Raw genomic sequence first — 144,179 nt, forward strand, 5'->3', positions numbered from 1 at the left:
TGGAACTCTGGGCCCGATTGATGTTATGGGACACGTGCAGGTGCAAGGCGGGGACAGCACACCAAGAGAAGTAGTAATGGCTAGGCCCAGCATAGGGAGGTGCCCCAGCTTCCATCTGGTGACGGAAGGCCTGGGTATCCAAAAGCATAAACGCCAACATCTCCAGGGCCAGCAGTTTTTAGATGAGGCTGTTAAAGGCTTGGCCATGTGGGTGGGTTGTGCTGTACTTCTGCCTGCAATGAAACGCCTGGGAGATGGGGACTGGCTGGGAAGAGGCGCCAGATGGTGCAGGCCAAAAGGGTGGATAAAAGTGAAAACCCAATGTGTCAGAGACAGATGTGTAGATGTCCAGGCTGATGTAAACAGTGGAAGAGGCAGTGTCGGCAACGCCAGGCGATGATTGTCCTGCATTTGCTCTCTCCCACTGAGCCCAGGGCTTGCCTTCCAAATGACAGCGCATGCAAAAGGTGGTAAGGTTGCCCTTTTCAGAGCCCCTACTCAGTTTAGACTTGCAAAGTGTGCAAACCGCACTAAATTTGTCATGTAACTGTGACACTAGGCACCTCAGTGGCGGTAGTTTGGTCAGGGGGTGCCGCTGTGTGACAATGAAATCATCTGCCACTTCGTCATCCTCCTCTTCCTCCATCAATATACACTGTGAAGCGGACAGGAGTGTGCACTGACTATCCTGCTGGAATGGTTCTGCTCCTATGCCCGACTCCTCAGCATACAATACGTTATCCCTGATGTGATGAGGGATTCTTGCATAACACACAGGAGCGGGATTGTTAAAATCAGTAATGTGTCGTCAAAGCTGACCCTCTTGGTGGACTCCTCAAAGACACGGAGAGATCTCGCATAAGTCTGGCAACATGGGCGAGTTTTTGCATGAGTGGCTAGTACATGGAAAATCTTTGGCCTTGCTGCCTCTGGACATGCCTCTGCCTATAGCCACCTTTTCTGCTGCTGTGCTTGCATTCACATCTACACAGCTTTCACCCCTAGACATCACCCCAGCCCATGCCTCTGCCTGTAGCCACCTTTTTTCCTGCTTAGCTTGCCTCCACCTCTACACTGCTTTCCCTGCTATACATCACCCCTGTCCATTTAGGGTCAGTGGCCTCGTCGTCCACCAACTCCTCTTCCAATTGCTCACTCTCCTCTTACTGCAAACCACACATGACAACAGAATGCCCTGATGGCAACTGTGTCTCATCATCATCATTGAGGACGGAAAATGCTGGTTGCAGGTCCACAACCACAAAATTGCCAGGTGATGATGGATGCTCCAGTGTTTGGGCATCAGTACACACAAAGTCGTCTAGTAGCTCCTGGGATTCGGGAAGTGGTTCAACAGAGGGAGAGACAGTAAAAGGACCCAAAAAGAGATCCTGGGAGGGGGCAAGGGTGGGATGAGTCTGTTGGGAAGATTGGGCATGTTGGGAGGAAGGAGGGGCAGACTATTGGGTATGAACACAACTGCAGGTAGTGGCTGACCGGCTGCTGGAAAAGCAGCTGGAAGCATTATCCGCTAGCCATTGTAACACCTGTTCCTGGTGCTCGGGCCTGGTCTGCGTTGTACCCTGCACCCTGCTTAATGCAGCTGTCATACCAGCAATTGTGATGAGCGCAAGCTAATGTTTCTTGTCCAGTGGAAAGGATGAGATAGGATTTCACATAAGTCTGCCACCCATGGAAACTCATGGTGCAGAAACTGAGGGAGCTGACTTTGATGAACCCTTAGGTTTTAGAGATGGAACTCCATCAAAGGTCTCTGCTGCTCACACACCCTGCTCAACATACGGTATCTAGGGTTTCAGCATGTGGTGACCTCGCACAACAGCCGCTGCTTCAGGCAGATGTAGGCGGGCGTTGCTGGAGTGTACTGAGGCTAGCACCAGGTACTGTAGACTTGCCAAAGTGGGAGCACAAGCGCCGCACTTTAACCAGTAGCTTGTGTAAATTGGAGTAAGTTGTTAGAAATCGTTGCACCAATAATTTGAAAACGTGGACCACGTATGGGCCGTGTTTGAGTCTGGTGAACTCCAGATCTGCTACCAGGTTCCGGCTATTATCACATACGCCAACCTGCACCTGGGCCCAGGTACAGGGGGGCAAAAAACATTGCCATCTCATCCAGGATGGCATCCCTGACCTCGGAGGCACTGTGCTGTCTGTCCCCCAAGCTGATGAGCTTCAGCTCGGCCTGCTGACGTCTCCCCACGCCAGTGTTGCAGCGTTTCCAGCTCGTAGGAGAAGGAGGAGGGTGGTGTTTCAGCACTCCTGCCAGGAATATTGGGCAGGGAGACAAGGCAGGCCGCCACAGTTTGCGACCCGGTCCCAGTCTCAACTACATTCAGCCAGTGTGCCGTGATTGAGATGCAGCATCTCTGGCCGCATGCACTTGTCCACGCGTCGGTGGTCAAGTGGAACTTTGTGCAACTTAGCGCAGAACATAGGGCCCGCCTGATGTTACGGGACACGTGATGGTGCAAGGCTCAACTCACCCTAAGGGCCAAAAACACTGCTGGTGAATTTTGTTCAGTTCCAAAGGACTCTGTGTTTAGATTTGGCTCAGTCGCTGCTCCAGAACATGCCTTTGAAGGCAAAGTTTCCTTAAGGAGCTCCATCTCAGCAGGATGATAATGATGAAGCTTTGTTAAATCTGGTGTCGGAAAGGAAAGTGGTTTCTGATCTACAGCTAAAGTACTGAAGCATGTTGTTTGGACTCTTAACACCTGATCAGAACCCTGTAGAGGTAATGTAGAGTCCGATATTAAAGGACCTTTACCGGTAATAGTGGTTGCAACCAATTCTCCACCTTTGCCAAAATGTTATCAATTTCCCAATCAAAATCAAGGTCAATGTCTGGGTCCTCACTCCAATCCACTGCATCAATCCAACACAATGAGAGTGATGGTTCTGGAACCACCATTTTAGGGGCTAAGAATTTTAAAGGAGCTAACACTCTGCTGGTGCAAGGATGAACTAAGTTAAAGGGCCTAAAACTCTGCTGATAGAAGGCTGAACTAACCTAAAGGGCCTCAGTCTCTGCTGGTAGCTCAGCTTTAGGGCCTCTAACTTAATTTGGAAGGGCTCACGTTAAAGGCCAGAAAAGTGAATTTTGGAAGGTCTTACCACATCACACACACATCCACAATGACAGTTAAGGGTGAGGGCTTTTGGATTTCCCATTGCCTATTCCATCTGTGGTTGTTATGGGCAACGTGATTTAAAGGGGTGCTTGTTAATGTTTCTTTAGCTTAAATTTGGGTTTCTGTCCATCCATTTGGGGAAGAAAGAAGGTTTCCAGGTATTTTCCCACTTTGATAGAGGTGGAAAGTGTGTAGTTGATAGGCTGTGATGGTGGGGTCAAACTGTGACTTGGGCTTGTTAGATGCCCCCAGACTTGCTTCCCCTGCTATCCCAGTTGCATTCCAGAGGTGTTGGCATCATTTGCTGAGGTGTGATAGTGGACTTGGTGACCCTCCTGAGTCGAATGATGGGTTCCCCTGAAACGAAGCATTTTTCCCCATAGCATTTTTCCCCATAATAGGGTTTGATATTCGATCAAATAGTCGAATATTGAGCAGCTATTCGAAGCTTGAGAAATCTTTTAGCATCCAAATGCAGCTGTAAATTTCTCCATAACAGTATCTCGGACCTGCCTGGTGTGTTCCTTGGTCTTCATGATGCTCTCTGCGCTTTAAACAGAACCCTGAGACTGTCACAGAGCAGGTGCATTTATACGGAGACTTGGTTACACACAGGTGGATTCTATTTATCATCATCAGTCATTTAGGACAACATTGGATCATTCAGAGATCCTCACTGAACTGAACCGAGTGAGTTTGCTGCACAGAAAGAAAATGGGTCGAATTATTTTGCACGCCCTACTTTTCAGTTTTTTATTTGTTAAAAAAGTTTAAAATATCCAATAAATTTCATTCCACTTTACAATTGTGTCCCAATTGTTGTTGATTCTTCCCCCCAAAAAATAAAAATTTGATATCTTTATGTTTGAAGCCTGAAATGTGGCAAAAGGTTGAAAAGTTCAAGGGGGCCGAATATTTTCTCAAGGCACCGTATATATATATATATATATATATATATATATATATATATATATATATATAATGCTCCCAGTGTCAGATAACGAAAAAAGTAATACTCCAAATTACAGACACTATCAGCTGCCCAAATGGTGACGCAGGCAACTAAAGGCTGAGGATATGGATGGAGTTTAAGCCAGACATGTAGTTAAGCTCACCATGCTTGTTGTGGACTCCACGTCAGAAGTAATCCCAGGTGCAGGAGAACCATAAACTGCATTGTCACTAGTAGTGTAGATCCATGGAAAAAAATGGATTTCAGCACACATACGGTTAAACGCAAGGTGCCCTCTTTCTGCAATCTGCAGACTTCTTCCACGCTATGTACAACCAAGACATATGCACTAGAGATGAGCGAACACTAAAATGTTCGAGGTTCGAAATTCGATTCGAACAGCCGCTCACTGTTCGAGTGTTCGAATGGGTTTCAAACCCCATTATAGTCTATGGGGAACATAAACTCGTTAAGGGGGAAACCCAAATTCGTGTCTGGAGGGTCACCAAGTCCACTATGACACCCCAGGAAATGATACCAACACCCTGGAATGACACTGGGACAGCAGGGGAAGCATGTCTGGGGGCATAAAAGTCACTTTATTTCATGGAAATCCCTGTCAGTTTGCGATTTTCGCAAGCTAACTTTTCCCCATAGAAATGCATTGGCCAGTGCTGATTGGCCAGAGTACGGAACTCGACCAATCAGCGCTGGCTCTGCTGGAGGAGGCGGAGTCTAAGATCGCTCCACACCAGTCTCCATTCAGGTCCGACCTTAGACTCCGCCTCCTCCGGCAGAGCCAGCGCTGATTGGCTGAAGGCTGGCCAATGCATTCCTATGCGAATGCAGAGACTTAGCAGTGCTGAGTCAGTTTTGCTCAACTACACATCTGATGCACACTCGGCACTGCTACATCAGATGTAGCGATCTGATGTAGCAGAGCCGAGGGTGCACTAGAACCCCTGTGCAAACTCAGTTCACGCTAATAGAATGCATTGGCCAGCGCTGATTGGCCAATGCATTCTATTAGCCCGATGAAGTAGAGCTGAATGTGTGTGTTAAGCACACACATTCAGCACTGCTTCATCACGCCAATACAATGCATTAGCCAGTGCTGATTGGCCAGAGTACGGAATTCGGCCAATCAGCGCTGGCTCTGCTGGAGGAGGCGGAGTCTAAGATCGCTCCACACCAGTCTCCATTCAGGTCCGACCTTAGACTCCGCCTCCTCCGGCAGAGCCAGCGCTGATTGGCCGAAGGCTGGCCAATGCATTCCTATGCGAATGCAGAGACTTAGCAGTGATGAGTCAGTTTTGCTCAACTACACATCTGATGCACACTCGGCACTGCTACATCAGATGTAGCGATCTGATGTAGCAGAGCCGAGGGTGCACTAGAACCCCTGTGCAAACTCAGTTCACGCTAATAGAATGCATTGGCCAGCGCTGATTGGCCAATGCATTCTATTAGCCCGATGAAGTAGAGCTGAATGTGTGTGTTAAGCACACACATTCAGCTCTACTTCATCGGGCTAATAGAATGCATTGGCCAGCGCTGATTGGCCAGAGTACGGAATTCGGCCAATCAGCGCTGGCTCTGCTGGAGGAGGCGGAGTCTAAGGTCGGACCTGAATGGAGACTGGTGTGGAGCGATCTTAGACTCCGCCTCCTCCAGCAGAGCCAGCGCTGATTGGCCGAATTCCGTACTCTGGCCAATCAGCGCTGGCCAATGCATTCTATTAGCCCGATGAAGTAGAGCTGAATGTGTGTGCTTAGCACACACATTCAGCACTGCTTCATCACACCAATACAATGCATTAGCCAGTGCTGATTGGCCAGAGTACGGAATTCGGCCAATCAGCGCTGGCTCTGCTGGAGGAGGCGGAGTCTAAGGTCGGACCTGAATGGAGACTGGTGTGGAGCGATCTTAGACTCCGCCTCCTCCAGCAGAGCCAGCGCTGATTGGCCGAATTCCGTACTCTGGCCAATCAGCGCTGGCCAATGCATTCTATTAGCCCGATGAAGTAGAGCTGAATGTGTGTGCTTAGCACACACATTCAGCTCTACTTCATCGGGCTAATAGAATGCATTGGCCAATCAGCGCTGGCCAATGCATTCTATTAGCTTGATGAAGCAGAGTGTGCACAAGGGTTCAAGCGCACCCTCGGTTTTGATGTAGCAGAGCCGAGGGTGCACAAGGGTTCAAGTGCACCCTCGGCTCTCCTACATCAGAGCCGAGGGTGCGCTTGAACCCTTGTGCAGCCTCAGCTCTGCTACATCAGAGCCGAGGGTGCGCTTGAACCCTTGTGCACACTCTGCTTCATCAAGCTAATAGAATGCATTGGCCAGCACTGATTGGCCAGAGTACGGAATTCGGCCAATCAGCGCTGGCCAATGCATCCCTATGGGAAAAAGTTTATCTCACAAAAATCACAATTACACACCCGATAGAGCCCCAAAAAGTTATTTTTAATAACATTCCCCCCTAAATAAAGGTTATCCCTAGCTATCCCTGCCTGTACAGCTATCCCTGTCTCATAGTCACAAAGTTCACATTCTCATATGACCCGGATTTGAAATCCACTATTCGTCTAAAATGGAGGTCACCTGATTTCGGCAGCCAATGACTTTTTCCAATTTTTTTCAATGCCCCCAGTGTCGTAGTTCCTGTCCCACCTCCCCTGCGCTGTTATTGGTGAAAAAAAGGCGCCAGGGAAGGTGGGAGGGGAATCGAATTTTGGCGCACTTTACCACGCGGTGTTCGATTCGATTCGAACATGGCGAACACCCTGATATCCGATCGAACATGTGTTCGATAGAACACTGTTCGCTCATCTCTAATATGCACTTAGATGGAATATAGGGAACATCTAGGCCAATGTGGGTGAGGACCCAGTCTAGTTCTACTACCTTAGGCGTGAGTCTTAGAAGGTGGGAGCTTACACCACCTTACAATCTCAAACCACATCATGAAGCTCCTAAAAAGATATATTCTGAAAATAACAGAATTTTGGACTTTTTCCCCCCTATTATGAAGGGTGGATAGTGGATGCCATATACAACTTTGCTATAGGGGCCTATGGTTTCTGTGTATCTCCTGGTTAGGGTCACAAGACATCTTTAGAATGAAGGAACTGTTTTTCTTTTTGCTTTATTTACTTATAGAGATTTCCACGTCGTGTTATCCTGCCATATCCAGAACCGTAGTAAGAAGTGTGATGGCGGCCATTCTCAGTCTTTCGGCACTAATAGGCGTTGTAGGATTATTTACCCCTGTATCACGCCTAGATCTCTGCAGACACTGAACTAGCAGGGAGCTTTGAGGTCATGCAACATGAAAGTTAACGGTAAACCTACAGAATTTAGAAGCAATATGGCGGCAGTAGACAGTTCAACAGGTATGTCCACACAATAGAGAACTGGCACAACTTCAGGAGACCCTAAAATACAAATCCTCGGAACATCTGACTTCACTCCACATGGATTAACCCTGGCATGCGAAGGAATGAAGACAATTCTCAACAACCTTAGCGCTGATTTTATCGCCGAGTCCCTCAGTTTATTCAACAAATAGAAAAGATATTTTTAGCTGTACCATGTGGTTTCCAAAAGCAGAGGAATGGTAAAGTGACCCCGCTGTAGCTTGTCACCCTGTCACTTTACTACCTTATTCCTCAATATATACAATTTCTTATTAACCCCTTCCTTCAATTTACATTGTTTACTCCCTGACTTCCAAAAGCCATATTATTTTTTAATTTTTGGTTTGCAAAGCCAATTGAGAATTTCTGCGGGACAAATTGTACTTTGTACATTTAATATTCTGTATGGTGTCCAAGGAATTTGGAAGGAAAATTAGCAGAATGGGGAGGAATTAGAGAAAAACTGTGTGTTCAACTTTATGGGCTTCGTTTTTACATTCAGTGTGCAGTGAAAATGACGCGTCACGTGTATTCTCTAGGTTGGTATGATTACAGCAATACCAAATTGATATAGTTTTTGTTAAAGAGGACCTTCCATGCTCCAGGGCACAGGCAGTTCTATATACTGCTGGAAAGCCGACAGTATGCTGAATTCAGTGCACAGTCGGCTTTCCCGATCTGTGCCCCGGGTGAAGAGCTAGCAGTCCAAGTACCATAGCTCTTCACAGTCAGAAGGGCGTTTCTGACACTGTCAGGACCGTCCTTCTGTACAAGCAGCGCCAATAGCGCTGTGCTCTGAGACTGGGGAGCACTGTACAGCGCTATTAGCGCTGCTTGTACAGAAGGACGGTCCTGACAGAGTGTCAGAAAAGAGCTACGATAACGGCACCGATAGCTCTTTACCCGGGGCACAGATCGGGAAAGCCGATGGTCTGTCGACTTTCCAGCAGTATATAGAACTGCCTGTGCCCCAAACCATGAAGGGTCCTCTTTAAAACTTTAATTCTTCGGGTCATCATATTCTGACACCTATGACCTTTTCTATATTTCCATATACGGTGTTGAATAAAGCGTCTTTTTTTTTTTTTGCATGGCCAGATGTACTTTTTATTTGTACTATTTTGGGGAATGTCTGATGTTTTGATCATTTCTTGCTACAGCAGTCACCATATGGAAAGAATAGACCCAGGCATTATCAGACACAAGGATATCAAATGTGGATGTGTTTTACATTATTTATGTTTCTAGGAAAAAATAGGCGAATAGAATTTTTAAATTTATACTTTTTCTTTTTTAACTTTTATTTTAGGACCCCTTGGAGGGGTCTTGAAACTGAGGTGGGACTGATAACTAATACAATACACTGCAACGCTAATGCATTGCAATGTATGGTAAAATCCATACACTTCTATTACAAGCTACCTGGCGAAATCTGTAATAGAAGCCCAGGAGTAACAGCATCAGACCCTTCAATAGGCTCCCAGCTGTCATGGTAATGGATTGCCATCCTCCAATTTCGTTCTATCCAGTACCAAAAAATGTGCCAAAATTTTGGCATTTTTATTTTATTGAAAACTAAGCCAATTAATATGCGGTGTAAAGTTAATAGACAGTCTATAAATCCGCAAGATTTTCCAGCACATCAGACACTTTGGGAAACCTGGTGAAGTTTAACCCCTTCCCGACATGCGCCGTAATAGTACGGCGCATGTCGGGTCTGTAACTATGGCGACCGCCCGGGAGCCGGGCGGTCGCCATAGCCGCCGAGTGTCTACTGCTTTAAGCAGTAGACAACCGGCTCTAATGCCTCCGATCGGTCCCCGGACCGATCGGAGGCATTAACCCCTCCGGCGCCGCGGTCAAAGGCGCCGGAGGCGCTATTTTCCCGGCGGCGCATGGGCGCCGCCATTTTGGCCGGGATCGCCGGCTCCTGGAGCATGCTCCAGGGCTGACGTCCCGTTGCCATGACAGCTGGGAGCCTTGTACAGGCTCCCAGGCTTGTCTGCAAATCCTCTTTTTTGCAGGCTGGTCTATGCAGCCTGCAAAAGAAAGGATGCTTTTTTGCAATGCATTGCAATGCATTAGCATTGTAATGCATTGCATTAGTGATCAGACCCCCTGGGGTTCAACACCCCTAGGGGGTCTAATAAATGCAAAAAAAAAAATAAAAAAAAAGTTAAAAAAAATATAAAAAAATATAAAAAGAATTAAAAGTTCAAATCACCCCCCTTTCCCTAGAACACATATAAAAGTAGTTAAAAACTGTGAAACATATACATGTTAGGTATCCCCGCGTCCGAAATCGCCCGCTCTACAAATCTATAAAAATATGTTTCCTGTTCGGTAAACGCCGTAGCGGGAAAAATAGTCGAAAGTGCCAAACCGCCGTTTTTTCACTGTTTTGATTCTGATAAAAATTTGAATAAAAAGTGATCAAAGCAATAACATTTCCCGAAAATGGTAGAACTAAAAAGTACACCCGGCCCCGCAAAAAAAGACGCCCTATGCATCCCCGTACACTTATGTATAAAAAAGTTACGGCCGTCGGAATATGGCGACTTTTAGAAAAAAAAATTTTTAACACAGTTTTGGAATTTTTTTTAGGGGTCAAAATGTAAATAAAACCATATAAATTTGGTATCTCTGGAACCGTACCGAAACACAGAATATAGGGGACATGTCATTTTGGCTGCACAGTGAACGCCGTAAAACCAAAGCCCGTAAGAAAGTTGCAGAAATGCATTTTTTCTTCAAATCCACCCCATTCTGAATATTTTTCCTGCTTCCCAGTACATTATATAGAATAATTAATGGTAGCATCATGAAGAAAAATTTGTCCCGCAAAAATTAAGACCTCATATGGCTCTGGGAGCGGAGAAATAAAAAAGTTATGGGGTTTAGAAGGAGGGGAGTCAAAAACGAAAAACGAAAATCAAAAAATGCCATCGGCGGGAAGGGGTTAAGACTAGTCTAGAGCTAGACAGTTTTTCTGCCCTACCACTGGATCCAAATCATCATACGTATCACTGGGAAAATATACACACAATTTCATTCTATACATAATAGTGTCACACAGTGATGAACCCCAGAGCTGGTTCTCATAATACATTGCAAAGCTCTACTGACACCAAGTGGTAGCATCTGTGTATTGCATGGATCAAAATTTATAGTGATACCAGGGTAGAGACAACCTTCAATTTCAATAAATGATCTAGTATATGTCTAAAAATACTGATGTATGTCTATGAATTCTAAATCCATAATGGAGACATCATCAGGATTAAAAAGATCAGTATATGTTATGGCTATATGATCACTGCACAAATGACCATTTAACAGGAGTCTGTCAGGTCCAAAATTCCTCCCAAGCCAATAACAGTGCCGTGTAGGAACATTTAATGGGAGCAGAAACATACCTTGATGTCAAATCAGTAATGCAATGGAGAAACAAAAATCATTTTTTATGAATATACAGACAAGCCTGGTTCACCTACAGATAGTCACATGTTCTGCAGCTGTCTTCTGCCCAATGCCGCCCCTTTAGCTGCGATTGACATCTTCAGATTACACTAAGGTAAGGGCTCCACAGGACGGAAACACCACAGGAAAAACTGTGGCGTATTACAGTATGAGCAAAGTGGATGGAATTTTAGCGAATCCCATGCCCACTTTGCAGTAAAAACTGTGGTGCGGACAGGTACGGTTTTGGAAATCTCAGCTTATCAATCATACTTATGGAAACGCCGGCGGTTTCCCTATAGGTATAATTGTAACAAAGTACACAGAGGAAAACTCCGCAAACTTTCTGTCTAAAGCGCTGTGGGAAGAAATGGGATGCGTTTCCGCCGCTGTTTTTCCCACAGTGCTCTTTTGCTGTGGGACGTCCTGTGGGGCTTTAGCCTAAAATACTGATATCTTAACAGATGGCTGAACAGATTTGGATAAACCAAACACCAGAATTCTCAGAGTGACAGCACCAACAGATGATGGATGTCACTGGGTTTTTCAAACTTGGTTACAGTAAGGGTGCATTCAGACTACGTAACGCCGGGCGTGTATGAGAGCCGTACACGCCGGCATTACGGCAGACTGCCAAACACTTCCCATTCACTTCAATGGGAGCGCTCGTAACAGCGGCGTTTACGAGCGCTCCCATTGAAGTGAATGGGAAGTGTTCGGCAGTCTGCCGTAATGCCGGCGTGTACGGCTCTCATACACGCCCGGCGTTACGTAGTCTGAATGCACCCTAACAGTGCGCGGTTTCCCAGTATTTCAAACCCAAGAACTCCTGTAAACTACTTCAAACTAAACATCATATTCTTGGAGAAACTTACTATACTGGCCACATCTTCCATCCTGTGCACCATTTTTGACCAAAGTGGGTAGAGCAGGGCAGGGGTCAGGGACGCTTCAGTTCAAAAGATTTATGATAACTCACACACTGTGGCTGCAGTCACACTAGCGTTGGGTGACCGTTCAGGGACTTTCCTTTCCGACGGAAACCCAGTGGACCCTATTATAGTCTATGGGGTCTGCAGGTTACCACTTTTTAAGCGGATAGGTTTTCCGTTTTTGGGTTCCCATGCAGACCCGAAGAACGGTGGTGTGAACCTAGCGTAAGGTCTAAATAAGAATGAAACTAAGAATTAAAGTGACTCGTACTCAGCAGGGAAATGGGCCACACAAAAAAATTTAAAGGGATTTTCCCATCTTCTTGTTTCAGCAGCTTTGCCTGTTGTCTCTTTTTCCCACTTCCTGTATCCCCCTCCCCCTCAGCTTGTTGAACAGGACACTAGGAAGTATCACAATTAGAGATGAGCGAGTACTATTCGAAACCAGGGTCGGACTAGCCCATCGGGGAACCGGTGAATCCACCAGTGGGCCCCAAGCCCTGACTGAAAGTTCTCATTTTACCAATGCAGATGCATTGGTCGGGGCCCAATCGGGATGGCCAGGGGCCCCCAACTGGGCACCTGGCCAATGCATTTGCCTCCACACACAGGGGCCCCCATTAGCTGATGCTGAAGCTGTACACAGTGTCCTCCCGATATATAGGGAAAGTACATACCGGAGGACATGTGTGCAGCTTCAGCTAATGGCTGCTTGTAATCCTCTCACTGACCTGCTGCCTGCTTTCCTATGAAGTCTCGTCCCTGTTGCCGGACTTCCTCCCTCCCCCTCACAGTGAGTCGTCTCTCACATCGTAGCGTGTGGGGAAGCCAGGAAGACGTCTGCTGTGATGGTTCACTGCTAGCAAATGTGAGTATACTATTTTTTTATGTATGATTAATATGTATACTGTATATGTGTATAGTAGATATGTTGTATACTGTGTAAGTACTGTATGTTTTTGTATAGGTATGTGTGAGTATATACAGTATGCTATAATAATGTGTATGTATATATGTGAGTATATATATATATATATATATATATATGACATGTATGGTATATGAATGTATATTAATCTATATGTTTGAGTATATAATGTATATGTATAAGGTCTGGTTCACATCTTTAGTCCAAACTACCGAACGCATTACCAAGCGATGAACAGTGAAAGCACACGGTCCACATAGACTATAATGGGGTCCGTGTACTTTCCCTGTGGTCTCCACATGAGTTATGTAGACAGGAAAGTAAATCATGAAGTACTTTTCTGTCCACATGTTCCGTGCAGACACCGCACGGAAAGCACACAGACCCCATTATAGTCTATAGCTTTCACTGCACACCGCTTGCTAATGCGTTCAGTAGTTCAGATTACTGAACGCAGATGTGAACCAGTGCATGTAAAAGAGCAAAAAAGTGGCACTACTGCAGCTGAGGCAGAACTGCTTATAAGCAGGTTAAGGCAAAAACTGCATATGGGCTCAGAAAAAAGATCCCTGGTGGTGCTCACTATTATGAATGCATCAACATTTGGCACATGAAAAAAATAAAAAATAAAAATAGGGCACTCACCAGTCAACGGATCTAAAAACAGCAAAATTTTATTTCATCCTTAAAAAACAAGGTCAGCCATTTCGACCATCAGGACAGAGAAGATGGAATGATACAAAAAAGAAAAAAGCGACGATCGTTTCGTGCGTCTAGCACTTCGTCAGGCTTGGAATGATATTCTTTTTTGTATCATTCCATCTTCTCTGTCCTGATGGTCGAAATGGCTGACCTTGTTTTTTAAGGATGAAATAAAATTTTGCTGTTTTTAGATCCGTTGACTGGTGAGTGCCCTATTTTTCTTTTTTATTTTTTTTGCAGATGTGAACCAGGCCTGAGTGTATATGTATATAGTGTGTGCAATCCTATCCACCCATTGCAGAAAAATACACGCAGTGAACACACTGCAATTTCCAAAACTGTTGTGGTTTTGGAAATCACAGCATGTCACTTATACCTACAGACACACCGGTGGTTTCCCTATAGGTATAAACGAAGCAGAAAGTCCTCAGAGGAAACCTCTCTGGAGTTTCTGCAATAAGCTCTGTGGGAAAAACTGATGTGTTGCCGCCAGGGTTTTTCCCGCAGCACTTTTTCCTACGGCTTGCTACATGCGGACTTATCCTTATAGTATAATGCTCAGTATATTGAGACGATAAGGATGAGGCCCAACAGTGAGATGCAGCTAAAAAAAAAAACCCTGTGGAAAAAAATAGTGCTGAATCCCAATGTAGTTTTTCCACAGTGTTTTTCGTTGAGCTTTTGATGCATTTTTCCTGTACGTTCTCAGCTGAAATATACAAACAAGCATGGTAGAAAGGGGAAACCAAAGTGTTAACACTTTCTCAGCTGAAAGTAACCGGCCATGCTTTTAGAAGCGCACACATTTTAGAGGTGCGGCTGTTCCACATCCTTTTTTCCTGCAGTGTGTGGATGAGGTAAATGTGATTAAATTTCATTCACTTTGCAAGTTCTGTAAAACACATTTTTTTTTCTGTAGTAGCCAAAGACGACGTGTTTCTGCAATGTGAGGCTTCAGGTATTTATGACTTATCCTGAGTATAGGCCATAAAAAGGTTTAACCCTGGACAACCCCTTTAATATGTCCCACACAGTTTAACGTCCCCCTTCCGCACAGGATATTCGCCTCATCACTGCTCCCACACAATATAATGGCCCTGTCACTGTTCCCCATACATTATGGGGGACCAGTGAAGAGGCCACTGTATGGGGGACCAGTGAAGTGGCCATAAAATATTTGGCCCCGACAACCCCTTAAAAGAGGTTGTCTATAAACTGGAGTGATCACTGGGCCGCCAGGGAGGTGTAAAAATAAAAAAAAAATACATAAAAAAAAAAGCACTCACCTGTCCTCAGCACCCCGTTGTCCCCCGCCTGTGTCTGTTTGGTCTCATTTCTGGAAATCCTGTACCTAATTAGTCTTAGCAGTCACATGAGGTGCAGGACTCCCAGTCAGGAGGTGCCAACATGAGACTGAATGGACACTGGTGGCGGACAACGGAGCGCCAAGGACAGATGAGTATTCTTTTTTTATTTATTTGTTTTTTTATTTTACACCTTCCGCCCGGCACATGAGTCGCTCCAATTCCTGGACAACCACTTTAAAGGATTTATCCAGGTTTCCAATATTGGTGGCCTGTCCTTAGGATAGGCCGTCAATATTACATCTGTGATGATACAACAGTCAGGGCCTCTGCAGATCAGCTTTTCCAGGACACTGTAGCTACAGGTAATGGTAACATTTCTAGGAGCCATGTTGTTCACTTGCCATACAAGGCGTAGCAGTAGGTTTAGGTAGTAGTGCACATGGTATGGCGGGTGAGCAGCATGGCTCCCGACATGTTATTACCTATAGCCGTCGTGTCTCGGTACCGCTGATCTGCAGGGTCCTGGCAGTGGGCCTCTAGAAGCAATTCCACTGGTGGGCCCTAGACACCCCAGTCCGACCCTGTTCGAAACAGTAGTTTCGAACAGCACGCTCCCATAGGAATGAATGGGAGCGGTCGGCGCGCAGGGGGTTAAGCAGCAGGACGCGGCCCTGGCTGCGTCCATTCATTCCTATGGGAGCGTGCTTATGATTACTAAAAATCTAATATAAATGCAGAGCAGATAATATGCACATGCCTGTAGAGAATGGACTCTGTGTTATCTGTGTGTTTACATAGTGAGATAACAGACACAATTAACTGAACTGATTGTCTTGCCAGCAGAGCTGTAGATAACAGTGAGTGATGTCACTTGTTCTATCACAAAGATCCAGCTCTATGGAAACACTGTGTAAACAATGGGAGGAATAATTTCACATAGCAGGAAAACAAAGCAGCATTTCTAAAACAAAATATTTAGGAAAAGTCTTCGATTTACATAAGCTACCAGTATATATAGGATCCTTGAGATGGGAATAACCTTTTAAGCTATTGGACCATATTCTTTTTAGATTTAATACAAAATTACTGTTAATGTATTAGCTACTAGAACAGTACTACATTACTATAATAATACCACTAGGTTAAATTTATAGGAAATTTGTTAGTCCCCTATAGATATAGTGACTCTGCCTTATAGTCCGCTGTCCCCCTAACATACATAGTGGCTCTGTCTTTATATAGTCTGCTGCCCCCATAGATATCCATAGTGGCTCTGCCTTTATAAATATAGTCTGCTTCCCCTCTAGACCATACATAGTGGCTCTGCTTATAAATACAGTCTGATGCCCCCATAGACATACATAATGGCTCAGCACTTATATACAGTCTTCTGATCCCCCAGTAACAACATACTGTCCTATGTCCTTCTTCGGCCTGTTCTCTACTGCCCCGAGGATGTCTAGGGAAATCTGGTGCCCCATGGGCTGCAGCTGACTACTACAGAGACTGCATGTGACCTGTGTGTTTGGAACCCCAGGTCTAGTGTATTGAATAATGCGAGTATATCTGGAGGTCTAGTTTACACTTGATGTGCCCCAGTGCAAGTCCGGATCCATACTCTAGTAGGTAATAAAGTGATAATTACTTTGTACGGTGACCAGATGGGCAGTCACTATCATTACAGCAGTGAAGAACAAGGTGTATCTCCTAAACTGTATGAGACACCTCGTATCACCACCACTAGATATTGTCCATCATTTACCAGATTTCAACCTCTAAAAATGTCTTTGATTTTGATGACTTGACAGGGTTGATATTTACTTACCAAGCCTATGATTTACTAATATCTGCCCAATCTTACCTTGTGAGTGATTCTTCTCCATAACTTTACACTATAGGCTGCTTGCTTAGACTTCTACAATTTCCAAATATGTCTCTGTTATTCAGCTTTGGAGCGCCACTTTTAATTCACCAATTTATTCATATGTAAATGAGAGAGAAAGTGTCAGGAATCAAAAGCGGAGAATGAAGCCCAAACAAACTAAGACACGCCCCCAAAGAGTTCCCTTCATTTGCATATGAATAGAAATGTGATTTGCAAGAAAATTGAGCTCCATACCTGAGTAACAGAGACATATTTGGAAACTGTAGAAACATCTCTACAAGGTTTATAACCAGTTTACTGCTGACAGACTCCCTTTAAGGCCTGAAGAAGCTCGGTAATGTTCCACCTTTATCTCCGACAAACAAGCCATTTTTCCTGCGCCTCCGTCTGTTGACACCTCAATCAGCAGGAAATTGCAGCTCATCATTCTCGATCATAACCAGGTATCACAGTAACACTTTATGTGGAAAGCTGAAAGCACATTTAGTTGGGAGTGATTTTCGGCGTTCCATTATCCACATGACTCATTGTACAAGGCTCCCTATGTGACACTGCTCTCATGTTAGCTTAGTAGAGGCAATAACCAGCTGCTAGGTGAGCCACTTACTCTAACGGGATCACAGGGGCTCATGGTCAAGTGCTAAATCATCCTTACAAGATTTAAAGGGACAGAACACTTTAGATGTCGTAGTGAATCTTTTTTTTCCATACTAATCACCAGGGATTATAGACACCATAGAGCTGAATGCAGGGATTGTGTGGACACCCATCAGCTGGCGGCTGTGTATTCCTATCTAATTAATGTTATATATATCTTATCCCATAAGCCCCAAAACAAACTACATTAACACGCGCGGAACCTGTGCCTTCAGAGACAGCCAGACATCTATATCATATTTATGGGGGTGTCTCTACTTATCCCCAACACAAGTGCCCTTTCCTTAGTGTACATGTATAGAGCCATAATAATTCCACATACAAAGCCTAATCTTTCTGGGAATCTGTTACGTGACAGCTACAAAGGATTGCAACAAGATGGAAGTATCAAGAGCGGTCACTACAGAAGCAGCCCACAGGAGCAATGAGGTACCAACTATAAGGCTGGCATCACACAGGCGTATTCAGTCCGAGACATACAGGTGACAGCCATATTTCACAATAAGCAAAGAGCTGAAATTCAAGCATCCTAGTGATCTATGAGGATATGAGTTCCTGCCGCCCACATGATAATATGATTTCAGTATAGGACAGTACTATGGCAGGAGAGGGGGGATTCCTAGTATCATAGATCACTATGATGGTTAGAGTCCGGGTCCTGGCTCAGTGTCAGGAAATAGAATAGACATTAGATCCATATTTCATGAACCAAAATCGCTCTTGGCTAAGGCTATTGTAAGGGATACAGGGTCACCTGACCAGAAAAGTGTGTGTAGCTTGCAGTCATGTGTCATTTTAAAGGTACACTCACATTTATTTCGGACTCTCTTTTTGGAACATCCAACGCAAGAACTTTTTAAAATCAAGGATGAATAAGTCATAACCATCGATGTAAGGGAGAAAACAACAGATAACTAATGGACCCCATTATACACAATAGGGTCCCTTGGGATCCATTGTTGTCTGTCATAAAACTGATCCATCTTTATTGTTGAATTCATTCTTCCATTCCTACAATGGAAGGAACAGAGATGAAACAACACAAGTATGAAAGCCTTAGAGATCCTGCAGTTTGGTTGTAAAAACCAGCTAAATCAGACTTGAGAAATGTTGTGGTGTCAACCTTGGATTTGGATTGGACTTGTTGGATTTTTTGAGACTGTTGCGTTGCAGGTCGCCATAGAATGAATCCAATTTTATACAAATGATGGCCGCTCCTGTACCAGACATTGAATGGCATGAGCTGTCACTCATGTGTAGAGCACTGGTTCCCACCCCATATGTTGGAGACCCCTGATGTAGATCTTACTTGAAAGCATACGCACTACAACCCGAAAGTCAAACAAACAAGTTTGTTTTAATATAAAGATAAACGTTTGTGCAGAAGTTAGACAGAAACTTGAGGAAAAAAAACCCTTCAAAGTAAAACAAAAAACTGTTTTTCACATAAAAAAAAACTTTCACATCTCATTTATTTTTTTTTTTTTTACTTTTTCTTTTTTTTTTTTCATTACTTTTTTTTTTTTTATATAGTTCGAGGAAAACACCTCACCCCCTCTTTTAAATTTCTGCTGGTGTGTAGAGGTGTAAAAACGGCAAGTTCTGTGGGGGAGGAGGTAAAAGTTGGGGGTAAAGGAGATTGCAACATTTAGTGGTTAAAAGAAATACGTGAAACCAGTGATACTGTGCAGCTGGTATATAACAACTATGAATATGGCTTCAATCCCCAAGGTACCAAAGTCATAGGGATAGCCATTTATCTGCAGTTCAATCCTTCCATGTGGTCAGCAGTAGCGGACTGACCATTGGGACCCTCCACTTCCATGTCACCCAGCAGAAAGCACTCTGCCATTAAACACACTTGCGCCCTTATAATGAAAGCGTGTTGATGCTTCCCATTAGGACGCCCAATGTCCAAAGCAAACAGCCATGTTTTCCAGCCTAGATGTACATACTGACACTTTATAATATCTTAAAAGGTTCCGGTGTCGACTAGAATCAAGGGAGAAAATGTAGCAAAAATATATATATACAATTTTTCTTCGTTTTGCACCAATTTATATAAGATCCTAAAATGCGTCATTTTTTTCCAGTTACAATACCTCAAGCTGCACGGATATTATCCTATGTAAAGATCCAGAAACTGCGGTAGAAACAGTGAAATCCATTTTAAAAGCAGAGTGCTCTGGGGGTGCAAAATGGCAGTGAATGGAGTTAATGAACCAGCATAATTCTCCTGCATGAAGTGGCTTTAAAATGGTCACCTCCTTAGCGGTCTGAGAATGTCCCTTAAGCCGCTTCCCAACCCCAATGACATGGACGCAGTGAGATTCTGCTCAATCTTAGTCTTTGTTTTGAGTCTGTTCTCCATCCAGTGGGTGTGAGAAGAGTACTGTCCAGAGGCACAAGGTTGAAACTTAAGGAAATGAGGGACTGAGGGCTACAAGTCCATGCCTGGATCACCCTCTCTCCTGCAGAGACTAAGTCCCAGGACTAAATACAGCACAGTGATGATTCCCGGTTGAGGTTTAAAGAGAGTACAGTGGAAAGGTAAAGCATGGTTCAGTGAAGATGATCCAGGGAAGGACAAAGATGTAGGAGAGAATGTGGAGATTTGAGAGAAGTAAAAAGTGAAAAGTACCAGAAAAGTCTGTGCATGAGCTGGTGAGTCTGTGCCATGTTGCCATGCTGGCTGGCAAAGGGTCAGGGTGAGTGTGTCGATGGGCTGCTGTGAGTCGAGCTGGGAGAAAGGCTGGGGCTGCAGCTCCCTGGGGGGACAGGAGTAGGGGGCAGCCTACTAGGAGATGCTGCTCCTATGTTGTCTAGGCCTTCAGAGTTCTCTAACATCTCCTGGATGAGAGGAGGCATAGATCCTGGGATTTCCATCTTCAGAGTGATCACACGTTCAGCACCTGCGGAGTCAAAAACAAATGTTAGCTTGTGGGTGATATAAACACATTAGCCACCATAATGGAATATGTCTGACCTATGTCATGTGTATATCTACGACAACGTGGCTGCAACAAGATTAGTATGAAAAAGGGGTTGTCCACTTTCAATTTTCCTTTTTTGTTAGAAGACTTCCCTCAGAACAAGCTCATCATAAGGTGGACAGCTTTTGGGATACCCAGCGGTCAGCAATAATCTCTAAGCAAGTATTTTGTTTCCCTGCAGTGTCCCCAGAGGGTAAATGAAGCATTACATAATGTCCATTGAATATACAAAACTACAAGGACATGTAAGGTCCTCCAACGTAGGAGACACGCTCTGCTCTGATTACTGGGGTTCTCCTCTTCACATCACCCCTCTATTACGTTAAGCCAATTTACATATAGGGAAATCAAAGTAGTACAGGCTGACTGAACACTTGTTCCAGAGACAATGGCTGCATCAACTCAATGCCTTATTATTGCTTGTTATTACGGTCAGATGATGAATGCACATCCAGACCAGCAGTATCCATCATGTCTGAATAATGTCTGAATAATGTCTGAATAATGAAGTAACGTTTCATTATGTATCAACCTCTAATGATCAATATAATTCCAGACTGCCTGACCACTCACCCTTGGCACTGATGCTTCGCAAGTCTGTGATCTTCATCAACATTTTGGGGAACATGTGGGGTTTTTTGGGTCTTCTCCTCCTGACATATATTTTAAGTGCCTCCAGCAGTGGTTCTTGTAACTTGTCCACCTTATCTGGCTGCTCCAGGTCCTGTCGATCTGATTAAAATCATTGGATTATTACATAATATTTTATATAGTATTTACTACATCCACAGATAGATGTCTATGCGCTAAAATAAAGAGAGATCACGATAGAAAATGAATACACTGACTGACCACTGGGTGGCGCTTAATACTCAGGTACAACCACTGCATTGCTTACAAAAGCTAACCTTGTTATACTGTATGATAAATCTGCAAACAGATAAATAGGTTATCTATAAAACTTGGCATTTACATCTTTACAGCTTTTTAAACTAAGAAAGACAAACTCCTTACATTTGCAGGAAAGGAAGCCATTTAACTTTTAAGATTCCTTATAACTCACACTCACCGTAAAGTGCTACACACAGACAGCCATGGCTCAATATCTATAATGTGAAATTAAAGGGGCATGGAAAATGGCACTTTATAAATCTGTACAGCCTGTATGAAATGTATTTGTCTTCACTGTTTTCCTCTGATGTTTCTTGTGTGTGTGTTTTATATCTTGCACTTCATATGATAACATACTTAGCATTTCTGTGATTTTTTTTTTTACAGTAAAGCAGTAAGTTATATATTATTGATCAGTGGTGTAACTAAAGTTTTGTGGGCCCCAGTGCAATCTTTTGTCTGGGCCCCCTACCTCATCCCTACAGTGAATTCTTTATAGTGACGATTACGGTGCTAAGGAGTTTAATCCACCTTAGTGTGGTTCGGGTAATATGTGGGTCTCCTTGGTTTATGGGCCAGATAGAAACTGCAATCTCAGTGCTTATGGGCCCTCGAAGACTCCTGGGCCCTAGCGTGACTGCACCCTCTTCAACCCCTCACTTTACGTCCCTGCTCTTGGTCATCATGTAATCTCTACCCTATAGCTAAAATGTTCATTAAAGAGGTTGTCCAGGGACATGTAATTTAGATACCTGGTCCAGGGACTGCTAATGATGGACCCAGACGTTCTGGCCACATCACAACCCCCAGGTCATGTAATGCAAAGCAGCATTCTGACCCCCGGGTTGTTCTGCCCTCTTACTTCTTCCTAAACTCCAATATCACAGGTAGTTAATTACCTGTGAGATCAAGGAGAAGAGGGCGGAGTGCTGCTTAGGACCACATGACCCCGGGGAAGGGGGGTCATTATATGGCCAGAACCGTTTACACTGTCCCACACATAGGTCCATCAACCGTAATCCCCAAAGCAGGCAAGTACGTTTCCTGGACAAACCCTTTAATATCTGCTTTGTCATGCCTTGTGAGGGTCTCATATAATCTCTGCATTACTTGCTATTGGGAAATACAATTATAAAATCAGCAAATATCTCATATGAAAAGCTCATAACCAATGCAGAGAGATGAGACAGTCGCAAGACTTGACAAAGCAGATGTTAATGTACATTTGAAGTACAGGTTTAGAGATTACATGGTGGACCTACCTCCCCCTCCTCTACTTCCTGTGTTGTTGGCATGTCATAGGATCATGTGACAGCAGGGGGTGGGGGGCTGGAGCTCTGTTGTTGCTGCAGGATACACTAATGCAGGGGTAGGCAATCGTCAGCACTCCAGCTGTTGTAAAGCAACAACTCCCAGCATGTATACTCGCTCTGCTGTTCTTGGAAATCCCATGGAAGTGAAAGGCGCATGTTGGGAATTGTAGTCTCACAGCAGCTGAAGTGCCGAAGGTTGCTGACCCCTGAACTAGTATATAACCCAATGAATTGCACATGAGTTGAGGAGTGAGCAGGAATACAGTGGTGAGGCAGAAACAATTGCATCATGAGACTTGTAGTACTAATAGCAAACTGGCAGTGAAAGTCCCACCTCAATATTCTGAAGCCTGACTGTGGCAACGGTGTCATACTGGGAATCAGTGATGCTATAATCTGGGTTTCCGGTGCCAAATGATCTGGACTGCAGCATAAACATGTTTTGAACAGTGTGTTATTTTTCCATCGTCCCCAGAAGGGACATTTAAGCTGGTCCTGCACATTCTATGTATATTATTTGGGATCGATCTACTGGATTTCATCATTCCCCTATCCTTTTTTCTTGGGGAGTGGCAGTAGTTCTTCCCCGGGAGCTGAGTGTGCATGTGTATGACAAAGAGTTTAGGAGAGAAAGATAACTATATATGACCAGTCTAGGTTACACCTAGAAACAATTCAGTTTTATCAAGAATATACTGATGTCAGACTGTTCTAACTTTTATGAAATTTTATCTCAAGTTTTTAGGGGTGTTCACCCGTAACAATTTGATGCTGAATTTGTCAACCAGAAAATTTCTGCCTCAGAAATGTGAAGCAGATTTCTTTTGCTTGTCAAAGACTGACGAAGATTAGAATTAGGAATTTGGAGCGGATTTTGAAGCTGAACTTGGATTTGGAGAATAGTACCATTGTATTTTGCCTTTATTGGGAAGGGCAAAATTCCGTGAGTGGGTTTGACAAGTTCCACCCAGACAAAAAAGGTGTATTTTCCACCTCGCACTCATTTCAACAGGAGTTCTCAGTCGGAATCCGCCTGAACAATGAGTAGGACGCTTATGTTTTTATATTAGCTGAAAAAATCAGCCACTGCTTCTCACTCAAATGAATGGAAGGAATATTTCAGGCGGGTTCAAATTCAGCATCATATTCCTATGTGTGAACACCGCATAAAAAGCAATTTTCCACCAGAATTTGTAATCTGTAGAGATATTCTACTTGACAACACAATGGCTGTAGTCGATAAGCATTGTACTGACAATAGGGAAGGGGCAACAGCAGACAATACATTACATTTTGTATCTTTAGGTATTTGACTAACCAGAGCTTTATAGAGTTAAGGGAAGAGAAATTGGGGAAATGTTAAGCTACCCATCTCATACCTCCAGAGATGAGGCAAATGGCGCTCAGGAGACCAGTCTCTGCATCATCCATTTCTAGCGGTAGTAGCTGGTTGGCGAAGGCGAAGACTAGATCTGTAAGAGGACCAAAGCCAGCATTGTGCATCTGTGTCCGGTTGAGGGTCAAGCCATCTGAGAAAGTCATGGTGTCCTGGTCAGGTGTGTAGCGTATACAAATTCGTAAGATCTGCAATAAACCAAAACAGAATGTGGAAGAATTAGAGAGCAGGAAAATGAAGGAATGTATGGAGACACAATATGGCAGCGGGCGAGAGTGTCCATACAACTGCTCACACTGAATAAGGAAATACTCATGCATAAAACTGTAAGCAGTTTATACAAGTGTATCCCTCCATGTGTCCGATAATAGACCTGAGCCACAAGAAACAATAGGGCTTACGTAATAAGAGAGTGACAGCAGAATATGTGCTAGAGCTCACAGGAAACAGATCGCTCGTTCATTTACATTAGTTTCGCTTGACTAGGCTAAAAGCTTATTGAAGATGGTTACTAAGAATGACAGTATAGTACATGCAGACACTGCAACAACTGAGCACATAGCAGCCTCAAGTTACAACCTCCCTAAAAGTGTGCTAACTGCACATAGAGATGTAATAGTTATAGACCTCATCTAATAAAACTGCTGTGCCAGGAGTGGCCAGAATTCTGCAAAAACTAAAGGTGTACTATGAATGGTTGCTTTGACCAATTCTATTCTTATCTAGAACAAGCACACCCAACTAAAAACTATGTGCTTTTACAAGAAATCATAAAGCTGACGGACACAAACAGCTTCACTAGGATTCATGCAGTAGCTTTTGCAAGCAGACACTGTATGATAACGGTATATTTGCATGGTGTGGTAATGATAGACCAGAGGCGTCCATGTGAATATAACTTTATAACGTGGCATAAAACCGTAACTTACCAGGATATCCAGGCAGGCGGCTTTAAGGAGAGTTATTTGATCAGCTATGGTGAGAGTGGTAAATCCCGGTAACTGTTTGGCAAATTCCACCGTCTTTATTATACATTTGGTGGACAGCTCGCTGAATTTATCCCACAGATCAATGTCCAGGGAGACTCGCTGTTCAGAGCTGAAATTCTGAAAAATCAAAGGAAGGATTTAATGCAGAGAAAAGAAGAGAATGGAAGGAATAAGCTACAAACTTTGTCCCCTCAATAGTGTCACCCATCTCTTTCTTCAAAGCTGGGTATAAGTAATATGTATGATCATTCCTATAATGACAAATAGCCAGATAAACATTTATATGTTAATGATGTATATGTATTAAATTGCCTATTTTTGACACTCTTAAGAGTATGTCCATATGGTATACAATACAATTTATTTGGTTATAAGTGGTCACTAACTTCTAATGAAAACAATGGAAAGCAAATTTCAGGGGTTTTCCCAAGACTATTTCAATACATTTTCTGAAATTCTCTGGCCATACCTTTAGTTGGTAGAAAAACCTCAGTGAGAGTGAACGCCTACAGATTTCTTATATATAAGTATGTGGTGTGATTTTCCAGTATTCTCACTTTTCTTGATAGAAAATGACGGGGGTGAGTAGGGGGCTTTCCCACTCTCATGAACAAAATTAGCCATGAGAAAATTGTTCTTCTGTATGATATTTTCATTCATTCCTATGCTGTAATAGACTGCAATGATAATGGGAGATTCTTCCACATGAGAAGACAGCATGGCACCAGTATACATGGCACACATGGTATGTGTGAGGCCCTCTTATAGATTTTGCATTAGGTCCCGGCAGCTTCATGTTACGCCTTTTCCCATAATATTCTGGGCCTATCATAGATAATACAATAGGAGGGTGCCACTCACTGTAGTGTATTTGCCTAGCTGGCACAGTGAAGGGAAGGTTTCCTGGTGAGCTTTCCGCACTTTCTCGATCAGGTTTTCAGTCTCTGGGCTCAGCACATAGCTCTCTGTTACTTCAGGTTTTGGGGGTTCCTTCTTTTTCTTGTTGCGGTCGTTGCGTACAGCTGGAGGAGGAGGAGAGGGAGATGTACCGATTAGAATCAAAGATCATAGACCTGAAATAGTGACATGTACATGCTTTAAATGTCATCTGCTCTCCCTCTGAATACAGGATTACAGGATGGGAAAATAAGATCTAGGTCTTAACTGATATAAATAGTCACAGCTGGATAAATGAAAACCAAAGTTTGTTTGTGAGTAGGAAATTTATACTGATACATCCTGAGCCACTGCTTATATATTTGGTTGTATAGGGTGAAGGTGCAGGGCTTGGTGGAATATACAGATAGTGTGACTACTGCTGTTACCTCCTCTTTGCCCTTAAAGGGATTATCCAGCACTTTTAAATTGATGTCCTAGCCATAAGATCTGGCATCAATATTAGATTGACAAAAGCCCCAAAGATCAATAGTTTCCCTTTGCTAGCACATGCTGCATTGCTTGCTCGCCATAAGGAGTACTGAAGTCCCATTCAAGTCTAAAGTAGGGTGACTGAGCACTGCAGCTCACGCTGGCACTGGAAAACAGCTGATGTGTGGGTGTCCTGGCAGTCGCACCCTCTCCGATCTAAAATTAATGTCCTATCCTATTTATAGGGCATTCATTTAAAAAAGCTGAAAAGCCCCTTAAAAGTGTCAAACTGTTTGTGGAAAAAAATAGCAGTAAGTGCTCCAAAGCAAGAAATAAATGCAATACTCACCTTCCCATTTCCCTGCAGATGCTCTGGAGGACCCCACTGTACTGCGAGTACAACGGCCAGCAATGACAGGTTGTACCACGTGTGACCGGCCAGTCAGTGGCCTCCAGGGTCATAGGCCATACTGAATGCTGCAGTGTGACCAATCACAACTAATCTTTATGAGGACTATGCACAATATAGTGTATAGTGACCATCAAGACTGAAAAACCAGTGCTGGATTCTGGTACCACAACCGACCAGAGACCCATGCGTCTGTATTACTGCAGGCTATGATATCTTCTTACATGATCAAGCACCACATAATGACTCATGTGTGTCCATGCTGAATAGCTGATATGGATAGCGGTATAATAGTAAAATGTATATGGCATTGCAGATAAAACTGACACATTAGAGATAACAGCATCTATGACAAAAAAGACCCGTACTGCGGAGCCTTTATCTGCAACAAGTTGTGGTTTGTGGTGTAAGTAACATGACAAAGAATGAGGCTTCAATGCTTGGCAGCCCACCATGTTTTCCATGTCAGTCTTTTTGCTAAAGATTACAGATGGAGCAGAGTTTATTACAGCGCATCACGCTACAGATTAGCATCCTTATCTCACACAGCTAAACTTAAATTTATCCTGATGGGTCTAAAACAGTGTGGGGTAATCTCTTAATCCTTGCAGACTTTCCACGCACAAAGAAGTGTATGTAGTTTACATGTAGCATGCAGTGTATGGTTCGTATAGTATACGATTCACAGTTGAAGTTACAATCTGAAAATAAATGACTTTCATGACCTTTGGATCAGGACACTTTACTTTATCATATTCTATACCAGTGTTTAACAGCCTTTTCAAGCCAAGAATACCCTTGTGGAAAAAAGTTCCAACTGAGCACCCCGAGCAGGCACAGATCCTGCTCCTCATCTCAAATGGGGAAGAAAATCTGGTGCTCATAGCAAATCCTTCTGCTTATGAGGCATCTTTGGCTATCATACTTTTCGCTTCCAACAAGCTGCCTGTTTGTTCAGCACAAACTACCCACTACTACTACTACTACTGTAGAAGAGATCTGCCCCCTTTACCCCGGTTTCTGATGTTTTGCTTCTACTTGGCAGCTAATGTACTTCAGTATTTGAAGATGGTGGGTGTAATGGATGGTACTACCCCCCAGGAGCCACAGCACGTACCCCCAGAGGCTGCATGGCGTATCTCCTGGGGTACGTGTACCACAGGTTGAGGCCTACTGTTCTATACAATGATTTGTAGGACTGCAAACAACCTGCACTGATGCAGAGGGATATACAGACTGGTCCACCAGAAAACCTCCACAGAAGGAAAACTTGTTTGAAATATGAAGGTAATATTAGCACATATGGTAGACATGGATCCTCCATTGGCTGCACTTGAAGCATAGAATATAGAGGGGTAGCAATATCCCACTGTAGTGCTCAGGTAAAGGGGTGAGATAGGATGAGGGATCTATTACAACATTAATGCCATTGTAGCACAATCCTAAATGTCCAGAAGTTTTTAGGTCAGAGGGGACCGTCTGGGAGGCAAATTCATGAACATGGACAATTTAGATTGTTTAACCAATTGCAGATGACACTGAATTTGCTGTATGGGCAATGACATACTTTTGAGAGGCAGACAAGGAGTGGTACACTAACCACCCAGTCACACCCACTGTTTGTCTTTACTGTCTTTGGGGTCTCCTATATATAGGAGAGGAACGTCTTAGGTCTTGGATATGAAAAGTATATAAGTCCATCCAATTCACCTAATAGAATACAATGGCTGAATCACCTTGCAGGTCACTCGCTATAAATTCTGAAGGTGAATCACAAAGCGACACCCAAAGTATTGAATGGTGGTCTGAACAAATATGGACACATACAATCTGACCAACTGGAATAGGGCACATGTACACGTCACTTACATTCTTTGGACATGCCAACCTCGAAGCATTTCTGTAGCCGGCAGTACTGGCAGCGGTTCCGCGTTACTTTGTTTATGATGCAGTTCTTGTCTCTGTGACATGTGTACACCATGTTTTTCTGTATGCTGCGTCGGAAAAATCCCTAGAAAATATACCAAAAAATGAATTAATATTATCACCTACATGTGATCTTTTTCGAACACATCCATATTGATGATCAGAGACTTTTATTGTTTTGCTCTATCTTAGAAAATTTCTATTCACAGCAATGACGTATTTCTGGCTACAAAGCACAAAAAAAGCAGCTTTTCTAAGAAAAAACTAAACTCATGCGTATATAGAATAGGGCTAATGTCCAAAGGGCATATACAAGTGTAATAGTGCCGACTCCGAGTTTGTTAAAAACACGAAAGTAAATGTGTACTTGCTGGCGATATTACAGTGTATTATTTGTTGGTGAAAGCTGGGATTGGTGAATCCTTTTGAGAATGCTATGGATTCCTTTGCATTAAGAAACTATTACCTACAGGTATTATAGAGAACCTGTTACCTCTCTTGGCACCTTTGTCCTAGTAAATAGTATTTCCTATAAAAATAAAACTTCTGTGTCGTGCCATCCATCTGCTATTTCTTCTAGAAATATATGAGGAAACCAACTTCAATAGTGCATGTCCTACATAGTCTGGAGCGAACAGTGCTGGTAGGTCAATGTCAGAGGGTGTTGTGATATACAGTGCCTCACCAACAAGGGAAATTGTAATACCCAGGTGTTACACTCATTCACAAAGGAATACCCACATAGAAATGTCAGATTGCTGCAAAACACATGTGGTTATGTCTCAGGCAGATATGTAAAAGATTACAAGAGGGTATAGAAGGTGCTTCCCTACCATTATTTTGGGTAGTGTACCTCTTAGTGAGAGATTATTGATATCTAGGTATTGACATTGGAGACATTTTGCTCAAATGAAAGATTTGAATTGGAACTGTATTGTCTTAAATAAATCCAGGTTCTGTTTGGAATCCAAAGATGGTTGGGTTGGAGTATGGAGGCCTTGTGATGAGCGCTTCAGTCCTGCCGAGCTATGGAGCAATGCATTGCTCCAACTGCTGGTGTGATGGTCTGGGAAGCCATTGCATGCAGCAGTCACTGTGACTGTCGGGATCTACATGCCCAACTGCAACATCTGTGAGCAAATGTGCCGCAGGATCCATATGGAACCTTTATACCTCCATGTATCTTATCTTGTATCCAGGCTAGAGGCAGCCCATCATAGTGCTAGAGCCTCCTCAGTGTCAGTTTTCCCCAACAGACCTATCATTTCGCTCTAATACTCTAGTCACTTCCATATATCATCATTACATTAACACATATAAAGTTTAATTTGGTTCCAATAATCCCTCCTTAGTGCATTTTTTTTTTGACAATGAGTGTATTTATACATTTTCAGGAGGAATAACAGAGGAACATCACATTGGAGAGTTCTAAGAAAAGATGCTCCAGGGTTTCATGAATAAAGCAAAGTATTTCTTAAAACAAACTGAACTAGCAGGTATATATGAATGAGATCCTTCATTGTTATTAACTGCCTTCTCTGGTAGTTGCTCATGAGCAATAATGACATCACAAGCTGCAGTCAAACAACATTACATCATCCAATAGCTCAAATGCCGTATCCCTTTAAGGGTATGATGAGCAGTGGTTGGAGAGAATTAGATAGGACTAAAGGGGTTTCTGGGACTTTAAAATTCAGGACCTACTCTTAGACCATTAGTCTCCTTAGATTGGTGGGTCCCCTGTCAGTCAGCGTATGGGAGAGGCACGGCCACCGCTATGATATTAGGTCATCAATTGTTAAGTCTCAAAAAAACACTTTACGAAGCTTGAAGACATTTTAGTGTTAAAAACCACTTAACCATTTTACTGTTAGTGACATTTATGACGATCAATAGGACATAAAAGTGATTGACGTTGGTCTTTTTCACAGCTTACATAAAGAATTATTCCACAGTATCTTTATAAATGATGTACAGTTTATACATGACATATTATGCACTGATCCAGTATAATATGTACTATAGTATTATGCCCTAGAGCTGCATTCACCATTCTGCAAGCTTCAGAGCTGAACACCCCACAGTGTTATATGAGCTGAGCCAAGTTGTTGTGGTTGTTGTCAAAGTTGCTGATTGTTTCCTAATAAGTACCAACTCTGGGCTACATTTACAGGCGGTAGCTAGGTATTGGACAGATTACATAATGACAGAGAGATACTGTATCAGTCTCCACCTGCAAGCAATGAATCTGCAGCTACTCAACCTAAACAATCTGAACAAGCTAACCAAGTCAAATCACATTACCGATAACACACAGAGTTATAATGAATCTGTGCGCTGTTGTGTTGCGATCTTGTGATTCCACGTCCCATGCTGAGTGAACATCACAGCAGTGAGAGCCGCAGACTCCTTATATGAGGAAGAACCTCTTATCTGCTCTGAATGAGCCCACAGCAGGATGGAGAGAAGCCTCTAACATAAGAATCAATAGGTATCAGTAATGCTGTGCGGCACCAAACCATTGCCAGGCTTTGTGAGTGGAGCTGGGCATTTAGGAAAGTCATGATCTAGGAATTACATTACATAACTAAAGCAGATCTTTAGCCATCCTTAGGGTGTGTTTACAAGCATTCATGTTACATGGATTTCCATGTGTATTCCTCACCAAAATCTGTCTCCTACTGATTTACATGGGAAACTGAGCTATATTTTATATGGTACTCCTCCATTTACTCAAGTAGATTGTACACAGAAGTCATGGTGGTTTATCACATGTAAAACGGTATCAAAAAATGGGGCTAACTCCTGGGCAAATCCGCAGCATATCAATATGCAAGTCTGCAGCACAAAGCCAAGTGTTAGCCTCAGATTTCTGCAGGGGATTCATGTTAAACATTGTCTGAATATGCTAGAAATGACTGATAAAGATCACAGAGCCTTCAATTTTATCCCCCCTTTAATGGGTGTTAAACGAGTGAATGGGCATTTATAGTAGAGTTGTTCTTCTATAGGCACCATATAGGTAATACAGTACTGTGAATCATTTACATAATGGACACTTACTTTACAGCCTTCACAGGCACTGACTCCATAGTGATAACCAGAACTCTTGTCTTGACACACAAAACAGGGTTTGTAGATTCTGGGGAGAGGTGGTGGGGACGGGGGACTGGGGACAATTTCCTCCGAACTGGTGCTCTGGGTTTCAATTGCTAATGAGAAAAAAACAAAGAAAAAATATAAATTATTATATTATACAATATATATATAAATACAGTATTGATATATTATCTAACTGCCTACAGCAAACTTAGGAATAGACCCTGTGTCATAAGAGCTAACAATCTACCTAGAAAATTTCATTTAAAGACCATTTACTTGACCCTACTATCACTTGCTTGTCAGGTGATCGCATACTTTAGGTAACATAAAAGATGGTCGGCAGCAGATCTTCTAGTGTGCTGCTCACAAAGTCTATATGGGAAAGAATGATTCATTTATCCCTATACAAGTAATGATGATCTGCTGCAAAGTAGTAGGCAATTATCGGGAACAAATGCTCCTAGAAAGAGCTGTAATGGACCACATACCAGTGTAATGTCCTTAACCTCTGTAGATTTAGAGAAACCTCACTATACAATATGCAAATAAAGGAGCTGGTGCACTGGGGGTGGGCCTTCAGCTGCACATGCACCACTCTTATTACTCCTCTTCTGTCTGTGCTGCCCTGTGCAGTGGAAGCTGATTTAGGATTGGATGGATCACATTATAGTAATAAGAGAACCAGCTCCCCCGCACAGGTCAGCACAGACATGAGAGGGACATAGGTGATACATGGAGAATAGAAGGCCCGCCCTCAGTGCACCAACTTCCTCACTGTCATATTGATTCAAAGTGAAGTTTCTCCAAATCTACAAAAGTAAGAGACATTACACAGGCATGTTTATCAGTGTACCGCGCTGTATAACACTGTGGTGGCATCCCAGTATACTTAAGGGAAGGTGATAGACTCCCTTTAAGGCCATTTTTGTAGGAAGCCAACTTGTGTGTACTTTTCTATCCAAAAGAGGCAATGCAGCAGCAGAGAACCAATGAAGGTGCAGGACATCCAGGTCAGCAGTGCAAACCAATGAAAACATATCTAAAGGAAAACATGGACTATGAGAGCACAAACTTCACAAAATCTATATTTCTGATACTGTAACACAGCAAACCTTATGATACCCAGCAATGAAAAAAAGTGAGTGATGCTTCACCATGAGGCCACTTCAAAGTGAATCTATTATTAATACTACCTATTAACATCGTCGTCGATTTAGGACCAAAAATCAAAGTAGATTAATTTTTAATATATCTTTATAGCGGCTAAAGCTCTTTTTTTTTCCCAGACACAGAGCTTCAAATGCTCTACATAGATGAAATATAAAATTCATACTGCCAGTAATCACCACTAGAGGGAGCACAAAGTACTCTTATTATTGTCTTCACTATTTAAATCAGCATACAGCAAGTACAGTAATCCGCATACAGTGAGCTCCCCCTAGTGGTGCCTGCAGGCGGCTAGTGTACTATGCTTGATATGTACACCCAAGTCTCCTGACAGATATTATGCCTGACTGATCCATCATTGGGGCTGAATGCTGATTTCTGTCTAACGTTCTGGTTTTTCCCAATCCTGAGTGTAAACTAGACGGAAAGCTATTGTACACAGATTTGTACGTATTCATAAAGGCTATTTCTATTCAGAGACGAAAAAAAAAGTTATTTATAACAAGGGAAACTGGTATCAGTCGGAGGCCGCTCTGTGGCTCACAAGCAGCCAATACTGATGTACAGTAACCTTCATCTAACAACCACCATAGTGGTAAGGATGGCAATATTTTGGGTAAAGTGAGGTCATACTGGTTACATATATGTACTCTGCTGATATGATACTGCTAATATGATCATTTAAGATACTGGGAAAGCTGGGTGATTACTTAGATGCAATAATCTTGTAATGGCAAGTTTGGTTGTTACTCTACCAACTCAGCTTCCCACATGGCACATTTGTCTACGCATTCAGCAATACCCTGTATAAGATTTTCTGTTTAGGATGCTAGAAAAGTTGGTTGTGTAATGTATTTAGTTTTCAGTCATACAGCGCAATGGATTTGGCATTCAGTCCTATTGGCTTGTGGGTAACACCTTTGGCACATGACTGTCATACACATGCTCCCTCCGGTTTACATAGAAGTTGTATTATTGATCATATCGGTTGTTGACTCCTTAATGGCAAATATGTCTATTTGTTTAGTAAATACATGTCAAGCTCCTGTACCCCTCATATAGTAATCATCTGCCATTCAGGACACTAGAGAAGCCTGGTGACAACCCCAGTAATGGCTTAATAGGACTGATAACAGCACACATCTTGGATGAAGCCTTGTAGGAGGGACCGGACATAGATGATAAACTCTTCTTCTCTGAACAGAAGGGCGAATAAGGTCAGATGTTTGTCAGTTGGGCAAATCCCCAACTATAATGGGGTCCGAATAGAAAGCAGATGGAAGGAGGGGGGAACAAAGTGAGTATTGTTATGTTACTAAGCGGAAAAATGAGCGGGGTTTCAAAGAGAAGAGGCTCGCCACTAATACCAGTCTCCTTATCAAACACACTGTTGTGACAACTGCTCCAAACAATGGCCCAAGGAGGCGACACAGAAATGACACAGAGACAGGTTTACACATGGCGATCCTCCAGTATGTGTCTGATCCATAAATAAAAAAGCGCCATCCAACCACCATCATAGCTCTAAACCAATACTGCCGTATGACAGGTAATACATTTTTTCCTATATAAATGTATTTAGTTCCCATCTGTTCATACAGATATCGCATGGCTGGGTTTGTCATGTGCCTTGATTTCAGAATCTGTGGTCCCAAAAGATTGTCCATAAACTCAGATCTGCTACATCACTGCTGGTTCATATTAGGATTTAGCAAAATCCTATAAACTCCTATTGTGTCTTGCTGCGTGTAATTGACCAGATACAACGGTGATCCATGATAAAAGCTTCAACTGTAAAACACTGTGCACTTTCATCTTGGTGAAATCACAGCATGTGAACACAGCCCAATTCAGCAGACTAGTAAAGGAAACCATAATGACAGTAGTGGGCAAGACAGCGACAATGCTGCTCGACATTTGTCCTGCACCCAGTGTGTTAGGGCTTCATTCCCTGCAAATACCAGGGCTTCAGCCATACACAGCGACATCAAATCTGAAGATTTACTAATAAAGGAATAAGAGTAAGAAAAGAAACAACGTGGCTACAATTACATCTTCTCCAGGGACTGTCACTCAGCTTTCCTAGACTTATAAGTGATATTGTTCAGAAGTATGGGAAAGCTGGGTGATTTCTGTAGGAGCTAAATAGTCATTGTAACCCAGCTTTCTTAGAGAGACTGACAAATGGTTGAGAACAAGAACTGGATATAGGAGATTTGCCTATAAAAGTATTTAATTTTGTAGCAGCTTACAGTCACTCTTTATGTCTAATGTGAATCATTGCCTAAATCTATAGAAGTCAGTGTAAAAGCTGCACAACTGTAAGACCACTATGGAGGCCCATAGAGGTGCAGTACCAAGTGCAACCTGTGGACATGTGTCGCTCTGTTTTTGGTAAAAAAAAATAAAATTTTTTACATTTGCTAATCGATAGTATAAAGTCTAAAACCGGATGAAAATGCCTTAGATGTATCATAGCGAATTGGTTTGGGCGATAAAACTGGCACATAGATTACCTTCCTACAGCACCTATTAGTTGGTCTAGATTGCACCAAAATGCTTGCACACTAAGACACATTTTAGGCCATGACCCCTTGTTAAGCGAGTCAGGGAATATGGACTAACCTGAGATATAACAAACACATTAGTATATTTGCCCCAATGCCCCACCCTGTACACCCCCTTTGACGCAGACTAGTTAACAGATTGCAACCCCTCTGAATCTGACATCTTTGTGAATTGGGGCCCTTAATATCTGCAGTTTGGGAAAACTGGGATCAGACAGATTGGATGCATTACCTACACCATCTCCCTCAGAGATAAGCGGCGCCAGAGGGGCCAAATAACTGTTTTTCAGCAACAGCTTTACAAAAATGTATCCATGGGGAGTTATAGAGGGAAAATGTATAGAATGAAAACAGATTACAGCGCGTTCCCCTCGGTGGCTACGTTCACACAATTAAAGGACGCCACTTTTGACAACAGGGATAACAAATGTGCAGATCTTCCTCTCTGGGCCTCACTCAATTAAAGAGACGGAAACAAAGGAACAATTTTCCTGATGTGGTCTATAACTTGGGGGTAACTCTGATGAGTCAGAGGATGGGTCTTAATTACTGTCCACGCTAATTGTGAACTGGAGCTAATAGCATCTGACAAGCCTAATAATATTAGACTGTCATTATACTGAATCCACAGAAGCAGGTGCAGGGAAACAGATAGCCCTAGGGCCTCATGTTCACATCAGTCCATGGCACATGGGCATCAGACCCCCGGGTACAGAGTATTTGGGTACTATTATACGTCTATTAGTAGTCTAAGATCATTGAAATTGGAAAATTCTGCCAGTACAAGCAGGGACTCACACAAAGTCATCCAGAATTATATATTACGTGTCAAGAACCACCTCAGCTCAACTGCATCAAACACACTCAACCCTGCTGAATCTGTACACTACAAGAGTGCCAAGCAGAGTTATTATCCAAGGCGGGTACTAGAAACCCCTCACACAATGCAGCAGGATATTTATACAAAACACAATACAGAAATGTGCCCGTCATCTCCCTCCCCCAGCAGATCATATTAACGTCCTCACATAACCCCAGCCCAATTGTCAGTTGATCCTGAGTCACTACCTAATCTCTCAAAGTCCTGCGGAAAAAAAAAAGCAGCGACGGCCGCCACCCTCCAGCACGGCACATATACTGTCGTTTTATTAGGAGAACGTGACTTGTGCAACAAACACAAGCCAGTATATAGCTAGAATATAGTAATATACATGACGCAAGGACTACTCCTCCTATTTACAGAGAGCAGGGCCAGTATCTGCACAACTGACCTATATGTGGCCCCATCCAAGCGTTCACTGACACCTTTCTGCACCTACATATAGTTTTTGCAAGACTTTTTTTTTTTTAAAAAATGTTAAATTTATATCACACAAAATACACCAGTATTGCTGAGAATCTTTTGGTGCTTTTAGGTCGAGATCACACGTTACAGAAAAGCTGCATTTTTATTTTTTTTTGCAGGTTTTGCTGCATATTGTTCAGCAAAAAACAACAATGACTTCAAAAGGAATGGGAGACCAGCCAAGATGATTTGGGACATAAATCCTTATAAGCTGGGTATTTAGTGTCCCATAGCGCCCTATTGTGAAGCCATTAGAGATGAGCGAGTACTGTTCGGATCAGCCGATCCGAACAGCACGCTCGCATAGAAATGAATGGACGTAGCCGGCACGTGGGGGGTTAAGCGGCCGGCCGCCGTCAAAGTGGAAGTACCAGATGCATCCATTCATTTCTATGGAGCGTGCTGTTCGGATCGGCTGATCTGAACAGTACTCGCTCATCTCTAGAAGCCATACATGCATCCAACAAAAAAAAGCTTTATACTCACATTGTACTCCCCGCATCAGCACAGTTCTTCACCGAAGCTAAAGGAGTACACCTCGGCCTCAGTGTGCATGCGCCATACCTCCCGCACATGCTTGGATTCACTGAAGAACTGGGAGCAGCAGAAGAGTCCGATGAGCCTCATGGGAGTCATCTTTAGCTAAGTATAAAGGTTTGCACAGATGGCTTTAAAACGGTGATCTGGGGTCGACACTTTTCGACTTGTGGGTGGTGTAGAGTCTCAAATAGACCTGAGAGGTTCTCTTTATTGTTATTTATTATGCTTACTTGTATAGCGCCATCATATTCCGCAGCGCTTTACAGACATTGACAGTCACTGCCCCATATAGGGCTCACAATCTACATTCCCTATCAGTCTGTCTTTGGAGTGTGGGAGGAAATCGGAATACCTGTTGAAACCCACGCAAACACAGAACATGCAAACTCCTTGCAGATGTCCTTAGCAGGATTTGAACCCAGGACTCCAGCACTGCAAGGCTGCTAACCACTGACGCACCCCTTAAATCCACTCTTAGCTTTGGCTAAAAAAAAACCCAAACAAGCATCTTTTCTGCAATGTGTAGCCTTAGGTGTCCCCCCCCCCTTTTTTTATCTTTTATTCACACAGCTTATTTACTGCATTTCCTTCAATTAATTCTATGTATTGTTTATATATGTAAAGTATATCATAGTGATAAATGAAAGATTACAGCTCTACTTAGAGCTGCAATACCAGACATGAACAGTGAAAAACAGTGGTGCTGTCTCTCGGAAAAAAACAAACAAAAAAAACCTGTCTGCAAATAAAAACAAGAATACTACCTGGCACTTATGTGCTATTTGCTTTAATATGAAATATGTCCTGTAGGGGTGACTAGTAATAATCCTATATACAAACTGTTGTAAAGAGCTTTGGCTGTACAGAGTGATAACATGGCAGCCATAGCAGTCTATAGCACATATTGTATGCCTGTGAAGCATATGGAGTTTGCTCCACTGAACACTGCATGAAGGAGGTATTCTTCCTGGTGGTAACATTGCTTCCAGGGGGGAATATACTGACGACACTATACCGCACACACACACACCATATGGAAGCACAAGGAGTGCGTATGGCTTCTAATAACGGTGCATCAAGGACTCTGTATGTCACCATATAGGCAGTGTAGAGACATAGGAATAAATGACTGTAATCTGGCGATCTCCTGGTTAAAAATCAAAGAAAGCCCCTATACTCCACATGTCTTATCTGTCATGGCTGCCCCACTAATCTTCTGATTGTCCACAGAAAGATAACACTTTAGGATGCTCCAAGAACAGGAATATCCGCTCAAATGCTGTGCTGACGTCTGACATGATACAAAGCAGATCTATTGTATGGCAACTATCTATCAGTTAAGACTACCTTCACATCTGTGTCAGAGCCCTTCAGGTGGATGGTCCATGTGAAATCAGGATCCTGTCATTAAATGGATCCATTCTATTGTTCAATCTGTTCTTCTGGTCCTACAATGGGACCATAAGAATGAATTGACCACCACCAGGGTGAGGGCACCCATACCGACGCTCGTCGTTCACACTACAGCTGTTAGTGTCTGTTGCCGGCATCCATAAGAAAATGTTAACAACAAAAGATACTAAGAGATCTGTTAAAAATCACATTGATTTCAATGAGATTTGATCTAGGTTTTCCCATGACAAGTCCGTTATTTTGGTAATGATAATGCTGATGCAGGACATTTGGCTCCGTTCAAGATGACAGATGTGAAGTGTACATAACGTCTATGGCATACAGACATATATTGGTAACGGATGGTCCTGTTATACCGTCCATTATTTCTGTCCGTTTTTTTCTACATGTGCTCAGAAAGCAGAACAAACCCCCCCCCAAAAAAAAAATAAAAAAAATACAACAAACGGTATAATAACGGACAATAATAGACACTAACACGTGTTATGATGCTAATGTGTCTGTTTTTCTAACCAATGCATTAAATGGACCAGCTCAAAAAAATAAACGGACACATTAACACCAGGCAATGTCCATTATGATAGGCGTCCATCTTCTTTTTTAATGGATTCTATCATAAGGGAATTCCAATGGTGGTGTGAGCGACCCCTAAGGGCATATCCATACATGGCAGATTTGTTACAGTAAGTAATAACTAAAAAACCTGTTTTGTTCACCTGGATGGAGATGTGTTGGTGCCAAGCATGTGGACTTAAGCAGGATAATTCAGCAAATAAACCTGCTGTGAGCGGTTACCCTTACTACTACCTTTGGTTGGATTATTCAGGTCACACAAATTTAACCTTACTACTACCTTTGGTTGGATTATTCAGGTGCTTTCAGGTCACACACGCAGTACAATGCTGGCATGTGTGGCAAGCATTAGGCACAGCCACAAGCTCATTACGGCAACTTAGACATAATATGGCTTTGCAACGTTGATCAGTGCGCTGACCATAACCTCCAGAAGCATTATAGGTCAAACCCTGAAACGGCACAGAACAGTAAAGTGTTGGTACATTGTGGTTCTAATATTCTATCCATGAAACAGGAGGTTTAGGATGAACAGTGTATCCAGAATGGAGCGTGCCTAGTAAACATGACCAGGCTATCTAAATGATTAATGCTGACAGTATTGACCCTGGCGTAAAAGTAACATACATGATGTGTTGTCTGTGAATGGCAGGTATAAACACTAATCGATGCTATATCACCGCACAATGTAACCAGATTCCTTGGACAAGAGTAATAGGATGTTTACACAACTTAGCAAACATTAATTCCTGCAGGACAGGTCGGGTCTAGCAGGCCTGAGAGCTCCAGCAGTTTCAACTTACGTTCAATGAACTTCAAGGAAGTGTCAGATAAGTAGAGGAGACAGCACTTTCCTGCTATCTAATCAATAGTACAGAACACATGGCTGCCAAATCAGACCCCCAGACCTCATGTACAATGAGTAGTCACACGCTGCAACCAATCACATCACTGCTTGGAAAAGTGGATTCTGACTGGCTGCTCCATAAGGACCATCCAGCAACAAATACCACATACAAATGGTTCATTTAAAGGGTAAGTTTACTTTTAGCATCACTTCATGTTTTGGTTTCAGAGAAAATTTGTGTAAATTGAAAATGTTTACTTCCTTTTCTAAATAATTTTTTTTTTTTTTTTTAGTTTTTTTTTTTTTTACATTTTCTTATTTTCATTCGTTGTTGTGGTCTAAAGGTCTAGAACAGGGGTAGGGAACGTACGGCTCTCCAGCTGTTGCAAAACTACAACTCCCAGCATGCATACTTGCTCTGCTGTTCTTGGAACTCCCATGGAAGTGAATGGAGCATGATGGGAGTTGTAGTTTCACAGCAGCTGGAGAGCCGAAGGTTCCCTACCCCTGGTCTAGAAACTATGAATCGGTTTATAACTAACTTTAGTCTGTAGTTATAAGAAATCTACAAAGAACCATGTTTCTATGAATTAGTGTATAGAGGATATATGTGTATATATTTATATACGCACACACACGCTATGCACCTTAGGAATCAGAACTGTCTAAGGGTGAGGCCCCACGTTGCAGAAACGCAGCTTTTTTTATTGCAGATTTTTGGGGGGTTTTTTGTTTTTTTTGAGCCAAAGCCAAGAATGGCTACAAAAGGAATAGGAACGCTATAAACAGTTCTTACACTTCTACCTTTTGCTCAGTCCACTACTGGCTTTGGCTCAAAAAAACGCAACAAAAAGCTGCATTTCCTCACTGTGGGGCTTCAGCCTAAAGCCGGGTTCATACAGGGTTTTTTGGACCGGATTGAATCAGCCACGAAAACCACATCCACTGTTTATTCACGCTTGCGGAAAAAGGAACCCATTGAAGTCAATGGGAGGCATTTTTTCCCCCCGATTTTGACATGGATTCCGCATCAAAATTGGGACCAAAAAAACCCAGTGTGAACCCGACTTAAGGCTCAGACCTCACAATGCAGAAACACAGCTTTTTTGTTACAGATTTTGCTGCAGTTTTTTGAGCCAAAACCAGGAGTGGACTAAGCAGTAGTTAGAAGTATAAGAGCTTCCTATATACTTCCCATACCTTTCGTAGCCATTCTTACCTTTGGCTCAAAATACTACAACAAAAAAAGCTGTTTCCGCAAAGTGGAGCCTCAACCCAAACGTTCACATAATGTCAGAAATCAGAATCCATTATTTTTTGGCACCCTTTTCAGGGATATGAGGTACATGGCTGCAGAAACAGTGCCACACCTGTCCGTAGATTGTGCCTGGTATTGCAGCTCAGCTTCATTGAAGTGAACAGGGCTGAACTGCAATACCAAACACAACCTGTAGACAATAGTGGTGCTATTTCTGGAAGAAAACAGTCATGTTTCTCGTACAACCCCTTTGGTATAGGCAACAAAGCTTCATTTCTTAACCCCCAAAATAGTTAAGATAAAGGAATCATTGCAGTTTGTGTAAACTATGGTTTTCACAAGGCAATACTTATTGACAACTGCGGCAACTTACATGGCAAACATTCTGGTTGTCTCCTTTCTCTGGCACCTATTACCAAGCAGCAGTTAAAAATATAAAAATAATTTTAACCCTTTCATAGAAGAGGGCGACTCAAGGACATATGCTATACTTCGCACTCCTAGTAAAAAGAAACACAAATACAAACACAGCCACTACATATGGCATTGCTGCCATTGGCAAACTGGAAGCAGTCTGTATAGATGAAAACACAGGCGCTCGGCGCAGATGGCACCATCTAACACGACCACTACAGCCAATGGGCCCCAGAAATAAATGTAGATGACACAGAAGTTTTCATATGGTTGTAGTACGTGTCCTACTGCTGCCCACAGGACTCAATGAACAACACAGTATAAATAGTGAATTCTGGACATAACCCAAATTTTATTACCCACGTTGAAAGCACAAAACGTTTTGTCGCTCACACAAGATAAACAAGAAATAGTTTGAGCATGAATAATTCCTTATTTCTGGTGCAGACGCTCTCCATGCAGGTTTGGATTGGTCTGGTTGACTCTCTGAGACTGCTATAAGCTGATCACATAGGATCTACAGTCCTATGAAAAAGTTTGGGCACCCCTATTAATCTTAATCATTTTTAGTTCTAAATATTTTGGTGTTTGCAGCAGTCATTTCAGTTTCATATATCTAACAACTGATGGACACAGTAATATTTCAGGATTGAAATGAGGTTTATTGTACTAACAGAAAATGTGCAATATGCATTAAACCAAAATTTGACCAGTGCAAAAGTATGGGCACCTCAACAGAAAAGTGACATTAATATTTAGTAGATCCTCCTTTTGCAAAGATAACAGCCTCTAGTCGCTTCCTGTAGCTTTTAATCAGTTCCTGGATCCTGGATGAAGGTATTTTGGACTATTCCTCTTTACAAAATAATTCAAGTTCAGTTAAGTCTGATGGTCGCCGAGCATGGACAGCCTGCTCTCAAATGATCTGAAAACAAAGATTGTTCAACATAGTTGTTCAGGGTAAGGATACAAAAAGTTGTCTCAGAGATTTAACCTGTCAGTTTCCACTGTGAGGAACATAGTAAGGAAATGGAAGACCACAGGGACAGTTCTTGTTAAGCCCAGAAGTGGCAGGCCAAGAAAAATATCAGAAAGGCAGAGAAGAAGAATGGTGAGAACAGCCAAGGACAATCCACAGACCACCTCCAAAGAGCTGCAGCATCATCTTGCTGCAGATGGTGTCACTGTGCATCGGTCAACAATACAGCGCACTTTGCACAAGGAGAAGCTGTATGGGAGAGTGATGAGAAAGAAGCCGTTTCTGCAAGCACACCACAAACAGAGTCACCTGAGGTATGCAAAAGCACATTTGGACAAGCCAGCTTCATTTTGGAAGAAAGTCCTGTGGACTGATGAAACAAAGATTGAGTTGTTTGGTCATACAAAAAGGCGTTATGCATGGTGTCCAAAAAAAACAGCATTCCAAGAAAAACACTTGCTACCCACTGTAAAATTTGGTGGAGGTTCCATCATGCTTTGGGGCTTTATGGCCAATGCCGGCACCGGGAATCTTGTTAAAGTTGAGGGTCGCATGGATTCCACTCAGTATTAGCAGATTCCTGAGAATAATGTTCAAGAATCAGTGACGAAGTTGAAGTTACGCCGGGGATGGATATTTCAGCAATACAATGTCCAAACACCGCTCCAAATCAACTCAGGCATTCATGCAGAGGAACAATTACAATGTTCTGGAATGGCCATCCCAGTCCCCAGACCTGAATATCATTGAAAATCTGTGGGATGATTTGATGCTCGGCGACCATCAAACTTAACTGAACTTGAATTGTTTTGTAGAGAGGAATGGTCCAAAATACCTTCATCCAGGATCTGATTAAAAGCTACAGGAAGCGACTAGAGGCTGTTATCTTTGCAAAAGGAGGCTCTACTAAATATTAATGTCACTTTTCTGTTGAGGTGCCCATATTTTTGCACCGGTCAAATTTTGGTTTAATGCATATTGCACATTTTCTGTTAGTACAATAAACCTCATTCCAATCCAGAAATATTACTGTGCCCATCAGTTATTAGATATATCAAACTGAAATGGCTGCTGCAAACACCAAAATATTTAGAACTAAAAATGATTAAGATTAATAGGGGTGCCCAAACTTTTTCATAGGACTGTATCTGGTGAGAGTCTGTCTGATCAAATCATCTCAGCGGGTTATGACTTTCATGAAGCTTTTTTCACAGTGTTGCGGTAAAACACAATAGCGTGTCTATTAAAATCAGTGGATCGTAATTGGATATAACTCTTGCATGAAACAATAAAGAAACCCACTTTATTACTATATAATACTGATCCCTCCCTATTAAAATTGTACAAAGGATGTTCTTTATTAAAGGACAGCAGTGGGTACTTTATAATCTGCATGATGTGACATGGCACCTTATGGTATACTTCACATTCATTTCATTAGAAACGTGGCACTTGTACCACACTGGCTCCCATACAATGCAGACATTGCCTATACTGATAAACACAGATGGCACTGTAAGGCTGAGTGTACACTGGGTTTTTGGTCTGGAAACTGAAGCGAATCAGCCTGAAGAATGAGCATGTCCGTTCTGATCTGTAATTTCAATGGGAGCCGTCTTTTTCGTCAGGATTTTGAGGCGAATTCGGCCTCAAAATCCTGACCAAAAAACTGTGTGAACTGTGCCGTCCTACCTGAGAGCAGGATAAGATAGATGGAAGGAAGCTGAACGCTGTGATATATGGGTTTATGTGATTTGGAGAAGGATTTCTAAGTAAAAAAAAACAGAGTACGGGCCTGTGCACACGATGTAACGCGGTGCTGATTCTGACACGTAAACTCATGTCAGAGTCAGCACTTCAAAACAGAATCCCATTGACTTCAATGGCTTCCGTCTTACGTGTGCTACACACTGAAATTAATGGGAGGCTTTTTAACCCATTGATTTCAAAGTGTTACGCGCATGAAACGGAACCCATTGAAGTCAATAGGATTCTGTTTTGAAGCGCTGACACAAGTTTACGTGTCAGAATCAGCATCGTGTTACATCGTGTGCACGGGCCCTAAGGCTAAGGCCCCACATTGTGGAAACGCAGCTTTTTTTGTTGCAGATTTTGTTGCGTTTTTTAAGCAAAAGCCAAGAATGGCTACTTAAGGAATGGAAAATATATAGAAAGCTCTCATATTCCTCCCTTCTGCTCAATCTACACCTGACTTTGGCTCAAAAAACTGCAACAAAATCTGCAACAAAAAAGCTGCGTTTCCGCAACGTGGGGCCTTAGTCTAAATCGTGGCAGGACTCCTAGAAGAGGCAGCGAGTCCTGATTATCCCGTCCAATCACATTGTCACTGGTAAAAGAGAATCAGAGTGAAAAATAAAAAAACATCTCACTGGTTGCCAGGTGCAAGTTGCTGGATTAATAGTTGGTTGGAACACCCAGAAGAGTATATGACTCCAGTCTACAGAATGGGCAAACCAAGGGGAAATCCACAAAGACAAGATATTGGATGTAATAGAACATAACTCTTATGTCTATTAAAATGCAGGGTTAAGCGGCCTCCATACCACTGACGTATTTCAAGCATGCAAACTTAGGGAGCCTTCACATGGAGTAAACGCTCATTCTGAATGCAAAACTCGCGCGCTACCCATTGAAATCAATGGGAGGCTTTTTTACCTATTGCTTTCAATGTGATATGTGCGTATGCTGGCACCCATAGAAATCAATGGGATTTTGTTTTAACGCCACTCACTCTGAACAAGTTTTACGTTCAGAATGAGCAGAGTGTTTACTCCGTGTGAAGGCTCCCTTACTCAGAAACAGGACTCTCACTATTTCTCTTAGGAGTACTGTCAGGATTTACTCAGTTTTTTACTCTATCTTGCCCCAAATCATATGAAGTTATATATCCAAAGCTCAGCATCTCTCCTCAGATAGGACAGCAGAAATCACTTTACCAGTTACCCTGAGGCAGAGTTCACACAATTTTTTTGGTCCGCCTCAAAATCAGCCTCTATTAGGAGCCGTTTTTTAGAACTCTATTGGGTGGCTTTTTTTGGAGGCTGATTTTGAGACGGATTCCTGATCAAAAAACTGTGAACTCAACCTAAAATTGCAATAAGCGGTGGCTCTTCAGTATGTATGATTTACCTGTATGTTACGCCGCCTTTAAATTCTATACATTTTAAGTTGACTTCATGTGCCCCTTAATGTCTGGAGTATGGGCTGTGTCTGAGTTAATATCTGCTGCACTTTGACTCTCCATATTACTGATCTCTGAGTAAATAACATTAGAAGAACGTATCTGGCAGCACAGGAAGTAGCGCCATCACATCCAGCACGAAGAGCCAACGCACAACAGCATTTTCCCTTTAGCACAAAGCTGTCTTTGGCTATAAATTAGAGCAATGAGAGCATGACCTCAGGAAGCAGGATGTCACTGGAAGATGACAGCATGAATCCAGACATTCGGACAAATTCATTATTTAAATGCCTCTAGGCCAGAGGTTATCTTTTACAAGGCAGATTTTTTAAACAGACTTCTTATGTAGGAAAAATACAAACTCTGAAAAACAACTTGTGTTATGTGGATCATTTCTTGCTGGGAGAAATTCTGCTCTTATCTCATTATTTTTCATGGAAAAGCTGCTTATACAGATACGTTGACAACAATCATAATATCTATGGAGCAAACACCAGATGGACATATGTTTTATTGATCTGAGTGATTGTGTCGCCATACTATGAAGATCAGCCATGGTGATAGTTTTATCCTCTTCTTCATTCTGATCGGTTACTAGTATGAGTACTTGGAAACAAGCCAATGGTAGTGATAACGGAACAATCTAAAGAAACTATTTAGCCATCAAACCTTATACATGAAAATGAGCTTATGCTGCCCTGTGCTCCTGGACTATGGATTGGTTACAAGTTGGTTTGGCTATGGGTAGGTTATCAAAGCAGAGCTGACCTTCCCTACTTCATCATTTTAGTGTTAAGATGGCTAAACCAACCAAGTTTGGCAAAATGACATGACTATTTAATATCTAAGTCAAACATAAGTATGAGGGTCTCCTGAGGAACAGATAAGGCATTGTAGATTCAAAGATACACAACCCGTTATTCCTACAAGAGCCAATGCCAAGGTGAGTTTTTAAACCTTTGTACATATTAAATTGATATTAGATGAGCTCAACAATATCAGTTAAATCAGCCGATCGTCTAAAGTATGGTGTCCACCAATATAGTCAATGGTGCCCCTTGGATGTCCCATTTGCATACGTCATAGATTGTCATAGACCAGAACAATGGACAAAAATGTGCAGATGTGAATGTAGACTTACAGATATTTGGGTAATTAAATGCAGATTCTGCCACGTGTCTGAGCACCAATAAACCTTGTGTCCTGTGCACTGTAGAGCCAAAAAGGTATCAACAGTGTCAGAGCTCATGTGCACAAGTGTAATACAGCTCCGTACAACCTTGCAATTGAGCAGTCTCACAATACAGCACCCATATAAGTCAAAAGAGCTGTAATAGCCACGGCGTGGCCACTTTTCTGTCCATTACACCTGTCCATGCAAGGGGTTAACACATCAGCAAGCTCCCCGCTTCTCCTGTGCTTCCATAAGCTAAGCTGTGTGACATCTTAGTCACCGGTATTTTTGGGAGGTAGACCTTCAGTACAGCAGTGGTTAACGTACAGATATAGGACCGGTCCTGAGTTTTCCTCACAGCTCCATACACAGACATGTAATAATGGGGCCATTATAATATAATACATCATACGCATAGAGCCTTAGGTTCATTTTATTAATTTTTAGGTAAAGCCTCGAAACCTTGGACTTAAATGAACTTTCTGCTTTGACAAGTGGCCATAACAGTCACAATGGAGATTCAGTATGGAAGATCCGAGAGGTGAAGGAAAACGCCTGTTTGGGAGAATCAGTGCACCGCCCTCCATCCAGAAAATACCAGAACAGAAGGTGTAATGACTCAGCAACAAACATACTTAAAGTGGCAGTAACAATCCTACAATATAGTACAATGCACTGAGTCATTGCAAATCACAGGAAACCATGCAAATAAAAACACTTCACAAGTACAAGGAGAGAAAAAAGCAGGTACCATACTGCACATGACCCTATCCCAAGTGAGGATCTAATGTGCTAACCATGGAAGAGTCCATATTCCATTGGGAAGAATATCTCCATAGTTTAGTGCTGTTCTATGCACAATATGGCAGCACAAGTACTATGTCTATGTAGGGACTATGGGAAGAATATGCAAATCTGTCTTCCATGATGCAAATAAGAAGACAGTGCCTCAGTCATGCAGCCCAATAGAGGGCGCTCCTTTTAACATCATGCCCGACCTTCCCAGAGGCCTTTGCTGCAAATGATGTGGGATTTTACCAAGCCAGTCTTCTCAGCTGAGGACAGCTGTTTCGATCTGATTGGATCTCATCAGCCTGGCGCAGAGAAGACTGACTTGGCAGAGGTGAGAGGCTTCTAGACAGGGTTAAGGGGTGATGATATCCCCTTAACCCTATGTAGGGACTGTGAGGTTGAACGTAAACAGGTATGCCCAGGGAAGGAGGCAATGGATAAATGTTAATGAAATGACTTCTGGTGCCCAGACAATTATTAGGCAACTAGAAATGAACAACTCACAATGTCTGAGGTCTATGGAGAAAAAGTTTGCGTCTATGGGCAGCCTTGCGTACTATTATTTTGCTTCTAGCACTTTAGAGCAGTGATTTTGCAGGGTTATATAACTTGTGCCTCCTGTTCTGGTCATATCTCCAGCTCCTCCCTATAAAGCTCATCTAGATAAGTACTGAAGGTCAGAGGCCATACAATGCAGAGATTCCTGTGTTATCTATGCCTGGGAGGGGAAGATCCCACATTACAAAGGAAGGAAGAAGGTGGCAATGGTGGGGGGAGTACTGGGAGAAATGGAAAAGTGCTTCAGAGACATCTAAAGTAGGCATTTTTTGTTCTGTGCCTAGAAGCTCTGACTCTGTAGTCTGCCTGTTCTGTGCTAATCGCTGCTAATCCTATCAGAAAGGTCACATGCTACAACTCCATCACCGCACCGTCAACTAAGCAACGAAATACATACAGCCTATATTCTGTATACAGCGCAAATGAGCCAAAGAAAAGAAAATAGTCAATTAAAATGATCCTACATGTCACAATAAAAGCAGAATACATAGTTTGCATATTTACCACCTTTGCCAATCTACTCCTTACTACTGTAAAATGGCCACCAGCCCAACTGGGGGACCAAGAGGTTTATTAAGAAGCTGCAGCCTCTTCATAGTTCAGTTGAACATCCCTGCGCCAAAATGGAAATCTGTACAAGTCAGGAAACTGTGTAGATTTCCATTGTAACTCATGCCAAAAAAATTGGCCTCAGTTATAATTAATCTGTTGGGCCGACACGTCCCTGCCCCCGGATGATCCACACCCCACTTATATTCACAAAATGTGGCAAGCAAGGTACAGATTGAGACTTGTGGGGCACATTTGGCACAAGAAAGGGTCTTGCACCAAATATGCCCCATGAAATCATCCCTTTAGGCCAGAAAACTGGAGTAGAGGGATTAATGAATTCCCCCCACTCTGTTTGGATCATTTTAGGGCAGGTTCACACCAGTGCCCGTCTCCACTTTGCAGGTTTCAGTGTCATGCCCGAGAAACTGGACAGGAGATGGAAACCGGCAGTCACTTTTCAAACCCATACATTTCAATGGGTTTACAAAGTGACCGCTAGTGAGCGTCTTCTGCCTCTCCGCGGCGAAAGCATTTTTGTTTTTTTTTAACCGGACACAAAGTGGGACATGCAGCGGAGACCAGAAGACTCTCACAGGCTGCCGGGTTTACGTCTCTTGTCCAGGTTCTCTGGCAGAAGACGGAAACCCACAAAGCGGAGACTGGGCACAGACTTGAACCCACTCTTAGACACATCTCCCTGCTCTTGGTTGACTCATATAAAGGTAAGGGGAGAATGTTTCAAGACTAACACAGTGTGGATAGTGGTTTAGGGTAGTCACTACAAATGGAGACAAAATACTCATCAACCTTTGCATCTATGATGGTGAAACCCTTAAATACAAAATGAGTCAAAGTCATCACCAATTTTGGGTAGAAACAAAAACAGTTACGACTCCAGCTTGAAGAAAAAGTGATTGTGTTTAATTATATTATACAATTATTGATATTGTATAATAATTAAATCTATAGTTTGTTGCATATTCACATTCATAGGAATTCAATAATTTTTTTGTGAATTAGAGAGGAACTGCTTTACTGCTCCTGACCATGGCTGTCACCAAGTTATGAAGTCAGAGCATATAAACAATTATCTATGTTCATTATCTGTATATTTTTAAAAAACAAACAACCCAGCAGTCATGTTTAGAATGCCCCCTCTTCGGCACTGTAGTTCCCATCCTTACCACCCCATAAGCGATGACTACCTATTTGTTATCATGTGACCAACGCAGCCAATCATTGGCCTCAGTGGTCACATTAGCGTAAACAGCACATGACTCATTCACATTTGTGACCGATTAGTATAGTGATTGGCTACATATGGGACATCATCACTCCTGGTGGGGACGGCAATGAGAAAACTGGAAAATTCAACAGTCCAGTGAGGGCAGTTTTCTTTTTTACTTTAGATATTTTCAAGTACTTAGGCAATTTTTTTCTACGACTTAGACAACCCCCTTAGGTAGACACACATGCCATCTGCGCCTCCCACCATTGTAGCCAATGGAGTCATAGATTGAAAAACTGAATTAAATAGATCTATTTGCCATCAGCGAAAAAATATTTGTCGTTGCAAAAAGGAAATACGTATTCCACGACCCGGCTTCTTTAAAATTTAACTTTTAATCCATAGAATCATTTAAAATTATAATGTGCAAAAAGATAGAAAACACATACAGGGAAAGTGAAAAAGGCGAGATAAAATAACGCAACTAACGCGTTTCGAGATTAAAAATCTCTTAATCATAGCATGATTCAATCCTCTGCTCTCGTGAAAAAATATTTGGTGCAAAACACACATCTGGGCCTTGGCATTATTTTCTTTCTGGCTCTCCGGCTATTTTTAGGCAGATATTAATATCATCTCGCGGAGTTGTTATTATGGTTCTTCAGAGATGAGATACAGTTCTGCTGCCTTGGAGACAATTGTAGACAAGTGAGCACTGTTGTCACTCTGGGCAACAAGAATAAAACCAACAATAAAAGCTAGTTAATAAGAGACACGAGATACAGCTACTTCATATTGGCCCATTGCTAGAAACATGCTTTTATAGATAGTAGTCAGTGACTATATAGGATTTGTCATCATTTTAGAGATTCCCTGTGTAAGCAATAAACTTGCATCTAATGTGTGTCCGTATGCAGACTCTCCGTGGTGAAACCGTTTTGGTTTTTTTTGGACAGACACAAAGTCCTGCATGTCCATCTTTGTGTCTGTGCAAAAAACCAAAGTTTCACTGCAGAGAGGCCACATACGGACACCGGTGGTTTGCATTAAAAACCCAATCAAATGAATGGGTTTAAAAACTGACTCCCGGCAAGCCGTACCCTATTAAGTTTCCCCGGGGATTAGGATGGAAACATGGTGGATGGACAGGGGAGCAAGTGTGAACAACCCCTTAAGCAGCTTTCATGACTATATTTATAAATTATTTTTCCCTGTGTTTTATCTGCTTGGTTACAGGTATTTGCTCTGTATTTACAATCCAGTGTTCCTGAATCTCCTATATTATGGCCACTCAGGCTTTTCTTAGCCATTTGTTTCCTATTGTAGTTACTCCTGGCAGAATGGTAGCACATTATTAGCAACGCATAGGAGAGGGGCTAGACTGCTCCTTATTGTACATGCCCACAGCCTGAGATAAAAATGTAGCTGCTACAGACATAATTTATTATCGGCAATAAATCTAATGGGACACCATGTAAAGTCTTAGAACAGACTGCCCAGCAAAAACCCACAAAATACGCACATATTTCAACTTTTTAAGACGACTCAGGTGCCCTTTAAACCTTGAACCTGATTGGTTGTTATGGGTCCGAGGAGTGTTTTTATAAATTTCCAGTTCCCATTGTAATCAATGGACATGCCAGGTTCTTGAGCAGACACAACCTTTCATCTACTAACAGACAGTGGTCCTGACTGGAGGAAGCCTTCTATTAAAGGGATCCTATTATTAAAACAATATTTTTTCTTGATAACACGTAGGAATACTTAGATGTCTTCTATGCACCGCCATTCAGTAGAAATCCGGGATTTCTTCGGTATGCAAATGAGTTCTCTCGCAACACTGGGGGCGTCCCCAATGCTGCGAGAGAACTCTACAGCGACGCCTCATCTTCTTCTGGAACGGCCTCTCCCTGCATCGTCTTCCAGCGCTGGCTTCAAACTTCTAGACTTCGGGCAGAGCCGACTGCGCATGCCTGCCTGGTGTAAGCAGCCATTTTCTTGTGACCGCTTACACAAAAAGCAGCCATTTTCTTGTTGCCGCTTACACAGTAAGCAGGGGTAAGCGGCCACAAGAAAATGGCCGCACGCATGTGCAGCCTGATGGCAGAGCTGACTGCACATGCGTAGAAGTTTGACCCCCAGCGCCGGAAGAAGACGCGTGAAGAGGTTGTTCCAGAAGAAGATAGAGGCATCACTGGAGATTTCTCTCGTAGCACTGGGGACGCCCACAGTGTTGCTAGAGATATCATTTACATACCACAGAAAAACCGGGATTTCTACCGAACGGTGCCGCAGGGAAAACATCTAAAGGTAGGAGAAGAATAGCCTTTCTTAAGGCTATTCCTATGTGTGATCGAGAAAAAAATGTTGTTTTAATGATAGGATCTCTTTAACTTACCTTGATAGGATATTACAATAATCTTTATTTATATAGTGCCAATATATTTGGCAGCAATGGCTATTCTAAACCTTTATGCAGTGACTGACAATATTATTGGGATTAGTTGAACTACAATAGTTTCCTAGGTTCATATCTGCATTGGAGTCTCCGTAGAAGACCCCGACACAGATTTAATCTAAAATAAGAAGAGCAGAGAAATCCTGCATGGAGGACTTTTCTCTCCACCTACTTCAGTATAAGGGCCCCTTCACACGGAGTTTACGCTCCGTGGATTCTGTCTACACGCTGTGTATTCTGTACATTTTACCCGTGTATTTTTACACGTGTAAAATGTACAGAATACTCGGAGCGTAAACTCCGTGTGAAGGGGCCCTAAAACCAGCAGAAACCTGGACCCCATTATAGTCTATGTGGTCCATGGGTAACAGCTTTTTTTTTTTTTTCAGCTGATGGGCTCCCTGTCCTTCCGGTCCCCCATGTGGATTTCAAACCCTAGTGTCAACTTTGCATCATTGCAGCAAGATGTTGCTTTACCTTTATGAGATAGTTTGGTTATTTTTTACTAGATATAAATGAAGCCAGTATAATATTATACATCTGATAGAATCAGAATTAATAGTCAATGACATATAAATTACACTACTGAACTATTTTCAAGAAACACTCCAGGAATATTCTTCAAAAGCCCTGAAAGCACATGTGCTGAATGCCCTGCAGCAGTATAAAGTGAAATAGGATAATTAATGTAATATGTAGTATATTCCCCTCCTACATGTTTATGTAGAATAGCTTTTATGTCAGTTCTTAGAATACAAGGAACATTCCAGTCATGCTTTATAGCACGTGCACGCACACCTTATGTCACACACAACATATGTAACCTTTAGAAAATCTGCAGGCCTGGAGAACAGTTCACAAAAACAGCTTGGAAACTTGGCAATTCTATCATACTATTTGATTGTTTGCTGTTATCAGCCATTTCAGTCTGTTGGAAAGGCTTTTATTCTCACATCTCCATCCTGCACGTGTCTAGTTTTGAGAATGTTGTACATTTCCGTACTTGTGTATGAAAGGATCCCTGCAAGGCAAAACATATACAATGGTCCAAATTTATTATTGTAGTTATGACTAGACACTGTTGTAAACGTGGCACATGTAGTTCAGACTAAAACGTTTCACCTTACAAAAAGTCTGTGGATTCTCGGGAAAAGGGGTGTGGTTTAAATGTGCCAACAATGCATTATAGAATTTCTGCTCAAAGTAAGGCAACCAAAAAATGGTACAAATGTAGACTAAACTAATCAGATAAACCATCCAGCATCAACCACTGTGATAAATCTGGGGTCATTTTACATTACCTACATTTACAAACAGCCAAATCATTAGTTAATCTGAGCCCATGTATTATGCCTAGTGCAGGGCCTCAGGGGCGGGGCATGGTACAAAGATACTCTCATTGGTCTGTTTTGAATCCTGTGTCATGCTCCTCCCCCTTGGAGCCTGTACTAGGCAGTTTACTGGGTTTGTAAGGAGTATTTCTTTAATAATTTAATTATATAAGGCTTCTATATGATGCTGGCCCTTTAAATAGACTTCCAATTCTATTTAGACCAAAACCATTAGCCAAATATTTTTAGAGGAGAGGCAGCCACAAAAGAAATGGACCTCTATCTATCATAGGAAACTCTTTTACTAACCTATTGCTTGTAGGAGAGAAGGGTTGCATGATCTTGTTCTCTGGTTACTCCTTTCTCCTCTTGGGAAGGATGAATGGGCTAATCCCAGTGGGCGTTCCCAAGCAGTTGTAGACACTACTTCTATATTTTCTCACACGTTGCAGGCCTTATTCAAGCTGCACAACAATAGATAAACTCTTCGATCGGTACAAACTGTATTTATGCCACATTTCTTACACCATGGTAGATTCCCCCTCCAGTTATAATGGCAGCAATTTTCAAGTAAACAATAAGGGTTTTTCTTGAGGTTTTACACATAGTGACAGTGACGCTATGTATGTCCCCTCCAGCTCCCTCACACCTTTTGTCTTGCATTTCCTTTCCACTACATTTAGAAACACCATTTGTACAGGGACATATAGGCACAGGCTCACTTGGAATAGAAATATATATGGCAATACACTATATGTTGGTGCTGTACACATATAGAACAATGAGACAATATTAACCACTAAAACTCTGGAGTTGTTTGCAGGCTACAAGCATTTGGTATTTTCTTTGTATCTTCTTGAACATTAACAGACATAAAAACAAACACTTTCCAGGAATGCAAAGCCCATTGTTAAGAAGCACATGCCCCATACTCAACACCCACCCACAGACAAGTGTACAGAAAGTGCCCGGGGAGGTGTCACAGAGCCCAATGTTTCCCCTCTGATCTCTTGCCTCCTCTGTGTACACAGTGGGGGGCCAATAAATACTGATGTTTATATGGTGCTAGAAGAGACCTGCCCCTCCTGCTCAGGCCTGCAGATAAAGAGATGAGATAAAAAAAAAAACACAAAGGTTTAATCTCTGCCACCCTGCAGGTAGGTGCTACACCCCTCCAACAGACAGAACTGACCAAAAACTGTCACTGCTCCATTCTGGTTGACAAACAATTTCCTCCATGGCAACAAAAATATACAAACTGTCTATAGAAAAAAAGCAAGCCACCCTATAAAGTGCTTCAAGTCAAAATACCTTTCACATTTTGGACTATACAATAGTGTGGAGCTACAGGATATGTAATAAAACCATCCATGCATAGAAGATAGTTACCAGCTATATTACCAGATTGTTTTTCCATCAGCTATCTTCCCAGACTCCTCCATAAGTGTCCATCAAGTACCTCCTATGCTTCTTATCTCTGTCGCACCCCTTGTTGCCAATATCAGAGGACATTTTCCTGCCCCCATACGTATTCCCTCAATATTACTCAAATGAAGTGCTGCGCTACAGTCACGCTACAATATCTTTCATCTTCTACACAGTCATGAAACAAAAACATTATAGTGACCAAAAGATTTTGTGAGCACATTGGGTTAAAACATGTCACTCAAAAGGTCCTATGGGGCAAAACTTTTGCACAGAGGGTATTGTGTACCTCTAGCTAAAGTCAACCTTGTATCTTTTCGAAGGACCAGATATACTGGGAATAACTTTCATACAGTATAAATGGTGAATAAAAGTAACTATTATAGTATGCATATTCATCGCTGGTTAAATATCTAGGCAGAAAATAAAATATTCTATTAATATTTTTATATATGTACTATGAAGTCATTTATAAAATAGTTTAATCGATGTCAGCAGCAAAACCACATAAACCCAATGGGTCAAAAAAAATAAGCCTGCGGGAGTAAAAGGGTTAAGCCTGCAGTCAGAATATAAGCTCATCTTCCAAATAGGATTACAGAAGAGAAATATCTTCACTTCTCTCCAGTGCTGGAGTGAGGGATCCTTACTAAAGTGAATTTTGACCAGACCCAAGGAGAGAATGGGTACACTTATACAAGAGGAAGAATTGTGCTATCATCTAAAACCCTGGGCTACGAGCCTGTTTATTGAGGCTGAGAATGTCTTTTATTTCTTTCTAGCATAATGGCCCTATTGTGAAGAACGACCAGGAAAAGTGCTATCGTACTGAAGACGAAAGAGATACTACAATAGCCGCTGGAAAGGACAAAATAATCAAAAATAAGCTAAAATTCTTCGGTTACAAAAACACAGATCAGGTACTTATTGTTACCCTAATGCGGATCCACAGCACAATGCTATCCACAGGATAATAAAAGGATATATAGAATATATTTGTCACTTATCTTTATGACCCCTAGTCCAACATAAATAAGCATACAATGGACAATGAGTTTATAAAGTGCATATAGAGCTATAATAACACTAGGCCTGTAAAGAAAAAGCCATAAAATTAATACTGATTTTAAGGTCTATTCTAAAACATTACGACTTCATTATCAATAGAAGAATTTTACAATTGCCTAGAGAAGCACAAAAAAATTCACATATAAATAAATATACATAGAAATAGGTCTATATATATATATATATATATATATATATATATATATATATATATAAATAAACACGTGCCATGTATACAGTGTACCAGCTTTTATCTCATGTTTAAGGATCTAGGTCAAGCTTTATAAAAGGAACAGCATCTAATTTTTTTTTTCCACCTACGTACAATGGTTGGAATGGCTCCAGTGCTGGTTCCGGATTGGTGTCCCGAAAGGATGAATTGCCCCAATTCCTTTATCCGGCATGATACAGGCCCTGTTCTGTGTATAGAAATCCATCATGTGATAGTGCGTTGGGCTGCTACCCAACCCTGGTACATCCACATTTTCATACATTGTAAATAAAGCCGCCACCGGAAGACCATAAATGTATTTAGAAAAATAGAAATGGTTCAAATCTTTGCCGTTCGTAAAAATAATATATATGTACACAGTATATATCTGTAGGATTAGGAGGATTTCAGAGAAATCTCAGTGGAATAGCGTATGGGATTTCTCAAACCAGTGGGAAGAGATTCTGCAGACAGATCCAGAGGTAATATCTGATGGGAGATTCCTTTAACTCTCTGCATAGATTCCATCAAATGGCTGGAGAAGGGGGGAGGGACACAGTGCAAAGTTTAAAACCCAAGCCCCTGGAGATGGAGGAAGACTGGCCTGTATACAACCTTCTCCGGTTACCTAATATATTCTAAAATTCCCTTTACCCATGAGAGATTTCCGAGCATAGAACCTCTTAGATCAGTTTTATCTGTGTCTTGATGGCTCGGAATCCTCGGAAATCCTTCCGAGCTGGGAATCTACTCCATTAGCAGGAACAGGAGGGGTAGGTCAATTAGGGAGAGTGGTTGTGGATTAAAAGGGTTGCCTGGCATGGTCAGCTCGTGTCTAAATAGAAAGTCTTAAATAAGGAAAATCTCTTTACAGCAAATGGGTGTCCATCTAAATCCCCCGTAGGATGCAGTCCTCAAAGAAGAGATTAAAGATGGATTTAGGGATGACCAACGTTATGGGAGATCCGTGGCTTCGGATGCAGGGTTCCTACAATTTCTGGAATCTCCTCGTGATGCAGTCTTTATTTAAAAGCACACCAGCCGTGGGAGAAGGGAAATCCTCAATAGGTACAATCCTGGATGTAAATACAAGGCTCCGGCTTCCAGAATTCAGTTGTAGGTCAGATTTCCTTATATAGAACCCAGCAGAATCCTTAAAACCTACTTGTATTTTCCAGAATGGAGGTTGGTGCCCAACTGTAGGAACTCCCAGCGATACAGAATGGAGGAAGGTACCTGATGTGAGGAGAGCCAGGTCCTGTAGTACGGGGAGATCCCAGATAATGAAGTCAGGCTGGATGCTGTTTTCCAAATAGAAGCCAGGGGATCCTGGGTATCATTTGGGAATGTGGATGGGAGGTAGGTGCTATCCCTTGTATCTCTGGGGGTTCCTGGATGTGCAGATCCTGTAGTACAGGGGATTCCTGTCTCTCGGATTGTAGTGTCACATATGCACACTGCTCAGTGCTGCAGACTTCACTGCTGTCTCTTCCCCCCTCCCTTTTCCATTCTGATGGACTGAAGGCAGCTGAGCCCTGGAAGTCAACACCCCCAACCCCCCCTCCTAACTCTTAACCTATTCCCTGCCTGTAGTGACACACCAGTCAGTCCCAACAAAGGCCTGTCCTTCCCAAATCCCAACCTCATGTGTATTGTTTAGGAGAAAGCAATGATCTAAATGCCTTTCCATCACTACCCCCTTCATTTGCCTAATATCATGCATATGACCTCTCCCTGAACCTCTGTCCTCACCTCCAAATGACCCAACCAGCTCCTTCTCCTGGCTCATGACATCACAGACTTTCCCACCCCCTACTGCATATTTTGAAATGGACTGACCACTCCTTCTTTGACCCCTCTGCACTCTTCACTACTAGGATATTAGTCTGGGATACATCACATTACTGGTCTTGTCAATTATACACACAATTCACAGACGTGGAAGGATGAGCAATCCGGGAGATAAGGACATGGAGTCACACGCAGGAGAGGCACAGATCGTAAGCTCTGCAGACAAGACACTAACTTTTATGCATGTAATATTATTTATTCTGTAAAGACATTAAGCATCATATAAAATAAACTGATCTCCTCAAACAACTAACCAGACATGAATACTCGGATGTTCTTAGGGTCAATACACACACAGTTTTTGAGCACAGATTCTGACGCGGAATCCGCACAGAAAAAAGCCTCCCATTGACTGCAATGGGTTCCTTTTCCAGTGGAAAAAGGAACCCATTGAAGTCAGTGGGAGGCTTTTTTTCCGCACGGATTCCGTGCCCAAAGACTATGTGTGCATTGACCCTTAGGTGTCACATGTGGCATACAATGGCTCATATCAATGTCAACCTCTAAGACTCACTAAATGTAGAAGGAGTGTTTCTAAACTAAAATTAATGTTTTTAGCTCCACTGGGGGGTTTGCCTGGCACCATGGGATCCTCTAGAAGACGAAGGTTCCTACATAGTAACAGGATTCATCTACAAAAGAGCCAATGTGGTTCAGAAGAGGACCAAACACTTAGTTCTATTTGATAAATAAGTCCTAAAGAGGGCTGTCCATAACAGGCAATCCCTATGTGTTAGGAGGGTCTCCCAGGAAATGAGCTGATCACAAGTGTCTTCTGCTGGGAGTCCTGGCAAGCAAATGCAATCTCTGGAGAAACCATGGAGAAAGTGCTCTATTTCCCTGCAGTGCCACCACTGGGCAAATGAAGCATTACACAGTGTCCGCTTCAATACAATGGGGCAGGTTTATTAAGCCCATATATTTTCCGACATAAGAAGATGCAAAATTGTCACAAGTGCCAGTTTTCTGCTACCTTCTAAAGAAGGAGTGTGGCCTCATCAGATTTCTCATCAGTGGCTCAGTGGTTATTTTAATATTGTTTTTAAAGTGGAAAACTTCAGTCTGTGCACACAATGATAGCTGCATGTGGGCATGTACTTGTTCTGAATAGCTGATTGATGGAATCTTATTCCAAATTGTATCACATGAAGCATATGATCATAGTCCATTTATGTAACATTATTGTACTCCTAGCTCATAGCTAACAAACTGCACAAGGTTACAAGTGACTGGGACTAAGAGGTCAGTTCTAAAACTCAATGTGAACAACCCCTTAGAGCTCAAGTGTAAGACCATTTTATCTTAGACACGCAAAAGGCAAAGATTTTTAACCTAGAAATTCCAATTTACTTTGTTTATACTATAACATTTCTTGGAAACAGATATTTACCCGTGACTTTTGCAGACAATAGCAAAGTTAATGCTTCAAAGCAGTGTTTAGAAATAAATATTCTCAAAGGGAACCTGCCGGGTGATTTCTGTTGCTGTACCTGAGTGCAGGATATGATGGAGGAAGGAGAAGATGAGCTTTGTGATATATACTGGTAGGTTTATAGAATATGGAACAGTCAAAAGCAGAGTAAGAGCTTATTCACACAACTGAGTTTCTTGGCCATGTGGCGCTCCTGAAAAGATAGGACATACTCTATTTTTTTCGCAGACTGGACTTTGGGACTGTTTTTCAAGAAAAAAAATTGCCCATTGAAGTGAAAGGGTTTGTGAGACAAAAAAAATCGCATACAACTGTTGAATATAATAAAAATCTTGACATAAAAGACAGAATCCTCAGCAACCTAGCCATATACAGTGTGTGCCAGAGATGACTAGGAATCCCTGGGTATGGGCAGAGTTATCAGGACTCTTATTGTCTCTCCTAGGAGTCCTGTCAAGATTTACTGCTCAAAATCATATATACCTATATAGTAGAGCTCGGCTTCTCCACGGTCTTATGTTTTCTCAGATAGGGTAGCAGAAGTCACCTGTCTCACTTTTGGCCTGAATAAGGCTCTGTTCACATTGTCTGATGTTTGAAGTAGGGCAGCACAGTGGCTCAGTGGTTAGCACTGCAGGCTTGCAGCGCTGGGGTCCTTGGTTCAAATCCTGCCAGAGACAACATCTGCAAGGAGTTTGTATGTTCTCCCCATGTTTGCGTGGGTTTCCTCAGGGTACGCCGGTTTCCTCCCACACACTAAAGACATACTGATAGGGACTGTAGATTTTGAGCCCTATATGGGACAGTAACTGTCAATGTCTGTAAAGCGCTGTGGAATATAGCGCTATACAAGTAAGCGTAATAATAATGAAGTCTAGTATACGTCCAGAAAGCTCGCAATACACATACTGAACATAGCTATAAACCCCTCCCCCCTTTTCTCTTTCCTCATTTCAAAGCGAGACCAAGAGAAGGACACTTTGGACTCTGTTGGGGTGGGCCAGATATACCTTTTTTTTAAAAAAAAAAAAAAAAAAACTGTATAGAAAACAGTAGATTACTATACAGTACAGTATACAGTGGCCAACTGCAAAAAATACACAGTGCAGTATTCTTTAACAAGAACAAAATACATGTTGGATAATGTATGTTATTAGCCCCTGTATATAGTGGCATCTATCAGAGCCTTCCATTGGAGGTATATATAGGGGACTACTCCCAATATACCTTCAATGTAAGACTCTGACAAAGCCTGTGCGTTCATAACCAATGGGGTAGATTACTGTAGATTGGGGCTAATCGTATTTAGAACCATAGACTAAACAATATTATCAATAATAATGAAGCCATCTGGATGAATATAGGCAACCTATCAGCTGGTTTGAGACCTGTAAAATAGCAGCATACTGTTATTCAGCATTGGTTTAGAGTCATGTCATGGAATTGCAGCTCAGCTCTCAACGATGTGAATGGGAGCTGATCTGCAACGTATTTGCAAGGCCTCTGCACAACATATGGTCAGTCAGCTTCTAGCTCTGTACACTGTGGGAGTCAAGTGTTGGAGCCTCAAGAATCGAATATTGATGCACTATATCCTAAGGAGAGGCCATCAATATCTGATTTTGGAAACCCCTCCAAGCAGACTCCTAGACTCCGATGACGTTTCTTTAAATGATTATCACTACATTACATAGTAATGTACATAGTATATGGATGTAATTTTGACATGGCATGCACAATGACAGTTCAAGATAATGCTTCCATATTTAAGACAATCTGGACAAACCTTTTATGTTTTTACTGTAGTTTTCTTGAAGTAATGAATATTGACTGTCTTATGTACTGGGGATAGGATTATGCTTTCACAGGCAACAATGAAATATGTCTGAATATGTTTCTGTTTATGGGACAATTGGTTACCATTACATAATCCAAACAATATCAGATCTGGATCCATTAACATCCCAGCGGTCATGTCTTGGCCGGCTTTAGAAGCAGGATTCATTGTTTGTTAGTTTACCTGTTTACATTGTTTTCCAAGGCTGTTCGTCTCTATGTAGTGTTCTGAAGACGGAGCAACAAACAAGAACTTTATTTATACAGATGTATGATTACATACACAAACATGTCTAGAACATTCTAACTATGCAAAAATCAGCGGGCCCAAATCTCTACCAGATCACTTTGGTTAATGGGAATGACCGACTGCATATGGATTTTTTTTATATTGATGACCTATAGACATGATAGGTCATCGGTGTGTGATCTGTGGGGGGCCGACACCAGCACCCCGCATAGATCATATGTTCCAGAAAGTCTGGGCACAGTATGTTATAGCAGTGGATGGGGAGTATGCGCAGGCAATTTCTTAACAAGGGTGGGGCTGCAATTCCCTGGACCAATGCTATGCAGTGGACAGGGCTGCTTGCAACGCTCCGATTACTGAAATAGGAGCAACCTGTAAGTGCTCCCCATCCACTGCTATAGCTTCTGGTGCCAAAACGCTGTAAGAATGGCTGAGCTGTGTAGGGTCTGGGTGGACTTCCACAGATCACATACCAATGACTTCTCCTGTGGATAGTCTATACCCTACAAAACCTAAAGTCACTCTTCAAATAATGCAGTATAGAATTTTGGTGGGTCGAGTTAAATATAATTTAATTGGCTATCGAACTGAATGCTTGTTCAGCCAACAGCGATTTCTCCATACATGCTTTGGCCAAGTGTGCATGTGTTTTGTATGTGGAGAGAGAAGGAAGCAACCGCCAGACAGCTCTGGTGATGGCTTATTTCTTTTGAGAACCAAAGGATAAGACATACTGAAATCCAACAGCCAATCCTTCTTTGCCCTGATATCTGCCGTCATAAGCAAGTCCGGGAAGCTTCATATACAATAGGTGACTGGCTGGTCCAGCCAAAATCGACAGGGTTGACCTACATTGATTGAACATCTATGGGGCCATTGTTAGGTTTCATCCCTGATGTGTTTCAATCTCAGTACTAAAAATGGTTCATTACACTAAATCAATACTAATACATACAGTCACATATAGTAGGTATATAGTAGGAAGCTTCAAAGACTGCAGATATATCACTGACGCTGAGCAATATAAAGACACCACAGTTGCCCACTTGTAGGATGATTATGTTTCCCATTCCACTGTGCTGCCATAACACATTGATCCAAGTTTTTAATAATAAAATGGAGGTTTTAATAAAATCTGGTTACCGTTGTAAACATATTGGTATAGTAATAAGTGTACTGATATCTGTTCAATGGCAGGCATATATACACCCTCTCAATGGCATGCAAACACTAGCTAGAAAAGAACCAGTCTAAGAACCCAGATGGGGTCCCTCTTTAGAAAAAGCAGGGGATAAATTCAGTGGGTCGTCCTACTCTAGAATAGTAAGTATAATTTTGTGAAGCAGGCCAGTGGGGCACCATATCCCTTCACAAGCTATAAATTGTATCCCATTATAAGCCTGAGTAGAGGGGATATACTCAACTCCAGGACAAGGAAAGCATATGACGGGCTTCGCATACCATCTCCTCTCAGTGGTAGTGAAAGCAGACTCTAAGGATTTACTGGACCCCAGTGAGAGAACAAGCAAATAGCCCCCTAAGGTGGGAACTTCCCCCTGCCCCTGGGAACAATGGGCAGTACCTACCATGATATATAGTATATGCTATGCAAATCCCACTCACAGAGTGTTTGTTATGGAAAATTGCAACTAGGGATGAGATGGTTTTCAGACAACTCTCGGGGAAGGTTACCGGGTAAGGGCAATGGGTGGAGAGAGGGCTTTATATGCACATGAAAGTCTTTTTATAGCCCCTATAGAAATAGCTGGCTTTAGATCCCAGGATGGGGGCAGCAAGGAAGCTGGGTAATAAAATAAGGAGGGGATGGGGGATCCCTCCTGGGATGAAGCCATCCAGGATTTATTACCCAAGCTCAAATGGTACTTCTGGCAACTCCTCCCAACACAGCTGGTCAAGGGAATGGACTGCAACAATGGGTTAAAATTTAGCTCAGGGTTATTGTTGGAGAGCTCTCTGCAAACATCTATTAGTATTAGTGTTAAGGGACACATCTACTATTAACCGTCTCTATTAAAAGATGAAACGGAATGACATACACTCCTTCACCTGCTGAACAACAAGGAAATAGAAACAAGTATTACAAGGTGACTAAATGATATATACTGTAAGTGAATGAGACCTCTGACATGTAACAGCATTCCATGGCTTATGGCCTCCTGTTCCCTATTGTTTTCCACTACTGTTATGTCCAGCAGCAATTCGTCTTATAGAATAGAAATAGAAATGATACATAAATGTGTCTGTGAATGGGAGGCTCACGGTAATCATTTCTTGAGCCACAATGTCTTTGTTCACGTCTTAAGAGGCTCCAGAAAACTGGTGTGAGTTCTAGTAAATGTGGGTTGAGGGTATCCCCGCCTTGATCCCCATTCCACTAAGAGAGAGGAGTGAGGGCACACAGACAACTATGTGGCATATCTTTGGTGCAAATCACAGCCATGTCAGTTTTCTGGCATACATATGTTTGCAGATTTCACCCATTATGATTTTAAAGAGGTGGTCTGTTGCATGCTGTACCCTTTTTTGCTCCAAAAAACCTCCCATATTGAGGAACATTCGCCGTAAGACAAATACAATTACAATATTCTTACTGCTAAAATATTTTGCAGTTTCAACAATGAAAAATCTGGTGGGGCCAATGGCTCTGTCCCTTTCCGCAAAAGTGGCCAAGTGGCCGCAGAAGCAAAAAAGTCACAATTTTTTTGTGCTTAAAAATTTGCAACTTTTTATGCTTTGTACGTCACAAAAGTGGCATACAAGACATCATAAATGGGTCCCAGTGAGCATATAATGCCAGGGCTACTACTGCAGTGTCCTAGTGGTAACATTACATAAGTAGTAAGATGTATTTGTCTGTGTATGCAGCATTGGCTGTGTGTTTTTGACATGTAAATATACCATTAGGGAGCAGCAAACCGTTTGGACTGAGAGTGGAGCAGATGGTACAAGCCATGACTTAGGAGTCTCTAGTGGAGTGAGAAGACAGTGTGGAGGAAGAGGTTGTATAGTCAGTCCCTTCCTCCCCGAGCAAGGAGAAGGTAGTGAGATAGCTCTCCCAGCTAGGAGTGTGTGAAAGAGACCCAAGCCAGTCATAGTGTTGTTCTCCAGTCAGGAGTACCATCTACAAACTCAGCACCAGCCACAGTGCTGGCTCTAAAGACCCCCAGTATCTGGAAGCTCTTTGGTTAAACCCTGTTGTTCTTTATTTTTTTAAAAATGTGAGTTACCTTGTTTGCAAACCTATCTCTTGAGTTTTATTTTACCTGCCATCATCACTCCAACCACGATAAGGCTCAGGAAGACATATTCCTTCCAAGATATGCCCTGAGGAAACACTACTAATACCATCAGACGCCTTGCAGACTCCCTCAATACTGCAACAACTTAGTCAAGATACTTGCCACTGTGACCAATATGACTACTACTGCAAACCTTCCTCTCAACAGGTTGCTGCACTACACCACAAAACTTTGTAGCACTAAAGACTGGTGGTGGAGTGTGGTTTCCATTTGAGGAGTCTGCTTGGGGGGGGGGGGCCCTCCCCCTGAACGAAAACCTATCTGCATAAAAAAGCGGTTACCTAAGGAAACCCATGAACCCCATAGACTATTATGGGGTCCGTGTGGCTTCCGCATGAAAAATGCAGACAGAAAGGCGGCACAGTGGTTCAGTGGTCAGCACTGCAGCGCTGGAGTCCTGGGTTCAAATCCTGCAAAGAGTTTGTATGGGTTCCTCCCACACTCCAAAGACCTACTGATAGGGAGGATTAAAAAAAAAAAAAGGAAAATGCTTAGAGAATGGCGCTGCTTGCAGGACTTTTCTCTCCACATATTTCATACAGGTAGGGGAACAGAATGGCCCGAACGCAGATGTGAACTGGACCTTATCTGTCTGCATTCACCACCATGTAATATAAAAAAGAATAAATAAAAAAAATTATGGAAACTTTCTTCCATCATGTTTTTTTTTTTTTACTTTTCTGATGGCCATGCAGGACAGGGGGCTCCATCTGTCTCTGTTTCTCTACTACTGCCCGTTGTGCTCATCCTATGACGGATGATAGAAACAAACTGTAATAACGGTAGTGTGAACATATCTTTAGTTGCAGAACCTAAATGCAGGGCTGGCATCAACACACGGCATAGTCTGGCAAGTGCCGGGGCCCACAGAGCCTCTGGGGGGCCCCCAGCACTTGCCCGCCCCAGGACTTGTCTGTGCCGATCTCAGCTCATCTGCGTCCGTCGGACACTGATGACGCTAGGTTCACACCTGCATTCGGGTCTCCGTTCTGTGGTTTCCGTCTTCTGCATGCAATACGACGGAAACCACAGACTGGGTCCGGCCGTGAAACCATTTTTTAATCCGGACACAGAGTACTGCATGTCTGACTCTGTGTCCGGATTAAAAAAAACGATTTTGCGGCGGAGAGCATAAAATGCTCACCGCCGCTCACGGCCGGACAGCTTTCTCACCCATTCAAATGAATGGGTGAGAAAGACTCCTGCAGGTTTCCATATCCTGCCCCTGTTTTGTGCAGGAAACGGAAACCTGCAGTACGGACACCCGGCGCAGATGTGAACGAGCCCTGAGCTGAATACATAGGCGATTAAAGCAGGAGGTGTCACAGCTCAGCTCCTGCTCTAACGCTGCGGTCCGGCTTCTGCATTTGTAGGCGCAATGTGATGATGTCACATCAAGGCCTACAACTATGTGAGTGGAGTGAGAGAGGCGGGGGAACGTTGGAAGGTGAGTGTGTTTGTTTGCTTTGTGTTAAACATTAAGGTGGAAGATAACGAAGGGGGCCCATGAAACTGGGGGCAAATGAAGGGGGGGGGGGAATACGGCATGACACTGGGGCAGATGAAGGGGGGGGGGGAACGGCATGACACTGGGGCAGATGAATGGGGGGGGGGGAACGGCATGACACTGTGGAAGGTGAAGGGGGGGGAGAACAGCATGAGACTGGGGCAGATGAAGGGGGGCGAATGGCATGAGACTGGGGACAGAGATGGAGGGGGAGGACATGAAACTGGGGGCAGAGGAAGGGTTTATATGAAACTGGGGGAGAGATGGAGGGGGGGCATATAATTTAGGGGTGACTGTAGGAGGATTATACTGTGTGGGAGCACATGAAAAATGACTGAGAATGGGCGGAGCCAACATAAAAGTGGGCGGAGGCAAACTTGCCACGGCGCACGCTGCACATTTTGTCCCTCTTTCTACTCTTCAAAAGTTGGGAGGTATGGCGTAGGTGACGCAGCGCTCCTGCGTGACGTCACTCGCTTTGTCCGCCTGCAGTGGCGCGCAGTGTACAGACTCCCGCCTCCTCCACAAGGGGGCCCACTGAGGCTCTGTCGCCCAAGGGCTCATAAAAACCTGGAGCCGGCCCTGCCTAAATGCCCATGAAGGTGAAAAAAAACCCCTATATGTACTGTGTCCCATATGGATTTATGGAAATTCAAAATAGTGCAGAGAAAAGATTAAAGTTGCTGGAGGCAGCCAATGAAAACCTCAAGAATGAGAACTTTTCTACTTTTTTATTATATACTTGTGTATTCATTTAAGGCAGGGGTAGGGAACGTACGGCTCTCCAGCTGTTGCAAAACTACAACTCCCAGCATGCATACTTGCTCTGCTGTTCTTGGAACTCCCATGGAAGTGAATGGAGCATGCTGGGAGTTGTAGTTTCACAGCAGCTGGAGAGCCGAAGGTTCCCTATCCCTGATTTAAGGTATTGCCTTCATCCCTATAGGCCAGTGTTCCTTAAAGATATCACCAATAAATAAATAAGCAAATATAAAGATTAGAGATGAGTGAGTAGTATTCGATCGAGTAGGTATTAGATTGAATAGTCGAATATTGCGGTCTACTTTAATCGAATTTTCAAATATTTCACTTACTCGCTCATCTCTACTGTATACGTTTTTTTTAATGCCTACGTTGTCCTAGCTCCTGTCTCACCTCCCCTTCATAGTTATTGGTGCAAAAAAAAAAAAAAAAAGCACCAGGGAAGGTTGGAGCGGAATCGAATTTTTACTGCATTTACCGCATAGTATTCGACCGAGTACGAGTATTTTGAATACCGTAGTATTCGATAGAATACTACTCGCTCATCTCTAATAAAGATATTCTGAAAGTTGTGTCAAAAGTTCTGTCTATGGACTACTACTTCAGTTGTTATGCCTGTACAAGTTGGGTGACAGACAATATGGCTGAAATTAACACACAATTCGATCTCAACTTCCTAATGTTCACCCTAGACTACCATATTACCACATATTTAGGCAGGTCTGCTTTGCTGAACCTCAGAAGAGTGAGAGTGCTCGGATAACAGTCTACTTACTACATACACCCGAGCACTCTTAAAGTGAGGTCTCTTTAAAAGGACTATGATGTAAATCTTGTCCACTTGGCCGTTCTCCATAACACACATACTTACTGACAAAATCAAGTGTTGCGGTGAGGTGTGTTAGGGAGGGGTCACAAAACTAAGATTTCTTTGCTGTAAATACTGTGAAATGACATAATGTTCCCGGTAAACTTTTCCCCTTGGGGCACATCAGAGATAGCAGCTCATACCGATTCTCCATCATCTCATTCCTCAATCTTGTTCACCACAAAGCTGGGATAGTCTCTGACGAACGTTGGCCATAGGCATGAGTTGAAAACTGGCCGTCAGATGGATGACTGTACTTTTAACAGGATATGCCATTAAAGAGGACCTAAAATAACTACTATGTATCATATTTCGTAGAACTCAAAAGTTGGAGGTTCCTCTATTATTCCTCTAAGGGTGCATGCACATGGTGCAGGTAAATCTGCATCAAAACTGCAACGGAGAAAGTTTAGTTCTCATGTGTTTTTTTAAACTGTTTCTTAATTTTATAGTTGAAACATTTAATATGTTTCAAAACATAAAACTGCAACAAAACTGCATTTTTTATGAGGTATGACAGAAAATGGCACACTAGTTATAAGAAAAGATATTATACAATTATTTTAGGGGGGTTGACGCTGGGTTCACACCAGCGTTCGATCTCCGTTTTCAGGTTTCCATTTTCTGCATGCAGAAGATGGAAACCTGTCATGCCGAGCCTGGCCGTGAGCGCCGGTGAGCGTTTTATACTCTCCGCGGCGAAACCGTTTTTTTTTTTTTTTTTTAAACCGGACATAGAGTACTACATGTCCGACTCTGTGTCCGGTTTAAAAAAAAACAACCTGTTTTGCTGCAGAGAGCACAAAACGCTCACTGGTGCATACGGCCGGACACTTTTCAAGCCCATTCAAATGAATGGGATTGAAACATGCTGGCAGGTTTCCGTCTCCTGCCCTGTTTTGTGCAGGAAACGGAAACCTGCAGAACAGAGACCGGGCACAGATGTGAACGAGCCCTTACAGGTATTTATGTAATACCCAAAGAATAAAAAAAAAATTATAATACAATCTTTATTCAATATGCAAGAAACCATAAAACTTCTTAAAAGAAACGAGCAAAGTTCTTTTTAGGCTAGGTTCACACTTGTGCTGTGTTGTCTACATGAAGAGCCCGTCTGCCAAAACAGCAGACACCCATAAACCCCATAGATTATTTTTGGCGGATTCTGTAGCAAAGTCTCCGATGCAAATATGAGCCTTGCTTTAGACGTTTTATACACGATTGTATATTGAACAAAGACAATATTTTTTCATTCTTGGGTTATGCTAGTTTTTGGACAGGCGTCATGTAATGTACTGTACACCACTTTCGCCTAATTATTTGGCATCCAATCATACATATTTAGTGGAACACAAGCAAGGTTAGGTTCACATCTGCACAGGAGACTCTGCCGCAGAATCTGTCTAAAATCAGTGGGGAGAAAGGTCTTGCAAGGACCGGCAGAAACCCGACAGACCCCATTATAGTCTATGGGGTCTGCAGGTAACTATTTTTTTTAGCGGATGGGCTCTCCATCTTTCCACCAAATGATGGAGAAATGAATGCTAGTGTACTAAAACAGACATGTGAGAAAGTTATGACAGGTCCTCTTTAAATGTATTAGATGGACAGGCAACACTCCCTGGCAGGTGTAAGAGGGGTACAAGAAATGTATAGAAGAAAGAAGGCTGGATACTTGGTAAACACCAGGTAGTCACTGACTATGTTCGTGGTCCTATCTAATGTGTGATCGGGAAAGGGAGGGTCTAACCAGTGGAACCACCAATAATACCACAAATCAATCCTTTTGATTCCCATTACATGGAACTGTCATGTTGAACAACTTCCCCAAGCAAAAGACAACAAAGTAATAAGTACTTTACTGAGGTAAATGTTGATGCACAAAAGATGTAGCACTACAGTGGAAAAGGCTTCACAGATGACTGGTGTTAGGCGACCTGTAATGTAGGCGTCACTGGGCCATGACGTGCAGACTGTAAACAGGAGCCACAAAATGGACAGGAATAGGACTTGTCCTGAGCTTTACTCCTGTCTCACAGCCTCATAAAGAGGACCGTGAAAATACACTGTCATGTTTATGGGACCATAGAAATTAAAGATTCAGTGTCCTAGCCGTGAAAAACACTTGACCATACTTAGTTGTAAGATAGCCTCCAATCTTATGAATAGAGTCTGTGGCAATGAGTAGCATGAGGGTATTCGCTGTCACTGGAGGACCATCCTCTTATTCACCAGTGTCTGCAGGTATTCACTTCATAGAATCAAAAAAGTGACTTTGGATAAGAGGAGGCTAACCTTCTCAAGCTGTTCAACAAGCTTCCAATTTGGTCACGCTCACTCCTACACATAGTCCATCTTGCAAGAAGTCCTCCAAGTCAGGACCACCCCTCTGAGCACAGGAACCAGCCATTAAGTTAGGGAGTCACTCCTGCCCTGGGCAACTTTGCAAACACCGGGCCAAACACCAGGGTACAGCAATCTACAATTTTTTTCCTGAAGTGCAAGGGTTAGTTCACACATAGTTTTTTTTAGAATCTGCCTGAGGAAAGGGCAGCTCGCTTCTTTTTTCCACGAGCGGGAACAAACCACTCATGGAAAAAGGAAATGACCGGCTCCCATTGATTTCAATGGGAGGTGTTTTTTTGAGCTGAATTCGCGTCAAAATCTAGACCATTTTACTCCGTGTGAACTAGCCCTTAGAAGTAACATCTTTTGGTCTCTGAGGAGCCAGAGTTTGATACAGTTTCCAGAAAGTACTAGAACATAGCCAGCAGGATGAACGGACCAGGTAAAGCGACATGAGCATATAACGCAATATACAACATAGTGCAAAGCATGCACAACACGATAAAACAGCATCATCTTACATATTGACAACACCAATAACTATGGAAAAAAACAAAGCTGGATGACTACCTTCGTTAAAGAGTTAAAAGTGGCCATAATGATTGTCACTCAACTTTCCCAGAAACAGGAAACTAAGAAATGTCAGAAGAGGTTCTTGAAAAACTTTATAGAAGACACTGACAGGGCAGTAGAGGAGATCACATACATACAAATGCTGCCCCCATCTGCAGAAGATAAATATACATAGTCATATACTGAAAAGACAGTAGAACCGATACAAATATGGTGACCAATAAAAGCTAAAAATAAAATATGATGGGGTTGTCAAATCCAAATTATGCAGCCACCCCCTTAAAACGTGCAGCCCTTTGTATTTTAGTATATCTCTATCAGATCTGAATTAAAAAAAAAAATACCCAGCGTTACCTCCCTCTCCAACTACCCCCAACCCATCACCGCCACTATTCTGAACAGCTCAGCACATAGCGCAGGCCGTGATAAATGACAATACAAGGTTATGTGCTGAGCTGGGGAGTTTTTTTTTCTCCCCTCTCTAACTTCTTTATTTAGCAGAACAAAAGCACTGTAGAAAACATGATAAATATATCTTTATAGGAAGGTCTGTTATAATGGGGTTACAAACCCTTTCATCAACAATTCTGCGGACAAAGGGACGACAAATGACATTGGTGGGGGGCTGGCTTAAGCCCGGGCAACAGAAGATAAACATATTTTATTTATATATATATATATATATATATATATATATATACACACATATATATATATATATATATATATATATATATACACACACGTGTGTGTGTATGTATATTTATCAGCTATATCCACATAGCTACAGACACAATGCCATAAATATACATAGATATGAGCATGTACATAAAAAATAAATTGAATATTAAAAAAAAAGTTTAATATATATATATATATATATGCACATACACACACATTATTCTGGGCAGCAGCACAGCTTTCGAACAATCTAGAAAATAATTGGAAAAAAAAAAATCTATAAATCAATATTCAAAAATTGTTTTTCTGTTTTCCATCTGCTACAAGTGATGGTTTTGTGAATAAATGTGAAGTTTTACCGGTTTTAAATAAAGATTTATTTTTATAGTGAATGATTTAGTAAAATGGTGTAAAGCCCGCACCCCAGTAGCGCCTCCTTCTCACGATGCTCCCAGCTATGCACTTCAAAAGAGAGTCATTTATTCTGCTGGGGATGTAAGGAGGGGACCAGCTCAGAATAAATGGTGACAGTGTGACACTGGATCCAGAGACCCTCCAGCCGCCTGAGGGGCCCACCACTGCCCCACCAAATGATAGATCATAATTAATCTTTAACTGCAGGAGAGGAGGAGATGGGGGGGGGGGGGGGTGGAAGAGAGGGAGAGAGAGAGAAGACAAAGGAAAGACTGGAAGGGAGCTGGGAGTGGTGGGAGAAATTCCACGGGAAGGTGTCCTGGAGAAAGGGTGGCAGGAAAGTCAAGACGGCGCAGTCTTCTGCCGCTGAATGAATTGCAAGCTTTGCAGGCCAGTCATAAAAAGGAAATATTTTACAGCAGGACGCCAGGAAACGTATGTCTAATTTACTAGATAAATGTGACTGAAACCAAGATAACAATCTAGAGGAGCTCAGCAGGCTGGTGCTATGTAGGCTTCCCCCCAACATGAGTTTATAGATGATCCGGAACAGCTGGATGCTTTCTATAACCTAGAGCTGCCCAATCTCACCATCAGGGGGCCCAGTGTTATAAATACCCTTTATACAGCAAGAGGCAAATAGTCACCAGGGGCACAGTGTACAGAAATACATGTCAAGAACATGGAGAACAGAGTGCATGGGCCTGTAACTGCAAGGCTGTGGTACAAGCAATGCTGCAGCAGCAAGGAGCATTAAAACACGCTACAATCCAGAATTTAATGACCCGGGGATGCAAGGAGCCATAGACGTAACAAACCTCCAGACAAAGAGATCAATATCAGCATGAATAACAACAATGGTTGCTTCAATGGTAACAGACTGGAGGGGCCCAAAATAAAATGAAATGTACAGAATATATACAGGACTGCATTAAATGACATAAACCAATATGGGGGACAAGTGTTGGGAGCCTTGGATTTCCATGTAGCTGGCAGCTCTCATCTCCCTTTATACAACTGGCTGAACCATATACTGCAGCGCTGAGGACCCATGTCCAAGTTACACCAGGGCAAAATCTGCATTGAGCTCGATGTTCTCCTCATGTTTATGTTTTAATGATTCAGCTTCATTGGCTTCTTCTGAAAAGGAAAGACTGGTTTCCGATGAACATAATAGTGACTATGTTAAGACCACTCTAAGAAACAAGAAAAACAAAAGGCAGAGTGGCACATAGCGTAATACCGTATAGATTGTGTAATAAGGGGCTCAGAGGAGGAAGTGATTTCAAAGAGACAAAAAAGGGGAGAGGGCACTCACACATGAATTTGTGGTCAGGATGTGCGCTCACTTTGTCAGATTGAGATCAGTCACAATCACTTTAGGAACATATAGGCAGTACATATATCACCAGGTTCAAATCCCACCTATAATGTTTGTTAACTTCGACATGTTCTCCCCATGTTTGCATACTTTGCCATAAGCATAATAGGGAATTTAGATTTTGAGCCCCACATAGGACTGTGAGTGTGGAGTATGTTGGGCAACACAAGTAAGAACAATAAATGAGAAAGGGTACAGGGTTAGAAAAACATGGCTGCTTCAAAACATTCTTCCAAAAAAGTGCCATGGATATGGATACCTGTCCACACACAACCTGTGGACAGGTATGCCATACTGCAACTTTGTCTTGTAGTACAGCATTGTTTTTTGAGGGGGGGGGGGGGGGGGGAAGGATTCCTATCCCTGGACAACCCTTTTAATAACATATATATAATAGGCACACGTGACTATTGTACAATTAGAATAACCGTCCATATTATTGCAGAGCTGGAGATTAGACTCAACTTTTATTTTCTACATGTATGCCCGCATCTGAAAAATGGTCGTAAACTGGAAACATAACCAAAATGAAGTCATAAACATGATGCTCAGTTCCCTTGGATCAATGGACCATCAGTTTCCTTCAGCAAAGCGGAACATCACACGAGAGAAATGTCAAGTATTCATGAAGGTAAAACGTGGAAGAAAATCAGAGATTCCTACCACAGCGCACCAAACGCTGCTGCACATTTCCTTATTCCTCCCCCAGCCCCTTGAGTCTTTTACTTTGAGAAATCAAAGATTAGCGTCGCACCTATAACCAGTCTTATTTTTCTGCTTCCCTTACTTCAAAGATGCTGAAATCTGTGGAAAACACGTCAATTTCTTGTGTGCGGCTCCCTGCTCTGGAGAGAAACTGCACCCAATTTGTATTATTTAACATCTTACAGAGCCAGGAGCACAAACAGTGCGTGAAATTTTGTAAAATAGTATTCAGGGCTGCTCTTAAAGGGGAAGGACACATTACTGAGTGTTCATGTAGAATATAGCTGTATATCTCTCAGCCTGTATTACTACACAATAGCTGGAAAATCCAAGATATTATAAGCAGGTCTTTTCCATTCCTTCCCATTTTCCACATATCAATACAAAATACGGTATGTAGGCCAGAGCAGTGATCCGCTTCTCTAGCAAATAACATGCAGAATATTTCAGTGCTTATATATCTGTATGTGTTTATATTGTCATTGGTATGCAATATGCAGGCAGCACAAATTGGCAAACTGGGGTTAATATTGATGACTGTGACCAGGTCAGCATCTACATGAAAGCTATATATTGTACATGTTTGTATGGGTTCCCTGGGGATGTTTCTATGAGCCTTTTTTGCATTATTGACACATATTGGCGCATTACACACACAGTACATTGATTTCACTGCAAATGTTACCCTGATGTGGCACTGCAAAGAATCTGAACGCTTACCGCCATGTTTCAAGAGAGATTACAACAGATTTGGGGGGTCCCAACAAGAAAACACGCTATGATCAAATGATCACGGGATCCTTCTAAGCAAGGTAACTTCAAGACGACCGCCCCTTGAGCACAAAGAACAGGTGCTGGACAAGATAAATAAGGAGGAAGGCAAACAGGCATCTGTAAAGAAAGCAGCTGCTGCACCATAGAGGGTGAGTGCATGTAACAGGCAAATGTGTTAAGAGAAGACAAGGGTCTGGGGGGAAATTGTTCCTCCTATATGGAAACCACAAAACAGTGGGCCACGCAATGCTCCCTAGGTAAAAGGGTATGCAGACTAGCTTTCCTCCAGGGGTGAAGAAAAGTGTCACTCCTTTAAAGGGGTTGTCGAGGAGTATTCATTTACACCTGTCTGGTCCTGAGGATGTTGTTGATGGACTTGAGGGTTCCAGCAACATCTCAGCCCCAGGTCACGTGATCTGAGGCAGTGTTTTGGTGAGATCAGGGAGGAAGGGAGGTGAGCGACTCAGGGGTGGGGTAGGGGTTGGGCTTTTATGGCAAAAGCTGCTTTAGATCGCATGAGGGTCGAGGAATTGCCAGAACCTCCAGGTCCATGTAAGTAAATTAATACTTCGCGGTCAACCCCTTGAACGGGCCTTGTTACATGACAAATGATGTAAGATAACCCAGACACTTCTCCATAAGAAAATGAAACCCACCTGCAGAAAGATGCTTAGGGGATTTTGCCCCTCATCAGTGCAGATCAGGGTATTGGTAGGGTGGATATAGCAGACAAAAACACTATCAACCAAGGGTGACTGCTGAAAAATAAGGTAAGTATTTCAGGTAGTTCCTTACTGTGGAGGACAGGTACCATTCATGCATTATAAAGAAAGCCTATTCAACTAAATACAATCTGTGTAATGCTTCAGGTGTCCTGTGTGGGCGCTATTGGGAAGCCGTACACATTCTGTCAGGTCCCCCAGCCTAAAGAAAAACCAATGCCTAGACAAAAGCTATCAATATCTCACACCAAGCAAACCCATATCACATATTAGTGAATGGTGTTACTTACCTTATCCTGGATAACTGGCACCTTCCATGTACAATGCCCTTTAACCCTTAGCTTTATTACTTCCAGGCTTATGCTTTACTGAGACTTCAGCGGGTAACACTGCCCAATGATTACTTGTCCTATGTTGGTAGAAGTCACCATCTTGTCTTAGCCTGATGCTTTTTATAATCTAGTCATAAAGTATGGTTGTAAAAACAGCCAAAGACAGGAAGGGATGGCGGTAGACGAGTCTGGAGATTCCAAAATGTGCCAGAACAAGCAAATGAATAACATGTGAGCCCATAACTTCTCTCATAGTTTAGAGAGAGGAGGGAAGGAATGAAACCAGACAGATAAAGTGGCCGGACCTACGGACTCCATTACACCGGGCCTGTGTAGGGTAGACACATAGATGGATCTAAAAGTGAGAGAAAGAAGATGGAAGAAGAAGAGGCAGAAGAAACATCTACTCTGGCACTTGTTTTCAGAATCAAATTATTTTTCTCTGTTTAAGGTTCAAAGGCTGGTCTGCTTTGTGAAGACCCTACAATGATAAGCTGATCACAGGGTGTCCTACTGCCAGGATCCACAGTGACCAGCTGTAACTGCATGAGTGGGATCGGAGACGTCACCCACATACATGACCAACACCTCTCCAGCGATCAATGAGGCTGCTGATTGTCCTCAGCGGTTACCTGGTGCTCAAGGCTTCCAGAGACCGAGACACGGCACAAACACCGGACTGCAACAGTGGACACTTTTTTTTTTAATGTTACACCTGCTTTGGGCCATTCAGAGTATGTGTCAATTACTGTACAACCCCCTTTAATAGGATACTATAATATTATTACTTATTGATATAGCGCCAACATGTGCCACAGCATTTCAAAATCAGGGTCCTAAAGGGTAATGGTCTGGAAACAACCAACATAACCATTCCATGAACCAAAATATTGGTCTCTGGCCTCTTAATAATGTAGTAGCATGTCGGGAGGTCCCATGTATGGTGTCTCAGAGCTCTGGTAGTCAGGGCCTTGCATAGATTTCTAGTAGAACACATGCCAGTAGCAGGTGATGTGCTATTGTGCACCAACTGGGGGCATGGATTAAGACAGTTCTGTTAGGGTAAGTTCTCATAGAGTTGTTTTTTTATTTCCCAGGTGCATTTGCACCAGACACTAGCATATTTTTCTGCCTCCACTTCATTTCAATGGGGTTTGCAATGCGGGATCCACCTGAAGATAGGCCATGACATAAATCTGGCCCACTGAGTGAAACTATCACCACATATGCCTTTAAACACAGCCTCCTCCCTATTTCCTTTCATACATTTAGGAACACTAACCCACCCAATACTGCATCCCAGTCAACAAAAACAGCAGAACGGAGTTTTCTGGCTGTGTAACGTCACTTGCGTGCACAGAAACAAAGTAGTTCCTTATTTCAGGTGATTTGTAATACCAGAACACAGCACAACAATGACGCTTCAGGATTAATCATAACTTGTGGTTTGTAATGTAATAAACTTGCTATGACTACACCATCCAGGGGCGTACTATCACCCCTGATGCACCCCTAGGAGCTCCATGTTTCTGATACTCAACTTCTAGCCCCATGCTTTCCTTCTTGTACATTCTCACAGCTAAATGATAAAATTCTGTCTGCCAGCAGCTGCCACTAGGGGGAGTACTGAAGAGAGACTTACACAGCTCCCATTTACTGTATAAAGGTCTTAATCTGAAGGAACATTGTCATTGAAATGGAGTCACAGGAAAAGTAAAGGTTTAGTTTATGGCAGTAAAGTATAGTTTCACCTTTGATCACGTCTTTAAAGCTCATATAAAGTTACATAACATTGTACTTATTTTACACAGATCTGTATTAGAGTTCAGGGCACTCATAGATGATAATGCAGCCTACAGACACATACCCAAGGTGATGCCTGCTGGTCTGTGGGGGGCACCATCATGAGAATAAGGGTCCCATTTTCTACATACAAATAAGAGCAGATTGTGCAGGTATTGCCACTTCATTCACTGCCATTGGAATACCCAAACAATGTACGCATGTGTATCTATGGCTGTACCATAGCAGGTTATTATTTATCACAATTGCCACACATTAAAGGAAGTTGCACATAACCACAATTGTTATAAGCAAGAAATCTGCTACATAAAAAGGACCCTTAAGACACTATTAGACGAGTGGACCATTTGATAGCTACTGCTCCACTGATTCTAGCGCAGTTGGAATTTTTTCTCTAGCTCCCACCATTCCTGAGCAATCAATGCTGTCAGTTTTGGTGCCTGATATGCTATTTAGCCTCTCTACTGTCAGAAGGGCGGTGTCAGGCGGGAGCAGACATGGGGTGTGACTCTGAGCTCTGGCACTGGCTGGCTCTGATTGGAGATCTGAATCACACCCCCTGCCTGACACTGCCCTTCTGACATTACAGAGCCTAAATAGCACATCAGGCACCAAAACTACCTGCGCTTGTTACTCGCAAACAGTGGAGGCTAGGGAGAAGATTGCAACTTCACTGGAATCAATGGGACTAAGCCTTTTAACCGATACTAAGAACTAGAAATGGTATCAATGTGTTCTGCTGCTATTTGCAGGTAATGATGGAGAGAATACTGTTTACCAGTACTATTTAAGCAACAATATATAGACGTTTTCTAAGGGCAATGTTATAGACCCGGTATGGTGCTTACAATTAGAAACTCCCTGGCATGCTTTTTGGGCACTATGTGATAACCGTAACTATATGGAGGTGGGCCACCAAGAAGTAAAACTGTCCCTGGTTACATTACTTATGCACCCGTTTTCATAGGTCTTCACTGTACTTCTGGTATTGTATTCATCTAAAGTAGAAGGCTCAGGATGAGCACTACCATAGGTCCACCGAAATAGGGTTTTAAACCCTGGAACAGGACACAGATCAGGCAAGCACCTATGATGGAGTAAATAATGCTGCTCTTGTGACAGACATTCATGAAGGCCTCTGGGAATAAATATATATTGTCTGACTGTCTTTCCTTTCTTTTTTATTGTGGAGATATTGGGACAAACACTTCTTCCCACTATCATCCATCTACTGCTGAAACCCAATTCATTCTCCATGATCGTATTTCAGGCTGCGGTCATTCTGCCTCCTGTAGATCTCATCAGTACCAGGAACTAAAATCTAAAACGGATCTAAAATCTCTCATTTCAGCGCTCACAAAGTCTTCCTTTTCATCGCTCTCTCCGGCGCTCACATTTTCTCACACACACACTGACCCCGCTGATCGCTTCCCATTGTAACCAGTGTAACAATCCTCCTCCTGTAATTACAATTCACACAAAACTCTACAAATCATCCCAATTTTTTTTATAAACAATTTCCGTCCAGGTTCTAAGTAGCAGTTATAGCGCAAAGGAAAAGCCTTAATGACGCTTAATAAGACTTTAATAATTATGGAAACGGCTAAATGCTCTTTTATGGGACATCCATATTGCTTAGCTGCCATTTGCTATCAGTAATTAAAGGAAATGTAAAAAGTGAGCGCCGCATCCTCATGACTTGTGTGTATTCCTCCAGGAGATCCACTTTATATGAAAACAGGGACATCTTGTCCTAATAGGACCTCGCCTCGTCTCATGTAAGCAGCGGAGCTGCGGCAGAAATACTTCCACTGAATGTAATGATCAAGTGTCTGCCATCTGTAATTACAGACAAGGAATAGGCCTATATATCTTATATACTGCACAGGCCTAGCATGTAGCACAGCCTACGGAGCTTACAATCTAAATTAACAACCATAGGTCAGTTAGGCCTAGACATGCCATATTTTAGCAATGGTTTTCTACAGCTGGAATCTGGACTGTAGCCCTCTCGCACTGCATTACGGTCCCAAACATGGAAGTCCTGCAAGAAATCTGTCAGTCACTGGATCCATGCTCTGCCGCCAGTGACCTAGTGAACATTATATAAGTACAGGAGATTATTCAACACATTAGACCTCCTTTTGCCCTTCTCACGGTCTATATGTGACTGTGAGACATGGGCAAGTTGAAACAGCATAAAGAGAAAAGAAATAAGGCCAGTGTACACTTGGCCCAACCTTCTCATTGGCATAGGCGGCACACATGCATATATTCACAATTTATCCTTTCATTTATTAATCTGCACCTTTCTCCAGCAGAAACCCATTTTCCCATCCCTGCAACCCCCGCCCCCCACCTGTCCGTTACTTTCCAGGTTTCTTTCATGTATACTGCATCCAGCCATTGACTAGGCCCAGATGAATGAGACTGAATCATCCACAGTATCTGCAGGCTGACAGAAAAAGACCCAAATTTTTTCAGGGTGCAGCACGCCGCTGATTTTGGGGTGGAATGCATCTCAAAATTAGCACCAGGTTCTACTGGGGGGGGGGGAGGCTTATCATAAGAGACTTAGAATAGAATATTATAGCTGTGTGACAGGAACTGTCTGCTCATCAGTAGCTAAGTGCTAAAGGCTTAATGAGTCTCCACACACCTATATGGTGGTCTCTCCCTAAGGAGTGACAATATCCCCTTAACCCTGTCTAAGCCTCTCACCTCTACCAGGTTATAGTCCTCTCTACATCAAGCTGAAGAGATGCAAGTACATCGAAACAGCCGTCCTTGATTGAGAGACTATACCTGGTAATAATCCCAGCGTCATTGCAAAATAAAGGCCTCTTGGAAGGTCGGGCATGATGCTAAAGGGAGCAACCTTTATTGGGTTATTTCACTGGAATTCTGTCTTCCCAACTACATCAGGGAAGATAGGCTTGCACATTCCAGTGAGCGCCCTCTATTGGTTTGCAACACTGAGGCAGCATCTGACTTCCTAATTACATCATGGAAGACAGATTTGCATATTCTTCCCATCATCAGTAGCTAGTGATAGTGGTTTCTGCTTCCCTTTATGAAAAGTCTGTGTGGTACAAGAAGCCGGGGACCTGTAAATTAGCTTCTGTACATTTTATCTGGACAGGTGGTAGAATGGATAGGGCAAAGTCAGGTTCTGCTTGGTATGCTGTGGATCCAATAGGTGGCGCTGTCTCCTGTGACTGTTACTGAGTCACCACCTGCTGTATACACAAACCAGCTGGGTTAGGGCTGCATATAGAAGAGGCATAGTTAGCCTCTAGTTCATCAATGCAATACCCAAAAATGCCAAGGCTGTGGGTGAATTAGCTGTCATAGGTTGGCAGTGGAGCCGAGCCAGCACCACCTACTGGATCCATATCTGGCCAGAGTGAGAGTCTCTGACTAAAAATAGATTCAGATAGAAAGCAATAAGTAACTAAGGTCATATCGGCTGAATGAATGAATGAATGAATGAATGAATGAGACAGACAGACAGACAGATAGACTGTAAACAGTGCCTCTCTGGGGAGAACTGAGGACTTGCTGTCGAGTCCCAATACCAGGAGAACTTGTAATAAGCTTCTTTTACAAGGACCTTTTAAAGAAAAGGTGTGAACAACTACTTTAAGACTCCGGAAACTACCATGTCTCCCAGCGTTACCCTATAACCTTGAGTGAGCTGTAAGTATATTTATATTTGTTTTGGAAACTTGTAGCCAAGCATTCCTTATACTAGAAATAACCCCTCACCTGCCCAGCATAAAGGAGAGCTCATCACTGGCAGGCATGTAGGGATATATACAGCAGAGTCTGTCTGCCATCTGACAAGGAAGGGGTTACATGCCTGCCCTCCAGGGACTTCTTATGGCAACTGCACAAAAAAAGCCACAAGGAAACATGGATTTTCAATTATCACTTGACCAACTTCACACCTAAACATGAAAATGTCTCCAATGAGTTGTCCTCTGAAGGTCAACTAGGTAAGTGCTCTTCTCATAATAGTAGGCAAGAGGGACCGGCCTCAGCATCTGTACATCACAAGCTGGACCAGTCCCTATGCTTCCTAACAGGAACTGAGAGGGCGCTCCTTAAGAAGGAATGATCCATAAACGTGTACTCTCCTGTGTCGGGAGCTGGAGAAGAAGTCATGTCCTGATTTTTCTACCTAGGAAGGTGTGTGGTCATGGCTGGACTGACCCACTAGAGAACCGGCAGATCAGGCACAATTTATACAGTAGGACTGCCAAGGTCAAGCCAAAGTAAACCCTGTTTGTAGGTGACTGTGGAGCCAGGGCCTTGTCACTAGGATCTAACTGGTATGGGTTTATCATAAATACCCTACTAGATCTTGATAATATGTCCTGCGAGCACAGTGATACAAGAATTGTACATGTTCTGTACAGAAGAGGGTGAGCCCCTACAATAATTCCTCTGGTGGACCCACTGCCTCATTTACACCGGGCAATCATGTGACCACTGGGTGCTCCTATGCATGGCAGAGCTACTGGGTCCTAGTAGTCCCTACGGCTATCCTGTATTACCGCAACAAAGATGGGGTCTAATGCATAGGGGTCTGAATTTCTACCCGATGTCTGTGACTTCCTGAGGGTCAATTTACATGTATTAAAAAATAAAAATACTAAAAGTATAAAAAAAAAAGACAACAAAAACACCACCTGCACCAACCCTACCCACAGCGGACCCCGATCACCCTGCACTATGCTTATTATATAACAATATGTGGAACCTTTGCTTAGCGTATGAAATAAAATAAAAAATAGAATAAACATATTTTTGTGCAATTTCTTTGTAATATTACTAAGCACTGGACAGAAAACACACTGTTCTGTAAGGGGCTTATTTTTATTTCATCAAATTGTTCCCCCACAAATGTCTGTGACCTCTTTATCCAAAATCAGTCAATGAACTTTTGGTTTAAAGTAGTGAGACGCTCTATAAGGGGTTTATAAAGAGAATGTGAGAAACATATGACCTACTGTGGGTTTATTAGGAAAAAGATCTGGTACATATCCTGTTGTCAGTGTATTAGGAAGAGATAAGACGTATCTGTTCTGATGCCTGATCACAGAGCACACGCTCTACATCCTGAAATATTCATGTACTGTCATCTGATCCTAGATCAAGGACACCTTTATATACCTGAACCAAAGGAATATGGATCAGGGCAATGGCAGGAGAGTGCACAATGACACCAGGCGGTCTTATATCAGGGAGTTAATAGAGGGGATATGTAGTAAATTGTAATAGCTGTAAAATGAGGGGGTTTACTCAGTCCCCCGACACCCAGCCCAGCCCCTCTCCCCAGAAGCAGCTGATTATTCTGCCGCTGATACACAAGCTGTCAGTAGTAAATGTAATCAGGGACAGGACGGAGAATTTATCATCCACCATTGACCTGCCAGCCTGGGGATGGGAAAATAGCAGCTAGTCTGTAACCCACTGTGCGCCAAGCCAGATGCAGACTAGCGTCAAAAGAGTCACATTTAATAATTTTTTTTTTTATTAATTTCAAAATATGTTATCTAGAAAATGTATGACAAAGTTGTCAATGTGTAGAACAGGCAAGCAAGACACTGACATCATGAGCCAATAATATTCTACACCACATAGATCCATCACGTTGGAGCCAGTCTGAGGTCACCAGACATGGCCCTTGTCTGAAGGTCTCCTATGTTCACCAGTAGTCACTATCATATTTTTACATTATTTACGTTAAACTGATGTATTCATTTGGCCAAAGTCAAGAACTGCTGATATATTTCTTACCGTTTATTAATATGGGGCCAAGACATCTATGGCGTGAACACATGCATTGGACAATACCATAAGATGCCAGCCATGTTTTAATGTATTGATGTAACCCAAGCAAAAAAGAACAATGTACCTAGTATACATATTGTTGGATTTTACGCCAATAGTAGTACTAGCCAATGGTCTTCACTACACCAATACTAATGTTATTGGAAAACATTTTAACATATTAGGAAGGTGGGATCGGACCAGAGCACCCGAAGATAATCATGATTATTGTAGTAAACGCCATATTACAAGAATACACCACCCAGGTCAATAATGTCACTTCAGGAAAAGAAAAACACAAGAAAATAATCCTAATTATTTTAGGCATGAAATAAATTCTGAATATTGTAGGCAAAGGTTAACAGTAATGTGGTTATTCCTATCCAAGATGCAGCATTTTGGCTTACAAATGCTCCATAAGGGCCTTGAGGACACAAAGACCTCAGAAGGCCAAAAAAAGAGAACAATCAATCTTACAACGAAGTTGCTCAGCACATATAATCCCATAACATTGCAAATCTCTAAGCATGCACTGAGGAGAGGAGGGAGCAGCGAAGACTTAAAATTTAAGGTACATTTATGAGGCCACATTGTTAAAATATACTGCAACACATTCGAAGTAATGGTCTTTCCGAGACTTGAATTTTAATCAAAGCCAGAAGATTTGCACTTTGTGATATGACGGCCTGCGGAGGAGGAAAAACTCCTTCCAGCTATCTCTTCCACACACCCCCGACACAAGCAAATGTCCTGGGATCAGGCCCCCTGAGCAGAACAGGTAAATCAATCAAACAGGGAGTCATTGAGATCTATCTCTTATAACAACAGAGCCATCTGTGTCCATGTGAGGACACCCAGAGATCCGGCCTAATCTCACACTGTCTCCATTACAACAGCAGGAACATTGGAAAACACCATCTAAAAGAAAGAAATCTACAAATATGTACAAAATCTAGACAACGCACTAAAACAGAACGTTAAATAATTATTAATAATTATTTTAAAATAAGAAAACGAAAGCAGCAAAAATAAAAAGAACCAAACTATAACCCCAAAATCTGAAATGTTCTAAATTTATACTATATACTTAATAATAAATGGATGACGTTAATAGAAGTGCATTTAAATATTTCTATATTAATACGGCTATTAATACTATATCTACAATAGGGGTAGACAATAGACAGGACAAAGGAAATAAAACCAAATATAGTCACCCTTGAACAAAGGGCAAAAATAGCAAATAAAGGGCCTAAAACAGAAAACTCCACACTTCTGCCATTGAGGGCCATGGTGTGTTTGGATCATAAAGTATAATTGTTTATATGCTTTATGACATATGTTACATACATAGATGCAAAGACAGAAGAGCATAAAACGTGCGCCCTGTTCCCACATGCTAATAAAGCGCACACATTCATGAGACCCTGCCGCCTTTGACTGTACTGTTACCTGTAAATTATTTAGTAATCTAGTGAAGGAAATCTAATGAAACCAATATAGTGTAACATTCAAGAGCAGGGTCTTTTTTTCTACTCCTACGGTTTATGAGGTTGTATATCTTAATCCATGAGAACGTAGTGAAAACTGGAACGCAAGAAAATGTTCAATTTAGTTTGTAAAAGGAAACTGGAAATTGACATTGGCGCAAAAATAGCCTATGAATTCTATTGCAAACCATCGTGTATTTGATCTAAGTGATCAACCTATCAGCAAAAACAAAATTCTCCTGGATACAGTCTGCCGGGGCAGGAATAATTTGTTTTTACCTTACACCACTATTCTTGAACCCATATGTTGTACGGTATAAGAAACACCCACCAATGCACCAAGAGGGGTTCGGATATAGGTATATAAAGAAGCACTAGCCATCTGCTTAGTGCTAGGACTATGGACCTTTCTGGGCCATTTATAACAGTCAGTACAATAGAGAGATATATTATATGAAATGTTTTTACCTACTCCCAGAAAACTCCATTAAGCCTAAAAAATAAAAATGACTCAAAGTATGTGCAAAGACAAGCATAACAAATAACAGCACAGACATGAACATAGGATTGTGGTTGAATTTAGCATCAATACTCACTCGCTGGAGAGGGTGTGCTATATCCACTGAGAGGGAGCTGGTGCTGTACTCCGGGCAAAGCTCCTGGAGGGGACACACCACCAAGCATGTGAGGAAAGAAGAAGGCATAGTGAGGAACAGGGTATCCATTCATGTGACCTGGCCCAGATGGCGGGCAGGGAGAGTCGTTACTAGTCATTGCCAGGTGCCCAGTCTACCAGACTGGCTCAAACCCTTCGAATTTCCATCTATGGTTGTCCCAAAGAGGGGATACTCCCCCCAAAAGCAAGTGGAAAGGTGCCGTAGATCCAAGGCTCAAAGTTGAGATCCAAGAAGAGATTAACACACTTATAGGTTTACTGGGCAAAACTCCTGGTGTAGGTGCTAAACAGTTCTGCAGGCATCCAGTGTCTCATAGACCAGGGGTAGAGCAACCAGTCTCCTCGATGGTGTGGCGGGTATTCAACACAGCAGGAATCACTGCAAGACAAAATCATAAAAATGTCTCACTAAAAGAAAGGAACATAGGGGTTTGTAAAGGTAGTTTGGACTGTGTATTTTTGTTCTCCTCAGCCATTTAGGTTTGGTCTTGCCCCAAGAAGATTATTCATAAGAGCGGTCATTGTATATTCCTAATAATTGTACCCCAGTACCTTCTCCAGTGAACTACCAGGACCTTATTGGTCTTCTATTACCATCTTAATCTGCCTACACCAACCTTTTGCCAAATGTCTTCCATCCCTCATCCACCATCATGCATGTTCTTACTAATGTGTACTACTGCAGGTCAAGTTAAAAGCTATATGCAGTGTCAAGGCTCAATGCCTTAGAATTTCACAGACCTGATCATGTAATGTTTTCCAGTTCCTCATGTTCATGACTTTTTTTTTTTTTTTTTTTTTTTAACATTCCTCTTTTTCTGCTACTACCATGTTGCATCTACTTATTTCCCAACTTTGATGAATACCCCTATTGCTTCCTACATCGACCCTCACTCCATTTCTTCACCATCAACCTCCTCATTGCTTTCCTTTAGCTTTCCCTGTATGTACACTCGGGGACAGATGCCTGCAGTGTGGGACGCAGTGGATCCATCACTCTGATTACACGCTGGCCGGGAAGGGGGATTTGGGAGGATTTTTTTTTATTCTGGGATTCGAGGGTCGTAAATCTCGACGCGGCGTGAGAAAAGACCCGTCCTTACAGTTCAATTACACCAAGCTAATGAGCCACCCAAGAAAAATGGGGCTATCGAAGATCTGTACAGGAGTCAGAACAAGAGAAAGGCAGGGAGGGGGGGGGAGAGATGCACTGCAAAGCCAAGACAAATCAAGAGATTGTCAGAAGAGACATTCAGGAAGAAAGAGCAGGACAGACAGTCGGATAGAGATGCCAAGAACAAAAAGGGAAGGACAGAGAACAATATTAGAAAAGGACAACAAAGAATAGTAAGAAAGCTGTAGTGCAGACAGGTAGCTAAACACACACAAAGCACAAAAAGACAAAAACTCACACACAAATACAGTGTCTAGTATCAACACACTAGAGAGGACAGACCCACACAGCGGCAAATACTGAGAGACACACAGTAAGAGACATACATATAGAGCACAGAAGAGACAGAGGACATATTGTAAGAGACATATACAGTGACATATAGCTAGACATACATATAGAGAAGAGACGAGAGAACATATTGTAAGAGACATACACGGTGACACATAGCTAGACATACATATAGAGAAGAGACAGGACATACCGTAAGAGACATACACGGTGGCACATAGCTAGACATACATATAGAGCAGAGACAGAACATACTGTAAGAGACATACACGGTGGCACATAGCTAGACATACATATAGAGAAGAGACAGAACATACTGTAAGAGACATACACAGCGGCACATAGCTAGACATACATATAGAGAAGAGACAGAACATACTGTAAGAGACATACACAGCGGCACATAGCTAGACATACATATAGAGAAGAGACAGGACATACCGTAAGAGACATACACGGTGGCACATAGCTAGACATACATATAGAGAAGAGACAGGACATACTGTAAGAGACATACACAGCGGCACATAGCTAGACATACATATAGAGAAGAGACAGAACATACTGTAAGAGACATACACAGCGGCACATAGCTAGACATACATATAGAGAAGAGACAGAACATACTGTAAGAGACATACACAGCGGCACATAGCTAGACATACATATAGAGAAGAGACAGGACATACTGTAAGAGACATACACGGTGGCACATAGCTAGACATACATATAGAGAAGAGACAGAACATACTGTAAGAGACATACACAGCGGCACATAGCTAGACATACATATAGAGAAGAGACAGGACATACTGTAAGAGACATACACGGTGGCACATAGCTAGACATACATATAGAGAAGAGACAGAACATACTGTAAGAGACATACACAGCGGCACATAGCTAGACATACATATAGAGAAGAGACAGGACATACTGTAAGAGACATACACGGTGGCACATAGCTAGACATACATATAGAGAAGAGAAAGAACATACTGTAAGAGACATACACAGTGAAACATAGCTAGACATACATATAGAGAAGAGACAGGACATACTGCAAGAGACATACACAGCGGCACATAGCTAGACATACATATAGAGAAGAGACAGAACATACTGTAAGAGACATGCGCAGTGAAACATAGCTAATCATACAAGCACAGCAGAGAAGAGACAGAGGGAATACAATAAGACATGCAGAGTGCCTCACAAATAGAACAGCATAGAGACAGAGGTTACAGAGTGAGAGACATACACAGAGCCAAATAGCTAGAGACACACAAAGAGCAGAGGACAGACAGAGAAAACATATAGAGACATAAGCAGGGGCACATAACATATAGTGACATACATACTGAGTAGAGACGAGACAGAACATACACACAGTAGCCATGGCTAATTCACACAAACTTTTTTTTCTTCTACGTGTCCATGTGGTATTCTCTGTCTAATCTAACTAACTGATCTTATAATAATAAATTGTTCTATTCACATGAATGTTTTCTGCAAAGACGCATATACACCCATACTGCAAAAATAAAAAAATATCCATTATACCATATAAAAAAAAAACATTGTGTCTGGATCCGTATTAAATCCGTGTTCAGTGGCTTGGGACAACAAAGGATTGTATTTCAGATCTTATCTATATCTAGGAATATCTGCAGACCTACAAACTGATCCAATATGAGCTCTGATCATGTCATATGGACAAATGGATGCAATAAGGCCTGCGCACTGATCTCCATACAGATGAAACTACTATGCCTCTTATACAACATTTGCTGGTCACAATACAGATGCGTCTTTTTGTACTTGAGTACGTTTTTAGAGACATTTACAGCGAAGGTATAGATATACAAGAGAGAAAAGACCCACATATAGAGAGACATTCACAATGGAGGGGAACATTCCTGGAGATAAACATACAAAGCAAAGAAGAGATATATAATATATACATATATATACATATTATGTATGTGTACAGCAGAGAGAATATACAATCATGGACATGGGTAGCACAAAGAAGAGAGACATTCATATACAGACACTGGCGTATAGCCAGACACACATACAGGACAAACAGAAATATACACAGCACAGAGGACAGACAGTCACATGCACAGTGGCAGAAGAATATACATGGGGCATATGGTATTCAAAGAGAAGAGAGATGGATATACACAGCACATTAGATAGATCAGAGATATAGAGAGTGGCATATACAATAACCAGATACACAGATCTAGAGAAAATGTATACATGTATATACAGCAAATAGAATAGACATGAATAGTGATGGGGTAAAAAAGAAGGAAACATACAGAGGAGAGATGGAATTATAGATAAAGTGGACTTTTGTACAGACTGAAGACAAGGATATATTTATACACACAGTATGGAAGATAGACATGTATACGGGAGATGGTGAATAGAGATAAACACATAAAAGAAAGCCAAAGCAAATAATACACATGTACAAAGAGGACAAACAGGCAGAGACTGAGACATAAAAATACACACACAAAAGACTAGCAAGCAAATAGACACACGCCGAAAGGCCAACAAACAAGTACATAGAGGATAGTCAAATAGAGACACACACAGAGCATACACTGTTAGGGTGGTAGAAACAAAAGCGTCTATAAGGGTCCAAGGAGACCTGCCATTGTAGACAGAGAAGAGGCGCAGATCGACAATAAACACGTTATTGGCACATGTTTACATTGGCCTATTACACAGACTGAGGCACAGTGACCAGGGAGGGACAAACTCTACAGAAATTATTTAGTTATATTTAATAATGGCAGTGTACCCATGAAAACACCCGTAAAGTGATGAATCAGCAATTTATTGCCTGATCGGCAGTACTTATAGATAGGCCAGTTATCCCACTTTTAGACTATATACCCCATATGCAGGCGCCTAAAAGCGTATTGTCACATCAACCTTTCATGGAATAGATAAGGAGGTCGAGTCATAAAAACAGTTGTACATGGCTGTGCTATGCTGTTTCTGATTGTCCTATAGAGATAGGTTAGATTTTACAGCATAGCTCACTGTCCTACACGCTTTCTATTCAATTCTATGAGGGTTTCAGAAACAGGGCAGAATGGTTAGTAGGAACACTGAGCCTTGTATTGTCATGTCAATTATGGAATAACCCCCTAAGTCAGACGACCCAACAATCGATAGATAGAACAATTGTTCTATCTACTCTAGATAATGTAACGGACTCCTAATTTGTATATATTACTCATTATCACAATCCTATGACTTTGACAGACATTTCCATTGAGGGAGATGTATATGTGAGATATCATGGTCAAGAGGGTTCTGCTATGGGAAAATCTTTCATACTGTAACAAAACATCTCTATATGAAGTTTAATAGGTCAGATGACCTAATATTTTATGTATAATATGATCTCTATCGGTATGGGTCAAACAATATATTGCCAAAATGTGGGAAAAAGAACCTGCTGCTGCTTCACGTACAGAACTTATCAAACCAAAACATAAAGCGTGTGCTTAGACTGTCCCTGTAGTCTTCAGTGGTGACAGTCTCTATAGATGCATATGGCTTGGGTTCCTTGGGCCCACCACATTGCATTATTCTGCACTTTTATTGCATACACCACGTGCACACTCACTGTTACCTGCAACCCAGATTTTTGGACTGCTGTTTGCCCCTCATATTTTCAGATCTATATGAATAGGGGCCAGAAAATGACTGGATTGGGGTTTATGGTCAATTCTTAATGTTTTAATCTGGAAAACAGCAAACAGGAATGTCTCTACTAAAACCAATTGGCTGGGTCAAACCATGTTCAGCCCTAAGTTATCTAATGTGTATAACAAACTTTATGTAGACACATTATAGAGCATATTTTTTAAATTTATGCTTACTTGTATAGAGCCATCATATTCCGTAGCGCTTTACAGACATTGACAGTCCATATAGGCCTCACAATCTACATTCACTATCAGTATGTCTTTTGGAGTGTAGATAGCACGAGACCGGGAACAAGACATTCACCCATGATCACTGAGGCAAAGGTCCATTTACAGGGAGCATGCACAACAAGTGCTTAGTAGAGGACACACACATACTCACATATATTACGGTATATTAAGGATTCCTGAGATTTCACTGTAATTATTGCATTGCACTATCATTCATCAAAGTGATTAAATCCTCCCTCTCATTTCGCCAGGCAGATTACCATTACAAATGCTTATTGTTCTGTTATGGTTCACATTGGACCAATAATGGCTCCGCATGAATGGGCCTTAAGAGACCAACAGATATCATATTATGATCAATAAGCAGGATCGCCTCTGAAAATACCAGACAAAAGCCAGACTCATTTTCAGTAAATTTTAGACTTGCACAACATATTGTGCAAATGTCTCTTAAGGTGGCATGAAGTCATCTCTCCAGACAAGGAAGTAGTTAAAACCCCATGTAGATAAACAGCCAGAATATGAAGTGTACTACTAAGGCTGGATTTACACGCCGCTTTGGGTTTTTTTCTTCCTTTTTTACTGAACTACTAGATGCAGTTACTAAGTACAGTAATAAGTAGCACCTATTACTATGCATTTCACCTTTATACTAGCAGCCAGAACAACAGAGATTCTCAATCCACAGGATAGGGATTAAGTGCCCAATTGCTGAGGGCCCGACCGCCGGATCCCACAGCTGTCAGGAGAATGGAGGACAAAAGTCCACCTAAAGCCTTTTTGTGAATGGAGCATCATTGAGCTGGTGTCACCGGTGCTCCAGTCACTTCTATGGGGCTGTGGGTGTTGATAGAGATTACAGTCATGGCAGATCCATAAAAGTGAATGGAGCGTCGGTTATGCAAGCGCACTGGTGCACCATTTACAAACAGGCTTTAGGCGGAAGCATCAGCAGATTATTCCCCTCTGCTCACTAAAACAAACCTGCACGATCAGGTTTTGGGGCGTTGCATGCTCACAATTTCAGTAAAGATGCATTGTTGTACTACATAGAAAAAGTCACCACAGCAAAATCTCTACATATGAACGGGATCTCATCTTCTATGGCCATTTTATGTAATCGGTATGAGTGACTCACATTGCATGGAGCATTAGGAGGATACCTTCATAGTCTGTGCTAGTTTTTAGGCATACGGCCCAACACCTACACTCACCGGCCACTTTATTAGGTACACCTGACCAACTGCTCGTTAACACTTAATTTCTAATCAGCCAATCACATGGCGGCAACTCAGTGCATTTAGGCATGTAGACATGGTCAAGACAATCTCCTGCAGTTCAAACCGAGCATCAGTATGGGGAAGAAAGGTGATTTGAGTGCGTTTGAACGTGGCATGGTTGTTGGTGCCAGAAGGGCTGGTCTGAGTATTTCAGAAACTGCTGATCTACTGGGATTTTCACGCACAACCATCTCTAGGGTTTACAGAGAATGGTCCGAAAAAGAAAAAACATCCAGTGAGCGGCAGTTCTGTGGGCGGAAATGCGTTGTTGATGCCAGAGGTCAGAGGAGAATGGCCAGACTGGTTCGAGCTGATAGAAAGGCAACAGTGACTCAAATAGCCACCCGTTACAACCAAGGTAGCCAGAAGAGCATCTCTGAACGCACAGTACGTCGAACTTTGAGGAAGATGGGCTACAGCAGCAGAAGACCACACCGGGTGCCACTCCTTTCAGCTAAGAACAGGAAACTAAGGCTACAATTTGCACAAGCTCATCGAAATTGGACAATTGAAGATTGGAAAAACGTTGCCTGGTCTGATGAGTCTCGATTTCTGCTGCGACATTCGGATGGTAGGGTCAGAATTTGGCGTCAACAACATGAAAGCATGGATCCATCCTGCCTTGTATCAACGGTTCAGGCTGGTGGTGGTGGTGTCATGGTGTGGGGAATATTTTCTTGGCACTCTTTGGGCCCCTTGGTACCAATTGAGCATCGTTGCAACGCCAAAGCCTACCTGAGTATTGTTGCTGACCATGTCCATCCCTTTATGACCACAATGTACCCAACATCTGATGGCTACTTTCAGCAGGATAATGCGCCATGTCATAAAGCTGGAATCATCTCAGACTGGTTTCTTGAACATGACAATGAGTTCACTGTACTCCAATGGCCTCCACAGTCACCAGATCTCAATCCAATAGAGCATCTTTGGGATGTGGTGGAACGGGAGATTCGCATCATGGATGTGCAGCCGACAAATCTGCGGCAACTGTGTGATGCCATCATGTCAATATGGACCAAAATCTCTGAGGAATGCTTCCAGCACCTTGTTGAATCTATGCCACGAAGAATTGAGGCAGTTCTGAAGGCAAAAGGGGGTCCAACCCGTTACTAGCATGGTGTACCTAAAAAAGTGGCCGGTGAGTGTATATCTTCCTGATTAACTGAGAAGGACAAATGTTTATGTGGCAAGTAGGAAAAAAAAAAACCTAATGACATTAACAGAGAGAGAAACATAATGGTCAAGATTTAGCCACAAAAGAATAAGGGGCTGATCCAAGAAATGAGGATGGATCGGATACAGAATATGTGTGGAAATAAATATATAAATGCAGAAGGAAGAGAAGCATGTTAAGTGTATGAGACGAGAAACTGGAGCAGACGCAAAGTGACCAGGCCGCCACTTTCATACACAATGCCAGGCTGTGCTTGTCCTAAAATGGCCTTGCAAGACACATTTTAATAGGTTCTGCATGAAAGCCGAGTCTGGAAACACAACCCCAATCCTCAACTGCTGGCGCGGAGCCAGCCTTTCCCAGAACACTGCTGTTTAAAGGGATACCAAACTATTTTTTTATTGTCTTTTACAGGACCACTAAATGTAAGAAGTCAATTGCTGAAAATTACTAGTAACGTTTACAAATATGGATGCAAAAAGATGTGGTGACTTGTACGAACTACAAAAATGCTGATACTCGGGGAGGAGGAAATGACTTTCTTTAAAGACGCTGAATTAGCTACAGTACATTACAGGGAAAATACACACGTGTAACCTAATGTGAAACATGTATTACTGGCACTGTGTTTACAGTCTACGGGTTTCCCCAGAGAGATGGCTGACAACTTTTTGCAATAACTAAGGGCGCTAAATCTACAGAACTGGGTAAAAGTGAAGCTTATAGGAATATCAATCACAAATATGTGAAAGTATCTAGAGATTGCTAAAACTAGACATGTGGTATGAAGTTGTGCTACGGGGAGGAGGGTCATGTTGGATTTCATCCTCAATCCTTTGTTCTCATGGGTACCTTAAGGCTAAGGCTCCACGTTGTGAAACGCATCATGGTGGTTTTTTTACATTGCTTTGCGTTTTCACAATGTGGGGCCTTAGCCTTAGGCTGGTTTTATATGGGTGTATTTGATCGATGAAACACAGTCTGTATTTCACAGGGACTCGCACTCCCAGCATCATAGTCTGTACATGTTTTTAATATGGGACAATAGTGCTGCATAGAGCCCAGGACTCCCAGCATTATAAATGATTTAATGCTCAGAGTCCAGGGTCCCTGCACAGTGTTCAGTCTGGAAAATATAGTTGACATCCAGTCCGTATGTCAAGGACTAAATACACTCATGTGAAACCGACTTTAGGGTATGTCCACATGGGACAATTGCTCTGCTGTTTTTTAGTTGTAGGTTAGGATTTGGTTGAATTCTGCTGTGAAAAAAAAAAAAACACCAGAAAAAATGTGATTTTGCAGAATTCATATGCTTTTAAAAACGCATATCTCAAAAATGGAAACTCGGGAAAAGCAGTGAAAGACAAGTTTTTTTTATGAGTCTTTTACCTCCCCCCCCCCCCAACACCAATTTTTTAAAGCCATGTTTTGTATGTGTGGCCTAGAGAAACATAACATCCACGTGAAGTCAGTTTTTTTTAACGACCATCACATGGCTTCATTAAATTCAATAGGTGTGAATGGGACTATTTACATGACCACTTTTTTGATAGTCTGTATTAGGGTAAGTTCACACTGGGTTTTTTGGACCTGATTTTTGACGAGGAAATCCGCCTCAGAATCCACTCCAAAAAACACCTCCCGCAACGTGCATCGGCATTCAGTCGCGGCATTCCGCTGTGGATTACGCCCAAATGAATGCGCCAATTCGGAAGGGAGTGTCACGCTGTGGACACCCATGGCTGATTCAGCCGCGGAATCTGCCGCTAGCTAGGACAGCTCGCTTCTTTTCCAATAGGTTTCGTTTTTTGGAGCCGAATTCTGAGGCAGAGTCTGCGTTAAAATCCGGTCCAAAAAACCTCGTGTGAACTTACCTTTAATGGGGCTTTCCGTCCCCCATTTCACTTGAATAGCACTGGACTGTAATGTATTGACATTATGGTTGCCAAGAATCAGATATTGTCCCTTTCAATTGCGTGAATTCGCATGAAATTGTTTCACTTCCTATTACGATAAAGCTTACGTATAGCCGATTGCACATGTTCCTTTTACTTTTTTAGATTTATGCAAGAAGCCATGAAATCTTACAACACATCTGAAGAATATGGAGTAAATAAATGTAGTGTGATGTATTGCTTGACATTTACTGTAACAAAGATTTTTTCAGACGCATATACAGTATACATACTGTACTTTATTCACCCGGGGAATAAAGAGTTAAATCAGTCAGCCTTGTAATACACTCACGCCTCCATAAAATTTTAGGAGATTCCCCACAGACACAGAAAACTTACAAATACACTAACTACTCACACTAAAGGGCAGGGAGTCTTTCTTCTGCTGCAGTTTGATAGCACAGGCTCTCCCCCACCCACGGCTGTAACCCTTTCATTGCCCTGTCAGGGGTTTGAGTGGGAGAATGGGGCCAGGCTTGGCCCAGACTTACCTAAAATAAAATCTGGGTTTAGGAGATGTAGGGATAGCAGCCAGACATACATACTAAGGATGGGGGGGGGGAGAGAACGTTATAAAGGAGGAGGCCCAGAGGGTGGAGAGAGGAGTGAAAAATGGGACCTGGAGAATAATATGTTATGAGGAAGACAGATGCTTCAGCCTCTGGAATCTACACTGTGCTAAAAAGCTTGCCATGCTACAAACCAAAGACGCTTGTAGTATCTAAGGACATGACATATAATCAGTGCAGATGCCTATGGACTTTATACCTGCAGTATACTGATAGCGCACTGTATAAAGCAGTAGTTCTTGGCACAAGACCCAATATGACCTAATTGTAAGCTCTGCAGACAAGTATTGTGAAAAGTCAGTGAGTACATTGTGTTCTATAGTCTCCCCCTACAAGAAACGTGCGGCCAGATATGTTACTTCCATAACATATAGTTAAGACCATAAGTGGGAATACATGTGTGCATGATTAAAGCTCCTCTCGCCCTCCACCCGTCTGCTCTCTCCCCACTCTCCTTTCTTGTTTTCAGATGTTTGGCCTGGAGATTCTCTCCAGGAAGTTGGTGTTCCTTCCCCTCTAGAGAGAGCCAAAGAGAAGGGGGGTGGGAGAGAATAAGGGAAGACGGACAGAAAGGGGAAAGTGGGAGAGAGAAAGGGGGAAAGTGGAGTAGGAGAAATATAAGGTGAGAGATTAATAGGAAAGCAAAAGAAGAAAAGGAAAATGAGAACTGAGGAAAGAAGATGGGGAAATAGAGAAGTTGACAGGGTAATAAAGACTGTCAAGGGCAACAGGGAGGTGTACATGTGCTGGGATCATAGATGAGGCCTGGCTGGATTGGTGGAGTCTGTCTGCATCTTGTAGAGGCTTTACTACAGTTTCCAATTATACCTCAGCTTTGGAGCCCCATTTTCTTTACTTCTATACAATTGAGGGGAAAAGAGCTTCACCCAGGAATCTAGAGCCAAGACCAAAGCTCACCAAGCTAAAACAAAGAACTTTCCCCTCATCTGCATATAATAAACAAAAATTTACATGGAAATGGGCTCCAAAGCTGAACAATATAGATATATTTGGAAACTGTAGAAACACCTCTACAAGATTCTGTGATCAGGTTTATATCCACTTTACTGATGACAGACTCACTTTAATGTGGTTGTCGAGAAACATATGTACGGTGATAACTTAGGTGTCCCAATGCTGAGCATAAGTTACGCTAGGTTCACACTAGCGTTTCATCTCCGTTCTGAGCTTTCCGTTTTCTGCATGCAGAAGACGGAAAGCTGTCTGACCGGGTCCGGCCGTGAGCGTTTTATGCTCTCCGCTGCGAAACCGATTTTTTTTTAAAAAAAATCGGACACAGAGTACTGTATGTCCGACTCTGTGTCCGATTTTAAAAAAACGGTTTCGCGGCGGAGAGCATAAAACGCTCACCACCGCACATCTTTCAAACCCATTCAAATGAATGGGCATGAAAGAGTCCTGCAGGTTTCCGTCTCCTACCTCTGTTTTGTGCAGGAAACGGAAACCTGCAGAACGGAGACCAGGCGCAGATGTGAACGAGCCCTTAGCCAACCACAATTTATTTGCTAAAACCACTAGTCAACATTACAGTTGTATCATGCGGCTACTTCTCCGTGCCCAGGCAGCCTGTGGTTCCTAGAATTATACACTATTTTTATCACTTTTTTCACCCATTTTAGGTAGAGATACCTCTTTGGATTTGTTCATCCTTCATAGACGTTAGAAATTTCTGTCTAACATTCCTCTATTATAGCCAAATTTAGGGGCTAAGACTTTGGGACAGATAAGTCTTGTTTACTTATGTCTTGTCTGCAAAGCTGTTCCGGACATGGGAACCATGCAAATGGAGCAAAGGACATATCCGGTCCATAAAGCAGGCTTCTGCACATGGTGTAAGCAAATAATTACTTCCTAAAGTATCCAAGATAATCATGAGACTATATTAGGACATGTGATACTGGTAAGTTGGACAGATTTCACTCCGTGAAAAGACTGCACAGCTCAAATCTAAAGGTGCCCCAAACACATCAAATGGACCCCACAACATGCAGCGGATTATGATAGGTTTGGGGTGTCCTGAATGTTTCCCAACAGAGTGAGGGGAGATTCCAGAAAAGATAAATTGCACATATTGGATTACAACATGGTTGACTCTAGAGGTATCTGACAGTTATCTAAAGGTGCTATTGCATTGGCAAACCATGAATAACACACCGATAGGCGCTCATTTGCCCTGGCCTATTTACGCAGCCGTAGTGATCATCGTTTGGGCTAAGTTCTGCCTACAATCTGCATCTTGCAGGCTGGGCTCACACACACGTGTTTGGTCAGTGTTTTGCATTAGTCTGCGCCAAAGCTATGAGAAGGTGTGAATAAAGCCTAATATATGCGAATCTACAAGGCATCAGATGATCACCCGACGCAGAAACTAATTGTGGAAGAGCAACATAAGGGTGTTGACCCACAGGCAAATTTAGGGTCCGTGTACACGGAGTTAACGTGAGCACATTTTAGCATAATACACGTGTATAGAATACACGTGTTAAAATGACACTCCCATTAACTTAAATTAAATTTTTTACGTGTGAAAAACACGTCGTAAAACGCGGCGCATTTTTGACACGTAGAAAATTTCATTGAAGTCAACGGGAGTGTTATTTTAACACGTGTATTCTATACATGTGTGTTATGCTAAAATGCACTTGCGTTAACTCTGTGTGCACGAGCCCTTATTAAGACCGGCGTATTGTATGCCAGCCTTAATACTGTAAATGGCCCAAATGGCGCAGAGAAAGAGAAATTTCTGAAAAGGCTCCAGCCAATTCCTAACTTCTTGTTCCGCCCTAATCTGCCCACATTCACACAATATGGGTGACACGACATGCTTGGTACAAGAAAGAGCCTTGTGCCAAATGTGAGTCTCAATATCATCTCTTTGTGCCAGTTTTCTAATGTAGAGGGAACAATGAATTTTTGCCACTATGTACCTGAATGCGGCTATAGCTGCATCATTCCCCAGCCATTTGGTGTAAGTAAAAAGTTGATTATATTTCTGCTGCATTTCATTCCTAGCCATGTGGATTTGCTATTACCACATGGCCAGTGATTGAATCCAGCTGGAATGAATCACTGGAGCACCAGGGGTTGGGGACTGAATGCGGCTATAGCATCCAGCAGGAACTGCATGTGTCCACAGTGGCAATTGTACCTCCTACATGCACTTTGCTCCAACCTGTGTATTAGATTGATGCAAACAAGAACCGATCAATGCTTTTATCGGCAGTGAAATGGGCTATATACAGTCTTTATACATAAGATAGCTGCCCCAGCACAAAAATCTATGCACAGATCAGTACAGAATGTCAGTGGATTTAGCAACCTTTTATCTTACTTATACAGCCAACTTAAAGGACTTTTTTTTTTTTTTTTTTTTTTTTAGGACTTTAATACTGATGGCCTATCCATAAAATGTCCATTAATATCAATATGAAATCATTTGGGGCTGTCTTCTTGCACCACCATGGCTCAGCTCAATGGAAAGGCTACAGTGCTAAAGTAAGCTTAGAGGATTCTATGTGTAACAGACACAGATGTAAATATTGTAGCAAGTGGTACATGGTACTGCAGCTCCATTTTTTTCATGTGAATGTAACAGAGCTATGCGTAGTACCAAACACAGCCAATACAGAAAGAATGGCGCTTTACCTAACAATGGAAAGGCTACAGCGCTTGCTGAAATGCTGCATCCCCATGAAATAGCAGGATGATGGGAGTCAGATCTCCACTGATCTGATATTGATGGCCTATCCTCAAGATAGACCATCAATATTAAAGCCCTGAAAAACTCTTCCTGAAGTAAGAAGTAGGAGAAAGAGGCTGCTACTGAAGCATACAGCAGGTAACGTAATAGTATGTGAATCAGAGTAAGACCTCATGTACATGGCAGTACTGTGTGCATGCAGAGAGTCCCTGCAGCTCCATTTTACAGTGTGCTAAGATACTTGATGTGCTACCATATGGTGGTTCAGTATGGCACCATATTATATAGATATTCTCCCGCGGAAGCAATGTCTATGTTCTGCCATGATATGGTATCTGATGGCACATGGTATACTTGCCCCCCTCCCCCATTCCAAAAAAATGTCAGTGTTTTCAAACAATTCAAAAATGTTTAAAAAAAAAAGAGGCAAAGCACTCCTATGAGAAACAACATAATCAGGCCTTGTAGTGCTATGAAGATGTCTGACACTTATGGTATAGCTGAGGACAACAATCTGGGCTTTTAACTTGCTGTAGAACTACAAGAGCCGACATGCCTTGGCAGCGAGCAGATATAAACTACACTAAGGTAAAAAAAAAAGAGATACAAAGAATAACAATGATCCATTACAATATCCATGATATGAATTAAATTATTATTGTAGACATGTATGGAAGATGAGGGAAAAAGTACAGCAATACTCAGCAACACTATAGTCTGCAATTTACTCTAAGCACTCGCAAAGCGCTCTCACTTCCCTTCTCTCTCTGGTCTCTGTTTCCGCTGTGCCCCCACCTCCTCCCACCCAACCCAGACATGCTGTACTACACCCCCCCCCCATCCCTAGCTGACCTCATACTTCCTGGCGTGACTACCAGCTGTGCCCGGCAAAATGCCACTTCCTGTCACTAGTACTCACGCGTAGACAATTCAGACTCTCACTTCCTGAAAATTACACCCTACTTTTTTGTATTAATACTGATTTTATACATCATCTCAATAATATACAACTTCAGAATTTTAAAGTCACAGTGTGTGTTTTTTTGCCGGCCCAGAGCTGAATTTCCTGGAAATATACAGAGTGAAATGAACCTGAATGACTCTAGATTCCAGGAATTCCACCTCAAGACAGATAGGTGAAGAAGGAGGAAAAAAAAACATGACAGGTACAAACAACTAAGGTCACTTCTGAAGACTGACTAGGTTCACATCATGTTTCTGCCAATTAGATAAAGCCTGTAATTTTAGTGAATATTGTAGATAAACAAAGCACTAGAACCCACACAATTGGCCTTGACACACAAATAAAAGAACAATATAAAAATAACAGTATAATGCAATGTTCACATGCGCCCAACAGATCCCAAAAATGATGGACATAAATGGAGTCTAATGGACCCCCTATCGTCTACAAAGTCTGTCAGGTGCTTTTTTTTTGTTAGTTTTATTTATTTATTAAACTGAAATTGCTGAATCCACAGTCAGGAGATCAGTGTACATTATATAGATACCCAGCACTGTGTGATCCTGTCCTGATAATCTACAGTCAGGAGATCCCTGTACAGTATATAGATCCCCAGCACTGTGTGATTCTGTCCTGATAATCTACAGTAAGGAGATCACTGTACATTATATAGATACTCAGCACTGTGTGATCCTGTCCTGATAATCTACAGTCAGGAGATCCCTGTACAGTATATAGATCCCCAGCACTGTGTGATTCTGTCCTGATAATCTACAGTAAGGAGATCACTGTACATTATATAGATACTCAGCACTGTGTGATCCTGTCCTGATAATCTACAGTCAGGAGATCACTGTACATTATATAGATACCCAGCACTGTGTGATCCTGTCCTGATAATCTACAGTCAGGAGATCACTGTACATTATATAGATACCCAGCACTGTGTGATTCTGTCCTGATAATCCACAGTCAGGAGATCACTGTACAGTATATAGATACCCAGCACTGTGTGATTCTGTCCTGATAATGTACAGTAAGGAGATCACTGTACATTATATAGATATCCAGCACTGTGTGATTCTGTCCTGATAATCTACAGTCAGATCACTGTACATTATATAGATACCCAGCACTGTGTGATTATGTCCTGATAATGTACAGTAAGGAGATCACTGTACATTATATAGATATCCAGCACTGTGTGATTCTGTCCTGATAATGTACAGTCAGGAGATCACTGTACAGTATATAGATCCCCAGCACTGTGTGATCCTGTCCTGATAATCTACAGTCAGGAGATCACTGTACATTATATAGATCCCCAGCACTGTGTGATCCTGTCCTGATAATCTACAGTCAGGAGATCACTGTACATTATATAGATCCCCAGCACTGTGTGATCCTGTCCTGATAATCTACAGTCAGGAGATCACTGTACATTGTATAGATAGCCAGCACTGTGTGATCCTGTCCTGATGATCCACAGTCAGGAGATCACTGTACATTATATAGATACCCAGCACTGAGTGATCCTGTCCTGATAATCTACAGTCAGGAGATCACTGTACATTATATAGATCCCCAGCACTGTGTGATCCTGTCCTGATAATCTACAGTCAGGAGATCACTGTACATTATATAGATACCCAGCACTGTGTGATCCTGACCTGATAATCTACAGTCAGGAGATCACTGTACATTATATAGATACCCAGCACTGTGTGATTCTGTCCTGATAATGTACAGTCAGGAGATCACTGTACATTATATAGATACCCAGCACTGTGAGATCCTGTCCTGATAATCTACAGTCAGGAGATCCCTGTACAGTATATAGATATCCAGCACTGTGTGATTCTGTCCTGATAATCTACAGTCAGGAGATCAGTGTACATTATATAGATACCCAGCACTGTGTGATCCTGTCCTGATAATCTACAGTCAGGAGATCACTGTACATTATATAGATACCCAGCACTGTGTGATTCTGTCCTGATAATGTACAGTAAAGAGATCACTGTACATTATATAGATATCCAGCACTGTGTGATTCTGTCCTGATAATCTATAGTCAGGAGATCACTGTACATTATATAGATCCCCAGCACTGTGTGATTCTGTCCTGATAATCTACAGTCAGGAGATCACTGTACATTATATAGATACCCAGCACTGTGTGATTCTGTCCTGATAATGTACAGTAAGGAGATCACTGTACATTATATAGATATCCAGCACTGTGTGATTCTGTCCTGATAATCTATAGTCAGGAGATCACTGTACATTATATAGATACCCAGCACTGTGTGATCCTGTCCTGATAATCTACAGTCAGGAGATCACTGTACATTATATAGATCCCCAGCACTGTGTGATCCTGTCCTGATAATCTACAGTCAGGAGATCACTGTACATTGTATAGATATCCAGCACTGTGTGATCCTGTCCTGATAATCTACAGTCAGGAGATCACTGTACATTGTATAGATAGCCAGCACTGTGTGATCCTGTATCTGCAGTCAGGGGATCACTGTACATTATATAGATCCCCAGCACTGTGTGATCCTGTCCTGAAAGTTTTCACCCCAGTGTGCTGTACAAAAACTAAGCAATGACTCAGGGACTTGTGCATGGCCGTGGCCCACACACGCTCACACACTAGGGCACAGAATAATTTCCATGTTCTCCACATGTGTGAGGTTTTACTACAAGGACTGTGACTCTATATTTAGGTATAAACATGAACTACACTCCAAAAACAGATCCGTGTGCTTCCAATTAACACTTCCAGTGGGAAGATGTAACTCATTCTATGCCACCGTGCCAGAAATCTGCCAGTGAAGACAGTTCAATGCTCCCCCTCCTTGGGACAACCCCCGTCACCACCAAACACTACAAGAAATCTCTGGGCCAACAGTCTGTACTCTACTTAAGCGACATTTCCAAGTATGTCTCCAAGTATTACTAACAGGACACAATCTAGACTTGTGGCTGCTTCATTCGTAAGTGACAGCAAAATGTAGGGAAAAAAAAATATGGAGTCACAACCGATGGCTAGGTCATCACCAAGCAGTAAATATGCCCATAGAAAAAGACTCTCGCAATTTATTAGATGCAGTGCAATGAAAATGCTGTGCCAGGAGCCTGACATATTCATGAGCTGCAAGCTTCCCCATCCAGCCGATAGTCAATGCTCTGTGAGCTAAACAGTATGGATACAAATAAGATGCATTAGGGCAAACCAGCTCTACTAGTGTGTAATGGTTCAAACTAGCTTGCAGAGCATTTCCTACACTGGATACTGCATACCTCCCAACCATCCTGGATTCAGCAAGACAGTCCCAGATTCTGGGTGCTGTTTCAGGTGGTGGGAGGTATATCCCAGCTTCAACTATACAATGGTGAAGTGGGGAGTGGTCCATTCCTTGCTTCACCAGTCAGCAGATTGAAAGCAAGCAGGGGTGATGTAGCGATGTCATAACATTGTGCCCGCTGCTCCTAAGACACTCATATAGACTCCATAGGGAAACAGATCAGGGAAGTATTTTTTGTTGTTGTTGTTTGTGGGAGCTTCATTTATACTGTGGAGGCCACAAGGTGGAAATTATATTGTTGGGGCTACAGCATTAGGAACATTATCCAGTTGGTGCTGCAATAAATAGGGAATTATATTGTGGGGGCTACAAGGAGGGAGACATCATCCTACTGTGTGGCCACCACAATTGAGTACAATTTGTGCTACAGATTTGGTTGTTTTTGAAAGTTGGGCGGTATGAACATGTACATTTAATACATGACATACATATATTTATACTGGTTCATACGGTCCACTAAATAGCCCCTATAAAAAGGTTTCAAATGCAAAAAGTCAGGGGCATCACAAAGTCCTCACTACCTTCCAGACTGTCTGCTTAAAAGGTAGCGAGACCCCTCTCAGCTATAGAGCATGCAGAATTGGGCCCAAATACACCAAGGCCACATAAAGGCACATTGTAGGTGGCCACCCAGTTACAGAATGAGGGTTATCCATCGTTAAAAAAAATAAGGGATTGCCTCCAAATAACAGATGGAGACTAGTCACGTACAGAAATATTTAATGTTTAAGCAAACTACAGACAGTATTGCTCCATAAGGAGAGCAGTACCTGTCGTGTCAGCACTCGGGAGGTAAGCATGTGATATACATGCAAGCGCATGGTGAAATATTAATTGCCAGGCACACTTGTCTGCATGCCTCTATACTCGCTGCTATTTCTTTTGCTTGCTGTCTGATACATTGTAAACCGCAATGACCTAAAGAAATTGCACAACATATACCTTTTCATAGTCACACCACTAGTAGCTGTGCCAAGAGAGGGCAACAGCAAAAGAACAGCACAATGAAATGTTACAGTAAGCAAAAAGGCATGCCACTCTATGAAAGCCATAGTACAAAGTACTATACAATACCATGGCTCCTCTGAAATCATTAGCCATTCTGTGCTATGGAAATATACTTGACATTGACTAGTCAGGGGCCACTCAACGTCCGCTTCAGTATACTGAGTGTAGGAACAATAACGCTCGGGGGCACTATTTCAGAAATGGAACATTGCGCAACTCAAGATATCCCTTGAAGCCTCAGGCTTCCTTTAGTACCTGTCCACTTTAAGATGAACAGGTTGTTGTGATCTGCCATTACATAGATATAGCAGCTATCAGTAGAAAGTATTGCCCAGATATAGGGCTATTTCTGTAAAAATTACACAGATCAAGCAGTCTGTGTCACAAAAGTCGTGATTGAAGATCCATATTTGTGTCATACTCAAGTGGTTCTCAAGGGCTCTGACAAGCACTTCCAGGGGACTCGCTGTACCTTGCTCTCTGTGCAAGACATACTTTTGCCAAGCTTTGTAATAAACAGGCCAAACGCTGGACAAAATGTAATGTAATCTCTGTGGTTAAAAGTATCTTGTGAAGAACCAAGTGTCCCTGGTTAATTCCATAAATTAATGCCCAGGTTTCCAGATACCAAGAGTTTTTATCTCCTACCTTTCCAACCATTTGTCTACGCATCTATGTTGATCCAAGGTAAATTTTTTATGAAGCTTTGCCAGGAAGCCAAATGACCAACCAAGTACCCCATCAGTACTGTCACAGTGTTAAGATATCAAGCTCAATGTTTTAAGATGAGCAGAAATAGCTATATAAGCATGATGTCACACGTTGTCTTCATACCATGTTGTTCAGGCTTGAATTCACTCCTCCCCTCACACCTACTACAATGCCACAGTCAGGCCATGTTCAGGGATGCCATCTTTCCTATTTGGGATGCTCCAATTCACTAATTTTGCCATGTTATCAGAGGCATCCCAGTGGGTAGGGGGTAGAAAGAAGATAAATTAGGGAATCTAACATGCAACCCAGCACTGGGCCAATATTTTCCAAAGCTGGATTACCAGGAATTTATGAATATTAGCATATTAGTATGTAGAGCGACCTGAAACTTGTATTCCTAACCCCTCATTTGCTACTATGCTGTGCACACCCACTGTATGGACAGAATTTCACGATCACCAATGATGTAAAGACAGTCTTCTCCTGCTCTTGCCGCTCTTCAGTTCCCCACTAATAAAACACCTTAGCCCTGCTGTGACATTTGTCTACTTTTACAAAAACTTATAGACAGATATTTAGTGCCAAAGACCAGGAAAGGTGGACTACATGCTGCTAGAAAGTCCAGATAACACCACTTTCTCCTAATATAAAAACAGTATTTTTTTTTCCTCTCTCAAAAAAACCTTAAGAACTTACTGAGCCAAAAACAAATAAGGCAATAACATAATAATGTACGTAAAAGTATACAAACCAAATGTGCTATAAGAAGGTGGTTCAGACTGTCTGTGTCTACATATCCCCGCAGTCCCATTTTACAGAGCTAATACAAGTCAGTCCCAACTCCACCCTTCTCTGGACTCTGTGATGAGGGCAAAGATCCTTGTGTTACTGTATATACTTAGTGTCCGCGTAGCTGATCAATGGAAAGAAGAGAAAAAAGCAAAACACTAGGCCGCTCATACATATACCATAAACACGTATGCTGCTAACCCTTCAATTTAACTAGCAGCAAGAGCTGTACTTCAGATCACTTCTATTGAAACTCTATGTAAAATCTGGCTGGAGGCATTGCACTGAAGTCCATTTTGGATAGAGTTGGAAGAATTGTACTCACACCAACTCCGGTATAAGAATAACAATATTAAATATAATATATTATTAATATTATATATAGTATAACAAATGCATAATCAGTATTGCACATTTCTTTTAATAGGATTTCAGATTTAGAAACATTACTCATATAAAAATCTTCCCCAAACTTTAGCCTGAAATTGCCAAGTTACAAGAAGTTTATTACTACTTATTATACATTGGCCATTTATGAAGGAGTGAAAGTGTCAAAAATAAAGAAATCAGACTCAGATGTTGGGTTTACCAACTCCACAAAAAAAACCTTTTGTTTTCTCAATTGAAGTCAATCAAAAATAAGAGAACATAAAAATGCTACACTTGGACCAGCTATGGTCAACCCAAAATATTCTATCAAATATGGCCATAGTTGGGTCAAGGGGTAAACGCACGACTTATACTATGTATATATTATGTAAATGTAAAGAAAATTAGAAATACAATCTGAAAAGTGTATAAGACAAGATCTTTCTTTTACAAGCCATCATTAATATAATAGAACAGAATATCGAGAGGGAAGAATTCTGAACTGAAAATCCACAGTATAAGGAACATGCTGTGGATTTAAGATCCGCCCACATTTCACAGTTGGTTGTTTGTGTAGTCAGAGGAAGAGATCTGTTGACCTGCACTGCAGATCTGCAAATCCGCAGGGAAAATCTGCAGGGCAACACAGCCCATGTGAACATATCCTTACTTGGTAGACTTCTACTCCGTCAATTCTGAGGCCGCTGACCCACATGGCGTAAAAACTGCGGTTTGTCTGTGGCTGAAAAAACATGGAGTTTTACAGTCACTGCATAGTAAATGGGATTCAAGCGAATCCCATTCTCACACAGTGGTAAAATACGTGCAGCAGAGATGCTGCGATTTCCAAAACTGTTAGACTTGGAAATCGCAGCATGTCAATTATAGCTACAGAAGCATCGGTGGTTTCCCTATAGGTATAACTGAAGTAGAAAGTTCCCAGTAGAAATCTCTACAAACTTTCTGTGAAAAGCACTGCAGGAAAAAAGTGATGCATTGCTGATGCGGTTTTCCCACAGCGCTTTTTTTTTTTTTTTTGCTGTGGGATGCTACGTGAGGCCTTAGCCTGAAATCTGTTTTCTCCAAGAGTCACTGAATCCTCTATCTCTCACCTGAACAGATCAATAAAATGAATAACTGGGAACTATAGGTCCTCATATCAGCTTGTAAAGCCTAAAATCATTTTTTTTAAAAAAAAACCTCCATTATAACCATTAAGATGATTATTAGGATTTGGACTTCCAGAGTGCCCAAAACATGATCTGGATTACTAATATTGTATACAATCAATTCAGATGCATCTGTAAAAAAAAACAAAAAAAAAAAACATTACAATTTCTGACTACATTCAACACTGGAAAAAAATCTAACGTTATCTTAATGGACTCTTAGAAAAACCAAAATCACTTTGAATCATGTACAAAAGATAAACAGTGCTCCAACCCTTTCGTTCTTCCAGCCATCTCCTTCTGTAACACCTAGATAAAAACTGGAAGCTACAAAGATTTAGCAACTTGAATCTGATATCTTGCTGCAGAATGAGATCACACAACAAAAGCCATTAAAAAAGTCAAGTTAAATGTCAAGTCAAAGGGATTTTCCAGCCCTGAATGCATGTGTCATAGTGATGACCTATACACAGGATAGCCCATCAGTTTCTGATTTGTGGGAATTCGACAACCGAACCCCACACTAATGCAGTAGACAGGGAGCAGAAGCAGCTCTGTTGCTATACAACTTATAGATGCAGAGCTGCAGTTCCCTGGGCCACCAATATACAATGGATGAAGATGCAGATCCGCTCCTATTATTGGACTGCATCCGTTCCCTATCCTCTTTAACAGGTCCTGGCATCCGGAGGTTGCTGAAACAGTTGATCTGTGGGGCACCCAGGTGTCAGACCCCGCTGTGGACAGGTCATCAGTATAAAACGCTCATTTAGGGGCTTGAAAACCCCTTTAGGCTGCAGCCACACATTGCTGAAAAGATGGTTGCAGATTTTACTGTGGATTTTTGAGCCAAAGACAAGAGAGGTTTCTAAAGGAATGAAAAACAGAAAGAAACACTTATACTTCTCCATTCTGCAAAATCTATCACTGGTTTTGTCTATTTAAAAAAAAAAAAAGTCATAAAGTTTCCTAGTGGGAAAATCGTTTAAGACTGGTGTAGGAAATGTCAATAAATTACCCCAAATATTGCTATACATCAGAACCTCTTCAGCCAGAATTGCATTGAGAATCATTCTTTTAAGAGGGTTGGTCCTTTCAAAGAAGATGCCAGAGTATATGAAATATGAAATGAAATATGCTGCAGGTAATCTGTTCTGATTAAAAAGGGTTTCATCCTTGTTTCTCCTACTTGATACAGTACCCAGAACCCCTTGGTTCCCAGCTCCATCAGCTCATACACCCTATCCCCTGCTCTTCTATCACCATGCTGTCCCATTTTCCAACAAGGCGATTTTAGGGGTGATTTTAGTAAAATTGGGAAAAAGTAATAAGTCCATAGCTTAACCTTTACATTTTACTGTAGTTTGATCCGATGAAAGGCAACACAAGCCTTGTGATAGATGCAAAATGTCTTCTGACTACAAACAAGACAGATCAGAATAAAGTGAATCTATTAACCCCTTGTCACATAGCAGACACAGGTGGCCTCTCCAGGTCTCTTACATGACCAGGACCAATTTTCCATTTTAGCCTAGAGTTAAGGAATGGCTCATTGGTGCCCCCCCCTATACACCAAGTACTCTAGGCACATCTTTCAAGTGGTTGTCTAGGATTAGAAAAACATGGTTGTTTTATCCCCATTCACTTCAAAGGAGCTGAGCTACAATACTAGACACAACCGATGGACAAGTGTTGGCCTTGGAAGCAGCCATATTTTTCTCTGATTTCTTCTCAAGTCGATGTTGCATCGGTGGGCAGTGTTTTCCCTTCTCCTCACAGTCATATTTTTACCTACGCTGTCTAACACTTCTCAGAGAGTTGTGCCTCCTACAACAAGACTCCTAAGCAGCCACATAAACATGTCTCTGTTCAATACTTGTGTTAGGACCACATTCACTTCCTATATTCAGCATCAGTCATTTTTCCTCCCCCACTCCATGTGAAACTGGTAAACCCATGACATCACTGTGACATCAAGCATTTCCTTGGCAACCACCAACATGCAGAGGCCCTGCTTCCACATTTCGGACTCAATGCACTTGGTCTGAGCGCTCAGTCTAGTGGTTTTAGTGGCAGAGAACTGATGAATTCTTGCTGGGATTTCAGTATACAGATCAGCAGCAGGAACTGGGTAATGGGTTTTACATCTCAAAACTTCTTACAAGAAACAAAATGCCCTTTTTCACATAATAACCTATCACAGTACAGCGTCCATTACTGCTCTGAAAATAAAAACCCATAAACTCCATGGATTGTGCTAGCAGGTAACCTAATAAGTGCAAAAAGGCGCTGTCAAAAGAATGTGTACCCTGAAGAGGGATCACTGGAGATGTTACCATGGATAAGCAGGGGGAATACATTATATGACAAGGACAGGCCATAAAGAACTATAAAGAATACATGGTATAGAGCCCCCCTTACCAAACTAAAGGTCCTATTAGCATAGTTGCCATACTGAGTGTTCATACACGATTCCTGAACATTGCCCTGTGCAAACAAACACATCTAAAGATCAAATAAATGAACACTTTTTTTATTTTATTTTACTTTTGGTAATTTCTGTTTGATCTTTATCAATCATTTTAGTGTATAAAGGAAAGATAAAATTTGCTTAAGGATCACGGTTCCCCCAAGCATACTCCTATCTATTGTGTATCACTAATAATACTGTATTCCCCGTGTCCTACATGTGTGATGACCATAGGGTACTCTGATATGTTCCAATCTATAATGAATGATCTTGGTAATCAGTCCTGTCATGTGTGATCAATACAGTGTTCTCCATTGTCCTGTGGTATATAACCCTTACAGTATATTCTTGTAGATCGAAGTTCTGATATTTCTCAATATTGAACATAGTCCAGGTTGACTTTTAATATTATCATTACAGCAATTCCCATAAACTCCATAGTGTGACACAAATTACTATCATAGTGTGGACTTTCTTGTTGTCCAGTCTTGCTGCCAACACTGAGATATTTCTTGTGTCTGTGTAATATGGATTGACATGGGAGTATTATGCAATTCTCTCCCCTGTAGTCCAGTTGTTTTTAGAGATGTGTTATCCTGTATGGAGTATTCATGTCATTTTTGGCATACATGTAGCTTAGGCTTTCACATCACCCTTTGTATTCCCATTTTCGCATGCAGCCGTACTCCATACACATTCTTATCTTATGTAGTCCAATTTTGTATATATAATTCATGTATACACACACACTGTTACCCTGTGTAGTCAAGTCTAGCATGCAAAAGTATTTATACATCATCTGTATTTTGTCATCTAGTCCATGCAGTATATGCCCATGCATTGCTATTTCTTGTGGTCCATGTATGCAGTCAATACTGTGTAATCTCCTACAGTCCACTCTTGTATGTATCATTGTACATACACTGTTTAATTCCATGTAGTCCGGTCTTGTATGTAGTAGTATTTTATACACACAGTGTTCTCATGTAGTCCGGTCTTGTATGTAGTAGTATTTTATACACACAGTGTTCTCATGTAGTCCGGTCTTGTATGTAGTAGTATTTTATACACACAGTGTTCTCATGTAGTCCAATCTTGTATGTAGTAGTATTTTATACACACAGTGTTCTCATGTAGTCCGGTCTTGTATGTAGACGCATTTCATACACCATGTATTGCCATATCCTGTGTAGTCCAGTCTTGTATGTATCATTGTACACACACTGTTTCATTCCATGCAGTCCAGTCTCGTATGTAGTAGTATTTCATACACACATATTGTGTTCTCATGTAGTCCGGTTTTGTATGTAGACACATTTCAAACACCAGTATTGCCATATCCTGTGTAGTCCAGTCTTGTAAGTCATTTTCATACACACACATTATCATATCCCATGTAGTCCATTCATATCAGTATCATGTTATCCATTGTAATCCAGCTTTCAGTGTATCAGTATTTATTGTATTGTCCTCTGTTTTGTTCTTTTATGTAATTCAGATTCCTATGTTCTGCATTCTCCCATAAACTCCAGTCTCAGGAGGTCCCATTATCCAGTGTGCACAATCCCATGAGGTCCAGTTTCACAACTGTTAGTATTATATCTTGCTTGTGCTTCTGTATGCTCCAATGTCAAATATATTAGTATAGAGTAAGGTATGAAGCAGTATAGTACGAGTAGTGTAGTATTGTACTGTAGTGTTCTGTATATCAGTACCAGGCACATTTATATAAATGCAGCTATGTACCAGATTTTCCCAGTATATTTATGAGTAGGTTTTGCTGTGTAGCCTAGCATAAGGGACCAGTAATCCTCCTTTAGTGTGTTGTTTCTTATGCAAAGATATAAAACTAACATATACATTTACGTAATAAACATCACACTGAACCTAAGATGACAGATAGATAGATAGATAGATAGATAGATAGGATAGATAGATAGAGGTTACCCCTTATTTGTAAACAGTATAGTAACAAGGATGTATCAATTATTAATGCACTGCAAGCGAAAGAATATGTCTATACTATAGAGATCCACAATGTCAATATATATAACATGTATAAATGTATAGAAATTGTTACACGCCACAGATTAACATTATATGTACTATATGTGCATGTCATGTTTTAGATTTATCTATAATAAAAAAAAATCTAAAATCTAAAATGGATACTGCACTACAGATACTACACACTGACTATAAGAATTCAGCGCATAGTTCAACAGTATTGTTCATACCATCTACTGTTATATACGTATCCTTGTTGTATACAGTATAACTATATGGTAGCACATACTATTATGTACGTTATAAATAAATTATTATTATAATACTGATCAGTTCACAATATATGCTCAGAATAATCCACGTGTGCTATGCGTTCTACTACCACAAACATGGCACTGTCCTTGTACCAGTGTATTGTGGGGACCCCTTACATTTCCATATACTCCCATCACACAGTTTTGTATCAGGACACCCCCCTCCCCCTGCCGCATGTACCCATTTCCACAGCTGCCAGTGCCCATTATTACCTGGTCTGCTTCTGTCTTCTGTGGGTATGCCGCAGCTCACCAGTATGTGCCAGCCTTTTGCAGGGTCCTAGAAAAGAGCCAGACAAAGTGGAGACAGGCTCTGTCTGCTGGTTGTGTAGTGTCAGCCTCCTCTCTCTGCAGCCATAGCGGGTATATAGTGAAACTTTATCCTACAGCTCAGCCTCTCTGCCGGTACCTCCCACAGCTCCCCACCCCATAACCAGCTAGACCTGCCACCCTCTATCTTAACCTTTCCACTGCCAGTCAGGGCACACAACACTGCCTGCCCTGTGACAAAGCAGGGGTTAAGACACAAGCTTCCAAACCTACTGACACCTCCAGTACTATAACAGAGACTATGCCATTTAGACAACCACCAACCTCCTTGAGAGAAAGACACCATCTCTGTCAGTACAAGGGTTAAACGCACGGTTTTAACCCATCCACATCTCCAGATCTGGAGGGTTTGTTATGGAACAGTCAATAGTCAAGTAACCCTTTCAATGGCGACTAATTATCTTCATGGATTGCCCTGGCGGCAGAGGCTGTAAACATGTGATTAATGGCCTTTGTCTTGTTTTGCAATCATTAGTCGGTTTTGCCAAGTCATGGCAACCCAGTGACTCTATTAATTTTAGCCCCCTCACCAACCATCCCATTATGTAAAGCTGGAGAAAGATGGAATCATTTTTGGCACAAACAAAACCCTTGGGTTTTTTTTTTTTTATATTTTTTTTTATAAAATATTATTTGGTTTCCTATTGCAGAGTCACCAATGTTTAAGTCTATAATAGGTAAACTAAAGACAGTGAAGGTATTCTGTATACAGCGCTGTGGAATAAGTGAGTGATATAAATGCAGCACAAAAAAATTTAAATGTGTCCTCCATTGTGTACTGGAGTTCATGAGGTGTATTCACAATACTTCAGATGGAACAAGGGACTATGGAGATTATTGGCCATAAAAACAAAGAGACAAACAGCAGTTCTTTAAAGCCACCCACCTGACAAGTTCTTAGAAGTATGGTAGCAAAGTTCACTTCACGTAAAATAAGACTGTAGCAGGTAAATGACCAGGAGAAAGCGGCTGCCAAGGGCCTGAAGGGATAAAAGAAGAAGGTTAAGACTGCTGGACACACTGCAAAGGTGTGGGATGGTAGGAAATAAGTATGGGGTAATGAGGAATGTCTGCTGATGCCGGATTGTGTTTCTGCCTTGCAAATCTATGGCATCACTTTACAGCTATCCATAGACAGTGGATAACTGCAAGCAGATCTGGTTCTAGTTAATGGCAGAATCGTCCTATTTAAGTCAGCTGACATATCTTTTGGTTGACAATTCCTGCATATATAGGCCAGCATAAACTTTGGCTTGGATCGCTGCTGTTAATCATTGGTACAGTGTGGTAGACTCGATATAGCGTTGACGTAGGGACCAGTCAAAGTGGTGGCTAACTGCGGTAGAAAACGACTAACTCATTTCTACAACCAAAATACACACTGCTGTATTGCAGATCTCTTTTATATGGAATGACAATGTGGTACCTATCAGGGTTGTGGAGTCAGTAGGCCAAAACACTGACTCTATCTCTTCTATTTCTCCACAACCCAACTGACTGATCATGGTTGGTCAGAAGTAGTAAAGCTCCTCTAAGACAGTGATTGATTCCTATGAAAGTAAATATGTAACTTACTATGTATCTAATTATTATACAACATTGATCATTTTATAATATTTCACATAACATAAAAAAAAAATGTTCCCGACTATATCCAAAACTGGTCCCAAATCCTCAGCCCTGATGTCTATAAGGTGATGCAATACTGTACCTGTGATGATATGCATCCAAGTAAGCCATAACTGGGAGCTTGTAAGAGAAAAAGTGCCTGACAAAGGCATCATGAGGTGTATAACTATACAGGGTCCGGGCACATATCTCTGTGAAAAGTGACTTAAACTGCAATAGCATGCAGTCATAATATTTTTGCATATATGATATTAAAAAAAAAAGTGACTGTAGCTTTAAGAAACCTGCTTGTAAGATCTAGTACATAGATTAATGTGGCTCTGATCCTTCCTATCCTCACCTGTTACACAGACAGGGCAGGTATGTGGGAAGGCCCAGGGGCTCACTCAGCCAATTGGTCAGGCTGGCAAGTAGCCAAGTCCTGCCCATCCAGACATGGTTCAGATGCAAGAACTCCACAAGCTCACAGGAAGCTGAGGACACTAACAATACATTTCTACACAAAGTTAAGCACGACTATGTAACTGACAGAAGATTCATCTTTCACATTCACAGATGACGTCTTGTTCTATATTTAACATGGGATGCATCAGTCATCTAAACTTCTATGGAAATAACTTCTCTATCTTAAATGATTTTCAAAGAAATAAACTTGATAAACCTAAAAAAGTTTTGAAGCTCCTTTCATTTCACAATGAAGTGTAAAAATTAGACAATATTTTCATAGGAAAAACAACAGTCGTAATAGTGAACACAAAATTCTAGACCAGGTGATAGGCAGTACAGCGGCCATTAGCGCTTTTACAGCAGTTATCACCCAGCTTTACAAGATTACTGAGTGGCCAATTGACCTAGTTTTAGAGTGGTATTCCCTATGCTATTGTATAAGCAAATATGCCAGGAGTCTGGGAAAACTGAGTGACAACACTTCTAGGTTGTAATAGCCTGTGCTGGCGCAATTCCAACCAAATGAAAGCGCACATATTCACGGTGCTGCTGTGGAGGCTGAGATACAGTTGGAGCTGAGATACAGTGGAGAGTCAGTACATACTGCAATATTTCTTTCACAAATGTATCTTAAAGGGGGTTTCCAAAACTAAAATATTGATGATATATCCTTAGGAAAGGTTATCAATATTAGATTGGTAGTGGTCCAACACGAAGACCACCAGCCGATCGCTGATGAAAGCAGCATGTGATGTAATATTCATCAATCAAGTGGCCTGTTTGCAGCTCAGTCCCATTCACGAGAATGAGGCTGGGCTGCAATACCAAGCATAGCCACTATGCACTATACAGTAGAGATGAGCGAGTAGTATTCGATCGAATACCTCCCCTGCACAAGTTATTGGTGTAAAAAAGCACCAGGGAAGATGGGAGGGAAATTGAAATCTTACTGCGTGGCATTCGACCGATTACACCAATAACTATGCAGGGGAGGTATTCGATCGAATACTACTCACTCATCTCTACATACAGTGCTGTGCCTGGTAAGTAGTGAAGAGGCTTTGTACAAATACCGCAGTCTCTTCAAACAGAATATTTGTGTCATGCCAAGTCTCGCACTCCCACCAGTTTAGTATTGCCAGCCATCCTAAAGATAAGTCATCAAAATCTTAATCTCACAAAACCCTTTAATAGATGTAAGTGTTGTACCAATAAAAAAAAAAAGAAAACTTTTATCCAAAATGCTAACAAAAAATCTCAACATCCTGACTGTATAGGAAGTGCCTCTGTATTTCTATTTAAGATGACCTGTCATCCGTAGGCACAACACATCATGGGAGGGTCTAGCCAAATACTACCCACCATAGTGACATCGCTAGTCTAAGGTTGTGATTGGCCAACCTGCTCATGTAAGGTTCAGGTAAACAGATGCAGCAAGGGTAAGATGAGGAAGGCTATTGCTATACGTATGTTGATATATAGTATCTCACAAAAGTAAGTACACCCCTCACATTTTTAATGGCTGTGTGTTGAGTGATTTGATGGCACAACAAACTTACACTGCTATATAAACTGTACACTGACTACTTTACATTGTATCAAAGTGTCATCCCATGAGAATATATAATGGAATACTTATAAAAATGTGAGATGCTGTATGTGCATAGGAGAATTAGAATGCTATCCAGCTTGGCCCAGTGTATGCCTAAATATTGGCACTATACAGAGGGGGACATTTATCAGGACTGGCAACAGAGGGAGATACCACTTGCTTCTTAATAAATGAGGTGCATTTCTTGCCATATGTGTACAATAGAAAATGAGCTCTAGCCTGGAGTTGGCATAGACTTGAGCTATGGCGTATGATAGTAAATCTATTGGGCCACACCCTCACACTTTTTGAAAAAGAGCCATGTGAGGTGCAGAAGAGATAAAACAAATACGGACTTACTGTACATTATCTTTACATCTATAGAAATCCTTTGGCTAATGTAAATATAAAAGACAAATTTACTATTGAAAATGCGAGAATTACATCACATTTACTAGCTGTATTAGACTCATTGAGCCTTGTCCTTATCAGAAAAGGATTGCGATTTCCCAGAAAGTAGATATGGTTTAAGATGTGCCAAAATTTTGCCATATTTTTCGTCAGAGACTGAGCCAAATAACTGAATGTTAGGATATCTGGCCTAACGTTAACAATGTGCCAGATTTATCATCCAGCATCAGACACTGATAGATCTGGCACATCTGAAACTTTCTAGTCTAAGTCTGCACTGTCTACAACTTAGATAATATTAGTAAATCTGCCCCATCAATATTTTCAACTAAACAGTTCATTGAGCTGCTGCTGTTACCGCCGCTGAGCACCCTCTTACAATTCAACCCGTGAAAAGATGTTACTGGATTCAAAGGAATTCTTTGTTAAGGCATTCTGAGCAAGTGGCAAATACTATATTGGAAACAATGCATTGAAGAGCAGTCTTGATTGAACAATTATAGTGGTAAAAAAGGAAAATACTCTTCACTTTGATTCTATGAGGGCTCTTAGAAGTGAAGTCTGAGCTAAGATCGCCTTTGTCAAAGACCACTTGAAGAAAATTTAAGACAATCGGTAGACTCACAAGTCTCAGATATTTTAATCTGATACCACTGTAGAGATGGCCTATAAGACGTTATGTATTCTATATACATAGATGACTGTTAGACGAATCCACCAATTTCATTGGGACTGCCCAACCATCTAATGTCTATGTGGCGTCTCAACTCATCACTGGCAGATATATGTGGGCTGGACAGCTATCAAACCACCATTAATTTGACCACCGTTTAAGTAGATGATAAGAGTGGAAGATTTTATCATGAGGCCGAGTTCACATGGGGTATTTTGGTCAGAATTTTGAGGCGTAATGGTGCAGTGTTGGGGTAGTATTCCCTGATATCTATGGTCACACCCATGTGTTGATTCAGGCTTTATAGTGCTTTATTCAATGCCTTTCATAGACCCTGTATTACATTTGGCGTTTTCTCATTTATGTGACTACCCGTCGCCATGCTTTCATTTAGGAATTACCGATACTAATGACTCTCCACGTCTTACCCCATTACTATTTTTGTATGTATTTTTGTACTTGTCATTATGTCCAGTGATGTCATTTTATTGGATATTAATACATTTTTTTCTCTAGCATAACATGACTACTCTCTTATGTGTATGACTGGCTTTAAATTGGAATTTGTCACCAGAAAATTACCTATTTTTTAAGCAAAGTTTATATATTAAACATATTTTTGGCTAAGGACTAACATTGTGGAAAAGCTACTTTTACATTTCCGAAAAGTCAAGAGCAGGTTGAAATGGAATAGGGAATATGAAGAAAGCACCTGTAATTTTTCCTTCTATTAAATCCACTACTGGCTTTGCCTCAAAAAATAAACGGAGCTAAATCTGCAACAAAAACCAGATAACAAAAGGAAAATTTATTAAAATTTTTGTTTTGCTATCAAAGGAAATAATCCACCAGAATATGGCCCATCTGAAAGAGCTTTTGGCTGACATTTATCTACGGTATATGTGTTGGATCAAAGCAGGTCTCAAAAACGTGAAGTGTAAAAATAAGAGAATTAGGAAGGTGGACTGTCCTTTAAAACATCTGTCACCTCTCCCCAGGTTTCAGTAGCACAAACCTGCTAACTTGTGAATGGTTTTTAAAGCTTCTTCCTTCAGGGAATAACCAAGGTCATCCAAAGTATAAAATATGGCATAAAGACAGGCAAGCTTCCTTAAGGAAGAGAAATTACTCATTCAAAATTTATTAAGCTATCTTGGTGTTGAAGCTGATGAACGACTGCCGCATATCTCCGTTTTTCACACAGGATCTCATATTATACCAAAATCTTCACTCAAAAATGGAAATACCTCTCTCTAAAACCCAATAAATTTCTTCAGAGTGAAGACATGAGAGGCCAATCCAGAATGATTAAAGCATCAATTTTGTTGATAAATAAGATGGTGGACTCTCCAGGGTTTGGTCTGTTCTAATATATGGATGGGATGGCCATTCAGAACATATGCACATTCAGTTGCGCCATGTGCGCACTTGTATGGGGCAGTAAGGAAAGATAGCTGCTGACTAAAGGTAAGTTTCCTATAAAAATTGGCCCTATTGTATATACAAAAAGAAGCAGTTCACAGCCATATGGCTTCTGTGTAGAAGACTTGATGCATGGCGTTAATGCAGGTAGTATCAGACTTCTATAGAAAACCTCTGACCCAATACCGAGAGATACTGAATATAAAAGGTTGTCACACTGGTGGCCTTGACCTGTCCAGACATTATAGTGTTGGCCTTTCATATGATTGGATAACATGCAAAACTACATTTCCCTTGCACAGGAGTGCAGCACAAACTCTCACAACCTTAGGTAGGTGGCCATATCCTGTGTCCCTACCCAAGCCAAACCCTATTTAGCACTGCTATCCTTGTTCTCACCAATGTTCTGAAGTTCTATCATTGCTTGGTAATGTAACGTGTCGGTTCCTGTTTTGGTTGACAGGTGTAAGTGAAGAGTCAGAGCTGTGAATGTGCCGAGGTGTTCCACCACAGGGTGAGTAACTTTGGTATGACCTTATTCTGGCTGCATCGTGACATTTTATGTTAAACTAGCGTGAAGAGTCACTATATTAAGGAGAGCGCAAACCTTTTCTGGAGTTTGCTTGACAGGCCACTTGTTTCTATCTGGTCTGTGGCCTCCTAGAAAACAGTCTACTGTGTTACGAGCACCAGAAGACAGTCTGTGAGTGGCGGCAGGAGAGTCGCCTAGGAGCAACAGCGTCACCTATCGTCTTGTGCAAATTCTGTTATTGCTTTGGAGTATTGTAACTTTTTGTTTGCCCGTTCTGCATTCTACAGCCAAGACCAGCAATGTACGGCTCCAGTATGGAGGTTGTTGAATGCTTTTGGGGTTTTTTCTGAATAACTACACAGCACCATCAACTTGTGCAGATATTACATTGCCACTATAAGAGCTCATGATACTTCAATAACATTATGAGTTCTCAGAAAGTGTGTGTGTATGCACGTTTGTTGTTTTTTTTTCCTTGAACCTTGTGCCCTTTCCTCTCGATGTGTAATACAATCTTTCAGGTCTATAAAGTCAAGCATTAGAGTGCACGCTCTCTCTTACACAACTTTTGCTCCACAAAGAGTAACAGTTGCAAAGCCTTGCACTCCTACATAAACCATCTACAGTCCTATGAAAAAGTTTGGGCACCCCTATTAATCTTAATCATTTTTAGTTCTAAATATTTTGGTGTTTATAACAGCCATTTCAGTTTGATATATCTAATAACTGATGGACACAGTAATATTTCAGGATTGAAATGAGGTTTATTGTACTAACAGAAAATGTGCAATATGCATTAAACCAAAATTTGACCAGTGCAAAAGTATGGGCACCTCAACAGAAAAGCGACATTAATATTTAGTAGATCCTCCTTTTGCAAAGATAACAGCCTCTAGTCGCTTCCTGTAGCTTTTAATCAGTTCCTGGATCCTGGATAAAGGTATTTTGGACAAACAATTCAAGTTCAGTTAAGTTAGATGGTCGCCGAGCATGGACAGCCCGCTTCAAATCATCCCACAGATGTTCAATGATATTCAGGTCTGGGGACTGGGATGGCCATTCCAGAACATTGTAATTGTTCCTCTGCATGAATGCCTGAGGATTTGGAGCGGTGTTTTGGATCATTGTCTTGCTGAAATATCCATCCCCGGCGTAACTTCAACTTCGTCACTGATTCTTGAACATTATTCTCAAGAATCTGCTGATACTGAGTGGAATCCATGCGACTCTCAACTTTAACAAGATTCCCGATGCCGGCATTGGCCACACAGCCCCAAAGCATGATGGAACCTCCACCAAATTTTACAGTGGGTAGCATGTGTTTTTCTTGGAATGCTGTTTCTTTTTGGACGCCATGCATAACGCCTTTTTTTTATAACCAAACAACTCAATTTTTGTTTCCAAAATGAAGCTGCCTTGTCCAAATGTGCTTTTTCATACCTCAGGCGACTCTGTTTGTGGCGTGCTTGCAGAAACGGCTTCTTTCTCATCACTCTCCCATACAGCTTCTATTTGTGCAAAGTGCGCTGTATAGTTGACCGATGCACAGTGACACCATCTGCAGCAAGATGATGCTGCAGCTCTTTGGAGGTGGTCTGTGGATTGTCCTTGACTGTTCTCACCATTCTTCTTCTCTGCCTTTCTGATATTTTTCTTGGCCTGCCACTTCTGGGCTTAACAACAACTGTCCCTGTGGTCTTCCATTTCCTTACTATGTTCCTCACAGTGGAAACTGACAGGTTAAATTTCTGAGACAACTTTTTGTATCCTTCCCCTGAACAACTATGTTGAACAATCTTTGTTTTCAGATCATTTGAGAGTTGTTTTGAGTAGCCCATGATGCCACTCTTCAGAGGAGATTCAAATAGGAGATCAACTTGCAATTGGCCACCTTAAATACCTTTTCTTATGATTGGATACATCTGGCTATGAAGTTCAAAGCTCACTGAGGTTACAAACCCAATTTTGTGCTTCAGTAAGTCAGTAAAAAGTAGTTAGGGGAATTCAAATCAATAAAATGATAAGGGTGCCCATACTTTTGCACCGGTCAAATTTTGGTTTAATGCATATTGCACATTTTCTGTTAGTACAATAAACCTCATTTCAATCCTGAAATATTACTGTGTCCATCAGTTATTAGATATATCAAACTGAAATGGCTGTTGCAAACACCAAAATATTTAGAACAAAAAATGATTAAGATTAATAGGGGTGCCCGAACTTTTTCATAGGACTGTATAATGTATAGTCTATAGTAGTGATAGCAAACCTTTTAGAGACATAGTGCCCAGTCTGCAACCCAAAAATTACTAAATTATCACAAAGTGCCAACACGGCAATTTAAATACTGTGTGGACCCACAATTGTGGACGTGTGAATTGGGTTTTACAGAACTGTCAATTATACAAACAACTTTGTACTGCATTTGGTATAATTTTGAACAATTAATGTTCACTCTTTACATCGTACAGATCTGTTTTATAGGACCATGCAATGTTATTATGACCTTTTATAATATCACGTCTGCTATAAAACAGATCAATAATAAAGGGTCCCCACTCAGTCCAGTCTGCTCCACAGTGACCCCCACACAGTCCAATTTGCTTCACAGTGGCCCCCACACAATATAATCTGTTCCACAGATGGGTGTCCACAGAGACGCCTCTGAGTGCCACCTTGGATCTATAGCAATCCGACTCAAGATTTCTTCAAAGTGTACATAAACTTTCAAAGAACTTTTGATTTCTGGCAGCATTTGTATCACAAATACATTTTCTAATACAATTAAACAAAAGGGGCTGTCCAGAAATTGGACAAACTACAGAGGGCAGGTGTAACATTTAGTAAAAATAAACAAACTATGTCTCAAAAACATACATGGTCACATGGGATGCAGGGCCTCGATGGCCCGAGGCAGAGTTGGTGACAAAAAAGACTGTGGCAGACATTGGAGCCCCAGGGACAGTTTTGTTTTTTTGTTATACCTGCCCCAGGCCCCTCCATAGTTTGCCCAATTCCCAGACAACCCATTTAATGGACTTTGGCTACTCTCTGTGAAATCCTGCTATGAAATCACATTTCTGTCCCACTGTTCTAGGGGCATTAGAAAGCCTCCCTGCTTATGACGGGGAGTATGGGTACAACGATTCAATCCAAACACTTCAAGACTTTAGGCATTATAAAATGTAAAACTGTGCTTCTGGTGTCACATGAAACAGGAGATTCTCAGCTTTTACTATGCCATATGAGATATCACCAGCTGAAGACATACTGGAGCTTATTATACTTATATTAAAGCGGTTTTCCCACAAATACGGCTCTGCAAACGGAAAAAAAGAAAAAAAAAAAAAAACTATCACTTTTGGAAAGTGCGAAGTAAAAAAAAGAAAATTGAAAAAAAAAATTGCTGTAGCAGGAAAGGGTTTATTGTAATTATGTCTAACAATTTCTGTTTAGTTTCTCAAGTGGTTTCAAGCAGTTAAATATTCACATTCAATGACTTACACCTATCTTGGCAAGTGGGAAATGTACCATTTTCTGTTGCACTTTATCATAACAGACAAGCCCAACCACTCTGAAGAGATTTGGCTGATAAATATGTAAAACATGAACATGTGAACTGTCAAGAAGCAATATGTTTAGATGGATGTAAGAATATATATCATTAATCCCAAAACATATGCAGATCTATTCAGTTGTTGTGATGTGGGTCCATCTCCACCTATATGTCAACTTCAGATACAGTTTCAGAGCTACTGCTGTTAAAGGCGTAGGAATACTTGGACTAGTTTCCCTTTACAATAAGATTAAAGGGGTATTCCCACGTCGCATACTCATGTCTTCGTTGCTGTAAATTCTTCTGTCTTCCGGCTTTGTTGCGTCATTGGTGGGCGGGGTTTACATATGCAAAGCCAAGCGGCGAGATGCCGCTGGCCCTGCGTGCACACTCATAGCTAGTGAGACCAGTGTAGCCTTCGCAGTGCGACTACAGACCTGGCATCCGCTGTAATAGAGAGGCGGATGCCGGGGAGTGTAGACGCCGGCACAGATGCCTGCAACATCGCTATGTGTCTGCCCTGCATGAAGCCAGCATCGGCAGGAGCTATTGTTATTCCGCTCCTCTGCCCCCCCCCCCCCCTCTGGAATAGCAGCATCGCTCCTGCCGCTGCTGGCTTCATGCAGGGCAGACACATAGCAATGTTGCAGGCATCTGTGCCGGCGTCTACACTCCCCCGCATCTGCTGTAATAGAGAGGTGGATGCCGGGGAGTGTAGACACCAGCACAGTCTGTATTGGCGGTCCCTTCCCCCCAAAGGGTAAACTACCCCCTCCCCCCGGCTCGCTCCCGTGCACTTAGCCCCTCCTCCCTCCCCCCTCAGAGCAGCAGATACATCACTTGACTTATGACCAGATAAGTCAAGGGATGTATAAAAAAAAAAAAAAAATGAATAAAGTAAGATAGTGGACAAACAAAGCAGTTTTACTGAAGCAGTGTATTTAGGAAAAGTCTTACATCCACATTAGCAAGCAGTATAGATAGGATCCTTGTGATGGGACAACCCCTTTAATGGTAAAAGGTTCCCAACACAGAGCCTGGACTAACCTCAAGTTTGCGGGGAGGCAATGGCTACTTTGAGGAACACGTAGGATACTTTTTTTTTATAGGGTTGACAGAACACAAACCGCACATTACAAACTACATGTAGTATCAAGCTGTCATATCACACTATTCGTTGCTCACGTTCTGTAATGCAAAGGCTGAAGGACAAAACTAATTCTTGATATGTGTCCTAAGAGGTACTTAAGTGTAATGAGAATAATTCCTTCTCTGTTCCTACAGAAGCAGCCTCCTCCACTATTTTACCTATACTGAAGGCCAAGTAATCTAAAATACTCCCCTCATATGCTCTTTATCCAAAAATGGATGGGACCACAATCAGGTGAACCACAGTTTCTGCTACCAGATTTCTACAAGACCAAGGAACTTGCAGACCCATGTCTAAGTGTAATCAAATGCTACCCTAATATACCTAGAACATACATATACTAGAATATACACTATAAATCTGGGAGTAGGGCCAGTGTGATGCTCACATGGTCTCCACATCAATCTCCAACAATCATTGCACCTTTCATTCAGCCTCCAGCAATATCAGACAACAGTGCTAACCACTGAGCCAACATGCTGCCCTTCCTTCTTTCAATCAGACTATCCAGCCATGCAGAGGTTCACCTTAAGAATATACAAATAAACCCTCTTTACGCTAGGTTCACACTAGCGCCCGGAGTCCGTTTCAACCTTTCAGTCTTCTGCATGCAGAAGACGGAAAGCTGTCAGACTGGGTCCAGCCGTGTGCGACGGTGAGCGTTTTATGCTCTCCGCCGCGAAACCGTTTTTTTTTTAAACCGGACACAGAGTACTGCATGTCCAACTCCGTATCCGATTTTAAAAAAACGGTTTCGCGGCAGAGAGCATAAAACGCTCACCAGCGCTCATGGCCGGACATCTTTCAAACCCATTCAAATGAATGGGTATGAAAGAGTCCTGCAGGTTTCCGTATCCTGCTAAGTTTTGTGCAGGAAACGGAAATCTGCATGAACGGAGACCGGGCGCAGATGTGAACGAGCCCTTAGTAGAAGGAGAGAACTTAATCTGCTGCCACTTTTTGCAAGGCAGCTCACTATAGATCAATGTCTGATTTTCCTGCAACCTAGTAACATAATCTGGGAATATAGCCAAGTCAGAATACCTCCTCCAAAAGGAAGAAGGACCATCCAAAGACAGCTGTTTCAAGGCTAATGTCTCTCATCACTGTGAATCAGGATACTGACTGGCTGGGTGAAAGGTCATAGCTATGGGTCACATGAGGTACTATGTCTCATTAAGGAGATATCATCTTACAGTATACAGGGACTTATTAGACCATGTATAACCTGCTAAGAATTCTGGGTAAAATAACATGCAATTAAGTCCTCTTAAGTGGAAAGGGAGAACTTCCTCCAGCGCCACCTTCACGCACCTCTTGCTGTCACTACTTCGTCATTGTTCTTCCTACCACCGAGTCACACAGCATTGAACAATGCTGAAATTTTGCCTAGGTGTGTAGAAATCTGCTGGAGCGGTAAAGCAAGGTCTCTCAGTTCAAGAGACCTGTCCCTCTTATTTTACAACATGCAGTGATATAATTGGCATGTCTACAAACAGGAGGCATTACACAATCATCCCACCCCTATGAGCTTTATGCCCCTCCCACATGCCAGACTGGACCTAGGTGCTTGATAATTTGATCATTTGCAGATTTTAGTGATGCTCGATTTGCATAACCTTGGTGTTGCAATTTCAATGTTGAGGAGTGTAAAACATCATTGTGTAAAACTGCAAAGGCTAGAGACCAATGTTCTGTATAAATCTAGCCCAATGAATCGATGTGGAACTACAATTACAGCACACTCTGCCAGCAAGAAATAAGGCCATTCAACACCAGTAGATCAATGGTAGATATCTGACAGAGCACTGGAATACTTTGCTCATTTGTTACAGTGGTAATACCAGCATTTTTTATTTTATTAATCACAGATTTTTTGCTCGGGAGAACAAAAAAAAATGCTCAGCTTATAAACAACAGATAAAGATTTCCACAGATAGCGCTTTAGTAACCCTCTAGGCCATGATAGATTTGCAGCACATAAATCTCCCCACCCCTCTTCAGAACACACAATATATGTCTAGGGGGTGTGAGCTGTTGGCAGATCTTCTCTCGAGTGACCATGGAACAGACCAGTGACCCATAAAGAGACGTCAATACTTTTCTCACTTCAGCTGCCAATTGTGGATTCTATAAAATGTACCATGCTAGCTCCCCCTTTAGCTCCATGTATTTGTTGCCTCTGAAAGGGAAATATGTTGGTGAATTAGTGACATTCCAGTACATATGAAGCGTTTAGCATCGTAAAATGCTTCAGTGCTATGGGGTTATTGAAGGTAACACCACAAAGAAATAATCATTGGAGATCTAGCAAAGCAGCAATCATTTCAAATGGGGTTGTCTCACCACAGACCGCCCCTTTAAGATGAAAACCATCCAGTTCTAAGACCCCCATCTTGATATTGAAGGTACTATAGCAGCTCCTTTTCCCTGCAGCATACAGGTGTAATGTAGTATTACATGGAGTTACTGAAATGAATTGGCTTAAGTTCCAAGTACACCCTGAATGAGTCCAGGGCAATATTGTAAAATATTACAAAGGGCGACAATCTTTCTTACTAATATAGAGCCTTGATTATTAACTTGCAAAATGCAAGATGGGGGAAGGGGGGGGGGAGGGGTTGCTGGAGGTCTCGTTCTCTTCCTACACTGCTCACACTCCATTTTCTCAGGCACATGACCAACTCCACTCTACCCTACGGACATGCATCAGGAGTAGAGCCGATGACATCGCACAGAGCTGGAGCAGCAGTAGGGAAGGATGCAAACTTCCAGCATCCCGATACATGTTACAATCTAAGAATATGGGCTCCAGGGGATCTATAGAGAGAACTCGTAACACTGGGCACAATGATGGTACTGTTCTATGTTCACCATAAGGGCATGATCACATAAGCATTATTAAGAGGTCTTTCTATGGTGGCATTCGTATTGGTACTAGATGTTTTTTCTTATGTCCCACAATCACATTTGGCCAAGGGGCCGGATTAGATCTTGATGTAATGTAAAGTGAAAACAGAAAATTTAAGTGAAAGTTGTGTAAGTTTTTGTTTTCATTGTTCCAATGAATGTTCGTTCTTGATCATTGTAACCTGTGTAAACATGTCCAGCAATTGAGCAAACAACAATTCACTACATTGTGTGAACAGCACAGACCCTCATGTAAACAGAATAAAATGCCAACAATAATGAAAACTTATTAGATGAGGAAGTAAACAAGTGATTGTGCAAAAAAGCTCCCAATACAATAACGCTGATCGATACAGACTGATACAATAGCGCTGATCGACTTGTTACATCCTCAGTCATTGCTTATCATGGGCAGTTTTCTACCCAAACAAGTGTGGTCACAGCAAGCGTGGAATAAAGGCCACCGAATACCTTACCACTCACCATAATCATCATCATAGATCATTTTACATCGCACATGTATGCAAATAAAAAATGTCTACACTTAACTTAGAAGAGACTTTGCTTCATTCATGAATTTTTGTTACGTTTTCAACAGGAGTGAAACATGTCCCATTCTCAAGATCAGTGGAAGTCTCAGCAGTTGCATAAAGGTCTCAGCAGTCTGAAGAGTAGAGGATAAATATTTTTAGTAACATAACCCCTTTGAGGCTAAGGCCCCATGTGGCGTCCCGCAGCAAAAAGGCGCTGCTGGAAAAGCCACAGCGGCAATGCATCACGTTACTTCTCATAACGCTTTGCACAGAAAGTTTGCAGAGGTTTCCTCTGAGGACTTTCTGCTTCAATTATATCTATAGGGAAACAGTCAGAGCTTCCATAGATATAACGGAGATGCTGTGACTTTCAAAACCGCAATAGTTTTGGAAATTGCCACTTGTATGAACCGCATATTTTAACGCAATGTGGGGATGGGATTTGCTAGAATCCCATCCACTTTGCGGTGACTGTAAAACGTCGCATTTACAACACATGGGGTCCTGGCCTTAATGTGATAAAAACTTTCACCTATTCAACTCCACTGCTTAGGACGAGGTGATCCCCTTTTCCTGTAGTGATAGCTTCATGTACATCCTCATGACCACTGCAGTCAGTCACTGGCCTTGGGCCAATTGCTGATTGGCTGCAGCACTTCACTGTTGCAGCAAAGTAAATAAAGACCAGCAGGGGCCACTGGGACTTTGATGTTGGAGTGGTGGGACGTTTAAGAGGTAAGTAAAGAACTTATTTTATCACATTTCCTAATGGTAGGCTAATGTTTAACTAAAGACATCATTTTTTCATTTTTACATGTAATGGCTGCAAAACTGTATATACCCTTTAAAACACAGTCTGGAAGTAAAGTTAGCTGGTTAACTAATACAGCATATGCATTTATCATGTGATGCCACTATCCACCAAAAGTAGGTGCTAGTCATGCTGACCGGGTGCAATAAGGATCCCTAACTATATTTATATAAGGCTTATTAAATCCTATATACATAATATTATATACATGTCATCTCCGTAACATCTGAGCTATTAGATTTCAACTTGAAGGACCCATAAAAGCTATATATATATATATATATATATATATATATATATATATATATATATATATATATATAGATACTGTATATGGACACAATGACTATCAGCCTTATCGGTATGTATATTAGCTGTATGTTGTTGTAGTGACAGCAATGCTTCTGGTCCATGGCCTTCACTGACAGCTCGAGTACAATGCCTCTCCACCTTCTATCTGCTTGTGTTTCAGTGAAGGGCAGAGCCTCCCATAGAACGGTTTCCTCTGCTTCCTGCACAACCCTTGGATATAGAGGCCTCTTCTTGTATAAATATCACATCTATTTGCATCTTTTCTTTCTTTTTGTTGGTAAAAGGATGTGTTTGTTTTGGGTCAGCGCCAGAGAGACACACAAAAAAAACCCTCAGAACTAGAAAAATCCAGCTACATATTTAAACGGAAATGACCCAGAATGCCTTGCTTGGCAGACCGATGATATCAAGGGAGGGAGAAGCAGAAGAATAAAGATCCCTGACAGTAGAACAGAACTTAACGCTATCATACACCGCACACTCATATGCTGTAGGGTGCACAGACAAAATTCAATTAGACTATACAATGGATTGCTATAAGAAAATCAAAATACCCAAATGTATTTTATTGTGGTTCCATTCCATTTTTTTTTCTTTTAATTTTTTTTACTTCATGTCTCACTGTAGCAAATGGCAGCTGCCTATAAAAAAATTCAGCTTGGTACATCTGGGGGAGATTTATCAATCCCTCTACGCCAGTTTTCTTGCATAGACGGGGATGATATTGTGGTGCACATTTAACGCAAGGCCCTTTCTTGCACCAAATATGGACCACAACCTTCATTCTAGACCTTGCTTGGGACACACTGAACAAATGCGGCAGTGGCTGATATATTCATTACAACTCACCAAATTTCTGCGCCAAGCAGGGTGTTTATTAATACTGGCATATGATACACCAGTCTGTATTTGCCCCATTGTATTTGTTTTTGCAGTATAGTCCTCAAAAGAAGAAGTAAAACATTATATTTCTTCAATGTCTATTAACCTCCAGACAATTTGACAAATCACCAAATATAGACTTTTATTTCACTGCCATTCTAAGAACCAGTAGACCCATTGGTCAAGACATGCTGGATATAAAGAATTCTCAATACAATACAGACTTTCAAGTGAAATCGCCTGGTTATATTTCCCAAATAAGTCTCCAATAATAGCTAAAATCCAACTTGATAAACATACACAGATGAAGAGATCAAAGAGATAAAAACTTCACTTGGAGCCAGTCAATTGTCACTAGTCATAAGTAAAGGCCAATAGATACTTAACTTTGCCAAGGAATTGACGTGGATACTGATGAGTTGGCCATATACACAGACAAGTAAAAGGGTAACAATTAGAGATGAGCGAAGCGGCCGGCACGCGGGGGGTTAAGCGGCCGGCCGCCGGCAAAGTCTGCGTGCCAGGTGCTTCCATTCATTTCTATGGGAGCGTGCTGTTCGGATCGGCTGATCCGAACAGTGTTGGCTCATCTCTAGTAACAATGTTTAGAACTTGTGACTTTCAGGATCCATATCTCACCATCCACTACAGCTATGGACACGAGACTACCATCATTTTATAGACAATTACATTGGCTCTCTCATACATAAATGTGACTTGTAACTATTAAGCATATTATTATTTATGAGTCTTGTCATGGAACTGCATTGTTACTGTTTTTCTTCAAATTTTTATCATTTTATTACTTTGTAAATCCACCTTTGGCTTTCAACACTGCCTGAACCCTCTGGGCATGCTCTCGATCAGATTCAAGCATGTCTCGATCAAAATCTGATCCCAGGTCTCTTCTACACGTTCCCAGTATTGGTGCATACTGGTTGACTCATTTGGGTATGAATCCAGCTTTTTCTTCAACTCTACCCACAAGTGTTCAATTGGGTTGAGGTCTGGAGACTGTGGGGGCCAATCCAGCACCTCAACTTCATTGTTAGTGAACCATTTGTTTGCTAATCTTGACATATGGTTCAGGTCAATGTCCTGCTGGAACACTACAGTATGTTGTCCTTGTCATACGCTATATAAATAAAATTTATTATTATTATTACACATAGTACTCAAGTGTACGAAGTAACATCTTGTAGGAGACTCACATAACGCTCAGCATTGGAACCATCTTCGATCCTGGTGAAGTGTCCAACACCTTTGACTGGGAAACAAATCCATATCCTCCGGCTTCCTGCACCACACTTGACAGTTCCTTCAATTTTTCAATTCATTACCCCTCTTTTCACTTGTTTTGTCCAGACCCATTTACGTCTATCAGATCCCAGTCTGTTGAATTTCTTCTCATTGCTCCAAATCTCCCATTTCCGACCTTCTACTCTCCACTTTTTGTACTGTTTTACAAACTCGAGCCGATGCTTCTTATGACGATACTGAAGTCAAGGCTTCACCTTTTTTTGCGCAACCATTCCAGACTAGTGTAACGTGCGTTGCATAGTGCTTGCATGGACGCCTATGATCTCATTATGACAAAGCATACAAGCCACCTCCACTGCTGTATTTATCGCATCAGAATTGATAGACCTTGTGATAGGCCGACTGGTTGGCTCCAATATTTTGCCTGGACATCCACCTTTTGGCTTTTGAATGATTGTATGGACTTAATTTCATATTCTTCCAACCGTCATGGCACTCACATGATGCAGTTTGGCAATTTTCTTGGCCGAGAGACTGCTATCAATGAGCTGGTTTTTTGAGCAGTTTCTCTTTTCTTGGGAAATCTTAATGGCTGATCCTTGATTTGAACCAGTAACTTTCACTTCTGAATCAACACTGAATAATATCGCAAGAATCTGCATAATTAATGATATGCTAAATAGTTGCAAGTCAAATTTATGTATGAGATAGCCAAGAAGATTATCTATAAATGTTGGTAGTATCACATTCTATGCTGTAGTGGATGGTGAGATATGAAGCCTGAAAGTCCAAACTTGAAAACATTGTTACCCTTTTGCCTGTCAGTGTATATGGGAGAAAAACTTCTAAATCTCAGGCTGCATCTAGACATTTTGTTTAATCCACTGTTGCTTCCCTCTCTGGGTTGTTGGTCCATGGCAGTATAGTCAGTGCTGCAAGAATCTGAGGAATCTAATTGTATAGTTTTACACTCCATGTAAATTACAGGTACCAATTATCTACCCATTAATGGAACAGGCAAGTATAATCCTGAAGAAGGTACCGCACTGGTACTACCTAGACAACTGCCACCTGTAGTAATACCATACATTGAGTTCCTCCAGCAGTAGTGCCTGTGACTTTTACCTTCCTATTCTGTACACTACTGGTTATAATAGTCAGGTAAAGACAGTATGCCATTGCAGATGGGGCCATGGTTCAAGGGATGGCTATGAAATCTGCCCGATGAAAAGCAAAAAGCAGCAGCAACTAAGTGAAGCACAGTGGCTTGTACACTGTAAACGTGTCTCCCACTCTTTTAGCTATCAAGACTGAAACAACATTGGAACATAAGCCCTCACTACAGATGTGGAGCTGCGTCATGTGTGACTTTACTACACTGCTCTGCTTTGTAATACACAGTCTATTAGAAGTCCTTCAAGTCACTAACGATAACCCCACAAACAGACCCTACCAGGCTGCGTTTTTCCAATATAAACAAGAAAATGGCTGCTTGTTGGTTTTCCAGCAGTTTCTATTGGAATTGAAGGCGTTTACCTCATGGAAATAGGTTCCCTCTGGTTTGCATGATGTAAGACAGGTGGTTCATATTTTCTTTGTCTTGTGGATGAATTTCTCGGCATTACAGCTGGCTATGGATCTATTATTATAACATTTCCTTGCCCAAGTCATTTATTTTCGGAGGTCACATAAGCAATGATATTGAAAACTGTTCCCATAGTTACTTTGCATTGAAATTCATGGGCAAATCTTTAATAATGGCTTTGATGGAAAGATTAATTAATGGTTGATAACCTAATATTGAGGCCATTTTAATACATACCTATATTCATATCTCTACCGATGTAACAAACTTTCATTTTTAGGGAACAAGGCACTTTGGTACTGTAGATGCAGCAAATGTAGATACAACTGTCTCTCTCTCATACATATATATACACACATATACATACACTAGGCCATTACCTTGTCGATAAAGAGTATCACTACATGGGCTTAACCAAATGACTGAAGGAGCAGCATCAGTAGTCAATAATAAAAGAGGAATAGCACAAGCATAGTTCTAAGAAAAAGCACAGTTATACTGAGGGTTATTTACTATAACAGATCAGGTTTGCTGACAGGTCCTCAAAACTATTTTGCAGAATAAAATAACCTCTACAAGTTTCTTTTCACCCACCAGGGTGGAGTCGAAGGCAGATGAAACCGCCATCATGAGGAAACTCACAGCAAGTGATGGCAAGACCTGGCACAGAAGACAATCCAAAAATACATTTCAGCAACGTGCAGGCTTCAGAATATATCGGTATCCAAAATAAATGAGGTGGCCATGTACCGGGGACATGTCTGTGGTTTCAATGACACATTTATGACTAAGTGTGAGAAGAATTTCAGCTCTAATACTTAGTTGTATGTTTCATAGCAGATATGGATGATCTATAGTTAGCTGCAAGATGTGAAACTCTCACCATCCTCCACCCAAAATTAAAATGGTGCCACCCAGATCCTGAGGTCATTTTATTTTTTACATATCAAGTATTTTTCTTGGTAAAGGAACCAGCCTTTATCTGACATGCCACCAGAAACCGCACTGGTATCCTGAAAACATTACACAAGATGTATCTCACACTAACAGCATGTTAAAAATAAGATTTATCTTTAGAGATTCCATAAATAAATATATATATATATATATATATATATATATATATATATATAAATAATTTTGTAGTCTGTTCTTTATGCACAGCCACATAGCTTACACCAGATGTGGCACATAGATGAATCTATTATCAAATATAGGAGCACTGGCTGCCCCAGGTAATATCAAATCACATGACCCATAGTAGACATCACTTGCAGGTCTTTAATTCTTAGCCTTGCTGACATACACCACTACCACAGGAGTGTACACAGCTCAGTGTCATGGCTGGGTGGTAAAGAATGCCCCCTCTAACAGTACAGAGCTATGGACGAGTACTGTCAAGAGTGGCCTTCCTCACAGCCCCGCTAGACTGTCAGGAACGCCTTTCTGACAGTGAAGAGCTATCAGTAACAGCACCGATAGCTCTTGCCCCAAAGCACATAACGGGAAAGCTGACAGTGCGGTGAATTCAGTGCACTGTCCGCTTTCTAGCGGTATATAAAACCACATGTGCCCCAGGACATGAAAGGTCCTCTTTAAGTGGAAAGAATGTTTCACAATGGTGAGATTGTCACTGTTTCTTTCATCGCACCAAAGCGCTACCTCCTTACCATGACTGACAAGGCCAGGCAGTGTACATGTCAGTCCTAGCAAAGAGTGAGGGATGAAGGGACTGGGCCCTGGAAAGCATAGATCTGTGGTGTGATGAGGGTAACAAATGCCTTTGATGTACCAAACTGTTCATTAGCATATCAGGAAAAATACCAATATCTCAGCAATAGAGACACGGATCAGCAACTTTCTAAGAAAATTTGATTTGCTCACATCTGGCTGCTAAATTTTCATGCCTAAAATATAAAATAATCAAAGAAAAAAAGATAAAATTATTATTAATCCTTATAACACAGTCAACCAAAACAAGTACATTGCATAAGGAAATGAGAGACAAAATCTTTCAAGGATAAATGTGCTGATGCCCAAGCTTGCATGTGTCTGCTGCTCACATGAGCCAGCACAAGATAAACACCGCCCAACATTTGTCGAGAGGGAGAACAGTGAACCTGGTGGCTGCAGTATTCTTATTTTTAGAGCACTCTGTCCATATTACTCTGTTGTCGCAGACATTTTCAGTGCTTGATGTGGCCACTACACAGGGCCGTGAAGTTGGTAGGCCGAACCACTGACTGACAAATGGCTGACAGCCATGCTCAGACACAGTAAAGCTCCTCTAAATCCCAAAAAGACTAGTGATTGAATTCCTGTGAAAGTAAACTATGAATCAAATTATACACCGTTAATAATTGCGTAATATAATTTTATATAATTCATCATTTTTTTATTTTATTCAGGGTTAGCTTTTTTCTGACTCCACCCAAAACTGCGCCCGTTTCCACAGACCTGCCACTGCAGCAACAAAGTGACAAGATTTTCGCAAACAGAGGTCTAAGTACAATATCTTCTCCAAAATCTAAAGATTTGCTGGAAGATCTGTTATCATCTTAAGAACTCTTATATGTTGGTAATTTTATGACACATCCTTATTCAAGCCAGGTCTTTTTGTAACACATATTATCAAATCACGTGCTTCACTTTACACAGACATAAAGTGAAATTATAACATTTTCTCCCTCTGCACCAACCACAAGGTAGAGCTTAGTGAAGACCAAACTGAAAGGATCTTAAAGAGACGCAAGGTAGAAGCCGTTCTAGGCCAAGTCATGGATTTGGCTAAGAAAAAAAAAATTTGCATTGTACAAAATAAGTAATTTACAATCCTTAACCTTGGTACTCAATACCAAAATGGATTTAAGCAGCTATTTAGTGAATAGTTCCAAATCTTTAATAGAATAGAATGCTGTAATTTAACACCAGGAACACAACGATGCTATACAAGAGAAGAAATAGTGCAGTAAACTCCTGATTTTTGCCCACTTATCAGACTGAAGCTGTATATGGGCGATAAAACATCCTACTAATAATATTATAAATGTGAAAGTTTGTGTGAACGGATTTGAATGAAATTCGGCACATAGATAGTTTGTAACCTCGATTAAGACATGGGCTACTTTTTATCCCAGGAAATGACATGGCTTCACGACTGTTATGAATTTATATTCATATACTATATTACACTGCTCTTGGCAGCAGCTTATCTCAGGTTCTGATAAAGCCAGGGCTGTTATCTCTCTGTGTAAACACTCAGCTAACCCTCAGTCCATTCTGAACATGCATTTGCATATTATCTGATCTGCTCCAGGCAACATGCTGACACAATGGATGGGAAAACCCCTTTAATCCATATTGGCAGTTCGCTACTTTTAAACATGCCAGGAAAAATAAAATCTAATTTGTCACAAAATTCAAAAACAACGAGAGTTATGAAGGAAGACAGAAGTCACAGAGTTCTCCTCAAGCGGAGCTAAGGGGGGGGGGGATCAACAGCACCAACACCACGCTCATTATATGGCGTCCCAACAAGCTGCTGAGATGACGGAACAATCATGGGCACAACATGAGGAACGAGTTCAGCGGCAGGCCAGCTTAACAGCTGCCAAAACACAGGAGCAGGCAGATTATCAACGCCAACAAAGCGCTCATTATATGGCGTCCCAGCGAGCTGCTGAGGTGCCGAAACAATCACAGGCACAGCACGAGAAACAATTTCAGCGGCAGGCCAGCTTGAGAGCTGCCAAAATGCCGGAGCAGGCAAACCATCAACGGCAGCAATTTGCTGAATATAGGCGGATCATCGATGCCAATAACACACAGACGAAGTCGCGGGCAGAAGCTAGTAGTGAATATTACTAAATTACAATATTCCAGGAATTGTTTGAAAAGCTGGACTTGACCTCAGAATATCTATACTGCATCTGGATCTCCCTTTTCCAAGATCTGAGGGGAGCAGCTAGTCTTAGTTTCTGCTTCTGGATTCACTACTACTTTGTTATGTCACAGAATGGCATATGACAGGATTGTGACTGCCAAAATATCCAAGGCCAGGTCCATCACCCCCTCTCTTCAAGGGGATTACCCTATTATTTTAGTATGGTATTTCTTAATCTATTATACACACATATAGAACGTTATTAACAGCTCTCTATAGCAGGACTGTTCATCTTTTAGGTTAAGAGTCTTTTTAAATGGCAATGAAGCTGAATATGAGCAGCTGTGTAACTGGCAGTCAAGTGGTTAACTCTCGGTTGCCATAAATCGGATGTTTTTATTCCTCCTAAATGCTGTAATTATCACCCAGTGCCGCAAAGCTTCAATTTTAAGCAATTAGGGCCAACTGAGTCATATCAACACCAGTTTATTCCTATGTGCTGAATAATTACTTGATACCTACTTAGAGGTAATAATGCTTATTCAGTGTTTGCCCCTAGGGAATGTGGATTTCCCAGCGCACGTGCCAGAGGTGGAGCTTTGTAACCCTGGTGCATTATGGGGTGTGTAGTTAATTGAGTGTTTAAGTTCACACCGATGGGAAAAGCTTACAGTCTTCAGTAGATGCCACTATTCACATGCACTGAAAATAAAACAAGCCATATAGATCAATATTGCCAATATTATTTTAGCTTTGCATTTGAATCTGTATTAGTTTCCTTCTAATAACATGTATATCTGATCAATAAGATAGGGAATTAGTATCTGGCAACTTGGGGTTTAATTACTTTGGGGATAAGTCCATGGCCCTGTCAGCCTCATAGAACTGAACAGAGCAGTGGCCTATTCATATAGGGGACTCAGGGGTCACCATTCTCGTAATAAGTGGGGTCGGCCCACGGTTATGGACCGTTGTAAAAACAACAAAACAGTCACAGTAGGCTGCCATGCAACCTAATTCACTTCTCCTAAGCACCAGCATTGCCTTTGCTGTTAGATGAGGCTCTGTATTTCTTGAATTTCCTTCTCCACTTTGCTATCCACAATGGGCTTTGCCTGTTGCCTTCACAACCAGCACCAAAACCTATGGTCAGCCATTGATTATCCTGTTGTTGAACATTGGCTCAATTTTTGAATACACCAATGCTGCTTTGGTGTTTCTGCCACCTATTGGTCACTATACTGGGTACTACATCTGGGAATATGACTCGGACAGGGATATTCTTTACACTACACACTCCAGTCTAGTCAGTGCCAAGATGACTGGGTCTCCAGGGAGAAACATGATCCAACCTCCTATAATTAAAAAGCCCTATAAATATACAATTTATTGTAGAATACACATATAACAGGCAACCAATACACTATACCATATATATACATTTGTGGTCTAATTTGGTAGAGCTATTATAGACCACCAAGCAGAGGCATGCCCTTTAAAATAGTGGTATATTTTGTGAGTGACGCTAGGTTCACACCTGCATTCGGGTCTCCGTTCTGTGGTTTCCATCTTCTGCATGCAAGAAGACGGAAAGCACAGACTGGGTCCGGCCGTGTTTTATGCTCTCCGCCGAGAAACCGTTTTTTTAAATCCGGACACAGAGTATTGCATGTCCGACTCTGTGTCCGGATTAAAAAAAAACGATTTCGCGGCGGAGAGCATAAAACGCTCACCGCCGCTCAGCTTTCTCACCCATTCAAATGAATGGGTGAGAAAGAGTCCTACAGGTTTCCGTCTCCTGCTTCTGTTTTGTGCAGGAAACGGAAACCTGCAGAACGGATACCGGGCGCAGATGTGAACGAGCCCTGAGAAGTACCTTTGGAGCCCCCTCAAGGTCCAGGACCTAGTAACTGGTACCACTGCACCTTCTATAGCTGCACCCCTACCATCAAGTCCTGTATAGTATTTTGTCCTCTGATCTCCAATAGGAGATCGCTGAGTTAGGGGTATAATCTGACTGCAAAAAAGAGAGGGTATCCTTTGTGTGACCAGGTGGTAAAAACTGCACTATAAAAGCCAAAATGTAGTGCACCAGTAGACTATTATTTTCTGCATCAAAAACTAAAAGCAGCAGCCTGCACACATTTGTTACACTATGGGATTTAGGAGAACAGTCCAATGTACTTTTTGGCTAGAAGCAAACTTTAATAACCATTAGAAATGATATAATATATTTTCAAGTTTTATGTCTCACTTACCTTAGAGCATAAGCACTAGGGAGCGGCGGCCTCAAACTCCTCTGTTCTTACTTATTGTACTTATGTTCAGATTGTCATCCTCATTCTACAGCAGCGCTAAAGTCTGGCTTCTAATTAAAAAAACACAGCAAGCGGCCAAAATGTAATATTTGATCTCTGTTGTCTCCCGATCCTTCAATGGCGAAAGCAATACGAAAGAAAGGAAATCATTACTTCTAGGGCAATATGAATGGCAATATTAATCAAAATAAAAGTTAGAGGAGCAGATCCAGCCAATTTCCTTGCTACAAACACTAAGAGGCTGTCACCCTGACTTACTGACATAAATGACTAGACTTAAAGTATAGAGGGAATATAAAAGAACACTTACAGCTAAATAACACTGAAATACATGACCTTCACAGATCCATTCTCCTGCTTCTTGAGGAGGACCTCTCAGCCCTCCTGACTATTCCAGCAAATATTTGCATCTTTAATTAAATACCTATACTGGATTATGTCTTCCCTCCATTGTCCATGCTGAAAATGCATAAAGTAATTGATATCTGGGCGTTACCATTCCCCTTGTCAATGGAACATGTTCCAACACTATTTAATCAGAACGACAGTGTCAAACCGTCTAGGGACAAAAGGTGACAAGGGGAACAGTAACTGTCAGTTATATTTCCAGGAAGAATGACAGAGGGATGATATTTGCTCGAACATCTAATATGCATTGATACATTCCTTGCTCTCGTTTTGTGACTTGACCAGGCAGATTTGCTATGAGGGCTTTAGTAAAATTATGTAGCTACTTTGTGAGCTGTAGTGATAGCGGTATTAGCTGGTCCCCTTCCCCTGGAATCAGCTATGGCAAAAAGAAATCACATAGCATATATTACAGCTTAACAGAAAAGGAAAACCAATGAGGGACAAATTTATCATACAATTTAAGTCAGTTTCTGGAGCAAATTGTATTATGAAAGTCACAGACATTGGTGCAGCTTTTGCCGCCCTTGTGCCCATCACAACACTTTCACTGGGCTTAAAGGGGCTCTATCAGCAAAATCATGCTGATAGAGCCCCACATATGCGTGCATAGCCTTTAAAAAGGCTATTCAGGCACCGTAAATGTTAAATTAAACTACCCCCCCGTTTTAAAATAATAACTTAAAAAAGAATGTTCTCTACTTACGGAACGTGCACCCTGGGCGGGCATTCAGGGTGTGTCTTCATCTTCATCCACGCCTCTTCTTCATCTGACGTCCTCCGGTCCCGTCTTCCTCCGGCGCTTGCTCGCGGACACTGATAAAAAAAAAATAGCCCGGGCGCATGCGCAGTAGCCATAGTAGAAGCCGCGTGCTACTGCGCATGCGCCCGGGCTATTTTTTTTTATCAGTGTCCGCGAGCAAGCGCCGGAGGAGGACGGGACCCGAAGACGTCAGAGGAAGAAGAAGCGGGGAAGAAGAAGACGGCGCACCCTGAATGCCCGCCCAGGGTGCACGTTCCGTAAGTAGAGAACATTCTTTTTTAAGTTATTATTTTAAAACGGGGGGTAGTTTAATTTAACATTTCCAATTACTGGGGAGCATAAAAGATGCTTCCTCTTTGAGTAAAAAAGGTTAAAATGGGTTAGATAAATTGTTTTCTCACTCGTATTTGTCCCCAAATTCCTAGACAGTGAAGACGTACAGGCATTGAAGAATGCAGAAGAATATTGTTACTGTGCCCCTAAAACTAAACATTTCAGGACTGAAAATCCCCTTAGAGCAGCTGAGGGATATTACTGGTACTGTAGCAGGACAGCTGACACACAAATCTGATAATCCAACCACCACCGCCCCCCTCCCTAGTCTATATCAAGATGGTAGTCTTATGTTACAAACGGGGCTGGTGGCAAATGATAAGCCCTCACCCCAGTATGCAGAATCAAATATCTGGAGTAATACAAGCAGATTAGAGCAGAAACTGTGCAATGTACGAGCTTGCCTATACAGAAGCATACGTCGACACTGACTCTCACTATAAAGACTGTATATGTTTTATGTGGAAACCTCTATATTTTATTAATTTTAAATATATGCCAGGAGAACACTGTTTTGGCTACTATAAGGAAATTCACATGGAAAATGCTGTTCACGCAAGCAGCATGTTATAGGGCAAGAGGAGCTCAGCAGATTGCTATAATTTCAAGGGAAAAGATTCAGCATAACTCGCCATTAAATCATTGAAATATCGCATTATTCTATGGTTTCTCTTTTTTTCTTAACTGTATGGAATAGCACAGCACAATGATCTACTCTGTACAAAGACATCAATATATATATATATATATATATATATATATATATATATATATATATATATATATATATATATACACACACACACACACATATTGCACGGTGCACTTTTTCTAACATGGATCCCTTAGGGGTGATGGATACCAGGAGCTTTACTGGCGCATACGTTAAAATTACAAGGTAAACACAATGTGAAAAGACCATATGCCAGTGTATACCAGCCTGATTTGATGGCCTATAAGTTACCATATAAAGCTCTAGCAGGGGCGGAGCTAGGGGTTAAGCACGGTGAGAGGGGCAAACATGTCCAAGTGGGCCCTCAGCTTAGGTATACCATTATCATCACTATACGGAGACCGTATAGAGGTATATATCAGCTCTACACAGGGCTCTGCAGACGATTTAGGTGAGTACAGTGCAGTAACATTTAGCGACATCACGTCTAATAGTTCACATTTCCATTCCATTTCTCCATCTGGACCTCCGAGTATAATAATCGTTGCCCCAGGGGAGGTGAGGGAACATAATAAACAATGTTACTTATCTCTCCAGGATCCGATGTTAATCCTAGCTGACTTCGGGCCTATATGGTAATGCCCAGACGTCACGTGGTCTGGTATATTACCATATAGGCCCAAAGCCTGTGCTAGCAGTACCATATAGGCCCGAAGCCTGCTAGGATTAAAGAGGACCTTTCATGGGTTTGGGCAAAGGCAGTTCTATATACCGCTGGAAAGCCGACAGTGCGCTGAATGTCGGGTTTTTCTGTCCGCTTGAAAAGTCGGACATCTTTACATGCGGACAGTGAAGGAAGGGCACGGAGTGTAAAAGAACGCACCCGATCGCCATTTAAGTGAATGACAAGTGTCACGGACACAGCTAGTGTCCGCTCCTAATGTCCGTGCGAGATTTTGAACGGACACTAGGAGCGGACACTACCTGTCGGACACAGACGGTAGTGTGAATGCCCCCTAACTTGCATCAAGTTCAACCAAGGGATAGACTTGGCTAAAGGGAATGGGTAAGGAAAGCTACAAGTTTATGTAGTTGCATAAGCGTCAGTGTTATTTTGCTTTAAGAAGGTGCCCAAGCCTTTTTTGAAGCTTTCAGCTCTTACTCCTGCGACTGACTCTAAGAGTAGCCTATTCCACAGATTCACTAAAAATCAGGCATGTTTCCCCCTAGCTGTCAGTGTAGACATTAAGTTTTTAGAGGATCCCATCAAGATCTGACAACAATACTGAAAAGCAAGCCATATACATAAGATAAAAGACAACTGGCACACAGTCAGTCGGTCAGGTGTTGGCTTGATCATACATTCGATCTCATACCCGACAACATTAGCTGACAATTCATGTATGTATTTTTTTTTTTTTTGTTACAAAAATCACTGACTGATACATAATAGAAAAAACACACACAAAGTAACAACCACTGTGACACCACACATGCACCACCGATAGTGAAAGACCATCTTCACATACATTAGCTAGATCTTTAAAAATTTGCCATTTCCGGCAATTTCAAACAACTGTGGCCAGCTTCATTGTTATTTTTTTTATTATTATTGTATAAAGACAAAAAAGAAAAGCTAGAAATGAAGTGAAATATAGGAATTCAATATGGAGAAGCCAATAAGAGAAGATGCGGCTGTTATTCATCTCTACATGTTACTGCTGCTAGGGACATATTTTATTTGCATAAAAGCTTTGGTCTTACCGTCTCTTCAAGAGAGCTGGGAACCTGATATATGTCCCCTAAATGCATGGCTGAGTCTATCTACCCATCTACATAGTGAATATTTCCCCCACGTGCTCAGACTGACTAATCAATGGACCAGTCACAAATCCTGAGCTTTCCTAACTATTCATTGTGGATGGTTGGAAGGATAACAATTTCAGAGGTTCATCTCAGTAAGAGCCCCACTCCATGAAGATGGCAGCAATGTGATT

General features: G+C 41.8%; 1 protein-coding gene across 2 annotated transcripts; it reads right to left on the minus strand.

The window, feature by feature from the left end:
- Positions 1-19,746: 19,746 nt before the first annotated feature.
- RARA (retinoic acid receptor alpha) lies at positions 19,747-114,118 on the minus strand. Of its 2 annotated transcripts, XM_075278318.1 has the most exons (9): positions 113,984-114,118; positions 86,369-86,827; positions 31,747-31,895; positions 28,627-28,768; positions 25,842-26,002; positions 24,921-25,097; positions 23,975-24,179; positions 20,965-21,123; positions 19,747-20,310 (listed from the first exon to the last, which is right to left on the minus strand). In XM_075278318.1, the coding sequence occupies exons 2-9, from the start codon at positions 86,544-86,546 to the stop codon at positions 20,102-20,104; spliced, it is 1,380 nt and encodes a 459-aa protein (XP_075134419.1). In that variant the 5' UTR covers positions 86,547-86,827; positions 113,984-114,118; the 3' UTR covers positions 19,747-20,101. The 2 variants fall into 2 exon arrangements, with proteins under 2 accessions (XP_075134419.1, XP_075134420.1); XM_075278319.1 differs by lacking the exons at positions 86,369-86,827; positions 113,984-114,118 and adding an exon at positions 57,002-58,401.
- Between the last annotated feature and the right edge of the window lie 30,061 nt (positions 114,119-144,179).

Source organism: Leptodactylus fuscus, chromosome 6, assembly GCF_031893055.1.
Source record: "Leptodactylus fuscus isolate aLepFus1 chromosome 6, aLepFus1.hap2, whole genome shotgun sequence".
Classification (NCBI taxonomy): Eukaryota; Metazoa; Chordata; class Amphibia; order Anura; family Leptodactylidae; genus Leptodactylus; species Leptodactylus fuscus.

Bases quoted from the DNA above. Each gene is read 5' to 3' on its own strand.
- RARA (XM_075278318.1), bottom strand. From the start codon at position 86,546: ATGACTAGTAACGACTCTCCCTGCCCGCCATCTGGGCCAGGTCACATG. The intron at 25,098-25,841 runs GTGAGTGGCACC...TTGATTTTTCAG, and splicing joins AGCTAGGCAAATACACTACA to AATTTCAGCTCTGAACAGCG. The intron at 24,180-24,920 runs GTAAGTTACGGT...GGTTTATTGCAG, and splicing joins CCGCCTGCCTGGATATCCTG to ATCTTACGAATTTGTATACG.